This window comes from Euprymna scolopes, chromosome 1, assembly GCF_053919585.1.
Source record: "Euprymna scolopes isolate OS-2025 chromosome 1, ASM5391958v1, whole genome shotgun sequence".
Classification (NCBI taxonomy): Eukaryota; Metazoa; Mollusca; class Cephalopoda; order Sepiida; family Sepiolidae; genus Euprymna; species Euprymna scolopes.
Window position 1 is genome coordinate 152425016 of NC_136482.1, and position 119835 is coordinate 152544850.

A 119835-nucleotide genomic window follows, 5' to 3' on the forward strand; every position below is an offset into this window, starting at 1 on the left:
CAATGACTGTAGAGTCATCAATTTTTATAATTGATTTTAAAGATAAGCCAACCCCAACACCATCACACTTGATCACTGAATGTTGAAAATCAAACAAGTTTTTATGGCAGGTTTTATTCTCATATAATGGTTTACTCATTCCTTTTAATCATCATTGCTTGATCATTCAGTTTGTTTTTAAAAACTCTTGAAACTTTTTTTTTTTTTTTTCCCCTGAATCGATTCCAGAAATTCTGCCACTGTTTTTTCTATCAGGTCTAGTTTTCCTATGGCATACCCCCCTCTGTAGGAAGCCAATAATTACAATAAAAACAGGCAAATCAAAGAAACAATAATTTTATATAACTTTAAGAAATCACAATAAAATATTCATAACTAGCAGTATTACCCAGTGGATGCAACATGCCAGCAACAATCCAATTTCTCCCCTTAGCAGCTATTCTTCCAGCTCAAAATCAACTCGTTTGGTGAGGTTTTGGGGGCCATGATTTCTTGAACCGTATGCGAAAGAAACCACAGGATCAACATCGACAAGCTATTCGTTGTAACAATTTATGTGGTTGTCGTTGTATAGTTCTACAATTAGTCAACTGTGTCAAAAAATTCCTTATCTTATGTTGATTGGCATACTACTTGTGTTTGGTTATTGGGGCCTATGTTTTGTTAAACAGACATATAAGAAACCTCTGGATTACATTTACACTAAATATGCGTGTAGACTGTTTTGCAATTTCTTCAGGATCAGTTGCTTGTTCAATGGACATTCAAAAACAAAAACAATTTACTTTTGTACGGCTAAAAAACACGTAAATTTTCAATCTTATAAAATTCTTTGCAGTTAATGAAAAAAAAAAATTAAGAAATTTACATGCAGAGTTTGAACCTACAGAACACGTCATGCAAAAAAAAAAAAAAAACACACTATCAACTTACCCACTGTAGAATTTTCACGGTCCATTGTTCTATCATTATTGCTAACTGACGACATGGAAAAAATGGCTTTACTGATGATAGATAAATTAAAATAAGTTTTGATTATCAATTATCGGTAATTATCAAGGGTATTCTGAGACAAAACTTAACTAAGATCCCTCCCAGACTTATACACTAAAGTTCTGTAAATTTTAAAGAAAATCTGTTCAGCTGTTTTGGAGTTAATAAGGAACGAACTCACACACATACACAAAGTTGCATTTATATAATTGTAGAGATTAAAGCTTAAGTTGTAAAAAAAATGCTAAGCATAGACATCATCATCCATAAATTGACGTTTTACTGATTTTCTAGAATGGGGAGGGGGCCTTCTGATTTTCTAGAATGGGGAGGGGGGCCTTCTGATTTTCTAGAATGGGGAGGGGGGCCTTCTGATTTTCTAGAATGGGGAGGGGGGCCTTCTGATTTTCTAGAATGGGGAGGGGGCCTTCTGATTTTCTAGAATGGGGAGGGGGGCCTTCTGATTTTCTAGAATGGGGAGGGGGCCTTCTGATTTTCTAGAATGGGGAGGGGGGCCTTCTGATTTTCTAGAATGGGGAGGGGGCCTTCTGATTTTCTAGAATGGGGGTCTCAACATTATTGTGCTTGATAGACCAACAGTGATCTGCAAGCATGGTGACATCCCAACGACCTTGATAGCGAACTTCTATGTCGTTGATATCTTGATGGAAGCGCTCCCCTTGCTCGCTCATATCACCTAGATTTTCTGGAAAACGGGTAAGATTGCTGTGTAAAAAATGTAACTTGATGCTCATATTTGCACCCAGTTGATGGAGACTTATGAATAACGATCAACAAGTTCTTTGTAGTTATGCGCCTTTTATTTTTCCTAAGAAAATGTTTACTACATTCGTAAATGCCATCCAAGCACTCAATTCTGCAGGATTCATAAAATTACAGAAATTTGTGTCATTCATTAAGTTTCGAATCTGGGGTTCCTCAAAAAATTCCAGCTTTTAATTTCTCTTTGGTTAGGCCTGGAAATTTCATGCAAATATATTTGAAACAGTCGCCATCTTTTTCAAGAGCCTTCAAAAAACTGTTTCTTGATGCCAAGCTTTATATGAAGAGGAAGAAACACAATTTTGGAACGCTCCGTCAAAAGAGAAGCTAGAATCTTGAAAGAGCCCGGAATCAGTTCACTGTGCACACAGGCCAATCTTTTTTTATCCGATGCTCTGTTCTTACCCTGCTATCCCACAAACACAAAAAGCAAGGAAATTTTGTGTAGCCAAAGGAGAAACCCAACCACTTTCAAATCGACGCATATGATCCATTGGTGCTGTTTGTATGAAATCTTTTCAAGAACAAATTTGATTTCACCATATTTAACTTTGAGGGTCGTTGAATGGCCTAGAGGAACTGATTTATATAATTTGCCATTATGAAGAACACATTGTAAACTTCTTTTGGAACTGTCTATAAAAAGGCACCAATCATGAGAATAATACTGTTCGACATCAAGCTGCCACAACAGGCCAGCAATGTCGTTGCAGTATACTATGTTGTTTTCCTGGGTGAAATATGGCAAGAATTCAATATGAGGTGTTTTCTAGAGAGGGTTATGAGAGTTCCAGGCTGAAGTAGATTTTTTTTCTTTGAGTATTGAAGCTAAAAGTTCAGAAGATTCTTTAGAAAGGTTGAGATCTCTAGTCAAATCATTAAGTTCTCCTTGAGAAAAAAGCTGTGGTAGTGAAGAAGGAGGAAAACCGACGTCTGAAACAGTGGCTTCACTACTGTCAGTGGACAAAACAGACACCCAGGCAATTCCAATTCAGGCAAGTTTTTAAACACTGGAACAGGAATTTTGTTGCAGTGTGGAATTGGCCTAATTGCAGACTTGAGGTTTGGATAAACCAACGAATTCCTGTTGATTCCCTTCGTAAATATTAAATAGTAGTAATCGAAATGGTTTTTTGATGAACTTAAACACCAGACAATTGGAATACCAAAGCAGAGTGACTTTCTATCCTTTTTTCTCCACTGTCAAAGATGCTGAACACATTGTTTGCATATGATATGTGAGATACCCATGCCTGAAGTAAGCAAGATAAGCACACTTCACAAATTCACTGATCCCTTTTGTGTTAGATTGCAAGTATAGCAAAACACATTCGGATTGTTTAAACAATGTTGTCATGATGTAGCCATGCTTAATTTTTGCTCCAAAACTCTGCAACAAAAGTAAAATAATGTAGCTTAATTATACTCTGTCTGACTTACAAATAAATTCCTAAAATTAAGAGAATAAACCTTACTTTGACCCCGATTTCAACAAAAACATGCCACAATTGATAGGCCTATTTACTACTCAGTGTCCATTTCTTACCAACTACATACCTTATTGTATAGCAAATTTGACTTTTACTTTGTTTGAGATGTTATAATCAACTAATATACATCACAATAACAACCTACAATTGTAATTAAGAAGCTAGAATATATATAGAAACACACCTAATGTACCTACACTTCACAGTCAGATAAACTATTCTAAAAAATAACGATTCTGAAGACTAGTACATAATCCACAGGTATATTTATTTAAAAAGAAAAACTACAAACTGAAAGAAAAAATGTTGAGTATGAGAAAGTAAAAACAATAACAACAAACGAGGGTAGAAAAATGAAGGAGTTAAAGAAATCAAAAGATTGGATAAGTTCATAAAGAAATGGAACATGAAATATCACGTTGCATGACAAAGTAACCAAACACATTGTCCAGAAGAAGAAATGAGTAAAACATACTGTTGATTCAGGAGATGGGAGCGGATAAAGAAGAAAGAGGTGTACTGTGTTGCCAATAATTGCAAAAAGGAAGTTAAAACCAACCGGAAGAGGAAATTAAGAAGAAAGAAACTTTTTAGTTAAGAGTAACTTAAAGGGAGATAATGGGTTCAAAACAGGGAGGCAGAACACCTAATTTTAAGGTAAAGAAAAAGGTATAAAATAGCAAATATCTCAACCTGATGAGAAAAAATTAATATGATATTCAGAATCAGCACCCCCAAATTAGTCTAAATAAGCTTAGAAACCTTGAGCACTAAAAAATGTGTTGGCCATTGTTTTTTATTCACAAACAAGATTTATATTTTTACTAGCCTGGCTGCCTGGGTGTTTGGAGGTGTGTGTTGAGCATAAAAAAAAAGAAAAAGCGGTAGTAGGCAGGCAGGCTCGAACCCGTACTGCAAAGGAGGAAAAGAAAAAAAAACGTGACGTCTTTGCTGTTGTGCCCATCACCAAACCGGAAGTGACGTAGGTTTAAATTAAGGCTAGTCAATCGAAAAGAGGGGATGACTTTCAAAAATATCAGCGAAAAAGCGAACCCCTCCCCTGTAGAAAAGTGCCCAGTTGAAGGCGAAGGTATTCATGTTTTTAGCCAATTGTCCAATATTTGCTGTCTGAAAGGTCGAACTTCAAAACAATACTGATCTTGTGAAAATCCGTCACCTCTGTCGAAACTTTTAAGCAAACATACAAACATACATACATACATTTATATATTGGTAACTAAAAATTGTCAAGCCAAACCGATTAAAAAGCTTGCTCTATCTCTGAATACACTTTATGTAAAATTTCAAATGTTTAGACCAGAAATTGTCTGAGTAATTTGGTAGAGACTGCAGAGGTCAAATATTTTTTAAACTTTGACCCCTATTATGACCCCTGAACATTTATTGTGTTGGGCTCAAATCAAGTTATTAAGTTAGATCCATGTCCAAGTAACCTATATCTAAAATTGTAAGTGTTTAGACCCAAAATTGTCAGAGGAGTTTGGTAGAGTTCCCAAAGGTCAAATCGTTGAACTTTGACCCCTTAATCACCAAATTTCTGTCCGAAAACCGATCACATAGATTTTTCCAACTCTCAGTACCCTGAATATCAATTTCGAATCTGCAGACTAAAAATTGACAGTCATTGCGTAGGAAAATGTACACACACAGACACGTTCACGTTTATATATATACTAGCATTTCGGTCCGGGTGTTTGGAGGTGTATGCTGAGTAAAAAAAAAAGAAAAACGGTCAATTTTTTTAATTCGACCTCTATTATGACCCCTTAAAATTTGTTTTGGGCTCAAATCAAGTTATTAAGTTAGATCCATGCCCAAGGAATCTATATCTAAAATTTCAAGTGTTTACACCCAAAGTTGTCAGAGGAGTTTGGTAGAGTTCTCAAAGGTCAAATCGTTGAACTTTGACCCCTTAACAGCCAAATTTCTGTCCGAAAACCGATCACATAGATTTTCCCAAATCTCAATACCCTGTATATCGAATTTCGAGTCCGTAGACTAAAAATAAATTGAGTTATTGTGTAGGGAAATGTACACAGACACGTTAACTTTTATAGATATACTAGCATGGGTGTCCGGCGTTGCCCGGGTATTTGGAGGTGTACGTTGAGCAAAAAAAAAAAAAAAAAGCGGTCAATTTTTTTTACTTTGACCTCTATTATGACCCCTTAACATCTATTGTTTTGGGCTCAAATCAAGTTATTAAGTTAGATCCATGTCTAAGGAACCTATATCTAAACTTTCAAGTGTTTAGACGCAAAATTGTCGGAGGAGTTTGGTAGAGTTCCCAAAGGTCAAATCGTTGAACTTCGACCCCTTAATCACCAAATTTCTGGCAGAAAACCTATACCAAAGATTTTCCCAAATCTCAGTACACTGTATATCAAATTTTGAGTCTGTAAACTAAAAATTGACAGAGTTATTGCATATGGAAATGTACACACACAGATACACAGACAGACACACAGACAAATATACAGACACGTTCACTTATATATATATACTAGCATTTCAGCCCGGGTGTTTGGATGTGTATGTTGAGCAAAAAAAAAAAAGTGGTAGTAGGAAGGCAGGCTTGAACCCGTACCGCAAAGGAGGAAAAGAATGGGGTAAAACCTAACGTTTATGTTGTTACGACCATCGCCAAACCGGAAGCGACATTTTTTAAAATTAAGGCTAGACAATCTAAAGGAGAGGATAACTTTCAAAAATATCGGCGAAAAAGTGACCCCCCCCCCTGTAGAAAAGTGCCTAGTTGAAGGGGAAGATATTAATGTTTTTAGCCAATTTTTCGATATTTGTCGTATGAAAGGCCGAACTTTAAAACGATACTGATCTTGGTAAAATCCGTCGCCTCTATTGAAAGTTTAAGGCAGACATGCAAACAGACATACATACATACATTTATATATTGGTAACTAAAAATTTTCGACCCAAATTGATGAAAAGGCTTGCACTATCTCTGAATACACTTTATGTAAAATTTCAAATATTTAGACTAGAAATTGTCTGAGTAATTTGGAAGAGACCGCAGAGGTCAATTTTTTTAAACTTTGACCCCTATTATGACCCCTGAACATTTATTGTTTTGGGCTCAAATCAAGTTATTAAGTTAGATCCATGTCCAAGTAACCTATATCTAAAATTTTAAGTGCGTAGACCCAAAATTGTCGGAGGAGTTTGACATGCAAACATACGTACATACATACATACATTTAGATATTAGTAGCTCAAATTTCCACTCAAACCGATTAAAAAGCTTGCTCTATCTCTGAATACACTTTATGTAAAATTTTAAATGTCTAGACTAGAAATTGTCTGAGTAATTTGGTAAAGACTGAAGCCGTCAAATATTTTTTTAATTTGACCCCTATTATGCCCCCTGAACATTTATTGTTTTGGGCTCAAATCAAGCTATTAAGTTAGATCCATGTCCAAGGAACCTATATCTAAAATTTCAAGTGTTTAGACCCAAAATTGTCAGAGGAGTTTGATAGAGTTCTCAAAGGTCAAATCGTTGAACTTTGACCCCTTAATCGCCAAATATCTGGCCGAAAACCGATCACATCGATTTTCCCAAATCTCAGTACCCTGTATATCAAATTTCGAGTCTGTAGACTAAAAATTGACAGAGTTATTGCGTAGGGAAATGTACACAGACACCCACACACAGACACACACACACAGAGACACGTTCACTTTTATATATATATATATATAGATAGATAGATAGATAGATAGGCTAATAGATTAAACAAAATTATATACATATACATAAATATATATGGAAACAATTTTTTGTTTACTGTAAAGATTTTTCGCAAATATTATGCAAGTATAAATCATGTAGAATATCTTCATGAATATAATTACACGTAATAGTTAACTCTAGATGATCATCTCATAAGAAAACCGAAAAAACTAATAGGGAATTAATAAAAATGAATGTTTAAAAGTCTAGAAGTGTAAGCCATTTTGAGTTTCAGAACAGTTTCAGATGGTTCGCTGTTACACACAAGTCCTGGGAGGTGACTTGTTTGTAGTAGACAGTTCCACAGAACAAAATATTCTTACCGTGTCGAAAACCCGGGAAAAGATCATGTGAAATTGCTCCAGAAAAGGTTTAATATTTATGAAGCAATTCTGGTTTCTGATTGGTTGGTAGCAGAACGTGAATTAATTTCATTTGTCAGTTCTTAGCAGCATCGTTTATAAATAGAATCGTCCGACTGTGTGGGATCATACCCCATTAATAGGTCCAAAATATTGTAACAAAAAGAATATGCAAATTAGCTAGATCTTTTGCTAGTGAATGCATTTCCACAACCCATATATAAGAAAATTGTATTTTCTTTTTAAATAAATAGAAAAGAGGGTTTTTAATATGAATATCAATATACACAAAACAAAAACGAATTTATAGGTGTACAGATAGATAGATAGACTAGCATTACAGCCCGGCGTTGCCTGGATGTTTGGAGGTGTGTGTTGAGCAAAAAAAAAAAAAAGTTGTAGTAGGAAGGCAGGCTCGAACCCATACCGCGAAGGAGGAAAAGAACGGGAAAAAAACGTGACGTCTTTGCTGTTACGACCACCACCAAACCGGAAGTGACATAGGTTTTTATTAAGGCTAGATAATCGAAAGGAGAGGATGACTTTTGAAAATATCGGGGAAAAAAAGCGATCTCCCCCCCCCCTAGAAAAGTGCCCAGTTTAAGGTGAAGGTATTTATGTTTTTAGCTAATTTTTCGATTTTTAGCATCTAGTAAAGATCCGTCGCCTCTGTTGAAAGTTTTAAGCAGACATGCAAACATACGTACATACATACATACATTTACATATTGGTAGCTCAAATTTCCACCCAAACCGATTAAAAAGCTTGCTCTATCTCTGAATACACTTTATGTAAAATTTCAAATGTCTAGACTAGAAATTGTCTGAGTAATTTGGTAGAGACTGAAGCCGTCAAATTTTTTTTTAATTTGACCCCTATTATGACCCCTGAACATTTATTGTTTTGGGCTCAAATCAAGTTATTAAGTTAGATCCATGTCCAAGTAACCTATATCTAAAATTTCAAATGCGTAGACCCAAAATTGTCGGAGGAGTTTGATAGAGTTCTCAAAGGTCAAATCGTTGAACTTTGACCCCTTAACAGCCAAATTTCTGGCCGAAAACCGATTACAAAGATTTTCTCAAATCTTAATACCCTGTATATCAAATTTCGTGTCTGTAGACTAAAAATTGACAGAGTTATTGCGTAGAGAAATGTTCACAGACATACAGACACACACACAGACAGACAGACACTTTCACTTTTATAGATATATAGATAGATTGCTGTCTATATATTTTATGGTTTGCACTTTTACAAAATGCATGCCATAATATATACATGCTGATAACCGTGGCTTTTGTAATGAAAAAACAATAACTTTTTAAATCAACAAAGTTTTATTTACATTACAGTGATAATATGACGAGAAAGTTTGGGTAAGCATGAGGCGGTGTGTAGCGGTGATAGCAGAAGTGTGTCAACCAGATGGAATTGACTTATACAGAGTAAAGGTCGTTATTATTATAAATAAAGATTTTTAAAACCAGTTTTTCATTTTCAGATAAAATTTTAAATTTTCAAAAACTTTTGCACTAACCTAATATAAAGTCTTATTTAATTATTTGACGATAGATTGTTATTTTGCTTGTTGTTTACATGTGAATACATGCTTCCCCTCCCCCCCGGTTGTCTATCTCATATGAGTCACTTAGCAGGTTATTTTATATTTTCATTTGCATTTACAGTTGATTTAGGTCAGTTGGTCATTTTGGCGACATCTGTTTTCTCACATTTCTTCTTGCATTTTATGACTTATTACAAACCAGATTTTTTTTTTTATTTCAGTTTGAAATTTTACTTTTTCTTTAGATACATCCAAGCATCGCCACAAAAGACTCTGTCTGTCAGTACATTGGTCTGCCAAGCAATGCTTGTAATGGCATTCCAATCACTAAATGCTCTGTTGAATGCATGCATCTGAAATAAGATACATTCATTCAATCTGCACATTTGGAGATCAAAATGCTATTACAAACATTAACCTGACAGACAAATCTCCTTGTAATAATACTTAGATGCATCTAAATAAGATACATTCATTTAATAAAGAAAATTGCTATTAAACAATTAATGTGACGAACCTTTAAATGAAATGGTGAGAGTCTATCTGTTGATCTGTCACACTCAATTCTCAAATAGCTCAGGGCTGCTGTCTATATCAGGGATACATCCTTGACAATCAGTTTGCTTGACAATCAGTTTGCAAGTTGTTTTGCGGTTGTTGAGTTGAGGTAAATATATATATATATATATATATATATATATATATATATATATATATATATATATATATATATATATATTTGTTAAATTTTCTTAAAAAATGTTATAACCTTATATTTAAACTAAATTCAGCTTTATAATTTTATTATAATTTTTATTCTCAACCCATCTTACTTTGCTTATCAACAATTTTCCTTTGTATTTTAATATTTTCCAGATACATCTGTCTTACTTAAAAAATGCTAGGTTTATTTATGGCGTCTTTTATAAAAAAAAAAACATCCAATATTTTTGCTGATGAGGAGACTTTGTTTAAAAAAAAACTATATGTTAAAATTATTGTCCATGACTTAATGTCTATTCCAATAAAAACATTGTTTCCGAAACGATCGTACAATTTATTGGCTTTGTTGTGTTCCTTCTTATGAAACAGATTTTTAATTTTTAATTTGAATTTGAATTATAAATTATCAATCACCTTACTAAATATTAAAGTAGCTCTAGGATATTTGCCTATCGAGCTTATTATATATCTGCATTGCAAAGAGCATTGTTCTTTTCTTGTATTTTAATTAAATTAGTGATTTCACTATCACATAAAAATACACTCTGCTTTTTAGACTACTGTTCTAACCCCCTTTAAATATATATATATATATATATATATATATATATATATATATATATATATATATATATATATATATCTTTATTCAATTGGCAAAATTTTAAAATAATTGTAAAGAAATGAACCATAGTGGAAATTCAGTCGACTAAAATAAGATGGAAAACAAGGTAAGATAAAAGAAAAAAAATGGGGGGAGTTACATGTAACAAATGTACAATTCAGTAAAATAAATAAGTCGATTAAAAACGAGATCGCTAAAATACACCCAAAGTGCTTTTCGTTCAGACTAACTTTTCAAGGGTATATGTCTGAAAAATGTTTTTTTTTAGAATATTAGGTAGTGGAATGGAGTAAGAGCGGAGAGGAGGTTAAACAAAAAAAAAAAAAATCTGTGACTACCTAAATAATTCTAATTGAAGCCGGAGGTTTCTCTGCTTGCACAAAGTAGGGGGAAGGCTGGAAATGATGGCAAGTGCCTCGAGGATAGACAGGTGGAACTTTGTATGTCCTTGGTGCAAAACAGAAAAACACTCCAGAGAGAATGCAAGACCACAATCCTTTTTATCGACCAATTGTTGGCCGATGGACGATTCTACCGATTGAGACCTTCTGGAAGTAGGTTCATGGTCTCGGCTGGAGAGGGGAACATGTTGGGTAATTCTAACCTGAAGATGCTGGGTAGTCTTGCCTATATAGACGGCTCTACACCGACATTGAAATTTTTAAGCAATATTGCTTGATTGAGAGATAGGCAAGAAATCCTTACGAAAAGAGGGAAAGCCGGATTTTGTGAAAAAAGCAATTCAGAGGGATAGAGAACCAAAATTAGAAGAAACCAGAGAGGAAATCTTATCACCAATAAGTTGGCCTTCAGGTCCAATCTAGGGTAACTTAAGGTATACCGGCAGTCTAGATGGACCATATTTTGGTAGCTCAGAAAAGGATTGAATTTTCTAATTAATAACTAAGTTAACTAATGGAGGCGGATATCCATTCATAATGAAAATCCTTTTAATGTTGTTAATTTCCGAATCAATAAAAGGCGGGGAACAAATAACAAGTGCCCGATGGGTTAGGTTTCTAATAAGGTTAAGTTTCCTGGTTGTGGGTGCAAAGGAATCCCAACTGAGATAAAGACCAGTGAAAGTGGGTTTTCTATAAACAGATGTCATAAAGGAAAGCCCATGTTTAGAAACTAACACATCCAGAAAAGGAAGGGAGTTATCTTTTTCCACCTCCATCGTAAATTTGAGAGAAGGGTGTAAATTATTTAATAAGTGGAAAAAGGACACAGCTTCATCATGCGTTGCGAAACAAGAAAAAGTGTTGTCAACATAATGCATATAAAATGCTGGTCTGGGGCACTTGTCAAACAACGCCTGTTCTAAAAAACCCACAAAAATATTGGCCAAAGTTGAGCCAAGGAGAGATCCCATGGATACACCATCAAACTGGCGATACAGCACGTCGTTGAAACTAAAGGAAACAGACTTGGTAGCAAGTTCCATGAGTTCAACGAACACCGCCTCAGGAAAAGAGAGGAGGGGGCCAGGGCCCCTATAAAGAAAATCAGCACATATGTCAATGACCTCGTCATGAGGGACATTGGTAAACAAATTGCTAATGTCAAAGGAGACCAAATAACAGTTATTATTGGTGAGAGGAAGCTCCTTGTCGATGCGAAATGAAAAGAATCGGGTGGGCAATGCGTTGAAGAACAGACTGGTCCAAGAATTGAAACCAGCCATTTAGCCAGATTGAATTGGGCCGAACCTACCATCAACAAGATTGGTCTCAATGGAGTATCAATCTTGTGTACCTTAGGCAGTCTGTAAATCCTAGGGCGTTGAGAGCTCATCGGTCGGATATTATTATAAACCTCCTTAGATAAATATTTAAGTTTATGCTATCGGAGAAGTTTATTTTGAAGCTTAGTTTCAATGGAAGGGGTGTCATCGGAGTCCAGGGACCTAAACAGATAAATTTGCTATCATTGTTAAGAATAGAAAGCATTTTTGCAATGTAATCTTGGCGGTCAAGGATAACTACACCGTTGCCTTTATCTGGGTGAGAAATGTAAATCTCATTATTGCTTTTTAATTGCTTAGCCACAATGAAATGATTACTTTGCCAAATAAAGTGGCGAGAAGAAATATTGCATTGACTGAATTTATTGGCTAGTTCAGTCAAGCGAGATATAACAAGATTTAAGTTGTTACCCGAACCATTATTTTTTATTTGTGAAAATAAAATCTCAGATTCACTCAGAGTTTGAGTTACGTCAATCTGGCGAGGAGGGACACAAAATTCGAGTCCCCTAGACAACACAAACGTATCGACTTCTGACAATTTGAATTTAGAGAAATTAAATATATGCTGATCCGAGAATGAAGGCTCGCCAAATTTATTTTTAATCAAAAGGTTTAGGAAATTAGGAAATTTTTTATTGTTTATGTGACGGCACTTAACATCCTTGGCTGAAAGTAGCTTAGAAAATCGAAGTTTATCAAATGGAGATAGTGTTTTCCAAGCGACAGACCAAGCCGAGTAATGTTTACTCTGTAAGCTTTGAAGCACATTAGAATAAAATGTTACTTCGTCTTTTAGAAAGGCCATCACTTTACAATATATATATATATATATATATATATATCTTCTTATGAAAATTGCTTTAGGCAAAGTATGAAGCTACTTGATGTAAGAAGCTAAAAAAATTAAATAAAACACACTACTTTATAGTAAAATATTAGCCAACAATAAGTGTTAGATGGATATATTCTGAGCTAGAAAACAGCAATTCTTCTCTCTTTGTCAGAAATATCATTCTAGTATATATAATAGTATATGAGGACTAAAGGAGAATATAAGGGAAGCGAAAGTTACGAGGCTGCTAAAAGTAAACCCAGGGTTCACTTCGTACTCTTCATATATATATATATATTTTTTTTAATTGCATTTTAACCCCAAACAAGGGCCAGTACCACTTTGATGTAGGGGTTCCTATCTAGGACATAATTTGTAGGAGTACTATGTAGGGAGTTGAGCAGTAAGATATCTGTTTGCATTACACTTGAACTTCTGCATGTCAGTACAGTCAGGGAAGCAGGGACCCGGAAGGGAATTCCAAGGTCTAACAGTCCTAGGGAAGAAACTATTAGAGTAGAAGGCTTTCTTACATCTAGGGATCTCTACTGTGTAGGGGTGGGATTTTGCTGCTTGTTGGGTTTGTCGGGTGTATTTCCATCGAGGAGGCATAAGGGCTTGTAGTTTGTTGGAGCATCCACCATTAAAATACTTGTAAAACAGGCAGAGAGATGCAACATTTCATCGATGGGACAGTGGCTGAAACTTAGCTGATAGTGCAGGACCTATTAGGTTGGCAACTCCTTTTAGAACTCTGTCTATATCTATAAAAGTGAGAATGTGTGTGTGTGTGTGTGTGTGTGTGTGTGTGTGTATGTGTGTGTGAGGACAACTCTCAACCTATATATTCAACCAAGTTTTGATCTACAGAATTGAAATTTTGTATGTAGGGTATTCAGACAGATTGAAAGTTTTTTAATCGGTTTTCTTCTGGAATAAATGGCTGCTAAGGGGTCAAATTTTAAAAATTGGTATCTGAGAGTCACAGATTTTTATCTGTTTGCAAACTGTTTCACGAACGTGCATAAGTGAATCATTCTCATGACAAATTCCTTGAATAAGTACGTTTGAAAACGCTTTTTACAGATCGTGTCAAGCTGGTGTGATGTTTATTGTACTTAACTCAATATCTTTAGATTTTGGTTTCAATCTCAGGTCGAGTATTCTTTTTTTTTTTTTTTTTTTTTTACTTACAAGAAGTGAACTGTTTAGAAAAACATGATATTCACATGCACATATCTCAGTTTCTGCATGAATTAAAATAAATAAGATTTATGCATATTTTATGACCAGGCAACGCCGAGAGGCCTGCTAGTATATATAGTTTATTAAAAAGATATTGAACCGTTCTCAAAGCATGCCAGCAGGTAAAACAGGTGATAATGTCAAACCTGGCATAGTTATATGGAATAAGTCAGAAAGAGTGGCAACCTTGGTTGAAGTGAGTGTTTCTAATGATGGGAGTCTGACCAAAGTTGAAAGGGAGAAACAGACCAAATATCAAGGTCTCATGTATGATATGAAAAGAAACTGGAATCTTAGGGAGATATCAATCATACCAGTTATTATAAGTGCCACAGGATTTATGAAGAAGAACCTGAAGTCCTACCTAACTAATATTTCTGGTGAACCAAGTGCAAAAGAGATCCAGACAATTGCACTTAAGGGAACAGCGAGGATACTAAAAAGAGCTCTCGGTTGGTTTCAATAAAAAACAGGGCAATGTCCATAGCTGGTTTGGCTGCTTCATATCTAAAATTACAATCTTCAAAGAAAGAAAATGAAAAAAAAATGAAATTAAGAATGGTGGTAACTATGTAGAAAAATAAAAAAAAAGCAGGTGATAATGATGATAGGGAGAACAAGTTCGTATTGCTGGTGGTGCAGAGCACAGATGAATATTGATTTAAAATTTCAATTGCTTTAAGTCGTTCAATCTAAGATTTGATGCAAGACTTTTTGCTTGAGAACTATCATTGTCTGAATATTTATCACAGCTGACTTAAGACATCTGTTTCCATTTATCATAACTGCTTTAAGATAAAATTGATTCAGGTAACTAAAAACAGTAAATAATAACTTTTAAATAATCTAATTTCCATATGAAGTGCTACAGTAAAACAAGTGAAGCATGCATGGTCCCCCGTGAGTGCATAGTGAACGAGGCATAAAAAAATGACTAAGTTCAACATTCCCCCCCCTCATTTAGCCCCAAAAGCTCCCAGGGGACGTTAAATCCTGGTGAAAATGAATAAACGGTGAAGTTTTAGGCGTAAGCATATGTAAATTTGAGTTCAGCACCATGCAAAACTGCTAAATAGGCATACACAAAAAATTTGGAAAATATAGTAAAATAGTCCCAAAAATGGAGTGTTTTTATTAGCCCTAAAAGAGCCCCTGGGGTACACCCAAGAGTTATTGTAAAGTTTAGACAAAAAAATTATATAGAAATCAGTTAGTTGCAACCTTTCAGAAAGTTTCATAAAAATCCAAGGCATCAATTTTTTTTAAATAAGCATAAAAGTGCCAATTTTAGCCATTTTAACCTGAAAGGCATCTCTAGGGAGGCAACCGGAGTTTTCCCAGAAAATTCGTTCTGTTAACTTTTTACTCATACCATGTTTAATGTTTGTATAAAATTTCAACTGTAGTTATTGAGAAAAGTGCGGACAGAGAAACGGACAAGGGTGAATTTACAGGTCCACCTCCCTTTTGTCAGGGGACCAATAAATACTTAAGTATAATCTAAACAAAAAGATAAAAATAAATTAACAGCGCTCCCACAACATTGGCATGAAATTCAGCGTGTTCCCTTTGTTGTCAAAACACTTGACTCCCTCTTCTCCCAAATACGTTCTTCTTAACGCAGTTAATTAATTCATATGCAAATTAATGCCTTCATATTTTTGAACCACACGTCCCTATTATATTTAAAGATCATTTCACATCATATAGATTCATGCTCATATCGGCACTTACATCTCTAGAGCTTCTTACACAGCTAGAATAAACTAGCTCTTGATACACAGTTAGACACAGCTGGCTCACACTACATGACCAGACACAACTAGCCCCCCAATACACAGCTAAACACAACTACCCCTCCATATGCATAAGAGACGATGACGACGATTTTCAAAAATTCTGACTCTTGAATTGTATAAATGGTTCTCCAATATATGTTGACGTACACTGTAAAATATCCGACTTGAATCATTATTTAAACTTCTTCATAACATGATGATGACTCAAATATTTAAAAGTTCGTCTCTCGGATTGTATAAACTATGCATCGTATAAAGATGCTGACATTAACCTTAAAGAAGTCCAACTCTTGACTCGCTATTAAAATTTTCCATAACACGGTCACATCTAGCCCCCCCCCGCCATACATGGCTAAACACAACTACCCCCCCCCCCATATGCATCTAGGCACACCATAAGACAATGACGACGATTTTCAAAAAGTCTGACTCTCGAATTGTATAAATGGTTCTCCAATATATGTTGACCTTGAATCATTATTTAAACTTCTCCATAACATGATGATGACTCAAATATTTAAAAGTTCGTCTCTCGAATTGTATAAACTATTCAGATGCTGACATTAACCTTAAAGAAGTCCAACTCTTAACTCGCTATTAAAACTTTCCATAACACGGTCACATCAACTTTACTTTTATGCCGAAATAGCTTGTAATCTAAAACAAAACAAAAAAGAAATTCATTGCACTCCCATGACATTCACATGCTTTCTTTAATCAGCATGTTCCCTTTGCTACCAAACCATTCAACCTATTCTCCCAAACTTGTCCTTCTTAACACAACAAATCAGTGCATTTGTATTTTTAAAGCACACTATACAAGAAACAACTTTTTTGTGAAAAAAAAATATTTAAAAAAAAAGACCATGGGAGCTACTTCCCTTTACGGGTTAAGTGTCTCTTTCTACATTCTTTGATGGATTGCTCTCTATGTTGCATTTTAACAGCAAACTAAAACCCTTTCTAAAACGTAAGTATTGTTTCCCCCACCCCCATAAAATAAGTAATAAAGGCAGTTCAAAATGACCAAACAAAATTTAGAATAAATATCAACCTTTAGCTTTCTTAACTAAAAAGTAGATTCTGGATATGACCTTAAACTATATCCGATGGTGAGGCCCCAGCTTGCTGCTTTGGGGAGTGTGGAGCCACCCTTTAATTGCCATTGCTCCCAGGTCCACTCTGACCTGGAGTGGTAATACCTGTTAGGATCCCAACTATGGGTTAAATAGAAACTGAGTTGAAAAAAAACAAATATATTCTATTAACAAATTTTTCTTCAAAATCACCCGATTTGGCATTAAATAACCTGAAAAGGGTTGATATACCGTAAAACAAAAACAACCTTAACTAAAAAGTACAATAAAAGAATCCAAGGACGTGCAGAGGGGGGGGGGTGCTCAAGCACCTGCCCTTTTTACTCCCGTTTTAAAAGTACCTTTTTCAGAGGAATGTATTATAGGCCTGTGCCCCACCGAGACAGTGTTCATTGCTATATTTTTGCCATTTTTTTCAATTGAGCACCTGACCTGAAAAAGTTCTCTACATGTCACTGTAAGGATCTGTATGTGGCTTGATCTTTACTTTCGATCTGAAATGGAACACGTACATCAAATCCGTTGCCAAGGTCATTGTGTGCGAGCCTTTTCTAGTCTCACACAAAAAACATGTGTTCACATCTCAAGCTATATTAATTGTCACATACATACGCGCGCACGTCCACACACGCACATATATTCATGTTTGAAAACATACACTCACATTCACATGTATATAAACACACGCTAACGTATGCACATGTACGCACAGATGGACGACGTCACTTCCCTTTCAAAGGAAATCCACACATGTGCAAAAGACCTCCGGAACCAAGTATAAAAGCAAGAGCAATAAGCGGCATCTTCCTTTTTCCATCTCGCCTTCTGAGGTGAGTGGTCGGCGCACCAGCCACCGCTGTTTCACGCCACTTGCTACTATGTGGGACAAAAAGCTAACAGACCGTACGTACACTTTATACGCTTCTCTCTCCATGAACTGGATTGACATTCTCACTCTTTCTCTCTCTATATATATAACTTGTCCCTGAGAATACCTTCGTGTACCTGACTGCTAACTGATGCAACCCTCTATCCTTTGCTTTGTCTACACGCTGGACTATCATTCTCATTTCTACTATATTATTCATTTCTCTTCCCATGCGCGAACAAACGATAGTGAGATGAACATGTGTTATACTTAAAACATCCATTCTTTCTACAAACGACAGTGACCCGAACGTGAGATGAACGCACATTTCCTTTTTCCTTCTATACTACCAATCCCGCAACAAACGATGGTTACACCCACGCGGACATGAACACGTGTTATATCTAAAACATTCATTCTTTCAACAATAAATAAACGACACGTTTATCTTATCCATCAATTGAGTTTTTGTTTCCTCAATTCCATTCGTTTCATTATTTTCTTTTGTAACGGGATTAGGATTTATATATCCTAATCCTCTACAGCTGGAAAAATCGTAGGATCCTTCTACTGCTTCAGTAGATACCTCATTTCTGATGCAATTCTCTACCTATATAAAAGCCAGGTATGGCCAATGATGAAGTACTGTTGCCACATCTGGGTAGGAGCTACTAGAAGCAGCTTATCCTACCTTGACAGAGTTCAAAATAGACCTTGTAGCTTAGTAGGGGGATGCCCTTTTCTCTTCCCTGCAACCTCTTTCCCACAGAAAAGATGTTGCGAGCCTGTCTCTGCTTTATCGTTATTTTCATAGCAAGTGCTCATCTGAGCTTCAATCTATGGTCCTCCCTCATCAAACTTTCATGAAAAACACTTGTCTAGCCAAAACCACTATCAATAATTTCCCATACTCTTTATCTGTGCCTAAACCTAAATGTAGATTCCATGAACAAAGCTTCTTTCTTAGAAGTGCACGCTTGTGGAACTCTCTTCCGTAAGCCTGCTTTTCAGCTGACTACAATCTGATTGTCTTCAAGTCCAATGTAAACAAGTTCTTGATGAACTGTCCCTCTAAATAATCTAATTTACAAAATTTCCACTACTTATGTTTACTATGCTACAATCACATTGACTAATGTATAGCCATTAACCCTTATCCTTGAGTGGCCTCCAGGCCTATATAAGTCGTTATTCCTACGTAAAAAAAAAAAGAAACAAGAGAGAATGGGTCACTACTGTATGATGGCGATGGTTGTGATGATGATTATTCTGGTCAAAGTGTCCTTTGGTCTTTTACTGAGATTTTTTAATTTTTGAGGTAGCCGCTATTGTCTTAGTCACAGCTGTGATGGTTCTTGCTGGCAGGAGATAAGATGTAAACGATGATTCATGCAAAACCAAACATGGTGACTAATGAAAACAATAGGGAATACATTGGATATTAAATGTTTTAATATCATAAAAACTATTTGCCTGCAATTTTAAATGCAATATTTGTTCAAAACAGATCTGAATACACCTAAAAAATCAACTTTTTAAAGTGTGAGAGAAATTCAAATTTAAAAAATATTTAAATTAATTATAAATTGCGCAACAACAAGACGTGTCTGTCTGTACACTCTTTTCAAAAATATGCACGTGCTTGCGCATACAACAATGGCCTCCATTGATAAAATAAAGAACTACATTACTTAATATCTGGAAAGCTACTTATTTGTGGAAAATTTACATGCAATATTCGTTGTCAGCATACCTAAAAACCTGTTAATTCATCATTTTAAAGGAAATTGTGGAGGTGGAAACCACGCAAAAATTTACCAAAGATATGGATGTCTATTTTTATTTTTTGGGGACAGAAAGAAAATCACTAAACAAAAAATAAAGATTCCAAATTGCCTCTAAAAACTCGAATAAATATATAATATACAATACGCATACTTCTAGTAAATATTTTCCAAAGGTAAAATTTAAATTAAAACAGTCGATTCACAAGAGAAGTTTAGTTAAAAATACAAATCACTCCCCGCTCCATGCTAAAAATTTATTCCATGTAACAAATACAAGATGGCCACCGCGTTATTTTACTACATGAAACAGGTGGAAAAGTATGCTTTCAATATCGTGAAAACTAGTTGCCCCAAATTTAAATGCGATATTCGTTCTCAGCACACCCGACTACAACTACCTTATTTTCATTAGTTTGTTTACACACATCCACCCATTTTATATACAAATCATTCCAATTTGGGTACAAATAGCGCAAAGGAGTCTGAAATTCGAGCTTCGTTTTCGGTTTGGGGAAAAGTTAGGTCACGTGATACTTGATCGACTCACAATAAATAACATAACCTCTTAGTTTTGATCCATGCAGTCTTTGAGCCCCACCCCTACCCAATATTTTTTTAATGCACCCCCACCCGTTTTTCCTGTCATTTTTTATTTACGACTTTTGGAGCGATCCTAAACATCATGGTACTACCTGTGCCCCCTCCCCACCACCACCAAAAGAAACTGTTAAAAATTTTTTAGAGCAATTGTTATTAATAACATAGACAACAAATCGAAAGTGGCCAAGACACAAATATATAAGAAATAACTGCTACCAAAGGCAAGATACGTTACTCTCCTTACTTCGACAAGTTTTTTAGAGGGCTTATACGGCTATTTTACCGCATTACTTTTTAACTGTAATCTTTGAACATATATATCATACACTGGACAAAGCAGGGGAGGGTAGAGCGGTAACCCTAGATATATCTATGGCTTTTGGCAGGGTTTAGCACGATAGTTTTCTCGGGAAAATCAGATCATACAGTATCACTGCACTAATACTTAACATAATTAAATTCTTCTTAAATAAGAGAAGAATCCAGGTTGTCCTTGACGATCGTACATCTAAACAACATGATATAATTGCGGATGCACCTCAGTTGTCTGTCCTTCGACCTTTATTATTCCTAATATTCATAAATGACCTTCCTGATAAAATAGTTTCAGAGATGAGTATATTTGCTGATGACCCCACGCTCTATAAGAGGCACAAGGGGAAAACAAATGAACACATATCCAAGGGAATGGCAGAAAGACTAGAGGAAGACCTCCAATTTGTAGTGGAATGAGGACAAAAATAGATGGTCACATTCAATGCTGCCAAGACTAAGCTTGTTTCCTTCAATAATTACAAGAAATCTTCTCAACCACCAACAGCTATGACTAATAATACATTACCTGAAAATACTTCTTTCAAACTCCACGGCCTAATGTTCACAGTGAATACACGGAACAGATACATTGAGAGCATTGCCAAGGCTGCTGCGCGGAAGGTGGGCTTTCATTACCATGCTAGAAAGTTATGCCTGAAAGTATCCTATACCTCTACAAGGCCACCATTCGCTCATGTATTGAGTATTGTTGTCACATTTGGACTGGTGCATCTGCTACTAGTCTCTCACTCCTGGACAGGATTCAAAAGAGTTGCCAACCTGATAGGTCCTGAACTGTCATCTAAGCTTCAGTCTCTGTCCCATTGACAAAATGTTACATCCCTCCGCCTGTTCTACAAGTATTTTAATGGTGGATGCTCTGATAAACTACAAACCCTTGTACCCCCTCGACGGAAATACCCCTGAGAAACCCGAAGAGCAGCAAAATCCCACCCCTACACAATAGAAATCCCTAGATGTAAGAAGGCCTTCTATTCTAATAGTTTCTTTCTCCAGAACTGCTAGAATTTGGAACTCCCTTCCGGGTTCCTGTTTTCCCAACTGTACTGACATACAAAAGTTCAAGTGTAATGCGAACAGATATCTTGCTGCTCAACTCCCTACATAGTATCCCTGCAACTTATGGGCCCGATAGTAGCTCCTTATATCAAAGTGGCACTGTGCATTGTTTGGGGTGAAAATGGAATTTGAAAAAAAAGAAAGACTTTTTTTCAAGTTAAATTCAATTTTTACGATATATTTGTTTATTAAATTGTTAGATGAAAGTTTTAGTGGGAGGGGGGGGGCGAAAAACCGTACGAATCAAAACAGAGGAGGCTATGTTATTTGCCGTGGCCCCATCAATCGAACTAACCTAACTTTTCCCAAACTGAAAACGAGACTCGAATTTCAGACAGCCTTCTTGGCCCTTGCGCTATTTGCACCCCAATTTGTAATAAATCTATAACAAATTTGTGTTAATATTGTTTTAATGGGAAACAGCTAAAAGCTGAAAAGTTCAAGATTATCAAATAAGTTGTAACTGCGATACTGGTATCGTTGTAATAATGAAAGGCACAAAAGTATTAAGTTTTCTGGTTTAAAGAAAACGTGTTGATTTATTTTTATTTATTTATTTTAATCTCCCCGACGGTGAATGAGGAAATAATGTCCCTCAATTAAAAAAGTACCTTGTGTTATTTAAGAAGTTATCCTTTCTTACGTGACCGGAAATTACAAACCGAACCTCAAATAAGAGTTGAGGTGATTATTGTCATAAATAACCCGAGATAAACATAGATTTTACTTTTAAGTTAAAATTTTTAAATACAAAACATTTTTTTTAAAAAGTCAAACCAGATTTATTTTGTCCATAATCTCATTATTGTGTAACAAGTTCTTCTTTTAAGAAAAGTTATTTCGTTGTAGATTTTCCTCTTCCGTCGTTCCTCATTTTACCTCAACCCGACTGACCATAACATTTTTTTATTATTATTATTTACCATTACATCGCCGGAAAACAACCGAACCAAAAATCATCCACTTAAGCATTCTGTTTTATTTTAACCAGAACTGATTCCATTCTTTTAAAAGCGAAAATGACTTAATTGCGGTAAGAAGAATTGTCTTTTATTTTATTAAATATTTGAAATAGCTTGTGTATATACGTTTTCAGCGTCCTAAATTCTCTTTTCAAAATACGCCATCCTTTTTAACGATTCGATTTATGTCGTTTTTTGTTTTTGCTTTTATTTTTTTTAAAATTAAATTACAATTTAAATCGTAACAAAATATAAACAAGATTTAATTTTATATATATTTTTAGGAGAACTTGATATTTTGTTGACTAACTCTATTATTAGAAAAAGATGCAGAATGCCAACTGTTATTTTTGGATATGATTTTCAAGTTAAATTCAATTTTTACGGTATATTTTGTTTATTAAATTGGGTCAGTGTGCACTGACTGCACTGGTTGTCCAACCTGCAAAGTGTGTTTATTCCGAAAGCTGTTCTTAACATGGGGAGGTTGGAGGTGTTTAATCCGAAAGCCGGTTCTTAACATGAGGAGGTCGAGGGAGGGGGGTAATTCCGAAAGACATTTTCTTATTTTCAACCTCTCCATGTTAAGAACGGCTTTCGGAATAAACCTCCTTTTGCAGGGTGGACAAACAATCAGTGAGTGCACATTTTCACTTTAATTATTAAGTGAAAGTACAGAAAAAAAGAATAAAAGTTCTCCCTTCTTCATGTTAAGAATGTGTTTCTACCCATTCTTAACATGAAGAAGCGAGAACTTTTTTATTATTCCAACACGGTCCGTATTCTGCATAAGTACCGAAAAAAAGAACTTCAAATATCACAGATGCAAGAACGATTTGCAACTTAAAAAAAATAATAATAATCGAGATAAATTAAATCTCTATGAATATTTGTTACTTTATTACCTACATTTGAAAAAATTGGAATATGTAAAAACGATTATATCTAAACGTGCATTTGTGGACGAGTGGACGACGTCTTTTGAAGCGAAGAGAATTTCTGACGTTGAAAACGTTCACAAATTTAAGATTCATGTTTTGTTAGTTGTTATTTAACACTAATTTTTTTTTTTTTTTTAAACGTTTGTGTCTTGTAACGTAATTTTAAAACGTAAAACTTTTGTTAAAAACATAAATATTAAAACCGTACATTACGGTTCGTGTTTTTTTTTTTTTTTTTTTTTTTTTTTTTCTCCAAGAAAATTAGAAGTCTATAAAAACAAACTGTCGTATTGGCAATGCCACAATGGCATTAAATGTTTTTTTGTTTTGTTTGTTTTTTACTGGGGGGGGGTACATTTATTTCTACGTCGTAGATCTTTTTCGTTTTATTTTTTACTTTAGCATCCGCAATCATAAAAATCTGTATTTATAAATTTTGCAAACACTAAGTAGGTTAGCTCCAAAGTAATTCTAGACGTTTTTGTTTTGCTTTTTGCAAATTGTTACTTTATGTGCTTCCATAGAAAAATGTGACCAACGTCATAAAATAGCTACGAATTTACATGTTTTTTTTTTTGTTTTGTTTCAAACAACGTTGCTATCTTTTTTTTTTTTTTTTTTTTCTTAATTTCGAGAGTGCTTAATTGAAAAAAAAAAACCAATGAATCAATTATGGTTAATTCGTTTTAATTTTTTTTTTTTTCACTTGTAAGATTACTTATATATATAAGGTAATAATCACAAGTGCTTCTGCAGCATACGGACCGTGCTGAAATATTATTTAGAACCCCATTCTTAACAGGGGGGGGGGACTTCTTAAATAATTTGTACTTTACATAACAATTTAATAACAAAAGATATAAAAAAAAAACAGTGAATTTAACTTGGAAAGGAAATCCTATCTACAATATAGCACGGTTCATAAACTGTAGAAGTACCTATTAACATTTGAAGCAATCCAAGAGATTACGCGACTTGTTCAAACAGTGAAGTGTTTGTTACCCTCTTACGGCAAGATAATGACTCAAGGATCGAAAAATGGGTAAAATCCATTGAAAGCGGTCGGTGGTTCTATGAGAAAATAAAGCTGTGTACGCATTATAAACGTTTCTTTTGTGTGTCTTACGTTATACATTAGTACATTAGGGGTCATTTCGAGTTAAAAGTTTATTTACTGCACTCATCTAGACTAGAGAAAATCATGATTTAAATGTGTATGTCTCTAAATAACTAACGATAATTCTCTGATATGGCGGACCAGACGGGTGATCAAAAAGTCAGATCGAGCGTACCGGAAAACGAAATGAGACTAACGCAATGAGACCAAATTGACAACTCGGAAATTCTAAAAGAAACAATTTAAACAAATTTTATTTTCTACTTAGGTAGAATAAATGCAAGAACAACAACAACAACAAAAGAAAACATGGAAAATAATTAATTTTTTCAAATGTTTTTTTAATTATTATTTTTCAAATGTTTTTTAAATTTAAAAAAATAAAACATAACAAATTAATCTGAAAAGCGCAAAGTTCAAGCCAAAAAAAAAAAAAAAAAAGGCCAATTGTCAATTTGATCTCATTTCGTTTTCTGGTACGCTCACCTGCAATGTTTTGCCAGTCTCAGTTTCTGATATTAAACTTTGTTCGTAATATAACTTCCTGTGAGTTTCGGTTTCTTTAATGGACGCACGATGGAAGCAGTATTCTTCCCCTCTATATTTTTTTATTTTCGTCGTTTTCAGCAGATTATTATCCAATGGAAAGTCTATCACATTATCAAAAAAAAAATTTTTTTTAATGTTTATAGGAGGTGCTCGGTTTTTAATGCAACGTTTGAAAAAGCAAGGTCGACCAAGATGTACTTTAATGTCCAACTTGATCGATTGGACTGGATAAGTGTCAAAAGTTGAGCTTATTATTTATTTATTCTCATCTTTCTTAGTTGTAGTTTCACAACATTTTGGCCAACCATTCCTCTGGCCTTCATCAGGTGGTAACCATGACGGGATAGGAATGACAAATTTCCTAACTGCATCGCAGCCATTACTGCCTTCCATAGTTGTTGTCATCTCACCACGTTTTGGCCAACTAAGCCTCTGATCGGCTTTGGATAGGATTGAAACCTACGGTTCCACATAAGCATTGCCTGAAGAATAGCGGTTTCAATTCTACCCAAAGCCGACCAGAGGCTTATTTGGCCAAAATGTGGTGAAACGACTACTATGGAAGGTAGTAATGGCTGAAGATGCAGTTAGGAAATTCAGAGTTCCTATCCCATTGTGGTTACGACCTGACAAAGGCCAGATGAATAGTTGGCTGAGATGTCGTGAAACAACTAAAACAGATGAGGATAATCGTCCGCAATAAATAAATAATACTCATCTCAATAATGAATTCCAATTAAATAAAAGTTGAGTTGTTTCGGGCTATGGATAGCCGCCCGCATTGGAGAGCCATGTTCGCCAATGCTGTTAAATGGCAGGATCGCTGGTGATGGTGGGGACCTTTACAGTGAAGGGGTGAAATCTTATTGCTTGTCGGGTTAGTTGGGGGATATTAATGTTGAGGAGGCACGAATGCTATGAGTTTGTTGGGGCACATTCCATTAAAGTACTAGTAAAACAAGCACAGAGATGCAACATTGCGGCGATGGGACAGGTTGGAGCTTGACCAATAGTGCAGGACCCATTAGATTGGAGACTTTTTTTTTTTTTTTTTTGAGACGAGTGGTAGATGCAGCAGCTCAGATATGTAACAATATACCATGCATGGGCAAATGGTGACTTTTGCAGGTGTGAGTAGGTTTCTAGCATGGTAGAGAGAAGCCACCTTCTTTGCAGCAGCCTTGGCATTGTCTTTTATGTATTTGTTCCAATTCATGTTGCCTGTGAATGTTAGATCAGGGAGTTTGAATCATGAACTCTCAGGTGGAGTGCTATTATTAGCCATGTCAATTGGTGGTTGGAAAATGGTTTAATGTAATTGTTCAAGGAAAGGAGCTTTGTCTTAGTAGCATTAAATTTTGCTATCCATTTACATTCCCATTTAGTTACAGATTGGAGGTCATTTTCTAGGGTTCCAAACATAATTTTGATTTCAGTGTTTCACATACATGATGGCGTCTGATATAACTTATCTTTTATGTTTTTATTTCTACTAAGACAGTTTATGTCAAAATAAGGTGTTTGAGGTGTAACTTATACATGAAGTAGCATTCAGCAGGCTCTATCCATTGTCACCACTGCATCCATCAAAAAGACGAACCAAGCCTGATGATTTGAATTTAATAATTGGATAATCTCTAGTCACTAGCTGTTCTAATGGTGAACTCTGTAGACACAGGTGTCCAGGTTGGATTCCAAGTCAGCTTTAACCATCATCAGCCAATTTTTAATGTTTTTTTTTTGTTTTTTTTTTTCATCATGTGTTTTCAACCTTGCAAGGAAGCTGGGGCATTTGCTTAGTAGATGACGCTCCCCCCCCTCCCCAGTTGACAACAGAGGTTATCGTCGCCGGCATGCATTTGTTTTGAAATATCATAGTTCCCAAGTTCAATACAGAAAAGAAGCAGAAGAGAAAGTTTTATGAGTTTCATAAGAATTTTAGTTATTATCGGGATGGTGAGTTCTTTTGTAGTTGGAAAAAACACTTTGGGCTCTGAATAGTCAGGGGCATTCGTCACATTGTATTGTGGGGGGGGGGGTTGCAGTTAATTGGCTCTAAGGGCCCTTTGTTGCCACTTGGTTATTAGATTTGCTCTTCTATTTTCTTCGAATTGGCTTGTACCTACTTTGATTCTGTTCCTCCATTCGTGTCTGTTGTTTGAGGCTTTAAGGGTGTTTGGATCTAGATTGGCATCATCTAGAGATTTCTTCAGCAGATCTTTGAATCTAAGTAGCGGACAACCACTGGGTCGATTTCCTGCATTTAGTTGACTGAAGAGCACTTGTTTTGGCAGTTTAGTGTCCTCCATGCAAGCCACATGACCAGACCATCTCAGTCAGTGTTTGATGATCAGTTAACAACAGAAGATGTAATTCATCCAGTACTGACATTTGATAAGGATGACTTGTTGAACAGAGTTAATTTTGCAGCAGGAACGTACTAAGTTATTTGAGAAAGTGTTACCATTTGACAATAACGATGCAATGCAGACAGCAATGATTGAAAGTTTCCACTTAAAATCTTTCATTCTTATTAGCCAGCAATTTCTACCATAAAAGAATGTACTAGTGCTTTGTATGTACTTTCTACCATAAAAGAATGTACCAGTGCTTTGTATGTAATTTCTACCATAAAAGAATGTACCAGTGCTTTGTATGTAATTTCTACCATAAAAGAATGTACCAGTGCTTTGTATGTAATTTCTACCATAAAAGAATGTACCAGTGCTTTGTATGTAATTTCTACCATAAAAGAATGTACTAGTGCTTTGTATGTAATTTCTACCATAAAAGAATGTACTAGTGCTTTGTATGTAATTTCTACCATAAAAGAATGTACCAGTGCTTTGTATGTAATTTCTACCATAAAAGAATGTACCAGTGCTTTGTATGTAATTTCTACCATAAAAGAATGTACCAGTGCTTTGTATGTAATTTCTACCATAAAAGAATGTACTAGTGCTTTGTATGTAATTTCTACCATAAAAGAATGTACCAGTGCTTTGTATGTAATTTCTACCATAAAAGAATGTACCAGTGCTTTGTATGTAATTTCTACCATAAAAGAATGTACTAGTGCTTTGTATGTAATTTCTACCATAAAAGAATGTACTAGTGCTTTGTATGTAATTTCTACCATAAAAGTATGTACTAGTGCTTGGTAGATCCTTCCTTTGATAATACACCTTATCTTGGATCTTGATTAGACAGGAATTGAGTTGGCAAAAGGCCAATTCACACTTTGATGTCAGATTCACCTTGATGCATGGATGTGATGATGGCATCAAAGCATTTGAAATCAGCAACCTCTTAAAAAAACATCACTCTTAAGAACAATAGTTGTTTTTCTTGTTGAGGCAAAGCCAACAGCGAGTATTTTTGTCTTCGATACATTTATTTTCATCCCAATCTATGATGGAAGACTTGAGATCGGCAAATGTTTCACCCAAGTAGTGTGATATCATTTGTGTGTCGTCTAAGTCCTTGGCAGCAAAGTTGCGACCAACAACTTTTAAGGCATCCAATAATTAAAAAGTATTGGCAAAAACGCACATCCTTACCAAATACTAGATTGATTTTCAAAGGGTTCCAAAACCTCACCATACATGCATATGTGGGATCGTGTCAAACAGAAGTATGACTCAAGATAACTGAGAAACTTAGGTGGAACATTACCCGCTTGCATAACCTTCCAGAAACCACCATGATTAATAGTCAGATACAACAGCAAAATCAAGGAAACTGACAACTGTCTTTTGCTGGAAGCACCAATAATGTTTGAGAATTTTTCATAGAGTAAAGATTTGATCAGTGCAGCCACATCTTTGATGAAAACAACATTGGTTTGACTTTATTTTGGAATCGCATTCTGATTAGAATTATCTCAGAAGAATAGAGAAAAATATTTTGAAATTAGAATTAACCAATTGTATAAAATTTAGTTTCACAAATTAAATTGCTGTTGAGTTGTATTAAAACTTGGCACTTGTGCAGTTTAACATCCCCAAACAAATTTAGAAAAATACTCTTAACATGGGAAGAGGGTGGGGTTTTAGTAACTCTTCCCTTGCATGGACAGAACTCTCCTAGAATGAATATTTTTTGCTTGGGGATATTAAACTGCACAAGTGCCCCAAATTCTTGTAAATAAAAAATTAAAATCTTGTTTTAAATTAAATGAATTTGTATTATGCCTTGATTCGAGACGCAGTAATATATAAAAAAAAAAAAAACAAACTTTCAACAATTTCAGGCTAAGCAAGGTTTAGTAAATAATCCTGCACCCATTCTTTTCTTTCTAATTAGGAAAATAAGTCAAGGCGATTGTAAGAAATTAAGTATGTAGAATGGCCATAAAATTAACAAAGATTGCAGTCTTGGTGCTACCAGATCAGGCTGTCTCAAGATATTGGCTTCCTGAGACAAAATGCATCTAACATTGAAGCCTGTTGTTTTTCTACTTGCTTTTGCAAAACTTGATTATATTCTGCACAACCAAAAATAAAAACAGCAACCAACCTTTTCCTTCTTCCCATCATCCCCCCCCCCCCGCTTCCTGACAGGTTTTCTAACTTAAAATGTACCAAACATTAATATTGTAACCTTTTTCCCCTCTCCCATTGCAAAACTCATTCATGTTCTGCAGGGCAGGAAACAAAAATGATAAAATCCACTATAGAACAACCAAACTAAACACTACAAACTAGCGATTGAAGATACTAAGAGCTTGAAGATTAAAAACCTTCTACAAAATAACTGCATGCAACATGAATACTTTTTTCAAAGTAACTGGATTAAGCATTAAATAACTTGAAAAGGGTTGATATGCTGTAAAACAAAACAACCAAAAATTGCAGTCACAAATAAATGTCAAAAATTTTTTAGTTTAAACCAGGAAATGAATACTATATATATAAGCAAATAGTTAATAAAACATGTTAAAAAAACACTTTGAAAAAGAGTTAAAAACATATTTAATCTGAAAAGGAAACGCTTAATAAGTGGATAGTCCTTAATCTGCAGAGTTTGGAAGAAATACTTTCCTTCTCATCAGACAGTAGGAATTAGCAAAATGAGGGATGGGATTTTGCATACAAAAGTATTTGATGACACTGCAAGTAAGTCAAAGATCTTACTTGATAACAAAAAGTGAAGCAGAGGCAATAGGGCGAAGAAAAAGGTGATTTCGCGTAAATAGATAGTCAGGTGAAAGATAAGGTATCCAATGATGGTAAAATTCAAAAATGTAAGTCCAAGAAAATTAATTTAATTTTCTATTCACACAAGTAAAATCCAAGGAAACTGCGTAATTGGAAGATGGTCCAAAATAATAAAAAAGGCCGAAATCCGTGGAATAATTCACAAATATGTACAAGGAAAAGGGGGAAAATTTCCAATAATAATAAAAGAAAAATAAAAGCTTTTAACACGGCTCTATTATAAGCGCTATCTCCTACTTGGTTTTATTGAGCTTTTACATCTGGTTGAGATTACTTTATAAATATTAATTCTTGAATATTTATAATATACTTTAGTTTCATCATTTTGGTAAATTTAATTGTAATTTTTATTTTATTTTGTGTATATATATATATATATATAATATATATATATATATATATATAATATATATATAATATATATATAATATATATATAATATATATATAATATATATATAATATATATATAATATATATATAATATATATATATAATATATATATAATATATATATAATATATATATAATATATATATAATATATATATAATATATATATAATATATATATAATATATATATAATATATATATATAATATATATATATAATATATATATAATATATATATAATATATATATAATATATATATAATATATATAATATATATATAATATATATATAATATATATATAAAATATATATATAATATATATATAAAATATATATATAATATATATATATATAATATATATAAAATATATATATAATATATATATATATATAATATATATAAAATATATATATAATATATATATATATATAATATATATATAATATATATATATAATATATATATATAATATATATATAATATATATATAAAATATATATATAATATATAATATATATATATAATATATATATATAATATATATATAATATATATATAAAATATATATATAATATATAATATATATATAATATATATATAATATATATATAATATATATATAATATATATATAATATATATATAAAATATATATATATATATATATAATATATATATAATATATATATAATATATATATAATATATATATAATATATATATAATATATATATAATATATATATAAAATATATATATAATATATATATAATATATATATATAATATATATATATATATATATATATATAAACTATATGTACATATTCCAAAGACGAACCAGCAGTTTCATTGTATAGGAACAACCTTCTGTGGTTGACTTAAATCCGATACAAATCATCAGTGTCATGTGGAAAGAAGAAAAACAAACAGAAAAATCTGTTTTTCTTTTTTTACAGACTATATTTTACAGCCAAAAGCAATAAAATTAAACAATGTTAATGTTTCCAAATTTATAGATGAAGATTCTGAATTTGGATTGTAATCACAATGTTTCAGCCGATGTAACCTTGAGCTTCTTGTTAAACTGAATCCTTTATTTAATCCACACGATACATTGTTCTCATCCTGTCAACCATGAAGACTGGACGTTTCATTGACTAAAAACATTGTGAATATAACAACCAAAATGAAACTATTAATCCAAATGTGAGAAAACAAGAGAAAGTGAATCAAAGTCAGTAGCAAACGGTGATCTGTCAGATTCAGTTCCTGATATTAAAGACATTTTATTTTGAGTCACTTTTTTAAGCAGTTTAGCTTTTTTGTGAATTTTGCTTTTTAAAATCTCTGAAAAGAAGGCTAAACTCGCAGAATTTTTGGCCTAAAAATATTGAGTGGTTCTAAAATGGGTGATTGATTTACCAGTCAATACGAAATGTTTTATGCCTCTTTGACGATAAATATGTCCCAAGAACATCATTTGTCTTTTCATAAGTTTCCATCAGTATTTTTTAGTGCATCCAAATCTAGTCCATTAAAAATGTGATCTTTCCAAACAATCCCTAACATTTGTCTCACAAACCAAATTTCTGCACTATTAATGCGTTCTTGTATTTTGAGGCAGATAGTCCAGCTTTCACAACCATATAGCAAGACGAACCAAACATGCACCTTAACCCTACCAGACCTTAGCTACTGAACCTAATTTACCCCTGCGCCTGGCCTCCTGGGCAAGATTGTGAAAAAAGTTTAAACTCATTTAGTAACTTTTTGCTGCCAGCATTCAGCCTTCATGTTCCAGTTCGTCCAACAGGTGGAGCCCTCGTTGATGCACAGGCCCATTTGCATCATCAGAATTATCATCACTTTCTCCTTCATCAATATATTCATCGTCACTAGTGTTCCTGGATTCAGACACATACTCCTGATCAAATTCGTCTGAATCAGAATTTGTCAATTTATCCAGTACTTGTTGCATCATGAAACTCCTGGATCTCGCTCTTTTACCTGTCGAAGTTCTTGGTTCGTCACTATTTTACTTCATGGCTACTTTAGCCTACAAAACAACTCATAACTCCGCAAAAACAAAGGAAGCCATTTGCAGAAGGTTAGGCTTGCGCTAAATTGAGGCTAAGCAGCGATTGGGTAGCTATTTTTAGCTCCCTGACAACACAAAAACATGTGGTCGGAAAAAATACATGTTTCGCGGTAATTCGGTATATAGCATTTTCGGAAATTACCGGTATATCAGAAACTTGGTCTGGTATTGTTAAGAAGGCGTTTAGTTTGAGTGTGATGCTAGAAAACAAAAAATAAATTGTCATCACTGAAAATAGTAACTTAGCATGCAATAAGTTTGGGAGGAAAGGCTATTAATGGTATGTGCTTTCAACCATCAAATCCTTTTGCTCTAGTAGAACTTTAAATGGGCAGTTGTTAATGGGCAAAAGCTGAATCCAAACAGTATCAATGCAGGTGTGCCTCAAGAATCCATTCTAGGTCCAATCTTCTTCCTCATATTTATCGATTTTCCTAATCATTTTCTGAGATCTTTTGTTGAAATCTATGCACATGACACGACCATATACGGTAGCATTTCAAAGAATCGATGATCAGAATCTTTCTGGTTCTTCTTCTTGCGACCTGAAGTACTTGGCGCAATGGGGGGGGGAAAGTGGCTTATTTTTAATACTTCTAGAACAAAGCTTCTATCCTTTCACCACCAACACTCTAATTCTCGTTTCGTCTTAGTTAAAATGAATGGCTCTACCCTTGAGGAAGCCCTTTGCTTTGATAATCTCCTAAAACTGATCTTCATTCCAGGTCTGAAATGAAAGACTTTCATCAAATCGATTGCTAAGGTCACTGAAAAAATTGGTTGGATCATTCTACCGCCCCAGAAAGTACCTCACTCCTGACACAATTTTTTACCTGTAAAAGAGTCAGGTATGTTCTGTGATTGAGTACTGTCGTCACATTTAGGGAGGTGCCATTCAGAGTACTTTTTTCCTTCCTTGACAGTACAAAACCAACTTTGAAATCTAGTGGGGAATGATCTCTTTTCTTTTCTACAATGTTCTTTTTCATAAAGTGACATCATTAGTTTTTCTCTAAATCATTTTTATGGTAGGTGCTCACTGGATGATGTCACAAGGATGATGTAATCAACTAAAACAAGTTGAAAATATCAAGATCCTTTATGATGTAATAAATGCTGAAGTAGCAAAAGGATGACATGGTCCATTAAATCTTTCAAGTTGTCTGTGGACAGTGACTATATTTATATCTATATATCTATAAAAGTGTAAATGTATGTGTCTGTCTGTGTGTGTGTATACATTTCCCTACCAAATAACTCTATCAATTTTCGGTCTACAGACACAAGATTTGCCATAAGGGGTATTGAGATTTGCAAAAATCTTTTTAATCGGTTTTTGGCCAGAAATTTGGATGTTAAGGGGTCAAAGTTCAACGATTTGACCTTAAGAACTCTACCAAATAAACTCCTCTGCCAATTTTGGGTTTAAACACTTGAAATTTTAGATATAGGTTACTTGGACATGGATCTAACTTTATAATTTGATTTGAGCCCAAAACAATAAATGCTAAGAAGGCATAATTAGGGTCAAATTAAAAAAAAAAAATTTGACCTTTGCGGTCTCTAGCAAACTATTTAGCCAATTTTTGGTCTAAAAATTTGAAATTTTACATAAAGGATATTCAGACATGCAGAAAGCTTTTTAATCAGTTTTTGGGGCGAAAATTTGGCTGCCAAGAGGTCAAAGTTGACAGTTGACCTTTTATAGTCTCTACCAAACTCCTCCACCAATTTTGGGTCTAAGCACTTGAAATTTTAGATGTAGATTACTTGAACATGGGTCAAACAATTTAATTTGAGCTCAAAACAAATGTTAAGGGGTCAAAATTGGGGTCAAAGTTTTAAAAAAAATTCAACCTCTGCGGTCTCTACCAACTTCTCTCTATGGTAGTTAAGGAAGCCTATTATATAGAAAGGCATTACCGTACATATTTATGCACATAAAGTTATGAACAGTACATAGGGCCCAAGCAAAGCCGAACTGAACTCCTAGTATATATATTTACCAAAAACAAATACATCGAAATTTTAGAGTTGAAGAAAAGGAAATTAAAAGCATCCTCCATAGATACTTCTGTTGATAGAAACAGTAGAATTAAATTTATTATTTACTAGCTTGGGTACCTGACGTTGCCCGGGTGTTTGGCGGTGTTTTTTGAGCAAAAAAAAAAAAAAAAAAAAAAAAAGTAGGCAGGCAGGCAGGCTCGAACCCATGCCACAAAGGCAGGAAAAAAACTGAAAGAAAATCTGACGTCTTAGCCAGTCTCCGTGTCACGACTGGAAGTCAAAGTGTGGAAATTAACTGAAGTCAATCGAACGGTGATGAAATGTCGGTGAAAAAAATCGACCCCTCCTTGTACAAAACGGCCAAGTTTAGGGTGAAGGAATTAATGTTTTTGGCCAGTTTGTCATCCAAAGGGTTGAGCTTCAAAACGATACTGATCTTGTGAAAATCTGTTGCCTCTGTTGAAAGTTTTTGCGAAACATACAAACATACATACATACATTTAAATAGATAGGTGAGATTTATATTCTAGATTATAAGAAGTTTAGAACTCAAAACCTTGTGGTTAAAAACAACTTCCAGCTATAAAAACATTAGAGCAAACCAATGTTGTATATAAGTTCAAATGCCTTCTAGGAGAATGTAACTCCAAAAATAAACGGCCCTGTCGGTGGGGCATTAGAATACGCCGACTGCCCCCTCCAGAGGGTAAAAGTCCCTCAATGGGGGTCCTAAATATGACCTTAAACTATATCCAGTGATGAGGCCCCAGCTTGTGGGCTTTGGGGAGTGTGGAGCCACCCTTTAATTACCATCGCTCCCAGGTCCACTCTGATCCGGAGTGGTAGTATCTGTTAGGGTCCCAACTATGGGTTAAATAGAAACCGACGTGAAAACAACAAATATATGCTATTAAAAAAATTTTCTTCAAAATCTTTGGATTCGGCATTAAATAACCCGAAAAGAGTTGATATGCCGTAAAACAAAAACAACCAACCCAAAATAAACAAAACACTAATGCATACATTGGACATACAATGACAACGTTGTCGTGCTGCCTTACTATGCATCTAAGCAGTACCAGCGCCTTATACCGGCATTTAATAAAAGAACATAAATGTCACACCATTTAATCTTAGGTAAATCTTTGTTGATAATAAAAAAAATTGTACAACACGAAAACAATTTAAAAAAAGTAAAAAAAATTCTCGAAACATCTTATATTAGAATCAAGCACCCTACTATTAATAACATCACATTCGAGAAAATGTATTAAAATGTCTGACAGAGCACGTAAATGATGTGCATTGCTAATATTGGCTCATGGACTCGTTGATTTTAAAACTCAGATTTTTAATCGACTTAGTTTTTAATTGATTTTTAATTGATTTTTTTTTCACATACTTTTAACCTCCCATCACTCGATACAATTTATTGTGTATTTTACTTTACACCTTTTTACTTTCCATTTTCGCTTCTATTCACTTCCACCTCATCAACTCCATGAATTCCACCTGAAGATGATTCACAGTCGAATCAAAAGTGCTTGTGATAACCATGCAACTTTCATTATAATCTTTGATTGTGATATAAAAAGGATTATACAGAAAATCGAAAAAAAAAAAAAAAAGAATCATAAAGTAAAATATCTCCATTGTATTTGATGTCTGTTGGGTTGAAAAAATGTTGCCTAAATGTACCAATATATATATATATATATATATATATATACACACACACACAGAGAGTAGAACTCAAGGATACAGCATTAATCTGTTCTGGGGTTTGGATCATAAGGTGAAATCGCTGTATGGCGGGGCCTAAGCAAAATTTATACAATCCATATTAAAAATTAGTAACAAAATACAGTACAGTATATAATAAACATGTATATAATCAAATAACATAAATAACACCGTAAGGTGGGGCAAATACTGTAACCTGACAAAACTGTATCCTAGGGCCAGTATCCTGAGGTCATATATTGTGTCCCCTCTTTGGGTAGAGCACTGTCGTAAGTAATCTCACCCGCTACTTAATTGGCTGAAAAATGCGACGCTCTCCCTTTGTTTATAAACAAAGCGGTTAGGGCACTGTAAAAGTGGTGAACGGATGTTTGTTTAAATAGACATTTGGTGAAATTATTTACAGGCGCCGCTCCTGTGGGTCGATCGGTAGAACTGCTGACTGTCAACACAATGGTTCTAGGTTCAATCCTCGGCTTGGGAGAGGTGCTAGTCTAGCGGCACTGATGAGTTGTGATACAACGAAACAGGACTGTATGTCGATGACTACAAATATATAGCATCATTATTTATAGAGGTTTGATTGAATATTGCAGTAATGTTCTTGATGCGGTTAGCAAGCTTTCCGATTTCAGGTGTTATAAAAATGACGTCCTACATTCAATAGAGAACATGACAAAGTGTGAATGGGTGTTTATTTGATCATAGAATGAAATGTATATATATTATTAGCAGGACCCGTTAACTGGCGTTGCCCAGTGGTAGCATGCAGCCCCCCCCCCCTCCGCATAAAAATTTAAAATACGGCTGTTGTTTTTGTCGTTTGTCAACCCCCCAACCTTTCTTATGTTAAAAATGGCTTTCGGAATAGACACCCAATTTTGTGTCTGAGGGTGGGGTTGTCACAAAATTTGCTGGAAGATGAACCATCCTCCTATGTAATCCAACCTACAAAAATTCCACTACTTATGTTTACTATGTTATAATCACATTGATTAATGTATACCCATTAACCCTTATACTCGAGTGGCTTCTGGGCCTTGATAAGTGGTAATTCCTGTGTGAAAAGAAAAGAAAGAAAAAAATGAGCACCCCCCCCCTTTTGTTTTTTGTCTATTGTAGATGCACATCAAATCGATTATTAATGCCTTTTAGCCTCTCCCACAAAAAAGGTGGGTGCGCCGATTACGTGAAATTTTGTTCATTGAACGCTGACCCCCACCCCCAACAAAAGATAGCCATAAAGTGGGTGCTTATTGTACGTTAAATTATCATGTACAAGTGATCCCCCTACTTTTTTGAAACTAACATTTTTTTAAAATATTTTTGAAACTACTTGTTTGGCGGAATTTTAAACATGTTTTTTTGTTTTCAACATCCCGCAAAAAAAAAAAAAAAAAAAAAAAAACTATAAAAGGGTTAATTTTAAAAGATTGGTCGAAGGTGGAAAGCATCTTCATATTTACCTGTTTTTTATTTGTTAAATAACGTGTGCGTCCGTAGTAGTATTCAAAAAAAAAAAAAAATATTTTTGCCATTTAAAGTTTGAAGCATTTATAATATAAACAAACTTGTAAACTAAAAAATCTAATCGGCAACTTGTAAACAAAATGAGACGAAATGTTTTTATAAAGCGTCTGTAATAACCATTTAGTAAAAACGAATTGCTGTCTCGTCACCTTTTATTACTAAAATAAAATATAATCACTAATGATGTGTCACTTAACTTTATTACTGAAATAAAAAATATGAATAATAATAATTTGTCACTGTAAATGAATTAAATGTAAACAGCAAGGAAAGTATGAATCTCCAATTTCTAGTTCGTAAAATAGCAAATAATCAATAAAACAACTAATTTGTTCCCTCGTGATGTTAGTAAGATATTAATGAAAATAGTACTGGTAATAATTTAAACTAGCGGGAACTGTGGAAATTCCACAGCGGCATCTTTTATATGTAAAATATTGCTGCTGGGCATTCTGTAGGCGTTCAGCATGAACAGAAACACCATCATATTATTCTAGCACTTTTTTTTTTTTTTTTTTTTTTTTTTACATGGGGGTCACCACTTATCAAGGCCCGAAGGCCACTCAGGGATAAGGGTTTTGCGTGTACAGTAATCAATGAGATAGTATTGTAGTAATCTTTAGTATTGGGAGTTTTGATAGTGTCTTACTTAAGGGGGCGGTTTGTCAGGAGTTTGTTTATATTGGACTTGAAGACGTCCAAGTTGTAGTCAGGTGGGAAACAGGCAAGCGGCAGAGAGTTCCACTGGCATGCAGTTCTAAGAAAGAAGCTTTGCTCATGGAATCTACATTTGGATTTAGGCACAGATAAAGAGTGGAGAAAATTATTGAGTAGTTTCAACCAGACGGGTGTTTCTCGTGAAAGATTAGCGAGGGGGGACGAGAGATTGGAGCTCAGACGAGCATTTGCCATGGAATAAAACTGTAAAATAAGTCTATATATTAATACAATAGCGTGTAGAACAATAAAAAAGGATAAAATAATAAAAAAGAGGTGAGTTATTTATTTTTCTCTATTTAATAATGTAAGCATGACCGTTAAAAACAACATAAAGTAGTGATTTAAAAAAAAAATAAACGTCCGAGAAATTTATTGTTTTTTACTACGGAATAACTTAAAATGAATTATTTCCTAACTTTTGCGTTTACCAGAAAGATAAAACCCTAAATTTTATAGAATTAAAAACAAATATAGACATGAGAACACGCTAATCGAATACTGCCTGGAGCGTTCGTAAATGTGTATTCCGGAATTAAATCTCAACCAATGAAATTTGCCGGAAAGCATGACACACAAAAGAACACACATGCTATCGTGTTAAAGTGAGAGTCAAAAATTTTTTTTTTCTTTTTCCGAGATTCCGAAGTTTGTAATCGGGTTATTTAACATGTAAGCCATGTTTGTTGTAATCTCTGGAATGTTCGTTTTTGAATGTTTCTTTCATTTGGGAATGACCGAATATGCAGATCTCAACCAATGAGATTTCAAGGGGTGGAAAAGGGAGAAATCCTTGTTTGTGTAAGGTAAAAGCGTTAACAGTAGGTGATGTGTGTGAATTCACAAGTTAGTTAATGACGGAGTAGACCCAGGAAAGGAGAAAAATGTATAAATGCACAAGGGTTAGAATGGGGTTGTAAGGTTTTATCGAATAGAGAGTAAAAGTTTGAGCTGCTTTCTCTGTACGTTATAACGGTGATGAAGATGGCGCTCCTAGGAATAAATGTAATAATTTAATCTTACGGAATAATGTCTGTAATGGAGTTCTATAGTTATATAAGGTAATGGCCAATAGTGTAAACATAATAAACTTTTATGTGCCATCTGTTGGTGTAAACCTACGGTATTTTGGTCCAGAGGGGAAAAATTGCACCTCCCTTATTATATACAAGAAGATGAATCGTCTATATTCTGAGGTTCTAAAACTCTATGAATACTACTATCTTTTTTTTGGGGGGGGGGGAGGGGGTCTTTGTTCGCACTGGATAGTATCTGTTCTGACGTTATATTTCATCTTTTCTGTTCTGTCAGTGAAGGAGAAATTCTGCAGGACTGAGGTTAATTTAAATTTTTATTGCTATCCAGAGTGCCCCATTTTGGGAGCTGGATTTTCCCCGTATTAAAAGCTGACCGTGTGTCTAACTCTGCCCTTGTGGCGAGGCAAGTAAATAGGAACATCACAAAGGAATGTATTCATCCATTTAAACAGAGTTGCAAGATAGTAGACAAAGCTAAAAGTTTCTCCATGGCATCTGCTATTTGTAATTTGAACCGTAATAAGTTGTGAACAACCAATAAAATGTTATGTATTTCGATTCGTGATTTCACTGGACTTCCTAAATCATCTTTATTCTGTGTACATGCTGGCATGTATTAGATGATTTTTTTTGTTTTTAATTTTTTTACACAGGAATCACCACTTATCAAGGCCTGGAAGCCACTCGAGGATAAAGGTTAATGGGTATACATTAGTCGATGTGATTATAGCGTAATAAACGTAAATAGTGGGAATTTTGTAAATTGGATTACTTAGGGGCACGGTCAAGAACTTGTTTACGTTGGACTTGAAGGCAATCAGATTGTAGTTAGCTGGAAAGCAGGCAATTGGAAGAGAGTTCCACAGGCATGCAGTTCTAAGAAAGAAGCTTTGTTCATGGAATCTGCATTTAGGTTTCGGCACATATAAAGAGTGGGGAAAATTATTGATAGTGGTTTCAGCTAGACGAGTGTTTCTCATGAAAGTTTGGAGAGGGGGGACCATAGATTGAAGCTCAGCTGGGCACTTGTCATGAAAATAATGATAAAACAGACATGCTCGCAAGTTCTCTTCTGTGGGAGAGAGGTTGCAGGGAAGAGAAAAGAGCATCCCCCACTAAGCTACGAAGTCTATTTTGAACTCTGTCAAGGCAGGGTAAGCTGCTTCTAGCAGCTCCTGCCCAGATGTGGCAACAAGAAATTGTCTTCCAGAATAACTCTTCTCTGGCCAGGTCATTATTTATCCCTCTTCCTCTCCCGTCCATTTTTATCACTTTCTTCCCATGATTTCCTTGGCTTTGAACATTTCCCTTGTGAACTGAAGCTGCTACCATAATTGTTCTATATCTACTGACCCAACTACTCCTCAATTCTTTTAGTGTGACCATACCATTAAAGTCTCCTGTTCTGCTCTCAACTCTCTACATTGTCCAGATTTAATTTTCCTCTGAGGCCATCAAGACTAAGCCTGTCTTTAATATTCATACATCCATTATATATCCTTCTCATATCATTTCTCTTCATACAATGCATGTCTTTGACCATTACTGGCCAGATTTTACTTCCATATAGTCCGGCACAACATACACATGCCTGATAGACTTTTCCATTATTCAACAGTGATCATGCTCTTCTAGTTAGTAAAAGTTAGTAGAACTTAATCTACTCTTAAATCACAATGAATTAAATCAAGTCAGTTATTTGATTAATTTTTTTTTTTTTATTCATGGATTTATCTTTGTGTATTTGATGCAAATTTCAGAAAAATACTTATTTTTTATAATCTATTTTATCAAGCTGCCATTTTCAGTTGGTAACTCACGCTCCAAAGTATTGTTTGTATATATAATGCAGGTTTTAGGATTATTGTGCATTTTTTTTATTACCTTAAAAAATCCTTGAAAATCATCTTCGCCATTAGAGTCCCATCCATGCAAGGAAAGTTTGTTTTAGAGTGGAGGGTCATTTTTATTTCCCCTTTTTTTTGGGGGGGGGGGGGTTCAAATCTCACCTTTTTTTTTTTGCTCTCATTTAGAATTTAATTTTTTGGGTGAAGTGGAGGTAGCGGTGGCCGCTATAAATAAAAATGACCCTTCCCTCTAAAATAAGAAATAAAAAAATTCTTAGTTCGGATGGAACTCTCCAAGGGCGAATACCCCCCCCCAAAAAAAAAAAATACTGATAACTGAAAATGAGGTCGTCTGAAAAAAAAAATAAGATAAAATAAACAAGACGGCAGCGAACTTGGAAATTTAAAAGCCATAAAGAGAGTTAATATTTGAGATGAAATAAAAAGCATTTAAAACTACTTAAAAACACTAAAAAAAAAACACTAAAAAAAAAACACTAAAAAAAAAAAACGGTGCAAAGTAACTTTTATCTTTTATTGGTTATGGTAATATTTATTTATCCTATATTTTATTTTTGATCACTTTTTTAAATCGCTGTGGATTGTAAAACAAATCCCAAATTTTATTTTAAAAAAAACTTGAATTTTGTCTGGAGAAAGCCTTGAAAAACTTTAAAAAGTCTTTGAAAAATGGACAGTGAAAATCCGTACGAACCCCGTGATCTCAGCAATCTAGTTCAACATTATCTTTTACATGAACTCTGTCAGTACTATAATATGCATCGGCTAATTCGATGCTCTGCTTAGATTCATCCAATTTTTTGTAAACTCAAATTTATCCATAATTGTAAGTGGTAGTTCCACAATCTACAACCATCTCAGAAAATCGTTCATGGCAATAATGTTTGTAGTAGTAATTACTGCTAATATGGAAGAGTTTGTTTACTCTAGGGTTTTCTGTGATTTAATTGAGTTTTTACAATATTCGACGTAAGTTTATTATTTATTTTTATTTTTTTTACAATTTGTATACCAACCGCTTCTTAAATTTAGATGTTTATTTTTAGACTCAAGAATATCATGTCTGGTCTTCCTGCAGTTATATCCTCCTTTTTGCTTTCATATTGCACAGGCATCTTTATTGAGTTTCCGTGTGTGCCTGTCATCTGACACATTTTTCATGCTTATGCATTATAATTAAAAGTTCAGGTGATAGGTCATCTCCCTCTCAATGCAGACCAATCCATCTCCTGTGCATCATGAGTAAGTTGCTGGAATCTGTGTTAAATAGAGAAGTACTCAACCTCTTCAGCAAAAATAACCTTCTCAGGGACATGCAATATGGTTTCCGTTCTGCTAGATCTACAGCAGATGTGCTTACAGTTATATCTCATAGGATTAGCTTCTTTTCAAGGGAAATTGCTTTTGACATGTCAAAGGCCTTTGATAGGGTATAGCATGAAGGTCTACTTCACAAGATCTCCAGCTATGGTATAAGTGGAAATGTTTTCTCAGTTATGAAATCATTTCTCTCTGATAGGTTCATAAGAGTAGTGGTTGATGGGCAGAAATCAGAAGCTCATAGTATTAATGCTGGAGTTCCTCAAGGCTCCATCCTAAGCCCAACTCTTATCATCAAGTCTCCTAAATTACATCCTGAGATCATTCGTAGACATTTATGCTGACGACACTAGCAACACTTCAAAGGCCATAAATGACTAAGTTCTCTCTGATTCTTTCTACTCTGATCTTGAGCATGTTGTGCAATGGGGAAAGAGGTGGCTGGTTAATTTTAATGCATCTAAAACCAAGCTTCTATCTTTACATCATCAATGTTCTGATCCCCGTCAATTGAAGTGAATGGCTCTCGTCTTGGGGAGGCTCTATGTTTTGATAAGCTTCAGGGTCTGACCTTTACTCCTGATCTTAAATGGAATACATACATCAAATCTGTTGCCGAGGCTGCTGGGAAAATGGTGGGATCCTTCTACCGCTATAGTGGATATCACTGCTGATGCAATTCTCTAACTCTGTAAGAACCAAGTACGTCCAAGGATAGAGTACTGAGTCCACATTCGTAGCCTAGTGAGGGATGCCCTTTTCTCTTTCTCTCAGAAGAGACTTTGTGAGCCTGTCTCTGCTTTATCGTTATTTTCATGTCAAGTGCTCATCTGAGCTCCAATCTATGGTCCCCCTTTGCCAAACTTTCACAAAAAACCCTTATCTAGCTGAAACCACTATCAATAATTTCCCCTACTCTTTATCTGTGCCTAAATGTAAATGTAGATTCCATGAACAAAGTTTCTTTCTTAGAACTGTACGCTTGTGGAACTGGTCCATTTCCCAGCTTTTCAGCTGGCTACAATATGATCGTCTTCAAGTCCAATGTAAACAAGTTCTTGATGAGAACTATTTTTTTTTTTTTACAAAAAAAAAGCCATTTTCTAATTCCAAGTGAAAACAAGGGAGATAAGTCATTTTTTCATACAGAATGAACTAAACCATAAAAACTGCATTATTCGATACATTTTATTTTTTTCTTGTAATTATTTTTCTACTCTATAATTTTTTTTTTGTAATTTTCGCAATCTTTTACTAATTTCGACATGACATGTAATTACGTAATGTTCTTATTTATAATGCTTATTTGATATCCAATTATAATTCACAAACACCCATTTTTCTGTCTAACTTCTGATATTTAAATTTTTTTTTTTTTTTTTTTTTTTTTTTTACATGGGGATCACCACTTATCAAGGCCTGTAAGCCACTCGGGGATAAGGGTCATTTTGTGTACAATAATCAATGGGATAATATCGTAGTAATAGTTGGTATTGGAGATTTGATAAAGTGTCTTAAGGGGGCGATTAATCAGGAATTTGTTCATGTTGGACTTGAAGAGGTCCAAATTGTAGTCAGGTGGGAAACAGGTAAACGAAAGAGAATTCCACAGGCATGCACTTCTCAGAAAAAATCTATGTTCATGGAATCTACGTTTTGATTTAGGCACAGATAAAGAGTGGGGGAAATTACTGACAGTGGTTTTAGCTAGACGGGTGTTTATCATGAAGGATTGGCGAGGGGGACCAAAGATTAGAGCTCGGACGAGCACTTACCATGGAAATGACGATAAAGCAAAGACAGGCTTGCAACGTCTCTTCTGTGGGAGAGAGGTTGCAGGAAGAGAAGAGAGCATCCCCTACTAAGCCACAAAGTATATTTTGTACTTTATCAAGGCAGGATAGGCTGTTTTTTGAAACTCCAGCCCAGATGTGGCAGCAGTATTCCATCCTTAGACGTACTTGGCTTTTATAGAGATAGAGAATTGCATCAGTAGTGAGATATCTTCTGGAGTGGTAGAAGGATCCTACCATTTTCCCAGCGGCCCGGGCAACAGACTTTATATACATGTTCCATTTCAGATTAGGAGTAAAGGTCAAACCCAGAAGCTTGTCAAAACATGGAGCTTCCCCAAGAAGAGAGCCATCCATTTCAATTGATGCTAGATGAGGAACAGAGCATTGATGATGTAAAGTTAGGAGCTTGGTTTTAGATGCATTAAAAGTAACCAGCCATCTCTTCCCCCACTGAACCACGCACTCAAGATCAGAGGAGAGGGAATCAGAGAGAGCTTTGTCATTTACGGCCTTTGATGTGTTGCCATAGATGGTCGTGTCATCAGCATAGATGCCAACGAATGAATTAAGTATGTGTTTTAGATCATTGATGTAGATCAGGAAGAGAGTTGGGCTCAGGATGGCCCCCTGAGGGACTACAGCATTAATACTGTGGGCCTCTGATTGCTGCCCATCGACCACTACTCTTATGAACCTATCAGAGAGAAATGATTTAATTATTGAAAAAACATTTCCAGTTATACTGTAGCTGGAAATCTTATGAAGTAGGCCCTTATGCCAAACCTTATCGAAGGCCTTTGATATGTCAAGAGCAATTGCCCTAGAAAGGAAGCCTTTGTCGAGAGATCTTCTTTTTGAGTTATTATTACTATAAAAAAAAACAAAAAACATATAGCCTTCTGGTAATCTGATTTATAAAACTGTCTCCATAGTCCTTTTAAAAGTAATGTGATTAATAAGCAGTCTGTTATTTTCACCAACTGTTTAAATGAGAGCACACCATTTTCAGCTATTATAATATGACCTGTAATCTGACTTCATGTTTTAACCATTTTCGTACAGTGCTATGATTTCCCAAATTACTTGTCTTCCCCCACAAGAGCAGAGTTAAACACAAGGTTGATTCTTAATGCGGTGAAAATCCAGCTCCTCAAAAAGGTGCACTCTGGATTGGAGCAAAAATAAAAATTGTCTCCATGTAAAAGAATTTCTCATTCACAAACTAAAGGCAGATAAGATGAAGCGTAATATCAGAACAGATACTGCACTTTATTCCTAGCTGAAAAGAGTGCTATAATTATTGCTTTGCAATGTGAAGGTTTCTTAACATTTCCATTACTAAGCTTCCATCATTTTTTAGCATCTTTTATCATCCAAGAATTGGGCCATTAATGTAAATAGTTCTTCATACAGGGAATCTTCATTCGCATCCTTATTCGTTTTTTATGATATGAGATAATTTTGTGGATTAAAACATGAATTTTATTTTGCACAATTAAAAATCAGATTACTAGAAATTGCATAATAGAAATAAGAAAATTGCAGTTTCTGGAAAATCTATTTTAGCGTAGTGAACAATGGGCGATCAACAATTCCTGCAGTATTCAACCAGGTTTCTTCCCTGGCAGTGAATAAAGTGTAACTGTTTGCCCAACGGGATTCCCTTAAGCTCCACCAGGACTTAGCAAACCACTTTTTCAACGATAAACAAACACCCGACTAGATTATTTTATTATTGTCTCTTCTCATATCATAACTAAAAAAAAAAGGCTTCACCCCCCCCCAAAGCATATGGACCTGATCTTATCTCTGCTAAAAAAAATGCTCTGCTGAGCTATCCCTTTTTCTCCCAGATGTGACAAATGCCTTGCAGAATTGTTTTTTTGCCAGCTGGAAAATTGCCACTGTTTTACCAGTTTTCAAGAACTCTGAACGAACTTACTTGTAAAATTATTGTGTTATAAGTGTTTGCCCACTCTTTACCTCCAAAACCATTGACGGTGCAACATAGTCTTTTCAGGAAAATCAATTTGCATGATATTACATGAATAATTAATATAATCAGAAAATATGATCATAAAAGAAAAATCCAGGTCATTCTCTATGGCCGTACATGTAAACACAGGTGTCCTCCAGAGATTGGGGCCCTGTCGGTGGGGCATTAGAATACGCCGAATGCCTCCCTGCAGAGGGTAAAAGTCCTTCAATGGGGGTCCTGGATATGACCTTAAACTATATCCGATGGTGAGGCCCCAGCTTGCGGGCTCTGGGGAGTGTGGAGCCACCCTTTAATTGCCATTGCTCCCAGGTCCACTCTGACCCAGAGTGGTAGTACCTGTTAGGGTCCCAACTATGGGTTGAATAGAAACTGACTTGCAAAAAACAAATATATTCTATTAAAAAACTTTTCTTCAAAATCACCGGATTTGGCATTAAATAACCTGAAAAGGGTTGATATGCCGTAAAGCAAAAACAACCAACAACCAATCCAGAGATTGGTACTTGTACATATCTTATTCCTGATTTTCATAAATTACCTTCTTGAGTCAGTGTTAAGTTTTGAGACATTATGTTGAACAAAGATGGCGGTGTAGTTCAGATCAGTAATTGGCAGTAACCAAGATGGCGGCCGAGAATCAAATTCGACAATTTTTATAGAAATTTTGAAAGGTTTTCATTGTTTGTTTAGCACAGCTGTTGGTTATAAAAATGATTGGCGAATCCATTCGTCTCATACCCCTATTAGGAGTCAAAAACATTTTACACACCCCTTTTTTTGATATAATGGAAAAATCCTTTAGGATTCAATTTTGGTTTGACTTAAGGAAAGAAAAAAAATAAACAAATAAATGAACAAATAAAAATAAACCAATAAAATAATTTTTTTTTTTTTTTCTGGTTTTGGGGGAATTTGTCTTTATTCTCATTAGTCAAAAAGAATTATTAATATATTGGTATGTGTGCAAAAGGAAGCCATTTTTATTTATTTATTTATTTTTGATACATATAAAAATAAACACTTTTCAAATATATATAAGCATACAAATAGGATACTTTTCAAATACATATAAACATATGCACAAAAATTCACAAATATACATTTTTTTGTTTTTTAACAAATGTTTGTCAAAAAAAAAAATACAAAAAAGAATTGACAAATAGGAAATTTACAAAGAAAAGGTTTTAAAGTGACTTTTTTTTTTTTTTCTTTTTTTTAACAAAAACTGGAAACATTATGTTAGGTATTAGTTGGTTTTGCAACTATTTTGTATGTTATTTTCAGATAAAGCTTTCAATTCGGATATCATAGCTTGTTCCCATTCTTGGTGATTTTCTGAATTAATCGCCTCATAACTTTCCGGTGCGCTATTCAACGAGTAACAGTAATCCACAGCGTAATCTTGTATCTTTTTCAATTTGTAGAAGTTTGGCCTTTTTCGCTCCCTTATTGGGTATGAACGTGTCTGATTAATATTTTCATCAGAAGTTCTATTGTAATTGTCGTTGTTATTAATATTTTCATTGTGATCGATTAAGATGCTGGGTAATATTTCACATTTTTCATCCACTGGATCGCCATTTTTTAAATTTAATGTATCATTGAATTTTACACATCTAATCCTTTTTATGGCATTTTGGGTTGGAAAGTAGATTAAATATGCCAGACTATTTTTATCGTAACCTACGAAAATACCTTTTTCGCTTTTAGTATTTAGTTTACTGGTGTTTTCTATAAATGCAAAACAATCAGAACCAAATAGATGCATGTTACACCGCAAAACACTTCATACAGCGTTTTTCCTAGTCTCTTATTGAACGATCTATTTCTGATATATGCTATTGCCATTAAAGCGTACGTCCATAAACTATGCGCTAATTTCGATACGATAAGTAGACATCTTGTCATCTCAAAAAGGGTTCGCCATGCCCTTTCAGCGGTGCCATTTTGGAAGGGGGAATATGGCGCAGATTTCTCGTGTTTAATACGGTGGTTAATTAATAGAAGTTCAAAGTCTTTACTAGTAAATTCAGTCCTATTGTCTGAGTGAATACATTTTACTGAACCGTGCAGAGCAATATCAGTTAAATATTTCTTAGTGGCGAGGATAGTGTCGGATTTGTTTATTAGAAAATAAACTATAATTAAACCTGAAAAATCATCAATAAAGTTCAAAACGTACCTTAGATTATTTCTCCCCATCGGGCTGATCGGACCTGCTAAGTCACAATGCACAAGTGAGAGAATTTTCGTAGCTTTTTTGTCTGGCGTTCGGCTTATATCTTTTGTCATTTTCCCCTGTGCACAAACATCACAATTTGGGATTATTTTCATGCCTTTGACTACAGTTGGTAATTTTTTAATATCAGCTTTATTGCAGTGTCCTAGAATTTTATGCCAGGTTTCCAAGTCGTGACAGGCAGTTTGAGGGAACGATAATTTTTAAATAATATAGTTGGCCATTTTCTTTAATGCCAAATACAGTTCCATTGGGGTATATCAATTTTGACTTGTTTTGGCCAAATTTTATATTCCTACCTTGTTTAATTGCAGCCTGCACGGAAAATATGTCTTGCTTAAATGTAGGTATGAACAGAGCATTTTTTAGAATACAGTTACAGATTTCGCCTTTATTATTTTTTAGGGATATTTTAGCATTGCCTCTTTTCAAGACTATATCATTTATTTGACTACCGTCAGCAAGTTCGACAAAATAAGTTTGTGGATTAAAGTTTGAATCTAAATTAATAAAATCAGATTCCTTGGTGATAACGTGCGCTGTAGCACCACAGTCTACAAGGAGATTTTTACCGTTTGTGGTATTGTCAAAGTTACATGTGAATAGAAATGTATGTTCTTCCTCAAAGTTCTCAACGTTTTTTACGGAGTCCATTTTAGAGCATTTATATCGACATTGGAAACTTTTTATAGCAGATAATTTTATTCTTTTTCTTGGGAAAATTACTTTTGGGGAACACGTTGCGATGAGTTGCATAATTTGGTGGTGTCTGCTTTCGAGAAGCATTTTTGAACTTCATAATATTGCTGGAGTTATTATTGTCCACGAGCATACGATTAGTCTCTCCGTAACTGCACAATGCCACTTTAAATTCGCTGAAATTTATGGGTTTGTCTTTCTGAGTTATAACAGTTGTAAATGGTTTAAAATCGGCTGGAAGTCCCTTGAGGGTCATTGATATCAATAAGCTATTGCTTATTATGCCATCCAAGAGTTTTAAGGCATTGGCGGTTGTTTCTGCCCTTATAACGTAGTCGGTAATAGTTTCATCCTCGTTACATTTCAGAGACATTAGTTCTGTATATAGTGATATAATTTTCGGTTTCCCTTTTGATAAATAATGTTCTCTTAATATGTTCAATGCTTTCCGTCCATCATCCAATGTGTCTCATATAATCAGAGACAGACTTCTATCGTCTAAGCATTGAATCAGTTCTGCAAAAACAGTCACATTCTTTTCAAGAAATTCAGGGTCGTTAGGATTCCCTGTTGGAGATTGTATCCCTTTGTGTAGTTTTTGAATCCTTAGATATCCCAGAAATTTTACCTGCCACAATTCGAATTTAGATTCCGATCCGTCAAAGAAAAGACGATGGCTGGGCCCATAACCTGTTAAGTTTTGAGACATTATGTTGAACAAAGATGGCGGCGTAGTTCAGATCAGTAATTAGCAGTAACCAAGATGGCGGCCAAGAATCAAATGCGGTCCGTGGCGTAGTTAATGGCAAACTGATTGAATCCAAAATTCGGCAATATTTTATAGAAACTTTGAAAGGTTTTCATTGCTTATTTAGCACAGCCGTTGGTTATAAAAATGATTGCTGAATCCATTCGTCTCATACTCCCATTAGGAGTCAAAAACATTTTAGTCATTAACATCTGAGATTTAAAAAAAAAATTACTTAATCACCATAGTTATAAAGAGTAATGGTGGGACGATTAATCGGAATCGTTGATCGTAAGAATCGTGTATTTTGGAGGGTATCGGAATCGGAATTGCATCATTAAAAAATATCTTAGATTTATGATTCTTTCATTATGATTTTCTTATATTTTTAAGTTGAACTGTTTGTTTGAAGAATGTTAATTATATTTTATTAAAAAAAAAATAAAAATTTCAATTGTTCAAAACGTTTTTTCCCCAAAACTTATTGCTTTTTTTTTTTTTTTAATTACCATATTTTTCATGAACATGCTCTAAAAATGTTTCAAAATTATCTAATATTTTTTCACTTCATGTTATAAGCCTCTCTATACATGGCTCATCGACATGAGACCATTTCATTTCTCCTACAGATCCCGATATGTATTTCAGCCTTCTTTTAATACGAGACCAATAGGCTTCAATATTGTTGGTGCAAACACCAGTAAACGAATTTTTAAATAAAAAAATAATGCAGGTATCGTAAAACTTTAATTATACTTGAAAATAATATTTAAAAATAGTGCGGATTCCATTTTGACTTTCGCCAATTTTCTTGTTAATAATTATATAAACTCCGGCAAAAAGAAAAATAGCCATAAAAAAAAAAAAAAATGGATAAAAATCATAACAAAAATCATGCGCAAATTTCAAGCCAAAATAAATAATAAAAAAAACTAGGTAGCACACGCAAAAATTCTTTCCTTGTAAAAATAACTTCTCACTTGGTCGAACAACATACAACATCGGAGCCGATGCATAAAATTAAGTTTCATATATTATAAATTCTAAGATTTCTATTATTGGGCATTTTTAGATACCTTTATAATGATTTTTTTTTTTTTTTTTTTTTTTATGGAAATTTTGGAAAGTTTATAAGATCATGTTTCTGCTTCAACTGGTTGAAGAAAAATACAACTGATTGGTTGTAGTTTAAGGTGTCTTTTGATTGGTTGTATAATTTCAGAAATAAGATTGCTTGCTTTAATTCTAAAAAACAAACTTGATTCTTGAAAAATATTCAAATATTGCAATTTCAATTATTCAAAGTAATTACCGTTTTTACTTGCTGTAAAAAATAATTCAATGGATAAAAGCATGTACACATTACATATTTGTAAAGATTTGATTTTCTTTCCAACCATTTCGATCCTGGCTTGAGGTAGCTGCCTGTTTAGCCACACTGATGAGCTGTGAAACAGCGAAACAGTACTGTATGTGGATGACAATAATGCTCCCTATCTTGAGTTGAGCATATTGAGAAGTGATACATGATATACTATTAGAGTATTAAGCCATGCTCTTTGTGTAAACAAATTGAGCTTAGGTATTTTGGACGATGTCAAAACATCTTTAATTCACTACCTGCACAGCAGCTGCTGATTTTAGCGTAATGGTTGACTGTCACACGGGAGATCGGGTCTCGATCCTGGCTTGAGGTAGTTGCCTGTCTAGCCGCGGAACAATACTGTATGTGGATGACTATATATATATGTTGTTTTGAAAAAAGAAAAAAACCGAATGAATTTATGAAATAATCAACGTTTCGTCCCTATTGCAGAGGACATCTTCAGGATATTAAAAGGAAAAATGCAAAAAAAAAATGATCACAGACCATACTAAAATGACAAGAAAATAGTCACTTTCGTATGGTCTATGATCATTTTCTTTTTGCATTTTTCCTTTTAATATCCTGAAGATGTCCTCTGCATTGATTATTTCATAAATTCATTCGTTTTTTTTTTTTTTTTTTTTTTTTTTTTTTTTTTTTTTTTCTTCTTCTCAAAACAACATAACGTCAACCATCGCTGGTATTTTTATTTTATACATATATATATATATATATATATATATATACTCCTATAAATTTGTGTTGTTTTTTTGTGTAGCTTGATATTGATATTAAAAACCCTCTTTTCTATTTATTTACAAAGAAAATACAATTTTCGTATATATGGCTTGTGGAATCGCATTCACTAGCAAAAGATCTAGCTAATTTGCATATTCTTTTAAACATTCATTTTAATTAATTCCCTATTAGTTTTTTTGGTTTTCTTATTGGGATGATCATCTTTAGTTAACTATTACCTGTAGTTATATTCATGCAGATATGCTACATGATTTATACTTGCGTAATATTTGTGTAAAATGTTTAACAGAAACACAAAATTGTTTCCATATATATTTATGTATACGTATATATTTTTGTTGCATCTATAAAAATGAACGTGTGTGTGTGTACATTTTCCTGCGCAATATCTGTCAATTTTCAGTTTACAGACTCGAAATTTGATATACAGGGTACTGAGATTAGGGAAAATCTTTGTAATCTGTGTTCGGCCAGAAATTTGGCTGTTAAGGGGGTCAAAGTTCAACGATTTGACCTTTGACAACTCTACCAAACTCCTCCAACAATTTTGGGTCTAAACACTTGTAATTTTATATATAGGTTCCTTGGACATGGATCTAAATTAGCTTGATTTTAGCCCAAGACAATAAATTTTAAGGGGTCTTAGTAGGGGTCAAAGTTAAAAAAAATTGACCGCTTTTTTTATGCTCAACGTACACATTCAAACATCTGGGCAACGCCGAGCTGAAATGCTAGTATATCTATAAAAGTGAACGTGTCTGTGTGTCTACATTTCTCTACGCAATAACTCTGTCAATTTTCAGTTTACAGACTCAAAATTTGATATACAGGGTACTGAGATTTGGGCTCAACATACACCTCCAAATACCCGGGCAACGCCGGGCACCCATGCTAGTATATATATATTAGTAAGTTTGGAAAATATATATAGCAATGTAAGCTACACATAAAATCTGCATTTTATCCTTATGAGGATTCATCAGGCTATTGCATGGAGATGGTATTACAGCATGTTTTTATATATTCGTGTGATGCTAGCCAATCAGATAGTTTTTTATTCACACACCCATTTATCACAGCCAATGGTCGTGCATTTACCAGGCATAGGTTCACTTGACCTATAATTCACTCTTTTGTTCGTTTTTGGAGGGAATAGAGCGTGGCTACTGTATAGTCATCTTTTCTTTGTTATGTGACCTAGTCTTAATCTGGATGTGTTTAGATAGGTCTTATATTTTTGTTTATGCTAGTTTATTTATTATTATAATTAATTATAATGGTGGACTTATTCAAGGCAGTGGCTAAATTGTCTGTAGTAGAATAGGGCCAAAAATGGATATTCGAATTAATAAAATTAATAAAAAGCTCCTTTTATTTAACAGCAATATAGAAACTTTTCCAACCACCCTTCGTGAGAGTTAAATGATCAAATTCCTCGATCTGACATTTTTCAAACATGAAATGGAATAAGTACATAGATGATTTTTTTTTTTTTTTTTCATGGCACAGTGGATAGGTGTTGAATCTCTACAGTCCCAGGTGAGCATTGCCTGAAGATAGCGGTTTCAATCCTACTCAAAGCAGGCCAGAGAATTAGTTGGTCAAAACATAGTGAGACAACAACTATGGAAGGCAGTAATTACTGAGGATACAGTTAAGAGACTTGCCATCCCTATCTCATTGTATTTATTCCTCTGGCCTTCGTCAGGTGGTTAGTTGGCCGAAACATTATGAAATAACAACAATGAAGATGAGAATAACAGTTTGCAAATAAATAAATAAATAAATAAATATACATAGATAATGTTACCAAGATTGCCACCAGGTTAAAAAAAACAAAAACTTATCAGTATACTATATCTTTACAAAACCAGCATTTGTCTGTGCAGGGGGTACTGTTGACACATTTAGGGTTGCGCATAAACTATAACCATCTCGTCATTCCTCTTCATCCTCAGAATGAGTTAGGCGCTCAGCATTGTAACATTACACGACATAATGTAACTACTGTAAACTCAACAAATTGCTATCCTTACATCTTTATCATGTTGACCTTGGTGGTACAAAATGATTTTCTTCATGAAATTCTTTCATTTATGTCCTTGGTTTAGATGTGTTATTGTTTGAAGTCAACTTTGAACCGCTTCAAGTTTTCTTCAGCCTGCTCTTTCTTCAATTTCATTTAACAGGTCCATGCTTCCACAAGTGGTTGCCTTGAATTGAAAACCATGTTTAATTTCAGAAGAGTTTCCGATAGGTAGCTATTCTGTACAAGTTCTGGAGATGAAGAATTTTTAGTGGGTAGCTGTTCTGTACTGGTTCTGGAATTTATAATTTTGCAGGCAAAAAGCAAAAGATATTTCTCATATTGACACAAAAAAAATATCTACTGGAATGCTAAAAGATTCAATATTTTTATGGAGTAATTCTGGTGTCTGATTGGTTACTAGCAGAATGTGGCTCCATGTGATTGGTCAGTTTCTATCGCCAGTGTCTATAAGTAGAACCTTCCAACTTTCGGTGATCATACCCTTTTATTATATCAAAAATATTGCAACAGGTTGCAATGTATAACCCACTCCAGTTTGAGGACCTTCCACCTTTTAAAAGTAAGGAATTGGAACTAACTCACCTCAACACACACCACAAATTCATCCTGTTCTTAGAAAACCAGAGTTAGTAGGAATCTAGCATTCACTCACATATAACATTACACTACGGTCATTGTAAATTTAACAAAAAAAAATTCTTGCATCTTGTTTGAGATCATTAACAAAAATAACGATGATGCCATATTGGAAAAACATACAGGGCTCTACATTGTGAGTGAAACACTCGCATTTGCGGGTGATTTTTTTCAAAGTGGCGACTAGAAATAATGAAACACTTATCTTTTGGCGATTACATTTCTTTCACTGACAATCTTCCAAAGCTCAGTGAAAAATATCTTTTCAACTTTGTTCGTTTTATTAAAAACAAAAAAGTTAAATCATTTAAACAATAAAAATTTAATAGAACAATATACTACTTTTTATCGAAAAAAAAAAAAAACATCTGAAGAAATTAGAATGTTTGTAACTTCAAGTATCACTATAAAATTTGTATATTTAGAATTACGCTTATTAAAGCAATGCAGAAAAATATGATGTCTATACTCGTCACAGAACAAAGGTCATATTCTAAAAATCATGTGGGTTTGGCTAGTAACTTTTCTATTTGACTAGTAAACGAAAATATTTAGTTGTAAAAGGTCAACTAAATATAAATTTGTCCATAGAGCCCTGACATATCAATCCTTTTGACGCCATTTTGAATATATTACGTGTCCTGATTCTGGTCAGCATTTGATATGTCCTCAGTTTAATCTGATACCATTAAAAACGTTGGGAAAACTTTCTTAGGATAGTTAGTTTTTGGTTTAATGAGTATTTTAATTAATTTGGCAAACATCTTTACAACTGTATTGAAAAAGAACAAAGTGATTTTTCTTATTCCTCACAACATAAGGCAATTGTGCTGGAAAAAGAAATCAATTTGTTGGTTCATAGATCTGGATCAAATACTAATGCTTCTACACTATAAACTGCAAATATTCCAAGTTAAATTAATCAACTAGTACTTTTTATTATTTGGCGAAAGATTTTGTTTTACTAGCAAAACAGCACTAACCAATATCAATGCCTGCCACAGGCATCCAGTGACAGCCAGTGGATGCCAGTACTCAACAATGCCTGACAGTTGAAGATGGACGATTTCAGTTTGGAACAGTCCAATGGAGGTAGACACTGATTACCGCTGCCAGTGAGTGCCAGTTTCAAAGGCAAATGATGCCCACCAGTACCCACAAGTAATCACCCCTTAAACCAACACTAATCGCTAGTAACCCCAGTGCTGGCAATGACAGCCAGTGGCTTCTACTAGCTGCAAACACCAGAAAATGCCAGATAGTGGAAGCCAGATGACTTCATTTTGTTTATGGCTATCAGTGCCCACTATTTTCCAAGGATAACAACTGTAGTTGATTTTTTTTTTTTTTTTTTTTTTTTTTTTTTTTTTTTTGCTTTACCAAATTTGTTCTGGCTTTCATACTTCCATTGGGCAATGTCAGTACACTGATCCTCCTAGTTTACAAATAAATACACAGTATTCTCTATTAGAGAGTTGAGGATTTTTGTTTTGCGATAAAATAATGCAAAGGCTGTTTTATTATCTTTTGTTTATCAATGCACCATTGCATGCATTATCTACACTATCATGTTGCAACAACACTATAAATAGAATTTAATTTTATTTTTTAATTCATAACTTTGTCAATTGTTTAAAACTGCAAAGTGCAAGTTATAACCTAGAAAGACTTATAAAAGTGCACATTTTACATTTAAAAGAAAATATTTAAAAAAAAAGAAAAAAAAAGTTGTTCAATTTTTAAAGTAGGTTCAGTGTGAATGACAGCATTTTTTATGCAAGTTTAACATATTTCCTCAATTTGATTTTTCAAATGAATTTTTACTAATCAGTTTTTAAAAATATTTTTATGTATTAACTAGTCACCACTTATCAAGGCCCATAGACCACTCAAGGATAAGGATTAATGAGTTTCTCAGGAGGACAGTAAAACAACGTGAGGATTTGTAACAGTGGTTGAGACTGGTCTGAATTTGATTATTTAAAAGGATGGTTTAACATGAATTTGTTAACATTGTACTTGAAAACGACCATGCTATAGTCAGTTGGGAATCAGCCCTGTAGTATTGTGTTCCACAGATGGGTAGTTCTTGGAAGTTCCGTTTTAGAGAGGAAGAAAGAAAAATCATTTTAAATAGTTGTAGATAGACAAGTTTTTGGTATAAATATTTTACAAGGACAAACAATAGATTGGAGCTCAGTTGAATGTCTAGCTTGAAAATAACTATAGACTTAAAGACCAGTGACCCGTCTTCCGTGAGAAAGCAGCTGTAGAGAAGAGGTTACATCCCTATCTAGATTTAGCAGTCGGTTCTGTACTCTGTCAAAGCAAGAAAGGTACTCTGAGCAACGCCTCCTTAGATGTGGCAACAGTATTTCATTTTAAGATGCATTTGACTTTTATACGAGTACAGGATTATGTCCCGAGTGAGATATGTTCTTGAGCAAAAGAATGATCCAAGTATTTTCCCAACAATTTCAGCAACAGATTTGCTGTAAGTCTCTCCTTTGATGTCGGTCCTAGAAGCTTATTAATAGTGATGGGACGAGTCTAATATTTTTCCCAGTTTTGATGCAATCACCGATTCTGATTCTTTGTAAATTTCTAAATATTTAACAATAGTTTTTTTTTTTATTCCTGATTACTGTAAAAAACACATGTAAAAAACACAGATATTTTCTCAAACATAAAAATAGACTTGGGAGCGAGGTGATCTATAGATTTTAGTTTTACTGGTAGTTTAAAATCCATGAATATTATTTTATCATTACTACCAGCAGTGGGAAATTTTGCTTTAAACATCATTTATATCAATGCGGTTTGTAAGAAACATCGTGGACATGAGTTCGTATATAAAATAATGACAATATTAAGAGGAATTTTCAATTATATTCCGTTTATTTGCTAACATGTTTCATATAAAATGGTAGGTGTTGCTGTCCCTAATTTTTTTAGAGTAGTATCTCTATCGAAAATTAGTGACATCAACACCTACCATCTTACACATTATATTGGTAAATAAACGTAATATGATTGAAAATTATTGAAAATTTCTTCTAATATTGTCATTCTTTTATATGCTAACTCATGTTCGCAGTGTTTCATATGAACCACATTGATATAACCTTCAAACTTAATTCCTTTCACACAACACACAATGCTTCAACCAAACTACAACATCCTTCTCGATTAAAAGCATCGTTTTTGGCATCAGAAAATTAGCAATGCACATGAAGAAAATTGAAATAGTTAAAAATATTTCAATATTGGTATCTATAGAAAGAGCTAGATGAGCTAAGAAAGAACCTTTTTAACTTTTTGAAATCCAATTATAATTAAGGAAGTTATGACTAATTTTTTGCCTCACACGTTTGGATATTTTTCCCTCTTTAAGACCATATGCATTTCGTTACATTTTTTACACTACTTTTTCAGCAAAAATGCTATGTCTTTGTTTAAAACACAAGATTTAGCAATGAAATTTACCATATAAATGTATTTTTGTGCTAGGAATTAGAATATGCCACTGAAAATCTCCAAAAATTAATGGTTTCCAAATAATCTGCAGTAAATGCACATAAATATTCTGCAATTCCTTAAAAATGGCATTTATCCATTAAAAGAAAAGAAGTTAGAGAACTCAAAGCTGAATTGTAATGCATTATATTTACAAATAACTGAAATTGAAATCTAGGACTGTTTAAAAATGAATATATTGCAATATTTCTTTGGTATTATTGTAGATTAATACCTTACGTTAACCCCCACCCCCACCCCATCTGACCACCTCTCCAAAATATGCGATTTTATCTTTGTATGCAATTATGTGTGAATACCTTAAAAAAACTTTAATGAAAGATAAACAAGTATTATTTTAGAATTTAATGTAAAATGATTCCCCATTTTGAGCCATTCTAGCGTTTTAGGGCAGTTAACCATATTTTTTTTTTCTATCTGAGATAAATCCTGTGCGCCTTTTTGTTTTTTTTGTTTTTTGTAAAGACGATTATGTGTGGTTTTAAGAGGGTCTTTGTGCAATTATGAGAGGGTGGGGAGGTGGCCACTTTGACCTTGGGTTAATGATAGAGCTAAGGAAAATTATGTGTGAACAACCTTAAGACTTGATAGAAACAAAACAAAAACAATTTTAGAATTTAGAGTGGGGGTTAGTTTCACATAAATTTAATGTCAAATAATTCACCATTTCAAGACCATTTTAGCGTTTTAGGACAGTTGACTAATTTATTTTTTTATGGGTGATAAATGGGGCACTTTTCTTTAAGGAAGGATTTTTTTAGACACTTATCTGTAGCTTACCAAGGAACTTTGTTTGGTGAGGATCTTGCCACTTAGACTTAGCGTTATTGTTAGAGCTAAAGAAGGTTTTAAGAGGAGGAGGATTGACACTCTTACCTAGGGTTAGAGGAAGTTTTCTTTTTGTTTTGTTTTTTAAGGCGTTTGACCCCTATATTTACGATTAGTGGGTCATAATTATTGGCTTTTGAAAATGTTATGCCTTGGATTTTAGACATCAAATTACTTTTAAATATGAAATTTATTTTTGTTTGTTTGTCGTAATTCTTAAGGGGTGTGAAACTTAACAAGAATTATGACAAATAGACAAGAATAAATTTCATTTAAAACACACAACTAACAGAAAATGTGACGTTTGGAAAACTTAAGTATTTTTGCCCACTTATTTAGATATCAAAAAACATTTTTTGCTAAAGCTAACAAATAGTTCACAAATATTTGATAAATTTGATTTTTATTTTCAATTACATTTCTTGTCCGAGTGACACATTATTTCATTAAACTTTCCAGTTTAAGACGTTTTTTTTTTTTTTAATTTCGCTACCTGGACTTCGGGCCAAGATCACAGTGTAGTATTCTGATGCTACACTTCGCCTTTTCTGTCCCTTGTCAGTGAAGGAGAAATCCTTCATGACTGAGACAATTTTTGTTTGTTTTTATCCAGATTGACCCTTTTTGGGAAGCTAGATTTTTCTCGCATTAAAAACTATCCTCGTGGAGAGGTAAGTAAATAGGAACTTAACTAGAAACTGAGCACCTCCTACAAATATTTAAATATTGATTTTGTGTGTGTGTTTATTGGCTAGATTAGTGTCCATTCGATTATAATCTGCTGAAAAAATTGTAAAAGAAAAAATGACCAAAAAATATATTGGGAATGGGGGGGGGTACTGTTCGCACATGTGAATCAAAAAAATTATATTTCACATTTTCGTTTTTTTTTTTAACAAAACACTGTTTAATTCACTGTTAAAAATTAATGTAATGGATAGAAGTGCACACGTTACATTTGTTTTTCAACTATATTTTTAAAATTTGACCAAAAATAACGCCGGATTGCTTTAAAATTATATATTCTGATAATCGAATAGTTCTAGTTAAAGCTAATTATGTTCTGATAATATGAGCTCCAACTAAATATATAAGAACATTTTTTATATTCATATTTTCATTTTAAAAAAATTTTTTTTTTTTTAATTCATTCTGGAATAAAAAACCAAAACAACAAAAAGTTTGTCTACAGTAAAGTAATATCAGCGATAGTAGCTGCTGCTTCTACGGATTGTTTTTAGATACTTTTTAAAAATAGAACGATTTTTTCCAGGTATCATGATTTTAAATTTCTTGCTACCACAAGAGAAAGCCGGTTACATTTTTATTTTTAATTGATAAATGTAGTAAAAGATTGATTTCTTTAACAGTGGGTGTGTGAAGAAATTTTCTTTCCAAATTTTCCAAACTCGTCATGTTGAAGTTTTTTTTTTTTTTTTTTTTTTTTCACACAACAAAAAAAATGAGCTCTCAAAAGAATTTCGGACAATTGAATCTATTAAGTGATATCTTTTCTGGTTAATTTCCAAATTTCATAACGAAATTCTTAGGAAAATCACGGTACGACCATTTACAAATCAGGGCGGGAGGTCATTACAAAATCTTACCGGAAACGCTGTTTTATGATGTTAACATTTTTAGCACTTTATTTGCTTAAAACTCTTAAAATATATAATGTACGTTATTATTTTTTAAATTTATTTGAAAGTATATTCATTTTCAGACAAAATGGTGGTATTTTGAGGACTTAAGATGCTTTGGTTTTTAAAATATGATTTTAGCAGAACCCTCTTGAAATCGGTAATTTATCCAAAGCGTTTTATCGTTCGTGTGTATTGCTAAGCAAATAGGCACACAATTTTCCGATACCCTCAAAGCTTTTGATTTCTCAGATTCCGATTCGTTGTCCCATTAGGTTACACTGTCCTATAAATAGGACACAAAATAATTTATTTTTAAAATCTATAAGATAACACTGGGCAAGAATTTTTTTTACTTTTTGAATGTTGTCTAGATTTCTACAACTGATTTTGCACTGCTGAATCAGAAAATGGCATCTGTTCCTCTCCATGGTCATTTTTTTTTTTTTTTTTTTTGTGCTAAGTTGATTTGAAAAAAAATCATATCTTGTGACAAAATTCTCTTCCGTTTGCCTGTTTCCCACCTGACTACAACTTGGATGTCTTCAAGTCCAACATAAACAAATTCCTGATGAATCGCCCCCTTAAGACACTTTATCAAATCTCCAATACTAATTATTACTACAATACTATCTCGTTGATTACTGTACACGCAATAACCTTTATCCCCAAGTGTCTTCCAGGCCTTGATAAGTGGTGACCTCCGTGTAAAAAAAAAAAAAAAAAAAAATACTGAATTATTTATGCTGCACCAATTTTTGGAAGATTTTGATCCCTTTTCAACATAATCATCCAGAACTATCGGACCTGAATATTTTTTGTCATAAAAAAAACCTTATCTAATCAAAACAGATTTTTGACATGTCATTTTACCCTCCACCAACTTCTAAAATGCTCCACGCATACGAACATGTGAACAAAAACATAAAAACTGAAGTGTGGCCATAGCTTAAAAACGACCTGATTTAGCAAAACCAATGTTAGTTTAGGATTCAGCGTGTCAGATTCATCCTAAACCAGATGAAAAAATGCAGACAACATTTGTTGTTGACCAGCATGATATCTACTAGTACTGCTTACTGCATAATTACTTTGAAGAGAGGATAAAATGTATCTATTGTTATCAACTTCTCTCTGAGAGTTGTCGAAACCCTTCTAAAAAAATTATTGTGAAATTTGCTAAAATTCTATTTGTTCGATGATGTATGCACTTGTATAAATAACTCTTGTAAAAGTAAGCTGCTAACTTTTTGCCAAAAAATGTGATGTAACTCTTTCTGCGAACTGCTTTTCTCCTTATCATGTGTAAATTTTATTGTGAACTAGCAGGGGTACCTGGCGTTGCCTGAGTGAGTGTGGTGAGGTGTGTGTGTGTGGGGGGGGTAAATAAAAACAAAATGCCAAATAAAGAATAAACGAATGACGTTAAAACTTTAACAAAATCGGAAAAACAAAAAAAAAACAGCGAACGTGATGGAAAAATAAAACTAACAAAAAAATGGCATAAATAACCGTTTCAACATTAAAACTTTAAAAAAATTTTTAAAATATCTCAGCTTGAACATGCAATCTTAAGATAACGATGCTATCATACCGACTGGTCTATAACCGCATCAGCGAAATTGGGTTGTTTTTTTTATATTTAAACTAATTCGAGAAAGAACGTTTTTATGCATGCTTGTATGGCTAAATTGTCATGAAGGAACGATTTTTTGCTACCACTGCATGTAGAAAATGCCCAGTTTAGAGTGAAGGAATTAATGTTTTTAGCCAATTTTTTTATATTTGTCGTCCAAAGGGTCGAACTTCAAAATGATACTAATCTCATGAAAATCCGTTGCCTTTGTCGAAAGTATTTGTGATACATACATACATACATACATACATACATACATACATACATTTAAACAGATTTTTCCCCTTTATATTATAGATGTATTATAGCCTCTTGATTTCTAAAATATATTGCATGTACTCTGTGTTCTATTCATAGGAGAGTTAATATTTCACTTTTTAAATAAATACTCTTTCTTTTCAATGTGTATATTCTAATACATTTTTAGTCATTAGTTTCAACTCGCTAGTAAAAAAAATTTTAGATATCCAGGGACTTAATGGATTAAAACAAGAAGCTTCCTCAAGGAGAAAGCCATTCATTTCAGATAGAGCAAAATGAAGATTCAAAAGGGATAGGAGAAAAGCTTGGTTAGATGTATTGAAAGTAACCAACCACCTATTTCCCCATTGCACCACATTCTCCAGGTTGGAAGAGGTAAACTGATCTTGATCATTAATGCTTTTCAGAGTGTTGCCATAGATGGTAGTTATTTGATAAATGTTAATGAATGACTTTAAAACGTGATTTGGAATATCATTGATGAAGATCAAGAAAAGGATGGGGTCTAGAATAGATCTGTTACACCTGCATTGATATGTGTTTCAGACTTCTGACCATCAACAATTTAAAAACTATTGGCGAGAAAGGATTTGATTTGTGTATATTCCGTGTGTGTGTGTGTGTGTCTCGTTTGATATAATGGTTTGAGTTCACAGAAAGATTGGGAGTTAAATACTTTGTTGAATCAATAGTATGTGATACTCTCTTTTTCGAATTTCAAGCTGGAGTAATCTTATGTTCAACTTATGAAGCAAACTGCACTCCCAAAGTTGATTGTTTAATTTTTCATTGATCCTCCGACAAAGGAGGGATTGGACCTAGTAATTCATTCCTGTTCGTTTGTTTGCGCTTTTCTCAATAAACATGTCTTGAATTTAAAAAAATTTTGCACAAACATTAGTCATGGTGAAAGTAAATTTTTGCCAGAACAGATTTTCCGGGATAACTCTAATTGCCCCTCCTAGGAGGAATTATAGGCGTAAAAATTGCTCTCAAATTGTTAACTCCTGGAATGGGACTCTACTCTGCATGCTCAGTTTGTTTATTTATTTATTTTTTCAATAAATTTATCTGAACGTTTTTATCTCAATTATTTTTATTTATTTTTTTAATGTGTGAATTTGGCAGTAGTGGTATTACATCAAGATGATCTAAACTTTTAATGTGTATAAAGGAACACTGAAACAACTTTTTTATTACAAAAATAAATATTTCGTATACATTTTGGAATTTGATCAATTAATTAGAAACACATGAAGAGTTAGACATTTTTTTTTTCGCATGGCACACTACACTGATACTCATTTTATTTAAAGAACAATGAAATAAAAAAAAAGCTTCCATGTGATTCACTAATTCATTCTTTTAATGTCACGTAATTCTTTTAATAGAAAAGAGAAAAAAAACAGTTTACTTTTTTTAGCAAAGAAAAATCTTTGTTCTAAGAATGGTATTATAAATGGATGGTCAGCACTTGATACTTTTGTGATTGTTAACTTTCCTCACACACACATTTGTCATTACTTTTATTTATTTATTATTTTTTTTTTGTTGAAATGCTATATATTTCTGACCCGTTTCAAATAGTGGTTAGACTACCTGTTAATGAGCTAGGAGACCAGGGTTCAAGCCTCAGTCAGAAGACTTAAAGATGATACTTTATGCCCTCTTGCTAGACTTTAGGCATTATAAAGTGATTATCAAAAACATATGGAATGATCCTAGGAAAAGAGGGGCACTCTCCCTTATATCTCACGGTCCTGGATATGACCTAAAACTATATCCGATGGTGAGGCCCCACCTTGCGGGCCTTAGGGAGTGTGGAGCCACCCTTTAATTGCCATTGCTCCCTGGTCCACTCTGAACTGGAGTGGTAGTACCTGTTAGGGTCCCAACTATGGGTTAAATAGAATCTGACTTAAAAAAAAAATATATATATATACTACATTAAAAATCGTTCCTCAAAATAACTAGATTCGGCATTAAATAACCTAAAAAAGGTTGATATGCTGTAAAACAAAAACAACCAACCAACCCTTATATCTCTATATGTAGTCAATGAAAATGGAGCCTTGCATCACCTTTTTGACTATTGTCAACGATTTTTTTTTTTTTTTTTCCTAGAGATTTAAAATTTCATTAAATCCCGTTTCAAAAGTAACAGCGTCTGGATTTAGATGTCAAACATGCTCGTCTTTCACCATAATTTAAAAAAAAAAAAATTATATTTTAATAGGATCCCTTTGAAAATACTGGTGACTTTTGTTTCTTTTGCTTATCTTTGTAAGATTTACACGTTTTCTTGCTTAATGTTGGATATTGAGTTTTCTCTATTTGCAAGTTGGATAAAAATTATATAACTTGTAATAATTTATATAGCTAGCTCCATGTGAGATTTGACTAAAGAAACTTTTAAATAAATTATATAATTTTTTTTAATTTTTTTTTTTATACTTTCTCCCAAGTTTTCCTTTGCCTTCTCCTACTAAACTTCTACCCAAGAACTCTCATCCCTTCTTTCAACATGGCCTTATCATCAAAGCTACGTGTTCTGTGCATTTCTATACTATCTATATTTGATCTTCCTCTGAAGTCATTAGGTCTAAGACTTGTTTACACATTCATCATATCATTTTCATATCATTTCTCTTCATGCAACACACTATCTCAACTCTCATGGGCTATGTTTCACTCTCATACATAACTAGGTGTTGCCCAGGAGTGGTGTAGTAAGGAACCCAGGATGGAAAGAGGTGTTAAAAAAAAAAAAAAAAAAGTGGTAGTAGGCAGGCAGGCTCGAACCTGTAATGCAAAGGAGGAAGGTGAAAAAAAAAAACCCAACATCTTAGCTGATGTGTCCATCGTGAAACCGGAAGTCGTGAGTGTTGGAAATAAGGGTAGTCAATCGAAAGGAGACAATGACGTACAAAAATATCAAAAAAAAAAAGCAATCCCCTTGTAAAAAAACGGCCCAGTTGAGGGTGAAGAAATTAATGTTTTTGGCCAATTTTTCGATATTTGTCATCTGGGACGTCGAGCTTTAAAATGATACCGGTTTTGTCAGGTTCCGATGCATCTGTCGAAAGTTTTTTGTGAGACCTACAAACACACACACGCATTCACATATTTTGCCTTTTACTTTGGGAGTCAAAAGTGTTTGCAAAACGTATATACTGATTAATTTATGCTTCAATATTTTCCAATATAATACCTATGTTACTCATTGTTCGATATACATATATATGAAATAAATTCCTAAAAACGGAAACCAATTCATATTCTGGGGAAAAATATGGATTTAAAAAAAAAATTTAAGGAAGAAATATGGGCAAGAAGAGTTTGCAAGACTCATTTATTTCAAAATAAATAACATTTTTAAACATAATTTAATTTGAAACATTGTGTCATTATGATAATAGTACCATATATTGATAACATAAAAAAAAGTTATTGCTCAAATAACAATTAACAATTCAAATTTTTAAAACAATTTAACCCTTTATGCGCTTTCCTCCATTCTTAAATCCATAAGCCTCCTATCAAGCGAGGATGTTAATTTATGCACTTGTTGAGGTGTGATTTCAGACGATACCTCCTTAATCCTCTCCCAAAGGTCTTTTTTACTGCTGAATTAATGCCCGTTTTCGTAAACCTTCTTCAGAATCGGACAGAGGTTCTCTATCGCATTCAAATCCGGGCTCTAAGGTGGCCAATCCATCAGACATTCACCATAGATCCCCTGGACTGAAAGCCAACCTTTTGTTAACCGAGAAGCATGGCTTGGAGCATTATCTTGTTTAATGAGATTCTGATTGACTGCATCATTTTGTGATTTCAATCAGGCCAATAAATTCTGTTCCAAAAATTTATAGTAGTTCACAGAATTCATTTTGACACCTTCAGGGACAAGAAAAGGGCCAAAAATTTCACTACCAATAATCCCAGCCCAAATTATCATTCCTCCTCCTCCCTGTTGACGTCTGAATCGTAAGCATGGGCTACTGCCTTTAAGAAGCCATCCTTTGGTCTAATCGTTGGGGCTGTCGAGAGTTGCTTTAGCCTCGTCAGTCCAGAGAACATTTTGAAATTTTGGTTTTCAAATATTTAGTGGTCCATGCTAGTCGCTTTTGACAGTTGATATCACTCAAAGGAAGACATTTTTTTCAGTGTTCTCCGGTTCACTATTTGTTTCAAAATCTGATTTTGGGTCCTTTTAGAGAGGTCAGACATGCCTGCATGGTCGAAAATAGCTTTGCTTGTGCTGTGTGGGTTTGCTAGCACACTCCTCTTGATTTTCTCAAATCTTGTGGTGAAGTCGCCTTTGGTCTGCCACTTTTGTACTTTTATTTCCCTCATCTTTGCCGTCAATAACGAAACGTTTCACAGTTCGATGATCTCGCTTAAAAATTTTTGAAATTTCTAATGTAGACTTCTTTGCAGCAAGTAATTGAACAATTTCACCCTTCTCACTATCTGTCAACATCTTTCCTTTATTTATTATTGATAAATTTAGGTTACCTACATAAATTTTTGGCTCACCTGAAAAGAGAAAAATGTTTAACAATAATAAAAATTTTTTTTTTTTTTTTTTTTTTTTTAACGCAAAATGTAGTAGTGAAAATAAACAGAATAGCAAGTAGCAAATGATGAAAAAAGTGAAACCTAAAAATAAAGCAAAATTAATAATGAAATTGAGAAAAAAATAGGTCTGCAAACTCTTTTGTCCCCCACAGTATATATTAGATTATATTGCGTTCACATGCTTGAAAAACTCTTTCCTGCATTGTGTTTAAGCATAGTTTCCCAAGCAATATCTCTGCTATATAAAAGGAACTTTGTGTGAGTGAGTGAGTTCCCTATGGACTCAAAAACCGCTGGGATGGTTTTTATGAAATTTCACACAAAAATACTTTATACGCCTGGTAGTATTCTTAGATAGGTTTTGTCTTCAATAAGTATATATAATTGAAATAATCCAATGAAAGATGGCACAGGCGATTTTGACACTTTATACAGCCTAACGGTGCATTTAAGAAGTTTTATTACCGCACAAGCGGAAAGTAGGTTCTTTCATATGACGGGCACATTCGAAATGAATGTTTCTATTTAGAGCACAATTGAAGCATGATACTTGACTTTTGCATATTAAACTTTAATTGAAGCTATTATATATGAAAAAATAATTTTATAAAATCAACAGTAGGTTCTCTGTAGCACAATGTAGACTATAATATATTGTGAACTAAGTGACTGCGGGGAGGCCTGTCAAGCTTCTTCCAGGTGCACTGCAATGGGTCCCTAACTAGAGCAGGCAATCAAATTGATTTGATTGAAAAATAGACGATTTCACTGATTTCAATGACAATAAAAATGTGGGAGTGTGAAAAATTTGTTGATCATTCAATTACAGGCAGCATCGGATTTCCCTGCTAGTTAATGCATAAATGAATGTAATAGCTCTAACTCTATTTCAATTCTATTTCGTGATTCTATAGATTGTATTGTTCACCAGGATTTTTTTTTTTTCACTGCTTTCATTTATATTCACGAGAAAGCAGCAAAAGTTTTGGGATCAGATTTTTCTTTTAAATAGTTTCTTTTGCGACACTGAGCTCCATCTACTTAAGTTTTGCTTCACAGATGCCCGATTACCTGCTATCACTTCTTCTCCTTCTATCGCTATTAACAGTTTGGCTAAATTTAGTGGCCATAATATCCATGATTACAATGGAGATAATTTTAAATGAAAATCTTACCTGTCTGTTTAAATGTGTGTCTATGTATGTACGTATATTTGTATGTCTGCCTAAAACTTTCGGCAGAGGCGATAGATTTTCACGAGATCAGTATCATTTTGAAGCTCAACCCTTTGGACGACAAATATCGAAAACTTGGCTAAAAACATTAATTCCTTCATCCTCAACTGGGCACTTTTCTACAGCGTGGGGTCGCTTTTTTCACTGATATTTTCGAAGCAAAGACGTCACTTTTTTTTGTTTGTTTGTTTTTTTTTTTTTTTTTTTCACATTCTTTTCCTCCTCCTTCACGGTACGGGTTTGAGTCTGCCTGCCTACTAATTTTTTTCTTTTGCTCAACACACACCTCCAAACACCCGGGCAACGCTAGGCACCCAGGCTAGTTTTATATAATGACTGAAAAAGATCAAAACATAAGGGAGATAATTCTTCCTATTTAACTTGAGGTTATGACTTCCTTACATTTTGAGCTTTCTTTCATCTTTTTGTGACTTGCATATTACTATTTTTAAAACTTGAAAAAAAAATAGAATTAATGAATCCCGAACTATGCTGGGTAGATACAGCTTGTTAAATAAATTACATAAATATGTTTCTTACAAAATATTTGTGCTTTTTTACTATAAGTCACAATTGAAAATGGCATTTCAAATAAAACACTTTGATGTATGTGTTGTAGTGGAATAAGTAAAATAATGAAAAATTATTAAAAAAAAAAAATTATCAAGTAGAAGATTGCGTAGAACTTTTTATTAATTATAAACCTCGATTTTATTGTATTTTCTCGATCCATCGTTAATAACAGCAGAAATACTAAAAGTTCCTGTAAAGCAGGTAAGATAAGTCATTCTTTCAGTTAAGCAAGTAAATGTGAATGACTGAAGATAAAAGTACAGTTTATGATAAAATTGATTTTTACATTTAATTAGTCTTTTTTTTTTCTAATTTTTGCTTATTTCAGCATGACTCATAAGTACATCAGTGTTTTTATTTGAAATGTGATTTTGCAATTGTGACCAGTATTAAAAAAAGCATAAAAATTTTTTCCCATGATGCAATGTAAGAAAAAGAATTAAAAGCAAAATTTTCCCTTTATAGTACATATGAACAGGTGACTATTTTTCCTTTCTCATAAAGTTATTAACTGGAAATTATTGTTTTTATTTATATTTTTTAAGCATATAAAAAAAAAATTAATGATTTTACATTTATCAGTTGAAATAATGTCCTTTAGATTCCTTTAAAGTTAATACAAATCAAACATGGAATTTGGTGGACATAGATAAAAGGAGGTTACAAATATCGAATCTCACTCTCATCTATTTTGAGAAAAATTCTCTGAAACTATTTATTTTTTTTATGATAAATTGTGGCACAATAAAAAAAAAAAAAAAAAGTTTTTGTTTTTTTTTTTCATTTAGAAGTCGGCCTCCAAAAAAAACAAACAAAAAAACAATACTTGACATTATGTCAAGTATTGTTTTTTTGTTTGTTTGTTTTTTAATACACATTAACTGTAGCCTGAAATAACTTGAATTCTGATTTAAAATTTTAGAATCAGATAAAAATTGTAAGTTTTGGCTGGAATTAAAATGTGGTATTATGGTTTATTTGTGCTCCTAAACCAAAAATGAGCAACGTTGAGCCTTTTTTGAGGAAATTGAGCAACATCGAGTCGGGTCATATTTAGATGAGTTACCATTTGATAATACCAGGTTGTGGTGATAATATTTTACTTAGGTATATAAATGGGTGCCTTCCTGGGAAATATATCTGGGTGTGATAAGAAATGAGCCTAAGTGCCTTTCTAACTGAAAATGGGACTACTACTAAACCAAAGAAAAACAGTATCATTTGCTTTAACTCTTTTTTTTTTTTTTTTAAAGCTTGAAATTAAATGTAAAAAATATGCTTTTCGGTTGTGCTATTTACATTGATAACAAAAAGTTTTTTTTTTTTTTGTTTTTTATGGTGAAAAATAAAGAGTCGTAATAGGTCCCGAACTGTCAGCTAGGTTTCAGTCACTGTCTCACCGATGAAATGTTGCATCCCTCTACCTGTTTTGCAAGTATTTTAATGGTATATGCTCCGACAAACTACAAGCCCTTGTACCCCCTCTACGTAAATACCCCTGTCAAACCCAACAAGCAACAAAATCCCACCCCTACAGAGTAGAGAAAGACTTGCCCTGGCTTGATAGAGTTCAAAATAGACTTTGTAGCCTCGTAGGAGATGTCCTTTTCTCTTCCTTGCAACCTCTTTCTCACAGAAGAGATGTTGCGAGTTTGTCCCTGCTTTATCGTTATTTTCATGGAAAGTGTTCGACTGAGCTTCAATCTATGGTCCCCCCTCGCCAAACTTTCACAAGAAACACTCGTCTAGCTAAAAACACTATCAATAATTCCCCCCACTCTTTATCTGTGCTTAAACCTAAACGTAGATTCCATGAGCAAAGCTTCTTTCTTAGAACTGCACGCCTGTGGAATTGTCTTCCGTTTTCCTGCTTTCCAGCTGTCTATAATATGGTTGTCTTCAAGTCCAACATGAACAAGTTTCTGATGAGCCATTCCACTTAAATTAACAAATTTACCGAACTTCCATTAATATCGATTACTATATTATCCTTTTGATTACTGTACACTCTTTAACCCTTATCCTTGAGTGGCCTATCGGCCTTGATAAGTGGTGACACCTATGTAAAAAACAAAACAAAACGTTCTTCTCTAACAGTTTATTCCCCAGAACTGCTAGACTTTAGAATTCCCTTCTAGGTTCCTGCTTCCCCAACTGTACTGACATGCTGAAGTTTAAGTAATGTAAACGGACATCTTGCCGCTCAACTCCCTACATAGTAACCCTGCAATCATGTCCCAGATAGTAACCCCAGACATTGTTTGGGGGTGAAAATGCAATAAAAATGGCTATAAATTAAATTGTTAAATCTTCATTGTTACTTATTCATCATTTCTTTCCTTCATGGATTTACTGATAAACAAATTTAAATTTTTGTTGAAACATAGCAAAATAGCAACTATGTTTTTTTTTTTTTATTTATTTTTTTTTTTTATATATAGATAAAATGTCTTTCCTATTTCATTAGTCTGAGAGAAGACATTTGTGGTGATAAGATACGTCGAATCAGGAGGAGAGGAGGAGGATCCATACTCCTTTGCTTGGTCTTTCTCCTCTTGTGTGTCTTTTTCCTACATTTGATTTCAATGTTTATCAAATTTATTTTTCATTAATGCCAAAGCAAGAGTGACAAGATAATTGTGAATAAACAATTGTTTGTTATGTAACCTAAAATGCATTAAACTAATTGAAAGAAGTACATGATGTCTGAATTGTTATTTGGGGAGTCAGTCGGAGTAAATTGATTTCTTTTAAGGAACAGTCAGAGAAAAGTAGCAAAATGTGACTGAAACAAAAATATCAAAATTTGTGCCATTAAAAGGTAGTTGATGTTTTTTCTGTTTTTGATTGGAAGCTGGATATTTAGGAGACCTTTTAAAAAAAACTTGTTTTGACAAATTGTAGAAGCTGAGGTGAGATTATCTGATTGACAAAAAAAAAAAAAAAATGAAAGCAACTTTTTACTTCAGTTTGGTTTAGGTTACAAATCTGATACAGTGGATATTGGTTTCAACATCTACTAACCTGAAAACGGTTGAATGTACTAACAAACAAATCTAAAAATTATTGAATATGAAAGTAAAACTTGTAGCTGAGCTAGCAAGTCTAATTACAATTCCAAAAATATTTGAATGCTTTGTTTTTTGGGAGGGTTTTTTCTATCTAATCTTAGTTTTGCTTTCAATGTCATTGGATTTATTTTTCCTCTTTTATCATTTTTATTTTATTGTTTTTATCATTTTTATTCGTGTTTTCATATCCGAATGTCAACTGTTATCTCTCCATTTCTCAATTTTTGAGATGAGGATTGGTTATTCTCATTATTTGGATTCTTTGAACTACTGTTCTCATCTTGAGTGCTATTTTCACATTTCCGTCAATATAACCCCCGACCTTCTTCTTTGTTGAACCTGGTGCTACCAGATCAGGCTGTCTGTAGATCTTGGCTTCCTGAGACGAAATGCATCTAACATTGATGCTTTTTTTGTTTTTCTACTTCCTTTTACAAAACTTAATTATTTTCTCCAAAACCAACAATCCGCCCCCCTTTTTTTTTTTTTTTTTTTTTTTTTTGCAAAGAAATGGAGATTGAAGATAAAAGCCACACAAATAAGCAAAACTCAAAAGAAAATTTAAAAAATATGACTGGTTTGAACGCTATTTCACACGTTTCCTACATTCCAAAACTTAGTTCAATGTCAGGTATGTGCAATATATAATATATATAGATATACTAGCATGGGTGTCTGGCATTACCCGGGTGTTTGGAGGTGTGTTGAGCAAAAAAAAAAAAGAAAAAAAGTGTTAGTAGGAAGGCAGGCTCGAACCCGTACCGCAAAGGAGGAAAAGAATGGGGGACAAAAAATGTGAGGTCTTTGCTGTTATGACCACTGCCAAACCGGAAATAACGTAGGTTTAAATTAAGGCTAGGCAATCATAACGAGGGGACGACTTTCAAAAATATCGGTGAAAAAAGCGACCCCTCCCTGTAGAAAAGTGCCCAGTTGAGGGTGAAGAAATTATTTTTTAAATTTTTTTTTTTTAGCCAATTTTTCGGTATTTGTCATCTAAAGGGTTTTAAATATATTAACTTGTTAAAACGGTTTACTTTTGATAAACTTTTACAAAATTAGTAGGCCTTAAATGAACCAAAATGGGTTGGTATGCAATAAAATAAACCAACCAACCAACCTAAAGACATAGATATTAAAACTTAAAAAAATAAATGCAGTTTAACATATGTGTGCATGCATAAAGGAGCACTTGAAGTCCTCTTATGCCTGCCACGTTGCAATTTTTTTCAATTTTGATGCCTTAGCAGCTATTTTTACCGGCTAAAACCAAATTGAATTTGTTTCAAGTTTGTAGACCACAAATTGACAGTAGTTTGATAGACCATTCTGCACAAATATACTCATGCACAGACAAATTCACTTTTATAATATATAAAGATATACTTATACCCATTTTTATCAATCTGATAAATGCGTTAGCATGAAACTCTGTCACTTAGTATGTTCATTAGAGTGTCAATTATTTTTTTACTAGCTCTTTCATTGTTAGATTGAACACAGTTGTGTTAGCTTTCATCAGAGTAATTTGAATCAATTTATTAATTTGGATTCATGCAGAGAATTAGTCTGACATTGTTCTTTTTTATATGTTCATTCATAACCTAAAGGATTACTTAATTCAATAATGAATTTTATTGTTGATTTGTTAGAAAATTTTTCCATTTAATTTTTGTTTTCATAATATAAAATTTTTGTATTATTTGGATTCATCGGGCTACTGTTCTCATCTTGAGTGTGATTTCTACAACGTTTCAGTTGATATAACCTCTAAACTTCTTCAGGTGTATCTTGTCGAACTCCAACTTCCCGAGTTTGACAAGATACACCTGAAGAAGGTTGGAGGTTATATCGACCGAAATGTGAAAGTTACACTCAAGATGAGAACAGTAGTCCGATGAATACGAATAACCAATCCTCATCTCAAAAATTCAGAAATGTCATAAACTTTTGCTATTTAATTTTTATTTTATATATTTTTCAGGTTTTATAATTCCTTTTTAACTTTTGGAAATGGCAAGCCGGTCATCATCCTCATCGGATAACTCCCAATATGTCTATTATTTCCGAGGGCTGCCACATCCAGCAAATTTGACAGCCAACTTGAGTTCTAACTTGGGTTCCCAAGTACAGAACTTGCTTCCCTTGTTGCCACCACATCTGAGACCATTGACTGGTACAGGCCTCTCCAATGGAGAGCTCTCCACTAATGACCTATTAGCAAACATCCACCGTGCTGCTTCGTTATCTAGCAGTAATGGTCATCCTGTCAGCCAGTTTAACCCACATCATCAGTCAATGGTGATTAACATGGAGTCGATAAATACCCCAGAGCCACAACTGCCCACCCCGAGTAGTGGTAGCTTGTTCAGTGGCACGAATCTGCTTGAGATTGACCCTGGCTTACACCAAACTCAACAACAGCAACAGACCCCATCACAGCAAGCACAACAGACAAATCAACATTCTCACTCACAAGCCCAGGATTTAATCACACGAAGGACTCTCATGCAAGGGCAACATACACACACCCACCATGAACACAATCGTAGTGGTCATTCAGATTGGCGTATAATATTCCAGTGGTTACAGAAATCGGGAATTTTTGCTGTTATTCTTTTTATCAAAGTTATGTATGATCACAGACTTGGTAAGCATCATTTTTTTTGTTTAATAAAAACTTTAAAAATTTATTTAAATTTAAAATAGCAAAAAAATTCTATTTGATTTTAAAAAGATTGTTTTTCAGTTAATATGCAGCCATTTGACCTGTGACACGAATCCGAATCATCTTTTATAACATGGTTATTGACAAAATTTTTATCTTATTTTTATTTATTTTTTTAATAATTCAATCTTTTATAACACATTTAGTTATTAACAAGATTTTTAAGCATTTAAGATAATCTTATGAACCATCATCTTAATTGTTCATTATTTCTATTATGTAATATCACACAAGATCAGTGAATCTATTAACGGAGGCTTTGTTTCTAGAGCAATTACTCTTGACATATCAAAGGCTTTGATAGGGTTTGGCATAAAGGTCTACTTCACAAGATTCTCTTTAATAGGTTTATAAAAGTAGTTACCAATGAGAAGTCCAAAGCTCATAGTATCAATGCTGATGTTCCTCAGGGTTCTATCGTGAACCTAACTCTCTTCCTTCCTGATCTTCATCAATGATCTCTCAAATCACATTCTTAGATCATTCGTCCACATTTATGCAGATGACACTATCATCAATAGCAATATTTTCAAAGGCTGGCAATGACGAAGATCTCTTTGATTTTTTTTTTTTTTTTTTTCGTGGTGCAATGGAGAAAAGGTGACTGTTTAATTTGAATCCAAAACCAAGCTTCTATCTTTTCATCACCATTGCTCTGATCTTTATCTGACCTCAACTAAAAGATGATTTTTTTTTCTTGCGGAAGCACACTCCTGATCTGGAATGGGACACATCAAATCCATAGCCAAGTTTGTCAGTAAAATGGTTGAATTATTCTACGACTTCAGAAGGTATATCATCCTAATGCAATCGTCTAAGAACCAAATGTATCCTAAGTTGGCATACTTTTGCCACATCACCATTTCCTACCTTGACCAGATACAAAACCAACTTTGAAATCTAGCGGGCCATGCCCTTTTCTCCTCCCTGCTGCTACTTTCTCACAGAAGAGACGTTGTGAGTCTATCTCTGCTATATCATTTTTTTTTCATGGCAGGTGATTGACAGAGCTTTACTCTATGGTACCTCCCTGAAAAAAAATTCATGGCAAACACTCGCCTAGCTACAACCATAATCAGCAATTTCCCTTGATCTCTATCTGTGCCTAAAATTAAATGAAAATTCCATGAGCAATTTTTTTTTTTTCCAGTCTATGGAACGCAATAACCCAAACACAATATCATCTGCTCATTTATGGAACACAATAATCCAAAGCTGCTTCCCAGCTGACTTGATTGTTTTCAAGTCCAATGTAAACAAGTTCTTGCTGAGCCGTCGCCTTTAAATGCTTTCTACCCAATTTCTACATTTACCAGCTGCCACTGTGTTGTCTCACCCGACACTCATTACCCCTTATTGTTGAGTGGCTCTATTGTATAAAAAAAGACCAGCAGTGATAATAGCATATATGTATATTTTCAATATACTATCCCAGACGTTCTTTCATGCGTATGATGCAAAACTGCATCCAGTGGTGATGTCCTGTTTTATTTTTATTGGTCCCACAACAAAGAAGGGATTGGACCTAGTAATTCACTCCCGTTCATCTGTTCATTTTTCTGCACTTTTCTCAATAACTATGTTTTGAATTTCTTTTTGAAATTTTGCACAAACATTAGTCATGGTGAAAGTAAATTTTTGCCAGGATAGATTTTCTGGGATAACTCTGGTTGTCCCCATAGCGGCCATCATAGGGATGAAACTGCCTCCAAATCGTTCATTTGTTTATTTGTCCGCACTTTTCTCAATAACCATGCCTTGGATTTTTAAAAAATTTTACATAAACATTAGTCATGGTGAAAGTAATTTTTTTCACTCGGGGGGAGGGGGGGGGGCTTGTATGTGCTGCTTGTTTTACTTTTCCTTACTCTAAGCAACCAATGTGATCAAAAGTTGAAGAAATGAAGGCTATTTCACCTGGAATTTATTAATGCTGAAAAAAATAAAGAAATGAAGGCTATTTCACCTGAAATTTATTAATGCTGAAAAAAATAAAGAAATGAAGGCTATTTCACCTGGAATTTATTAATGCTGAAAAAAATAAAGAAATGAAGGCTATTTCACCTGAAATTTATTAATGCTGAAAAAAATAAAGAAATGAAGGTTAAATGAAACAAATATCAAATTAATTGAATAAACTCTAGAGATGACGTTCAAATTGACAGTTTGTTCTTTAATTTGTGTTTCTTTATCATAAGTTGGCATAATGTGTGTGGAGGCGAGACAACCTCAGTTTGTTTTGACTAAGCATTTTATTATGTCATTTTCACTTGCTTTCCAATTACTTTCTCATCAAATCTTTTCCAACATTTTTTTTGATAACATTACTCTTCAAGTGATTAACACAATTTTCTCACTTTGTTTTTTTTTTTTGTTTTTTTTTTTTTTCATATGTCTAGTCCCTTTTGACCTCACTAGACAACTCTTTGTCCCAATTGTCCTTGAATGCTTCAAAAGATATTCAAATGAAAAAAATCACAATTATCTTAAATTAGCTGAAATACCAGACATTCATTATTCAACATTATATTCATAATTTTCCCTGTTTTTCAGGTTTGCTGGTATTTCTCAATCTTTTTGGTACATTCTGTTATGCTAACCGAGCTTTAGATCGACAAACGCACCAACTTGTCACCCGAGTAAGTATTTTAATTGCATTATAGCTAGGGATGTACCGATTATCAAATTGGCCGATTAATCGGTATTTGATAATCGGCCGATTGTCAATTAATAGGTTTGCTAATGCCAATTTATCAGCAAATTTTGCTGTCATAAATGATACTAATATCAATTATATTGTAAACGAAGACCAGTTTTGCTTGCCAGTGAAAATTTATCGGAGATACATACACCATATTATCAAATAACAGGCATAACATGTAGACTTTTCCAACTGCATTGAATTTGATGATAGATGTAAGGATATCAAAAATTTCAGTCCTTTCTCTTCCTATCAAATTAACATTTTTTTACTTTAAATCACTGTCAAAAAAATTATTACTTCATTTTTCAGTTTTCATGTTGAGGAATTGTACAGTGAATTGAGACAACTGCGAACCGAAAATAAAGCATTCTTTATCTGTTATACTCTTGTTCCTCATTTTCAGACTCTTGCGACCGTTACATTATATATTTTTATTTTTCTGGTTTAGATTATGTATATTTTATTGAGATAAATTACTGATTAGATATCAGATATATGTAATTTCAATATGTAAAAAATGAACTAAATATGGACAACAACCTTCAACCATTATGGTAACCAGTTTTTGTTGGATTTTTTTTTTAATGTCAATCCGAAGAATAAGAATAAAACTGCTTGCAAGTTATGTCAATCTATTACGTCAAATAATGGCAAATCGGTAAAAAAAAACTTTTATGACAACTAATATGTAAAACCATCTTGGAAATGTCCATTCAAAAGAAGCAAAAGTTGCAGATAAGAAGTAGAAGCGCAATGAATATTCAGGAAAGACATTTCAGGAACAAATGGCAGCAACTACGAGCCTCCATCAAAACACCAAACTACTATAGAATCAATATTGGCCAAAAAGAAAGTTTGGAATACTAATGATCACTGTTCACAAGAGAAATGATTGCTGTTGATATTCAACCATATTCTGTAACATCCGACATTGGATTTAATAGGCTTATTGCAAAACTTTGTTCAAATTACAGTATTCCATCAAAAACAGTACTTCACTGTAAAATAATTTTTGATATATTTATAAAAGTAAAACAAAAATCGTACTAGTCTTATTATTTAAAAAGCCATTCTTAACATGGGGAGGGGAGGGCGTTTTGTACCCATTCTATACTTCACCCTTACAATTGAATTAAAAAACATATAAAACTTTAACTAAACTTGGAAATACGATTTAAAAAATAGCGCGGATCACTCTCTGCACTAGCACCACAAAAATTCAACTGCCTCTTGCTGAAATTAACATTTCATGAACTACAGATATTTGGACAGCTACAACAGATAATGCTCCCATTCTGAGTTTGGCTTTCAAATGACTTTGAACAGTGCATAGCTGTGCTTAGAGTTGTTCCATTCCCTGTTGCAAAAATAAGTGAAGAATTGCACAATGTTCTGAATGAGTATAAAATCTTCAATAAAGTTTTCTTTGTCTTGTATGATTCTGTATGAGTATCTTGTGTAGGAGACGGGGAGTCTCGTCGTGGGCGACGAAGCGTTTCACTGAAGAACCACGGCAACACACAGCAAACCAACAAACAATGACAGCCACGGCGCAAAGGTAACTAACAAAGCTCAGCTGACTGCACGAATAGAAACGGAACCCAACGGTCACTGTACTGATCGCCACCAACGTCAGAACCCGACTGCCTCGCACCTCCAATGGACCGATTTTTATTCCTCAAGATGGCCTAGCTAATTTGCATCCCCGCGAGATCTCGCGAGATTCCGTCTCTAATAAAAGCAGGCAGGCGCCATCTTGAAACTCTTTCGTCCGCTGCCCCGACCACAGGATCAGCCACCACCCCACACGCCAGGCACACACGGACCCTCTTGCGCCGAGGGCTACGGTTAGTCTCACAGATTCAGGAGCAAATATGGTTGCTGGTGTCAAGGAATGTGATTTACAATAACTATCATAAACTGTAACTCAGGCTGTGAAGACAACCATTACATCTAATAGAAATACAGTTTCTCACTTTAATCGCTTTCTATTAGCAAATTAACTGAAATACAGGATCAGCTTAATTTAGAAAAACTCATTTAAGATGTGACCACATGGTGGAATTTAACATATGCTGAAAATAAATTAAAAACTCTTGTAATGTGAGGTGTTAATAAGATTCCTATCTTAAGAACTTACCAATGGGGACTTGTTTGAAAACAATATTCAGTTCCTGAGTCCAATTTGAAGAAATCACCAAAGAAGCAAGTCACAGAACTTCAACCATATCAATGATACCTACAAATTTAGCTTTGAGGTTATTTCTGTCAAGTGCTGTCCAATCTGATTCTAGTATTTCTGACTTTAGTGGAATCCTTCTTACCATTGATGAACAATTCAGGTTATCAGTGGAAAAACTTTTGACAGAAGTGACGGATTTTCACGAGATCGGTATTGTTTTGAAGCGTGGCCCTTCGGATGACAAATATCAAAAAATTGGCTAAAAACATTAATTCCTTCGCCCTCAACTAGGCACTTTTCTACAAGGAGGGGGTCGCTTTTTTCACCATTATTTTCGAAAATCTTCCCTTTTCGATTAGCTAGCCTTAATTTAAACCTTCGCCACTTCTGGTTTGGTGATAGACGCAACAGCAAAGACGTCACTTTTTTTCCCCACCACATTCTTTTCCTTTGTGGTGCAGGTTTGAGCCTGCCTGCCTACTACCACTTTTGTTTTTTACCTCCAAGCACCCGAGCAACACAGGGCACCCAGGCTAGTCCTATCTAAATGATAAAAACTTGTGTATGTCGACTTTCCTAGACTCGCAATGCAAATATTAATTTTAAAAGATTGGCATAGAAAACATATTTAGAATTTAATTCTACATCTACTTTTCACTAATAATGAATCCGACTCAATAGTACCCTGCTGAGGGTGAAGAAACACAAACATGTGTAAATTACAACATGGCAACCTTGAAACCAACCGACAAAAAAAATAACCAGTAAAAATATCACAAAAACTGCTTTCATCACTTTTTGTATAAGAAAGTAGGAAGTAAAAGTACAATTCTTTCTAATTTAATTTCAGCCTTAATTTTTGAGGTGTGAAAAGTAAACATTGCATCATTTTATAATAGCAAAATTGCAATGATGGACAATTTTTAAAGTATCATTAAATAAAACTGAATTAAATGACAGTAAATATGAACATTCAATACAATTCTATACATAATGATTATTATGCTTATTTATTTATTTATTTATTTTTTAAACAATCCTAGCTGCAACTTATAAGTTAAAAATGCTGACATGTTCAATTTTGGTAGTGAAAATAAAATACCAAATGTTATAAACATATTTCAAAATCATATATCACAAAACTATTAAAAGATACAGATTTGGAATATTGCATGCCTAAACAATACACATTGTAGAATGCTATATCCAAATGTCAGCTCTTTACACCATGTACTTCTTAAATAGTATCCTCAAGAAAATGTAATTTTATGTAGTGTTTTTCACTTTGTTTATCATGGTGATTTAATTAAGTAAACATACATGTTCAATATCAATTTAATTTTAATAAGAGAGCGGTGTGTATCAAACATAGGGTTATTTATATAATTGGCATTTCTTTGCAGTTCTGTTGAATTCTTTGTTTGGCACTGATGAGGGAATCACCTCAAATGGATGAATGTCAACTCCTCCTACAGTTAAACATATACAGAAAAAAAAACTTCAGTTGTCCATCTTCAATGTTTGTAGCACAAATCACTTTTGTATTGTTTATTAAATTGTTAGGTAAAAGTATAGACTAGTTAGAAAAATATCCTCTCCTCCACATGTTAAGAAATAGGTTTCTAAAAGGTTCTCTGCATGAATATTATTGTTTTTTTATTGTTTTAACATCTTTTATTTTTGTAGTGTCTGTGTTCAAGTTAACGTTGTGATTGTTTAAAATGATTTATTTTTGGTTGATGTTGAATGTTCTGCTTTACGTTGAATGCCCAGAAAAAGTTCCTTCTGCTTAATGTTTACCAGTTTTAAAATAAGCAAACGAACTTGGCTGTTGTTTAGAATAACAGAATACTTTTTGATATGGTAAACATGATTCAGAAAGGACTTTTTCATGGCATGTATGTGAAACAGAATGATTGTCGTGGCATGTATGTGAAACAGAATGATTGTCGTGGCATGTATGTGAAACAGAATGATTGTCGTGGCATGTATGTGAAACAGAATGATTGTCGTGGCATGTATGTGAAACAGAATGATTGTCGTGGCATGTATGTGAAACAGAATGATTGTCGTGGCATGTATGTGAAACAGAATGATTGTCGTGGCATGTATGTGAAACAGAATGATTCACACAAACTGGAATTTTTTAAGAAGAGATTCGTTCATTTTTTTCATACGATAAATTGGGACACTAAGATTCCTACCTTAATAATTTACCAATGGGGCTTGTTAAAAAAAATTGTCCAGTTAAAGAAATCACTAAAGAAGCAAGTCACAAAACTTCAACCTTATTGATAATATCTACAATTTTAGCTTCGAGGTTATAAAGCTATCTAATCTAATTCTAGTATTTCTGACTTTAGTGAAATTTTTACTGTTGAACAATTCAATGAATCAATTGAAACAAGATTTTCATTGAATCTAAATGATAAAAACTTGTGTTTACTTTCCTAGATACAAATTTCAATTTTAAAAGAATGACGTGGAAAACACTAAGAATTGGATTCTACATCTACTTTCTATTAATGATAATGAAGCAGAATCAGTAGGATCCATTTCTTCGAGCTTTGTCGAGGGTCAAGAAGACCAAAGTAAAACTGTATCTTTTTCAAATCTGTTTGATGAATTAGCTTCGAATAAGCCTTCAGTAACAAATCAAAACTTCGAACAAGTAGAAGTTGTTAGAACTGGGACTGCAACTACAACAGAAATACAAGAATCACAATCTAAACTCAAAAGGAGTAAATCCCTTATGATTAAGTGCGCAAAAGAACTTGACCATTACGTAGCTTTACAAGATGTGATTTCATTGCGTAGATTGCAAGAGGTGATGATCTATTTCAGTGGTGGAAAAAGGAGACCTTACCACTGCTGAGTAAACTGGCTTCAAAATATTTAAGCGTATCACCTTCATCTGTGGAGAGAAAGAGGCTCTTTAGTACAGGTGGTACTGTATATGAACTGATGTGGAACTGATGTGTCCTGAGAAAAGAGAAACTCTAAGGTTTCTAAATTACAACTTAAAATTTGAACATTTCTGGGCATCTCAAAGCAAATTCATATCAGCTAAAATTTACTTGCAAGATTCTACTTTTCAGGTTGTGTGATTATATAATATGTTTAATGAGTTTAGATAGCTTTTACCCTTTTTTTTTTTTTTTTTAAACTCTCCACCCAGGTTGCCCCCTTCTTTTCTGCATAAATTTGGCCCCAATCATTGTAGCCCCTTATGGTTGCGTGGCAATATGCCTTGTTCAGTGGTGAAATAAAAGAAATAATAATAAAAAAAAAAAAATAGACCTATGGATCTCATTTAAAAACAAAGTGGTGTTCTATTTACTTGCCTCCCCACGGGAGCAGATTTAGACACGAGCTCGGTTTTTAATATGGAGAAAATCCAGCTCCCCAAAAAGGGTCACTCTGGATAGGAATAAAAATAAAAATTGTCTCTGTCATGAAGGATTTCTCTTCCACTGACCGAGGATAGAAAAGGCAAAGTGCAGTATCAGAACAGATACTACACTGTGATTTATTTTTCATTTTCATGAAGTGTTACAAAAAAAAACCCCACATAAACAAAAAATTAGGCACAAGGCCATTCAAAAATTGAAGAAGGGGTGTCATTGGTCATCCTCGTCACTGTACCTTGGGTAGTCTATGTTAATCCTAGCTAGATTTCACAATCCCCATAACACCACAAACACACTGGGGGTCATCCTACTTAAAGTTTCTGAATCAACACGTTCTTTTTTTGTTTTTTTACAGATACTAGACTGATCTTGGCCTAAAGGCTAAGGAACAATAAAAAACGAAAAGTTTTCCAATATCAAAATAAAGAAAACAAATAGTACACCATGTCTTCAAAACAAGTCTGATTTTCTTCCAAATCAGACTTGTTGCATATAAAGGTAAAGGTCTTTATTATAGATAAATAGAAAAATAGATAAATAGCCAGTGATTGAATTTAATAAGTTTGCAATGAAGAATAAGCTTTTTTCTATCAAGAACTGTGTCAAAAGTAAATTTGTATGAATTGGCTTAGTACAACTTTTTTAATCAGCTTGATTCTATTGTTGGCATTATTTCTAATAATTCTTTCTAGAATTAGATGTTTGTAGGAGAGGTGTAATGGAACCAATTGTATTCAAACTTGACGCACTCAAGTCATCAGTCTGCTTGACCACCGACACCACCTCCTATTGGCTTTTTTTTTTTTTTTTTTTTTTTTACATGGGGGTCACCACTTATCAAGGCCCGGAGGCCACTCAGGGATAAGGGTTATTGCGTGTACAGTAATCAATGAGATAGGATTGTAGTAATCATTAGTATTGGGGGTTTTGATAGTGTCTTACTTAAGGGGGCGGTTTGTCAGAAATTTGTTTATGTTGGATTTGAAGACATCCAAGTTGTAGTCAGTTGGGAAATGGGCGAACGGAAGAAAGTTCCACAGTCGTGCACTTCTGAGAAAGAAGCTCTGCTCATGGAATCTACGTTTGGATTTAGGCACAGATAAAGAGTGGGGAAAATTATTGACAGTAGTTTCAGCCAGACGGGTGTTTCTCGTGAAAGATTGGCGAGGGGGGGACGAGAGATTAGAGCTCAGATGAGCACTTGCTATGGAAATAACGATAAAACAAAGACAGGCTCGCAACATCTCTTCTGTGGGAGAGAGGCTGCAGGGAAGAGAAAAGGGCATCCCCCAACAAACTACAAAGTCTATTTTGTACTCTGTCAAGGCAGGATAGGCTGTTTTTAGCAGCTCCTGCCCAGATGTGGCAGCAGTACTCCATCCTTGGACATACTTGGCTTTTATACAGATAGAGAATTTCATCAGTAGTGAGATATCTTCTGGAGCAGTAGAAGGATCCCACCATTTTCCCAGCGTCCCTGCAACAGATTTGATGTACGTGTTCCATTTCAGATCATGAGTAAAGGTCAAACCCAGAACCTTGTCAAAACATGGAGCCTCCACAAGACGAGAGCCATCCATTTCAATTGATGCTAGATGAGGATCAGAGCGTTGATGATGTAAAGATAGAAGCTTTGTTTTGGATGCATTAAAAGTGACCAGCCACCTCTTCCCCCATTGTACCACGCACTCAAGATCAGAGGAAAGAGAATTAGAGAGAACTTTGTCATTTATGGCCTTTGATGTGTTGCCATAGATGGTCATGTCATCAGCATAGATGTCAACGAATGATTTAAGTATGTGTTTTGGGAGATCATTAATGTAGATCAGGAAGAGAGTTGGGCCCAGGATGAACCCCTGGGGGATTCCAGCATTAATACTGTGGGCCTCTGATTTCTGCCCATCAACCACTACTCTTATGAACCTATCAGAGAGAAATGATTTAATGATTGAGAAAACATTTCCAATAATACCGTAGCTGCAAAACTTGTGAAGTAGGCCCTTATGCCATACCTTATCGAAGGCCTTCGATATGTCAAGAGCAATTGCCCTGGAAAGGAAACCTTTGTCAAGAGATTCACTAATCCTGTGTGATATAACCGTTAGTACATCTGCTGTAGATCTTACAGAGCGGAAACCATATTGCATGTCACTAAGAAGGTTGTTTCTGTTGAGGTGGTTGACTACTCCTTTATTTAATATGGATTCCAACAACTTGCTCATGACATACAGGAGACTTATTGGTCTGTACTGAGAGGGAGATGACTTTTCACCTGAATTCTTAAATACAGGGCATACTGATGAGGTTTTCCAGGGTGTTGGAAAGCACTTCTCCTTAAGGCAATGCTTAAACAGTTTTGTAAGTATGGTGGCAAGTTCTAGTTGGAGCTTTTTCAGCACTATAACTGGAATGCCATCAGGGCCAGTTGCTTTACTGGAATCAAGGTTCTTGATTAGCTTGGCGACCTCGTGCACAGATATTTGTATGTTGCATAGCATGTTGTCTGTTATAGGAGGAAATACAGGGAGTTGATGGCCATTGTCGCATAGGGTAGAATTAGCTGCAAAGTTCTTGGCAAATAGTCTGGCCTTGTCTGATGCTGACGAGATGACCACACGCTTCTGTTCAAGATCCTGTTTGCTATTTGCCAGAACTGGTGGGAACCAAGCCGCTGCTCAGCTACGTTGGATTTAGCAGACTGAGCATATAGCTCTCTTGCATTTTTTATTACTCTTTTACAGTGGTTGCTGGCAGTCCTGAAAGCAGCTTTAGTCTCAGTACATCTATTATGGTGGTAGCTATGGAAAAAGTGATTTCTGTGCGTGATGGCAGCAGCACATTCAGGGGAGAACCATGGCTGGCTGTTAGGTTTTTGTTGGAATTTTTTGGATGGTATGAATCGGTCTATGCCTACAATTAACCATTCGGTCAGGTCTAATACTATAGAGGACACATCCTTTTTAAACATGGAATGCAGAGGTAGGTCAGATATGAATGTACAGAAGCTATTCCAGTCAGCCATAGAGTATCGATATACAGTACGGTGGAGAGGTACATCTGAAGACTTATTACGTTTCATTTTTATCTTAACTGCTACAACGGAGTGGTCGGAGGATCCCAGAGGAGATAGAACGGAGCATGAACACAGCTCAGGGGAAGTTGTGAGGAAAAGGTCTAGAAGGCTTGAATATTGACCGGTAGTATCGGGCACACGGGTGGGTTCGTGAACAATCTGAGTGAGATCATAGGCAATGGCAAAATCATGACAAAACCTCCCCTCATCATCGGTTTTATTTGAGTGGGTCAGCCATTCCACATTATGGACATTGAAGTCACTGCAAATGTGAATGTTAGCCGAAGGATGAGCAAACAGGATGTGGTCAATTTTCTCAGATTAGCTCTTAAAGATAGTAACCCCACTGTTGTGAGGGCGATAGAGGGCAAATATAAATGCAGTGGTATAAGCTAGTGCAACCCGGAAGCACATATAAGGTAAATTAGGGTCTTCTCTGGAAATATCCCTACCACATGGAAAGCCATCTTTGATGTAGGCACATATTCCATGCCCATGGCGATCTTGGGAGTCTGATTTAGATGTTAAGTTAGAGTATCCTTTAATTATGAATTCGTCTAGAGAAGTGGTCGGCCCTATGCCAGTTTCACTTAGAAAGAATATGTCCGGTTTCGTCTCCTGTAATTGTGTTTCAACCTCTGGAAGGTTGGAACGTAGACCCCTGATGTTGGAGTAGGAGACCTGGTAGTAGGGGTCTACGTTGGAGGATGGGGTTCTTGGTTTATTTGTGTTTCTTTTTTGGAGATTTGTCATGATTGTTGGGGTTTGTGGAGCAGATCGGTAGACTTGGTTGGAGCAGGACAGAGAGGGAAAATAAGAGAGAAGAAGACAAGAAATTTTTTTTTTTTTGTAGCACATGATAAGGTAAAGCCGTAACAATTACCCACTAGTATGGCATCGAGAGGCCCTACCAGAAATTACTGTATGGTCCAGAATCCATTCACCAAATGGCAATACAGCAGCCCCGGTACTTTGCACCTGCTGATAGGACAGCCTCCTTAGTGGTTATCCAATGTTCGGGTAACGTCAGCCCAGATGAAACATTTACCTCCAGCACCCTTACTAGTGACATGACCACAAGGATAGACATAGAAACAGAAATTTTCCGACATCTCAGGCTACTCTTTACAAAGTACTACCGACCTGGAAAGCAGCTTTTTCTTCACTCTTTGTCAGAAAAATCATTCATTGGAAATGAGGACTGAAGGAAAAAAAAGGAGAAGTGAGAGTTACTGGAGCTGCGGATAACACATCCACGTGCATTATCGACTCTCGATTGAGAAAAAAAAAAAAATAAATAAATAAATAAATAAAAAAAGGTGAGAAGGAGATATTAATATCTCCTTAGTATAAGTCCGTTGCCCCATTTTCGGCTTAGGATAGTACTTAAAGATAGTCTCCCCCCCCCCCATGTTAATGCATGGATACTTTTTGCCTTTATCTAGGTCGAGCTGGGATGTTCAACCGTTTCAGCTCCACCCCATAATAAATATGCTTTAATGGAACTTTTATCAAATTGAAAACGTCTGGTTATTTTTAACTTGTTTAAAAATCTGGTTAAGAAGTAATACCTTTAGGGTTATGTATTAACTTTAGACTAGTTAGAAGTAATGCATACTTTAGGGGGGGGGGAAGCCACCTGTTTTTGAGTTCAGATAATATGCAAATATAATTTGGGAAATGTTCAATTTCATGGGAGACTTTTCTCGTTTTAGATATAAGAAAAAGTATTGGTTAATAATAGTATTTTTGACAAAAAAAGATTTAGGAGAAAGATAAGAAAACAAGACAAATATTCAGGATTAAAGTCAAACCTGTGATAAGGAAAAAGAGAAAAAATAAAAAAGTAAACATGTAAACATGTTAGTGTTTTTAGATTAGTATACTGCAAAAGTTACGGACAGAAAAGTTTCTTATCTTTTGGGACCGTAGAGTTCGACTTAGCTTGGAGTTCATAGCATAAAGAGGAGGAATGTTATAATTAAATGATTTCAAGCATTGATATTGGCTAAATTATTAGTAACATTTATTAAAAGCCTTAAAAGAAAAATCAGATGTTAAATATTAAACCCTATATTTGTAAATTTTTTTTTTTTTTTTTTTTTTTTTTTAGGGAGGGGACATTCTGTTATGCAAACCAGGCTTTAGATCTTAGTCCCCCATTGGCTAAAATAGTCTAAAAAAATACCTACTTGGAAAGAGGGAAAGAGCTGACTTTTTACGGCTGCTATTGAAAACAGTAGCAGCCAGGGGCTTGTAATCAGTGAAAGTTCTGTTCAAACTATTTGTAACTATGTAAATTTTATAAATTTGCTTTTCAGATAAAAGAAATAATAGAATTTGTAAAAATATATATTTTTCAAAATTTTCTACATGGGTGATTTTAAAATAAAATGTTTATATGTATTTTTTTTAATATTCTTAATAAAATAAGAGCATTTCTTGTGTGTTTTGTATAAAATGCGATACATTTAAATGTTTTCAAATCCTATTTAGTAAAATAAATTATGAAATTAAATGCACCATAATGTATTTTGGTTTCTTTGTAAACCAGTTAGCCATTTAATCTTTAGTTAATGGTTGAAAAAGAAATGAGTTTATAATCCTTTGAAATTTGAAAGAAATTTCGGAAACTGTTAAATTTGACTTTGGAATTCTTGCAAATCTTTGTGTGTAAAATTTTATGTCTCGACTAATGTTCATATATAATCATTTAATGACCAAACAATATCAAAATTAAATTTCACTTTTATAAAATCCTATTTTAAAGCAAAATAATTTGAAAAAAAAAATAAATAAATAAATAAAAAACAGTAAAACAAAAATGAAAGTAAGATTAAGGCCACGTTTTGGTCTACTCTTCCTCTGGCCTTCAAGTGATTAATCCTGGGTAGGAATGCTGAGTCCTGTAACTCTATACCCAGTAATTACTGCCTTCCATAGTTGCTGTCTTACCACGGTTTGGGCAACTAATCCTCTGGTCTAGTTGAGTAGGATTAAAACTGCTATCTTCAGACATCTCTCACCTGGAACTGTAGAGAATCCACATCTCTGTCCATTGCGCCATCCTACCTATATTAACATCAGTTTTTAATTTAATTATTTAATACAATATAAGATTTTGAAATAATGCATATTTATTAATCTGCAAACCCCCACAAGCAAGTGTAGGTACTCCTAATTTGCATATTTGAAAACGGTTTCTAATAAATTAATATTTCATAATATATATATATATATTTGTAATTTGCAATGTCATATTTTCTTATATTTTCACAAGAGTGTCATCAATAGTAAAATGTTTTATACCACTGGGAAAGTGAAGGAACCATAAAATGACTAGGCATTTTTAAATGGATGAAAAAGAAAATGTTGCTTAATCTATTATTGTATTATCTTTTCATGGTAGTATGGTATTGGTTCTGTTGTCATAAAGCACTCTTCCCAGTAATCACTTCCTCCTTTATTTATTTTTAAGGAATTGAAGGTAATCCTCCCAAGTATTACATCCTCCTTTGTGAAAGGGGGTAATGTATCTCTTTTATTGTCAGGTAACCCTCTTTTTGAGGGAGAGGGAGTAGTTTACTATTTTTTCTGTTATAATGATACTGTACTCGCAGGCATTACCATTTCTTTTATAGGAGGACCCTCCCAGGTATTAATTCAGCTATTTTAGATGGGTTAGTTTAATATCTGTTCTGTTGCCATTATCCCATCTTCCCAAACATTATCTCCTCCATTGATGATGAAGGTATGTTCATTCATTATAACTAGCGGAACCTGTGGAAATTCCACATGTAATACATGGGTTTTCAGTGTAAATAGACATGCCCTGATATTATTGTAGCTCTTAGGTTAAAACTGCAAAAGTATTTATCTAAGCAAGCAGGGACGCCCAGCATAGCCCGGTCATAAAGTATGCTTAAAATGGTATTTTAATTCATGCAGATTTCGTATATATTATAGAATCAATTTTCTATCAATTCTTATCTCTATATAAATAAAATGAACTCATTTTTCCCGTCTGATTTTGACATTAATAGGATTAAAAATCTAGATATTTCATGCAAATATAATATGCACAAACGGCAGAACAATATGAGGTGTGTTATAGGCTTATTATTTCTCAAATTCCTCGATAATCTTAGATTTCTATACTTTTTCTGCTGAGAAGTCACGGCCAAAATCGGTTAAGATCAATGGAAGTGGTAAAATATTTTCTCTCTAATAAATTCCTCCTCCCCCTGCCACCACTTAACACCGTTTGGGGATCGTTCACAAGGAACAGTTGAGAAGAGAACACCGGTTTGGCTTTGTAGTTCTTTCATGTGAAGTTATTTAAAATCACTAAACTAAGCTGCAGTGCTCTGTGGCGTAGTGGTTAGCGTGCTTGACAATTCACATTATATTTTCACGTTCGCGCCGACCTACCGTAGTCGTTTTTTTTTTTTTTTTTTTTTTTTTTTTTTTTCTAAACAACTGGAATGGACTTTTCTTGGTGGCCGAACTGTTAACGTTGCAGATGTTTTTTTGTTTTTTTTTTTCACACTTTATTTTCCTACTTTTACTCATGACTCCGGGTTTGATCCTTCCTACTTACCTACCATAACATTTTTTAAACCCCCCCCCCCCCCCGTCCCGGAAACAAACACTCGGGCAATGCCGGGTACCCTCGCTAGTATATTATAAAGTTGTGATTTCAAAAATAAAAAATGTATATCCATATGACTTGGTGCATCAGATAAAATATATATATATATAACCTGAGTTCCTTCAGCTATAACCGAAACTAAAACTTATGAAGAATTCTTGGTAGAATTACTTATTACAAGAAATTGAAGTCCATAACAATCAAACGGCAGTCATTCGGGTGTAAGTGTGACACAAAATAAATAACACATTATTAATATATATAGATAACATCCTTTCATGCATACCACTTTTTGGGAGGAAAGTAGTGATCCTCTTGGGATTTGGATTGCAGTATATTTTTATTTGGTATGGTACATCCCTCTCAGGCATTACCTCTTTTTGTGGGGGACAGAATGTTAATTTCTCCCAGGATTACCATTTTCTTTTTTGGAAGGGGTGATGTTATATCTGTTCTGTTCTCATATCATCTGGCATTAACTCTTTTGATGAAGGGAGAAGTATAAGGTTGGTTTGTGATGATATCCTCTAACTCATTATCTCTTTTGGAGTTCAGTATACTTTATGTTGATTCATCATGATACCATAAAAATATGCAATTGAAAGGAGCATATATTTGCTGTTTTTTTGATAAAAGTTAGTTAATAATGATATCATCCCTATGAGCGGGTGTAATGGCTGAGAATGGAGAATACCATTCCAAACAAAACTGGACTGTTGAGAAGTCAATTTGTCACTCAAGATTACAGGTTAAGTCATGATCAGTGAGAAATCACTAATGGTGACTTGTAAGAACTTCAAGTGAGTAAAATTATTAATACTCTTATTTTTGTTATTTTTTTTTTTTTCTAGCAAGGTGGTGTTCAACGGAAATCTCTGATGACAAAACTATGGTTGATGGCATTTCTCTTCCTCAACATCTTGTGTATATACATTGTATTTGCTGATCAGAAACTCTATAAAATGTAAGCACTTTGTATTTATGCCCTTCTCCCACTCATCCCCACTCTCAAAAAAATGAAGCCATTTCTATTTGATTTGATTTGATATTTTTATGATAATGAATAAGAAATCTTGTATTGTTGATCAGTAAAAACCTTGATCAATGTTGATCAGTAAATAATGCTAGTACCAGGAGAATGATCTAAGGAAGATATTTAACAAAATCGACTCAGAAAAAAATTTATTGAATTCCTGAAAGAGATTAAAATATATAACAAAAGATTCCACAAGAAAGATCAAAAACAACTAACCAACATCTAACACATTGAAATTAATATTTCAGCATTAAATGACCCAAAAAGTGGTAGATATGCCGTTTCTTTTTTGTTTTGTTTTTTACATAAGCATCACCACTTGTCAAGGCCCAGAGGCCACTCGAGGATAAGGATTAAAGAGTGTACAGTAGTCAGTTGGACAATATAGTAATCGTTAGTAATGGGAATTCGGTAAATTTGTTAACTTAAGTGGAACGGCTTAGCCTTTTGGTCAAGATCAAAGTGTAGTATCTGTTCTTCAGATGCTGCACTTCATTTTCTTGTTCTCTTTCGGTGGAGGAGAAATCCTTCACGACTGAGACAATTTTTATTTTTGTACCTTTTCTCCACGTTAAAAAACGACCCTGGTGTCTAACTCTGTCCCGTGGGGAGGCATAGTAAATAGGTACATTGGACTTGAAGACAACCATATTGTAGTCAGTTGGAAAGCAGGAAAATGGATGACAGTTCCACAGGCATGCAGTTCTAAGAAAGAAGCTTTCTTCATGGAATCTACGTTTAGGTTTAGGCACCAATAAAGAGGGGGGGGTTATTGATAGTGAAAATAAAACAAATAAACAAAATAATGCTGGATACTTTTTTTTTTTTTTTTTTTTTATGAGTAAACAATGCTGGGCGCGTTTTCTGACAAGTAAACAATACTGGACATTTGTCAGTGTTTAACCTTGGCATTAGATTTTTAAAGGAATTGGTTTGGATTTTATTCTTTTGTGACTTATCGATTCCGTATTTTAATGTTCGAAATGTTTCCTTTTTAAAATTTTATAAATATGCTGTTTCAATGTCCTTCCATATCTATGCTAGATTTTGTTCAGTCAGGAGATAGAACAGAAAATCAGATGTGCACTTTTCATGACAAAATGTCAGAAAAAGATGAAGAGTGCTTGCAATTGTGTCAGCTCATATACAAGGGATAAATCATGACAAACTTTTCTTCATCCGTTTTGTTAGAATGAATTAGCTATTTTATATTGTGAGCGTTAGTCACTGCAGAATGGTAAACAAACAGGATCTTATCAATTTTTCAGAGATTTGCTCAATGACAGTAAATCCATCATTGTATAGATGGTAATGGATAAGATGGAGATATGAGCAATGCAGACACAAATAGAACAACTTCGGTTTTCATTGGAGAGGTTTCTACATCATGGAAAACTGTTCCAGATATAGTCACAATTTTATGTTCATAGCAATTTTGAAGGTCTGGTTTTGCAGTCATGTTAGAATAACATTGAATCTTGTTCAATTTCTCGATGAAATTTGTTGTGCTAATGCCAATTCTATACAGAAACAAGACTAGTTTCATCTTCTGTAAGAGGTTTTCAATCTCTGTAAGGTTATAATGCAAACCTAATCTTGGAAAAGGAAACTTGGTAATAGGAATCTACATTAGGAGTTGGGGCTACTGGTTTTACGCTTATCTTTTGTTTTATGACTTTTCAAGTTGGACGTCAGTGGACACTGGAGCGAGTAACTGGACATCAGTGAGTTCTGGAAACAAGTAGCTGGACGTCAGTAAGTGCTGAAATGGGTACCTAGACATTAATGGGCTCTGGAACAGGTAGCTAGATGTCAGCAGGCTCTGGAGGTTGGGCATTGCAGAAGGAGGCTGGAAGCTGCAGGGGATTGGAAGCTGCAGGATTGAGCCAGAATTTGCTGGTTATAGAAGAGTCTCAGAAGGCAGAGAGTGAAGTTTGCATACAGGTAGTTTGTGATAGTTCACCCTGAAAAGGGCTGCTTAAACTGCAATAATAGTTTATGGTAGTTAACCCTCAAAAGGGCTGTTTGAACTACTGTTGCTACTGAGTTACGTCAACTGCTAGGCTTGAATAACTTGACTGGGAGCGTCAAAGTTGGATTTCGGGAAGCTTTCTGCTCCCTAGCCAGCTTAGAGAAATTTTGCCGATAAAGTGTCCTCTTTATGAAAGATACTGAAGTTAGACGATGGTGCCTGAAAATAAATACACAAATGAGTATTATTAATTCTTTACCAACCTCCTTACAATCAAGTGTTTTAAATGTTTATTGACAGTGTTTATATTAATTTTGGTTCAAAATTAAAAATCTGTTTTTGTTTAGTTGTAAAAAGTCAAATTTTATCTGTGCCTTCCCTTAATTATGATAAAAACAAAATGGAAGTCGTTAAGTACACATATGCGGGGAGAATTTGAAGATTGTTGGTCATGTGTCTGTTTCTATTGACAAGCGTAGCCATTTTTTTTTTTTCTCTTAAAGTGAAAGCATTAATTTGGCACATACTACAACAAACTAACCAATCAACGATATTTCATTCCTGGATTTCCGACTAATTAAAAAATGTAAATCTAAAAGATATTGTAAGTTAATTGCAGAGATTGAATTTTTGTCAATTCTTAATAAGAAATTGATATAAAACTAATTGAAAATTACATTTTGTTTTTTCTACTTCTAATATTATACTCTTGTTTTAAATGCATCCTTTTAAAATGGCCATATTTCTCTTCCTTCTTAACCTAAAGAAGAACTTGTCTTCTTAAACATTCATCTTTTTAATGGGTTATTTTGTATTTGTTTTTTACATTACATTTACATTACAGCATTTACATTTTTTGTTTTAAAAAAATTTTTTTTTTCTAAGATTATATTTCCAGCTTCCTTCCATGGAAAAGATGGACATTTGGACGTTAGCCTGGACTGTTGGGATAACAGATTTTGTCTTAAAATTTATCTGCATTATCCTCAAATCACTAGTCGCAATGTGGCCACGTTCCTATGTGCCATATCGTCAGAGAGTGAGTTCATATTTTATTTTTTCTAAATTCAATAATGTCCGGAGCAGTGTTTCTCAGTCTTTCAAATATGGTGACATTTTAGAACAAGCAATCAGGAAGTGATCTCAAAATATCTTATACAGAAGAACCCAGGGATACGGCATTAAAAATTAGTAACAAAATACAGTACAGTATATAATACACATGTATATAATCAAATAACATAAATAACATCGTAAGGCGGGGGCAAATAAAGTAACCAGGGGCCGGAGAAACATCTTATTCCACATTGTAACCTGAAAACAAATGTGTCTTAGGGTCACTGTATCCCGGAGTTCTACTATATATATACATTCGTTTTTTTGTACAACAAATTGCCATATATTGCGATTATAGATTATTTATATTTGTAAAGTAAGTATACATTTCATAAATTCATGGTTAATTCCAAATTTATTCCTAAAAAAATTTCAAAGCTGCTACAAAATTAATTGCAAATCAATTCAAAATTATTCGAACACACAAATCTTCACTGTTATACAAAGTATGTTTATGAACTGACCTCAATGAGATGATTGGTATTGCAGTTTTTTGGCTAGCAATTCTATCCTGGACTCTGTTGTCGATATGATATACCTAAGATTGTCTTCCATATTTAGTTGATTCCAGTGTTTGTTTGTAAGGATGAGATGTTGGGAGAATGCTACTTCACATAAGTTGTTGGGAATGGCAAATTCCTTATTACAATTTCTAATATTGAAATTTTTAGAAATTTTTTCCCAAAATTTCTTATAGTTGCAGTTTACCAAACTTTATTATTGATTTAGCTTCGAAATTGTTTTATAAGTCAATGAACTCTTCTGCTGCTTCAGGGATATCAGATACACTGGTATTGAAACAGTTGATTGTAACGTTCATCGGGAAAATGACTTATTTGAACAGTATCAAGCCATATAAGTCATTGATGTTAATTTCATTTGCTGCTTTGACAAATTGGGCAAGTGTTAGGAACATGGATAATGTTTTTTTGGGGGGGTAATTTTTGGTGATCCAATTCCATTTTAAAAGACAATATTTTCAGACAACGATATCATACTTTCCTTACCCTATAACTCTGTATTAATACTGTTAAATATCTCAAAAATGTCCACCAGGTATGCCAATTTACACAATGTATATTTATCCATCAACAATGTCTCATATTCGCTTGCATTTTGAGAAGCTAGAAATATTTACAGCCCTTTTCATTCAAAAAATTATTTCAAAATCTGTCCTTTCGATAGCCGCCTTACCTCTTTGTAAAATAGTAATACTGTATGCATTTCAATGTCTCAAATCTTCACATAAAACTTTGAAGAGCGGTGTTGCAAGTGGCCTTGAATTAACAACATTTACTGCCTTAATCGCTCGGTTAAGCCCATCTTTGAATGGTAACATCTTAGTAGCTAATACTTGTCGATGAGTCATACAGTGAATACCAATTACTTCTGGAGGCACTTTTTTTTAACTAACAATTAAAAGCCAGACTTACAACCAAGCATTGTAGATGCCTCCTCAGTACAAACTCCACACAATTTTTCCTCATTCAATAAATATATCAGCAGCAGTAGTGGAAGATTGCATGGGCTTACAAAACAAAAAATTCTCTTGCATTTTTTTTTTTTTTTTTTCATTTTTATAATAACGATTATATCATACATAAGAAGTTGTGAAACGTTTGTCACAGCAATAGTTTCTTCAACTTGTATGCCGAACAGTCCAGATGGAGTTTTGGTACTAATACAGTTTAATCAAAACATAAAAAAAATTAAAATATTGAAAAAATTATATTGTACATACCTGTTATGAAATTAAGTCACAAAAAAAAAAAAAAAATTCACGTAATTTGATCAAGTAGTCTTTTTTTTATTTTTTTATTTTTTTATTTTAAACAGGGGAAACACAATTTGTTATGACACCAAGCAAAAGGTAGCCATGTTTTAATTTTTAGACCACGAGAAATGAAGAAAAGTTATTATTTAACATGGGGAGGGGGGTCTCAAATGCAAGAACATGTTTTTTTGTTTGATTTTTTTATGATATTTGAAATTTTGTTCTTTTGATTTCAATAATTTCATTTATTTGAAGTACAATAATTTTATTTTATACTTTTTTATAAAATTTCAAATTAAATAAGAACTTTTTAAAAATTTTGTTTTTAAAAGTGCAAATACGTGTTATTTTTATCTGTATATAATTTTAAGTTTTATTGTATATTTTTCAATAATGTCCTTTTTTTTTATTTCAATGAATCACTTCACTAAAGGACAATAAAAGCAAAGGAACTGATTTGCCTTGTCACCACTTCTGGTAGCACATTGGAACTTAGGAAGTACAATAACTGACCGTAACTAACAAATATGTACCAATCAGCAATAAATGTGCACACACCCCGAAGAACCTGATTATTCACTAAAAGAAAAAAAAAATTTCTAAGGAATGTAGTTCCAGTGCCCCCTTTTCCCATGACAAGATTGCCTCCTTAATAATATGATGAATTTTAATTAATTTGATATAAATTAAGTTCCCAGAAATCCACACGCTCCTTTTTGAGGCTAACTCTGAGATACATAAATATCCGAGTGTTGTATTAAACTTCTCCTTTATCTCTAAAGCATTGAGTTAGTGAAAAAGTGAGGAAGATTAATCTTTCTTGGCTCAGTTAACCACTTAATTATGTTATAGTTTTATCATTCTTGTGATCTCACCAGATTCATCTTATCTAATGGAGTATCCAGCTAAATGCTGTGACAAGAGGCAACATTGTTTGGAGAAGATGCAATGTTATTTGTATGAGTTAGTATGTAGTAATACTGTTACAAGAACAAGTTGCCTGTTCTTGTGAGTAAATATGAGGTAGGATAGCCGAAGATTCGAACTTGCGAAGCTAGATTTGGAATTGAGAATTCTGATCATAAGTTAAAATAAATAATACAGAATGTTATTGAAAATGGAATGTAGAATTACCATTGTTTAGTTCACATAAAATAGTTAGATATCTGTTTATTGAAAAAGGAATGTAATGATGTAATTTTGTTTCTGTTAAAGAAATGAAATTAAAATAAGGAATTTAAAAACGGACAATGGAAAATGTTTGTAAAGTGGGTTAATCAAAAATTAGGTTAGAGAGTCGGCTTTGTAGAAACGTGAGGCATGTCAGGCCGCATATCTGATATGCATGTGTTGGTCATGCAATGATGTCATGAGTTTTCAATATAGTTGGAGCTTGGCAAAGAGTGAGTGAGTCAGTTAGTCAGGGGAGATGAGAGAAGTCAGAGACAGAGCTGACATGGAACCTTGGAAGCGAAGGGGAGAAGAAAGAATCATGTAGAGACTTGAATTCCTTGATGCAAAGCCATTGACCGGTCGAAATGGAATAAATGAACAACTTCATCTTTTTGCATCTGCATCTTTGTGTTATGTTATTCAACAGGAAGGTATTGTCAATTTATATTATAAGAACTTTGTGAAAATCATCTCAAAAATAGGTAAGGAAACATGTCAGGGTTATAGAAACACTCCCATTCACAGAACTGTCAAACGTATAAATGTCAAACTATCTCCTCTAACTATCAGTCTATCTATCTATATATCAAATCTTCTCTCATTGTGTATTACATGCTGTCGGCTCTCCTGTATTAACATGTACCCTGTCTCTTTATATATACAGAACTGTCTCTCTCTTTATATATATGCGATATATCTGCACACCAACATGAACACTCTAATACGAACAGTCAACAACAATATATAATACGTACATCATCCCTTCTAAAATATAACCTCTATGTAACAATACTGAAGGAATCTTATTGAGCTTCAAATGCTATGTTTTCTGGATTAGGCATTCAAATTCTACCATGGTATTGTGTAAACAAACTAAGAAAAAAATGTAAAAAAAAAAATGTAAAAAAAAATTCAAATTCTACCATGGTATTGTGTAAACAAACTAAGAAAAAAATGTAAAAAAAACAAAAAAATCTAACCAGAATAAGTTCTGACCTTGTTTAGATAGAAGTAATCCTTCTATACTGAAGTATTTTTTTTTTAAATCCTGTACCTCCCCCCCCCCTTCCTTTTTTTTTTTTTTTTTTTTTTTTTTTTTGAGAGCTGGATTTTCTTCACATTAAAAACTTTGTTCTCATGGAAGTATTTTTTTTTTTTTTTTTTTTTTACAGTGGGTGTTTGTTTTTTTCATGAGTTAGCATGTTTAATAAAAAAAGAAAAAAGTATTTAAAAATAAGACTATTTTTCACCTTTTTTATTTGAATAATAATATTGCAACCTAAAATACATCTGACAAAAACTGCCTGAATAGATTATTTATCAATTTATATTTTTTTCTATTTTTCTTTTTATCAGGGCAAATATTTTATGTTGATTGAAAAAGTAATATATTTTTATGGTTGCCTAACTCCAATTGCCCCCTGGGTCTACTTTTTACTTGATGATTCCTTTGGGGGTCAGTGGTTTTCAACTTTTCTTCTTCTGATTTATACAATTTTTAAGGTAAGTCTTATACATATATAATGTGTGTGTTTACATAATTTGTGTGTTTTTAAAAAATTGGTTAAATTATTAACTAGTAACTTAGCAATGATTTGAAACTATTTTTGCGTCTTATTATTTCTGTAGTCGGATTGAGTTTGTATCGATTTAATTACTTTTCTAAAGAAAAAAAAGGAATAGGAAAGATTTATCATGATTGCCAGAATAATTAATGAGGAACTCTTAGTCTGAAACTCTTTATATATAATCAAACTATGAATTTCAAACAATAAATCTCCCATGTAATTAGATTTATTTTCTAATGGAATAATGTATTTTTGGAATATGCTATTAATCAAGTTAAAAGTAATATCATTATATCATCATCATATTTGGTTTAACATCCATTTTACATTGTGTTATGCCTTAGAGACACTTTTAAGAAATTGACTTCGAAAGTAACCTATCTTTGTATTATTTTCATTGAAATCCTTTGAGATGAGTAATTTGTATAGTTATTTATTTGCGGTTTGTTATCCTCATCTTCGTAGTTGTTGTTTCATGACATTTTGGCCAACTATTCTTCTAGCCTCCTTCAGGTGGCTAACGATGACGGGATAGGAATGTTGATACTGTATCCTCTGTAATTATTGCCTTCCATAGTTGTTGTTGTTGTTGTCTCCCCACGTTTTGGCCAACTAATCCTTTGACCTACTTTGCATTCCTATCCTGTCGTGGTTAACCATCTGAAGAAGGCCAGAGGAGTAGTTGGTCAAAACATGGTGAAACAGCAACTAAGAAGGTGAGGATGATAGTCTGCAAATAAATAAATAATCCATCTTTGGGCAGGTCTTTATTTATCCTCTTTTTCAGAAGGCCCATTTTTATCACTTCCTTTCATCTTTTTCTTGGCTTTCTGTAAATTGGACCTGTTACTTCAAGCTATAAAGTAGAAAGTGGACCAGAATAAGCCTTCTTTTGTTATTGGCTAGTTTTTAACTTTTTTTTTTTTTTTTTAAGCTCTTTACATCAAGTGGGTTCGGGTCTTGTCTGGAGCGATTTCCATGAAATAAATTGTTCTGCATCTACTAAACTTAAAACTCCCATCCTTTCTTTTTAATGTGGCCAATTTATCGAAGTCTCTTCTTCCGCACACATATCTTGATATTGTCCAGATTTAATCTTAGTCTGAGATGATCGGAACTAACTTTTAAGAGTCTCATTACATATCCATTGTCTCATTTTCATCCCATTTCTCTCCATGTAACACATGTCCCGTGAAAAATAAACTGGGTATTTATTTGCTTCCCTACAAGAGCAAATTAGGCATGAGACTGTTTTTTAATATGGAGAGTGGGAAGGGGACCAGCTTCCCCGAGAGGAGGGGAGGGGAAGCTGGTAGTGAGAGCCTCTTGGTATATAGGGTTGCCCCTACATGGACCAGAAACTCATTGCCAAATGGACTATGGCCTAACTTTAGCCTGATATAATAAAAAAATATTTCATTGCGAGAACTAAATTTAATTCAAAATTGGATTTAACAAAATAATACTGTGCGGTATTTGAACATTTAATTTTCATGGACTTAAAAGATTTTAGATGATGCTTTGAAAGAATCTGAACTTACTAAAGATAGTGTTGGTGTAGTGAAATATGACTATAATCATGATTCCTATAACATCTCTAAGTTAAAGTCAAGCAACATTGAACCTGGCCAATACTTAATGATTGAGCATGTGGAAATGTCAGGTGCTGTATGTAAAATCATTTCAAAGCTCTGGCAACAGATGGTATGTTTTATTGATCAGACTGTGAGTGTTACTATTAAATCTGGATGAAAAAAAATCCAGTGCAGACCTGACCACAGCGGGATGAACGCAGGAGGAACAGTTAAAAGAAATCATTAAACATTTTCTATTTTTAAATTTACTTTTAAATTTGGAATTATTTGGGTTCTTCGGACTACTGTTCTCATCTTGGATGTTATTTTCACAATGTTTTCTATCCATATAACCTCCAACCCTCTTCAGGTATATTTTGCTGAATTTGTGAATCTGCATGGAATCTCAAATGGAACCTTTTATTTAGTCCATGGGGGTAGCATGCTCTTATTCTGTCAGTAATTTGTATTTGTAAAAAATGATACTCAAGATGAGAAGAGTAGTCCGAATAATCCAAACAATATGGATTATAGAGTATAAAATCTGATGTCAAAAATTTAGAAATTATACTTTTTAAATACAGTAAAACTCCTTTAATTTGAACTTCCTCTAAAGTTGGACTTCCTCTCATTTGGACTTCTTCTAAACCTGGACTTTCTCTAAACTTGAGCTGTCTCGTCATTGAAATTGTATTAGCATATTTGATGCCGAGTTGCAGTAAAACTGTTTACATGGTTTAGTCAGATATTGTGCAGAAATGTTAATATTGGTACTATGTAATTAATGTAGATTAGCTATTGATAATTAATTAACACTAACTGCAAATTTTTTTCAGATTGCTATATTTAAAATAGTGTAAAACAACTCATCACAATGGCTTGCAACTCTAAAAGAAAACAAGTGACACTGACTTTACTCCAAAAACGACAAATTATAGAAAAATTAGATGCTGGAGTTGAAAATAGCGTTATATTGAGAGATTATAAGATTGGAAGAAGTACACTGTTTTACATCAAAAAGAAAAAGAAGGAAATATTGAAGGCCGCGCCTTTCTCTTCAAATAAAACATATGTCAAAAGGAGGACTCTTCGCAGACCAAAGCAAGTTGAATTCGATCGAATATTGTATGAGTGGTTTGTAGCAAAATGGAATGAAGGTGTAGCAATATCTGGGCCCATGTTAATTACTAAAGCAAAATCTCTTAAGGAAGAGTTGAGTATCGCAAAAAATATGAAATTCAGTGAAGGCTGGCTTAGGAGCTTTAAGAGTAGACATGTTATAAGACAACAATGTCAGGCGAACAACTCTATGCTGATACACATGCAGCATCAAATTATTGTGACAAATTCAAGACAATAATTGCCGATTATGGTTTAACACCAGAGGATGTTTACAACGCTGATGAAAGTGGCGTAAATTGGAAGTGCTTACCTACAAAAACATTAGCCGGATCCGAGGAGCAGAAAATAAAAGGATTCAAATTAAATAAAGAAAGACTAATAGTGATGGTATGCGCTAATGCTTCTGGAACTCATAAACATAATGGTGATGAAAATAGTGACAGCTCCCATTCTCTTGACCCTAAAGTAAATAACCAAGAACACTCTGATGAAGCAATATCATGGGATGATGCAGAAAAGTCTATGGAGACTGTTATAAAATTTATAGAAAAAAGTCCTTACTTTAATGACAACTATGTTTTGCAAGCAATGTCACTCCGAAGAGCTATAATCATAAGCTACAGAACCAAGAAATTGTAGATTTTTGTGATCGCTTATGGAATACAAGAGCTCAATCGATGAAAATAGAAACTGCAATGAGATTCATTCAATGAAAAAAAAACTGTATTTTACATAAATGTATGATTTCTGTAGATGATAACTTAGGTAATAAATACCTAACAAGTAAGAGTAGATTTAATTTATTTTCAATGTTTTTGTTCCTGGTAATAATATTTAACAATTCTTACTTGCAATATATCATAAACTCAACTTAATATATACTTGAAGTATCATATAGCAATGAATTTCATTTACTATTTCTTAATTCTTAGAAAATTAAAGTTAACTGCAGAAACTTGAACAGCATTCTCTAATTTGAACGAAGCGGATGTTCAAATTATAGGAGTTATACTGTATTGAAACTTTTTTTTTTAATTAATATTGAAATGGAATCATTCTTTTATTTTATTTGAGAAATGTTTTTATTTTGAAGCATAAACAATTTTTTTTTTTTTTTTTTTTTTTTTCAGCTTAATTTGGTGTATATAAAATCCTCTGATTTATGGAAAACTTATCAGAAATTTAACAGTGATATGGTAAGTGAACACAGATGTACATGTTGGGGGGATTGTGTGGGGTGCTAATTGGCCAAAATTTTGAAATTTATAATGCAGTATTGTTAAGCTTTAAGAACATTTTGGGTTTCCAATAACTTTTTGATATTCTTAAAAAGTTGCTTATGTGCATCTTAAATGGATTTCCATTCTTCAACTGAGGAAAGAAATGTAGATGTTTTTTTTCTCCAGATCTGCACGTAATATGAAAACAAGTCACTTCAATAAGACTTTATTGTTCAATCATTTCTTGGAAGATTTTTTTTTATTTTATAGAAATTTTTACTATTGTTCTTTTCTTCATAAAGTATTTCTCATTTTTTTGTCTGACTTTTTTTTTCTGCTGCTTCCTAACGCTCAGCATTGCTTCATGGGAGTAGGTGAGTGGGTAACATTAAAGGAAAAAAATGGAAGAAAAAAAAAGTGAGGGGGGGGGGGATTAGAGTAATTAGGAACAGGTTTTTTATTTTGGACAGTGATATGTTTACTGCCAGTCAAGTTTTCGGATCATGAGGAGATGGACCACAGCTGTTGAATTAGAAAGATGTAGTAAGATCAAGAATGAAAAGCAATTGAGAGAAAAGAAATGGTGGATTAAACAAAAGATGTGTCTCACCATGAAGAGAAAAAGAAAATATGTATTAATTTAATGGACTTTATAGACTATTGGCCAGTATGAACATGTGTGAAATTTTTTGCATAAAAAAAAATCAATATTCATTGTTTTTGTTTGCCTTGCATTTTGATTATATTCGTTATGATATTAAATTTGTTCATTTTTTTTTTTTTTCCAATTACCTTTTGTATTCCACTTGTAAGCATATCAGAACTCTGGAAATTCTGTTTTGAGCCAAACCTTCTGGTAAAATATTAATGTGTGATGTCTGGATAATGAACAGAAGTTTATTTTTATTCAGGTCAAGACAATCTAAAATTTCACAAAAATCTAAAATATCTTAATTCTCATTCTTCCTCCAATTTTACAACTCCGCCATCAACCATGCATCGTATGAGGATAAAAAAGAAATTAAAAATATTTTTAAAACATTATTTAACGCATCAGTGACATTAATAAGTTTGTCAATTTTATTGCATTTTCTTACCATAGTATAATATGATCAATAGCATTATTAAATGTGAACAATTCTTGTTCTCATAGGAACAAAATGCTGGTTTGCTAGTCAAAAAACACAGAACAAGCAGAAACACTGGCTTCTTTTTAGTCAGATATGCATTGATGAAATGCTTGCTATGAATATATATATATATATATCTCAATAAAATGTATACACACTTTAAATTATATCAACTTGCTAATTTGCATATTCTTTTAAATGTTCATTTTAATTAATTCTCTATTAGTTTTTTCGGTTTTCTTATGAGATGATCATCTTTTTTTAACTATTACATGTAATTATATTCATGCAGATATTCTACATGATTTATACTTGCATAATTATGTAAAAAAACGTTATGTTAAACACAAACCTCTTCCTATATATATTTACATATATATATATATATATTTGTTTAAAAAATTCCTATCAGTTTTTGGTCTATAGACATGAAACTTAATATATAGGATATTCGAACCCATTTGGGTTTTAACCGGGGAAAATTGGTGCAAAAGTGTGAAAATTAAACAAATGGAATTTGCCAGGTGCAGGTCAAACGATGGCATTACGAATATGCATGCATAACATAATAGTTATCGGTTCATGTTTTAATTATTAGCTTTACAGCAAACCAGTCTTTATAGCTCAGGCATTAACGCCAAAGGAAAAAGTAAATCGTAAGCTAAACATTTTGGTTTCAATTCTCGGTAGTAGCACACAAGTCCATTTTTTTTTTTTTTAATTTTTAAATCATTACTATGTATTGGGTCTAATATAATAATAAATATGAAATCTGCATTAATCAAATATCATATTTAAACAATGCTGGGTGGCCTGCTAGTGTATATATATATATACATATATATATATACAGGGGGCCAACAATATTTTTTGGACACTTTGAAAAAAATACTTGAAGGTGGTTACTAATGCCAAAAACTTTTGAGGTTGTAAGTACGTAGTTAAGGAGTGAAAATCCACTACTAGTTTAATCATTTTTTTTAGTTTGGCTTTGATAATTTTAGTTTTTTGTGATTTTTTTGCAAAAATTTGTGCAACACTTTTTCGGACATGACAAAAAATCCTATTTTATTAAGAGCTATGTTCATGTATATGTTGCTTTATGCAAATTTTCTGTTTGTACACTTGTCATCATTAGAATCAATTAGCTGTTGTATTCTACTGGCAAAACAATTAGGTTTAATGAGGTAAAATGCATTCAAAAGAAGTCATTTGTTTGGCACGGAAGAAGCGGAAAGATGGCCTCAGCATCAGAAGGATCGCCATAGATTTGAAGCTGTCAAAATCAACGGTGGAATACATGCTGAAGACAAACGTCGAGCGGAAAAAGAAGAGAGGACGGAAAAGATCAATTGGCAAGAGGACTGAAAGGAGAATGAAGAGGACTGTGACATGGCTTTTGACATCAGGAGAAAAAGTTACAGCAAGAAAAGTGAAGGAGAAATGTGAATTGGATGTAAATGTCCGAACAGTACAAAGAACGCTGCATAGGATTTGTTTGAAGTATGCAAAGGCTAAGAAAAATTACACTAACAAAGAAACACAAAGGAGCAAGACGGGAGAGTGTTAATAGGTGGTTAACAAAACATGTTGACTTTAAGAAGGTTATATTTACTGATGAGAAGCGTTTCAAGTTTGTTGGGCCAGATGGATGATGTACTTGGTCGAGAAGGGGTGAGTCTGTTGTACTGAACAAACGACAGATGGGAAGAGGAGAAGGAGTTATGGTTTTGGGGTATGATCTTTGCTAATGGAAATATATGGTTGGAGTGGCTGAAAGGACGACAGAACAGCAAAAGCTACAAACAGTTGCTGGACGAGAAAGCCCTACCAAGGATAAGAAGAGAGATAAGGAATGATTTTGTTCTACAGCAAGACAATTACAGCATCCATGTGTCAAAACTCATGAAAGAATGGATGGCTAAAGTGCATATGACTACTTTGGAATTGCCTGCAAAAAGCCAAGATCTAAATTTAATGGAAAAAGTTTGGGAAATGTTTGTGCAACTTGTCTATGATGGACCTGAAATAACGAAAGAGGCTTAACTATGGGAATGAATACTAGATGCCAAAAACAACTAATAGAAACACGTAGAGATGTTATTGTGCATATGTTTGATCATTATGAAGAGGGATTGATAAAAGTTATTGAGAAGAAAAGTGATATTACAGACTAGTAACAGTTTTTAAATGCTGTCCGAAAAATAATATTGCGTGTGTTTTGTAAAAAATGAAAATTGAATATTTTTCCTTACCTAATCGATTTTCTTCAATTTTTATTACAGGTATTGTCTTTATGTTTATGCTATTCTATTGAAGGAATTTTGCCACTCTGTGGTACTCAGAAAGTCGACTACTAAAGTGTCCGAAAAATATTGTTGGGCCCCTGTGTGTGTGTGTGTGTGTGTGTGTGTGTGTGTGTGTGTGTGTGTGTGTGTATATATATATATATATAAGTTTTGTGGTTAAAGTTAAATTCTGAAAATCAAAATATAAACACATATATTCAAATTAAAAATTTGTTTGCCCCTCTATATATTCCTTGCGTCAAACAATAAATTCTTAACTCGAATATATGTGTTTTTCTTTTGATTTTCAGAATTTAACTTTAATCATTAAACTTATATATTGCTCGATTTTTAATATTGAGCTTTACCTTTTTGGCTAGGATCACCCTGAAAGTATAACCTCAAAGTAATATCTACCTGGATATTTCGCCTGATCTTTAATCTGTCTTATCTTGCTTATATATATATATATATATATATATATATATATATATATATAGTCTTTGAAGTTTTTAACCTTTACAACTATATAAAAAAATATTTTTTATCATTCGTTAGAAAACCATCTAGTCAGTAAGTCATTTAATCACCTGCAATCACTGCATCAACTCGCTCTCGAATTTACTATAATACCCATAATTTATTTTTCAAGGGATCATCAGTTGTTTACCATGAAACACTGTTTCGGGGATTTAAAAACAAAACAGTATATTACATCATGGCTCTCCAGCAGTGTTGATCAAACACCACCACTCTTAATCTTAGGAAGAAGACATGTTACAAACATTTGATCCAATTTCCTGTTCTTAATTGCAATTACTAACCTTTTCATAGTATAAAAATGATTTTCTTACCTGTGCGATTCATCAATTTCCACATTTAAAAGGGATACATTTAATTTATCAGTCTTGTATTTATAAGATTAGGATTAATCCATTTAATTACTTATCACCCCACTATGATTAGTATTTAATATATTTACATTCTTATTTATTTAAAATTAGATATATAAAGGTTAAAAATATTTTTACATATACATTTTTTTTACATAAATTTATTATATGTAATTATAAATACATTTTATACATTGCTAATATAGTTTTGGATTTCCTTTATTAATATAGTCTGGTTTATCTTAAACGATTTAAAAGCCTCAGGATAACGAACAAGTGCTTTATTTAACTGTTTAAATATTTTATTTTTATCCCCAACTTGTTTTATCATACTTATTACTAAGCTAGAAACTGGTGGTATAAAATCTGTTAATTTTAAAGTAACGCGAGCTATTCTCAAAAACTCTGACATAATTGTTCCATAAAACACAAAAACAGGGCAGGTGCTATCTTTATGGGGCATACATACTATTTTAAAGGGGATATATGGCATTCCAAAAGTAATGCCTCTTTTTTATTCTGCCTGAATAGATCAGAGGAGATTGCAAATTGCATTGTTATGATGACTGTACTTAAAAGATTCATTTTGCTGTTGCAGATATTGACAGTGTGAGATTCTGAGAAAGCAACCTCTGTCATGGATGTGTGTCAGAAGCAGAAATGTATCATTGAATTCCTGGCAAAAGTTCATTGAGAATGGTTGTGACTATGTAGAAAAATAAATTCTGGAACACATGCAGAATTCATCTAGGCTAGTTATCTGGTATTATGTAACTGGTCCTGAGAAGAATCCTAGTATCTTCAGCTTGACTTGGTGTTTGACCTTGTTAAGAAGTTTCTTGGCTTAGGTGGTTCTCTTTAATCTTGGTGCTGATTATTTGGACTTGTATGAAGAGTCTCGTTCAGCGCTTTCTTGTTGATGTATGTATTAGATCTTGTTGCACCCGTTTTTGTTTTTTTTAAAACTTCATGACTAATTTCGTTATGTGGACACAGAATGCTATCACGCTTTCTACTAGCTACTGCTTCCATGTCTCTCACAATTTTCCAGATCATATCTCACAGCCTTTAAAGTATTCAAGGAGCACTGAGCTGTAGAGGAGATTTCCTAAGTTAAAATCTGGATTGAATCACCATTATGGAGATCACCCCGTTTCTAATATTTTAGTGATTTTTAAATGTCCATAGTTTCCATCCAGCTCTCGAACCCAGCAATAGTATACAGAAATAACTATTTGTTGTACTTGATGACTATTAAATACTTCAAATAGTACTGAAATGAAAGAATAAGAAAAAATGATCAAACTTGTCTCAAACTCTGTATAGAATAAGTACTGACTCAACGGGGCATGGGTGGTCTAATTTGCAATAAAAAATATGAATGATTATTGTCTATATATCTATAAAAGTGAGAATGTGTGTGTGTGAGGAGACTTCTCTATATACTTGACAAATTTTTAATCTACAGACTTGAGATATGGTATATAGGTTATTCAAACATTGAAAACTTTTTAATCGGTTTTCATTTGGAAAAAAAAAGGCTTTTAAGGGGTCAAAATTAAAAATTTGGTCCGTGGCAGTGGTTTGATTTTTCTGTTTGCTAACTTTTTCATGATTGCACATGTGTGAATGGTTCACATTACAGGTTCCTTATGTTAAATATAAGTCTGTTTAAAAACACTTTGTAAAGAGCATGTCACGCTAGCTGAAGGTTATCATTCTTTATTGACTGTCTTGAGGTTTTGATTTCGATCTCAGCTCAAGTATTTTTTTTTTTTTTATTTACAAGAAGTGAATTGTTTCTCTTAAATACTCGTATGCACATGTCTCAGTTTCTTTCCGTTATTTTTATTTAATTATTTTTTAAAAGAATTTAACATTATGTTTAATATCTATGGTATTTCTGTCCATAATAAAGAAGAATTATGCATATTTTATGACTGGGCAACGCTGGGCGGCCTACTAGTAAATCTGCAAATTTTAGCATAAGAGTTGATGTGTATATAAAAAAAAACATTTTCTAATCTTTTTGTTACAGAATTTGGGTACAAAACCAACATCTGAAGAGGTTCACATAGCTGGAGAGTCCTGCCCAATTTGTCATGATGACTTTGCAAATCCAGTCAAACTCAGTTGTAAAGTAAGTCTCGCTCACTTTTCATGTTTTGTTATATATTAACAATATAATATTCACATATCAAATATATCAAAAAAAACATTTTTTTCTTTCATATTCAAAGTTTTGATTGGTTTTATTTTTCCATTAAAATTTTCTTCAAAAAGTGTAGATGACAATTATTTACTGCTGCTTTTTAATTTACTTTTAATGATTCAATAGTACGCAATGAATTCTACAATTGCATAAATTGGTATTAGTATTGTTACTGTTATTTTTTTGATATTTGCATATTTTCTATACAAAAATGACTAAATTTGGTATTATTCTTAATAAATTTTAATAACTTATTTTAAAGGAACTATTTTTTTTTTTTTTTTTTTAAATACTGGAAAGGTATGAACACAATTTCCTGACAAATATTGGTAAAAATATCAATATATCTTTACTTAACCATTTAAAATTAATAATTTACAATAGGTAGTGTGGTTTAGTACTAAATAACTGGAAATGATTGGTTAAAACAGTTTGTCTATTTATCTCTCTGAATATTTCAATTTTAAGGATTTTTACTTTTTTTATTTTTTTATTTCATTTTTTTTTAGCACATATTCTGTGAAGATTGTGTGTCGCTGTGGTTTGATCGGGAACAGACGTGTCCGATGTGTCGAACTCGAATTACAGACCATACTCCATGTGGGGAAGCCTCAACCAGTTATTTCATCCAATGGTACTGAATCTGCTATTTATGTTGATTACCTGTCGATGTAAGAATCTAATTAATGCCACTGGCCTTTCGTGTTGCAACATCTTCCACCTTTTGTTCCTCTGCCATTTTTATGCCAGTGGAAATCAATCAGATATTCGGGAGACAGTTTCTTTGTCTCCATCAAATCCTTTTATGTGGATCATCCGGATTTTTGGCTGTGTTTCTTTTAATTTCATTTCATTGAAATAAAACCTAACAACTTGCATCGGACATTTCATTATTCTGGGATTACGGAGATAACTTTACTATTTGGCAGTGAGGGTTTTAAATCTCTGATCACAATTAGTAATGTGAGGTTGCAGAGATGAGACGACAACGGTGTTTGTTTGATTTTAATAAAAAGAAAAAAATAATTAAAAATATTTTTTCTTTCCTTCCTTTTTCAGTCTTTCCTTTCTGTCCTTGTTTATTCTTCCATTCTCTTCTTCTTTGCTAACCATCTCCTCTCTCTCTCTCTACTTTTGTTTTCCTCCTCCCTCTCTCTCTCTACTTTTGTTCTCCTCCTTCTTCCCCCTCTCTCTCTACTTTTGTTCTCCTCCCTCCCTCTCTCTACCTTTGTCCTCCTCCCTCCCTCTCTCTACCTTTGTCCTCTTCCCTCCCTCTCTCTACCTTTGTCCTCTTCCCTCCCTCTCTCTACCTTTGTCCTCTTCCCTCCCTCTCTCTACCTTTGTCCTCCTCCCTCCCTCTCTCTACCTTTGTCCTCCTCCCTCTCCCTCCCTCTCTCTAATTTTGTCCTCCTCCTCCTCCCTCTACTTTTGTCCTCCTCCTCCCTCTACTTTTGTCCTCCTCCTCCCTCTACTTTTGTCCTCCTCCTCCCTCTCTCTACTTTTGTCGTCCTCCTCCCTCTCTCTACTTTTGTCCTCCTCCTCCCTCTCTCTACTTTTGTCCTCCTCCTCCCTCTCTCTCTACTTTTGTCCTCCTCCTCCCTCTCTCTCTACTTTTGTTTTCCTCCTCCTCCCTCTCTCTCTACTTTTGTTTTTCTCTTCCCTCCCTCTCTCTCTACTTTTGTTTTCCTCTTCCCTCCCTCTCTCTCTACTTTTGTTTTCCTCTTCCCTCCCTCTCTCTCTCTCTACTTTTGTTTTCCTCTTCCCTCCCTCTCTCTCTCTCTACTTTTGTTTTCCTCTTCCCTCCCTCTCTCTCTCTCTACTTTTGTTTTCCTCTTCCCTCCCTCTCTCTCTCTCTACTTTTGTTTTCCTCTTCCCTCCCTCTCTCTCTCTCTCTCTCTCTCTACTTTTGTTCTCCTCTTCCCTCCCTCTCTCTCTCTCTCTCTCTCTACTTTTGTTCTCCTCTTCCCTCCCTCTCTCTCTCTCTACTTTTGTTCTCCTCCTCCTATTTATTCTTCTCTCTCGTATTTATTTTATTTTCTTCCTTCTCTTTCTTATTGGTCTCTCCTATTGTTTTCCTCCTCCCTCTCTCTCTCTCTCTCTCTCTCTCGCCTATTGTTGTTTTCCTCCTCCCTCCCTCTCTCTCTCCTATTGTTTTCCTCCTCCCTCCCTCTCTCTCTCCTATTGTTTTCCTCCTCCTTCCCTCTCTCTCTCCTATTGTTTTCCTCCTCCACACCACTTCTCTTACTCTTTCTTCTTTTGTTTTCTTCTACCCCTACCCATACTCCTCTCTTTTTGCTTTTTTCTTTTAACATTTTTTTTATTTGTGATAACTTCACACTTAATATCAGTGACTCATTGTTGGGTCTAGTTAGAAGCATGTTAACTTAAACTCTATTCATTTTTAAATTTATAAGCATCTGATCTCAAAGAATTTGTAATATATAACTTGCAGTTGTAAATTTTTCGATTAAAAAGAAAATTTATTTTTAAATACAAATTTTTCTTTTTTAATGTCCTTTGATCTTTCAATTCAACAGTCATGTGATATTTAGTGATGCTACATAACCCGAGCTCAGCAAAACTGGATGAAAGGTCAGTACTGTAATCTTAAGAAAATGACATCCCTTACATTTACTTCTATTGCTTTACTAATTTGACTATTATTATTACTAGCCTGGGTGCCCGGCGTTGCCCAGGTGTTTGGAGGTGTGTATTGAGCAAAAAAAAAAAAAAAGTAGGCAGGCAGGTCCGAACCCGTTTTGCGAAGGAGGAAAAGAACGGGGGAAAAAAAAAACTAATGTCTTTTCTGTTGCACCCATTGCCAAACCAGAGGTGGCAAGGGATTAAATTAAGGCTAGTCAATTGAAAAGAGGGGGTGACTGATAAAAATATTAGTCTAAAAAAGCAACCCCCTCCTTGTACAAAAGTGCCCAGTTAAGGGTAAAGGAATTAATGTTTTTGGCCAATTTTTCGATATTTGTGGTCCGAAGGGTCGAGCTTCAAAACGGACCCAATCTCGTGAAAATTCGTCGCCTGTGTCAAAAGTTTTAGGCAGATATCCAAACATACATACATACATACATTTAAACAGTCAGGTGAGATTTATATTATAGATTATTATCGTTAATATAATAACTGGAATTTTTTCATTTTTTTTTTTTTTTTTAAATAAAAAGTGGTCACCACTTTTCAAATCTAGGTAACTGTTGATAAGGGTTAGTGGAATAGAATGATTGTTAGAACCAAATTGAATATTTATGAAGATGGTTCTAGATAATAAGGACCAAATACACAAACTACGAAATACAGAGTTGCACACTTAAAAGTAGTCCGGAAGATGTAATAGAGAGGAGGAACATTCTTTTATTGTTTAAATTACCCGTAGTGTTATAAAAGATGCTGGAAGTGTTCCTCGTTAACATCTATGCATTTCTAGGTACGTTTAACAACATTTGCAGATGTTGCCTGTAGATCTTCTCTGGTGATTCTCCTGATTGTGTTGGTAATGTTCTCCTTTAGTTGGTCTAAATTGTGAGGATTATTTGCATAAACTTTTTTGTTTTTAAAGTCCCCCCAAAGATAAAAATCACATGATGACAAGTCTGGGGACTGTGATGCCATAACTCTTTGTTTATTGTTCTCTCTCCCGTAAACATGTCATGAACTCGTGTCAGTGATCTTTGATATGTGTGGCATGTAGCGCCATCTTGTTGGAAAAAGAATTGCATTTTGTCTTGTGGTGTCATTGATCGTTAAGAGAAAAATTAGATAGATTGGGCTACTTTTAAGTGGGCCACTCTGTATTAGTGATGTGAGGATTCCAATATGTTTCCAAATTCCAATATAATTACCGATTTTATTCTAAATTTCTGATTCCAATACAATTACCAATTCCTATTCAGATTGTTTTTAAAATGTCTAAATGTTTAGATATAAAATTTTTTTTTTTTTTTTTTTTATTACCATAAACTCTCATGTAATATGTGCATATATTTTTGCAAACCTAAAAATGCATTTATGCCAGAATATATAGTCAGTTGGTCGTTAAGAGATTAGAAAGATCAGACTACTTTTAAGTGGGCCACTTAATCTGAAAAGATTGATTACAGAAAGATTAGAGAGATTGGGTTACTTATAAGTGGGCCACCCTCTGCTATTCCTAAAATCATTGTATAACTAAGCATCATCATAAATCACATTCCTTGATGTTTTTATTTATATTTCTAATAAGTTTATAACAGTTCTATTTATAAAAAAAAAAGCCATCTTAAATTCTAGTTTTTAAAATTACAAGAGCAAATTATTATATCGCTACAATAAAGTCATTGTTAAACGCCTATTATCCTATGCAAATCTTATGTAAACCAAAAAAAAAAAAAACAGTATTTTTTCAATTGAAAAATAACAAATTCCCTAATGATATTGTTGAAGAAATAAAATTAATGATTCAAAACTTGTTAAAAATATGGATGTAAATAATATTCAAACTCACAGCTCAAATTTCAATTCAAACTTGTACAATTGTAATCAAATGCAACCACAATTTAAAAGAAAAATCCATAAAAAGTATTGCACACAGATATATATCCCCAACTGATAATAATATTAGGTTTATTTTTTTTTTATTATAATAAATTTAAGACCCAAAAGCTTGTAAGAAAAAGCTATTCCTTGAACCCATAAAATATTAGAAAGAACTAAGTTTAAATGCCCTTTGGGAGAATGCAACTCCCATAATAGTAAAATTAATAGCTACATTGGTTTTACAACCACTACTCTATCCAACCACCTTATCATGCATCATTAAACTCTGACTCAATTTCACAGCATTTACAAAAATACAACTGCCCCCCCCCAACCTATAATTTAAAACAAATTTTAGTTAATAACATAAAAATAATACATTCTGAAAACCAATTTAAAAAGTAAAAGTACTCAAGGCTATTTTTATTAAAACCCAGCAATCTACAATACGCCAATTTACAATACAAAATCTACAATTTATTTGGATTCAAAATTAATGGTACTGATGTTGTTCTGATCTTCTGTAATACATATGTAAATAAATATTACGTTCTTATTTTTTAATTTTTTTTAATCGAGCACTGTGCTGGAGTTCACTTTAACTAATCATGTTCAGTTTTGAATTTCATTAAACTTAGCCACACTGAGTCATAGAGATGACAACCACATGCATATATATATATATATATATATATATATATATATATATATAATGAGGTGCGTGCAATAAGTAATGCCCCTGACCCACTTCCAATCGTCTGATCTAGCTGAAATTTTGCATGTGCAATGATTTATATCTCTACGGGTTATGTGGCAAATTACAGCTCTGAACTCATTGTGGTTTCTGTTTTACAGGTTTTTGAACTGAGTCAGGTGTGAAATGGAGCCTGTTGAATGTCAAACAGTGATCCAGTTTTTGTATTTGAAAGGACGCACACCAAAGGAGACTTTTGATGAAATGAAAGAAAGTTATGGTGATAATGCCCCATCATATGACCTTATAAAATGCTGGCGTCATGACCAGAAGTCTGTGGAAACATGGCCAGAAATCTGTGGAAACAGGTCCCAGACCTGGTCGCCCCTCCCTCCCTTCTGCCATTGATGAGGCATCTGCTGTCAAGTTGAGGCTGCCATTTTGGAAGATTGGCGCATTACTATTTGCCAAATAGCCCGAGATGTCAAGATTAGTGCAGGGTCTGTGGAAACTATCATTCATGACCATATGCATAAGGTGTCTGCCAGATGGATTCCCAGGTTGCTCACACCATTCCAGAAGCGAGAATGCGTTGAGTGCTCGAGGATGAATTTGGAGATGTGCCAAGATGAGGAGTCAAAGTTTTTCAAAAGACTGATTACACAGGATGAAACCTGATCCAGAGACCAAAGCCCAGTCAATACAGTGGAAGCACTTGGACTCACCAACCTCCAAAGAAAGCAAAGGTGCAGCCCTCTGCTGGCAAGGTCATGCTCACAGTCTTCTGGGAGCAGGACGGAGTAGTGATGACAGATTTCCTGGCAAAGGGTACCACAATTACAGGAACCTATTATGCTTCACTTTTGAGGAAATTAAGGGAAGCTATCAAAATCAAGAGGCGGGGCAAGATCAGCAAAGGTACCCTCCTCCTGCAGGACAACGCTCCGGTCCACAACTCTCATATCGCCAGATCAGAAGCACGGGCGTGTGGTTATGAAATTCACCCCCATCCTCCCTACTCTCCTGACCTTGCACCCTCTGACTTTCATCCCTTCCAAGCCATGAAGTTGTTTTTGAAAGGAAATCGTTTCCCAGATGATGCAGCCTTGATTTCTGAAGCACGTTGTGGTTGGAGGACCAACCTGGGGTGTTCTACAAAAACGGTCTCCAGAGGTGCATCAAACGATGGGAGAAATGCATAACTCTGGGCGGTTCCTTTGTAGAGAAAGACTAATAACTGTGCCAAGTTTTGTTGCTCTACTGCTATGGGAAGTGGGTAAGGGGCATTACTTATTGCACACCCCTCGTATATATATATAAATTCGTATCCCGGTCTGTTTGTTTACAATTTGATTAATATATACAAAAGATCCTTACTTTACTCTTTCATTTATTTCTATATATAGTATGATTCTTACAAAAATATACAATTAAGAGATTATCTCATTTGCATATTACTGTAGCGAAAAATCGATTTTATTAAATAGCAGTATCTCTGTTAATGTTACTAACGAGAAGTGTTCTATTTAAAATCGTTATTTAATAAATTTGAAACAATAATTATATTGATAACATATTTAATAAAATTTATTGGGAATTATTATTCCAACATTGATTTCTTTATTTATTTTATTTTATTTTTTAAGTCTTTGTTTTAGAGTTATATATTTCAAAATATAAACCAAAAACAACTATCACCAAATAAAATAATTTGGTAATCTCAATAAATTTCTAGCTGGAAAAAATAATTCCGAGTAGATAGAAAAATGTTTGGCTTTTATTGTTTTTTAAATAATCAAAAAAAAAAAAAAAAACACTTACGAAAAACTGCAGAAAAGATTTCATTTGTTTGTTTTTATTATTCTTTAAACGGCTATACAGAAATCGGTAATTTTTTGATGTGACCCACCTAAAAAAAAAAAAAAAAAAATCTTTTTTTTTTTTTTTTTGGCCTAATACGTTTTAAATAGCCTTTATAAATATGAAAGATTTAGAAAAGAAAGAAAATTAACATTTTAGAGTGGGGGATCACTTTTCCATATTAATTTAAAGTAAAATGAGCACCCACTTCTTGGCCACCAAGCGTTCAACGAGACATGTCACCTCTAGCATTTTTTCAAGTTTGCCGATTGAGGGGGGGGGGACAAAACATGACAAATACCTATTTTTTTTTGTGGTGGAGGGTGGGAATTACATTTAAAACATAAAATAACGATAAATTTAATTAATTTTATGAGATCACTCTGTACTTTCACCTAACAATTTCATAAACAAAACGAACCCCAAATATGACAAATTAAATTGGGGAGAGGGGCCTTACAATGACGAAAAGTTTCATTTAATGGTTTTTGGAATGAATTTTTGGTTGATCTTCATTTTTTTTTTTTTCTTTTTTTTTTTTTTTTTGCGATCGCACGGGTATTCACTGCTATTTTTATTGAAACCAAAGTTGTAAGGATTTATTTTTAATTATTTATTTTTTTGGAAGGAGGAGGGCGAGTTTTCTTTCCAGTGCTCAATATCCGGAGAATAGTTTCTTCTCTTAGTATCCTTCTGCCGAAATATCTGTTGGAGAGGGTATCACATACTTCTTTTTAGGGGGCGATTACATTTTCATGTTTTTATCCATTCTTTTATTTTTGGAATTGTTGTGGCGGTATCCACATTGCCCATGATGAAAATGATTAGTAAAGCAGGTGTGTTCCAAATGGAACTTCATATCAACCCAGGCAACACCGGGTACCCATGCTAGTATATATATATTCACACACACACACACACATATATATTATATCCACACAAACTCTGTTAAGGGTAGAGTAAATTTGATCAGTATTGTAAAGAAAAATATGAATACATGAATAGTTTCATTTAAATATGACTAGCAGGGGTACCCGGCATTGCCTGGATGTTTAGGTGGTGTAATAAGGAACTCTGGATGGGGGTCAAAACAACAGTAGCGGAGGTGCCTGGGTGTGTGTTGGAGGTGTTGTAAGGAACCCTGGGGAGGTGTTAAATAAAGAGGTAGTAGTGGGGGAGGGGATTAAAACAACAGCAGGGAGAGGTGTTAAAAAGAAAAAAGTGATAGTAGGCAGGGCAGGCTCGAACCCGTAACGCAAAGGAGAAAAAGAAAAAGGTTTAATAAAAAAAAAAAAAATAAAAAAATGACATCTTAGCTGATGTCTCCATTGCCCAACTGGAAGTTCGGAACGTTGAAATTAAGCGTAGTCAATCGAAAAGAAGACGACTTACTAAAATGTTGTCGAAAAAAAAAAGCGACCCCCTCCTTGTACAAAACTGCTCAATTGAGGGTGAATGAATGAATGTCTTTAGCAAATTTTTTTATATTTGTCGTCTGAAGGACAGAGTTTTAAAACAATACTGATTTCATCAGGATTCGCCGCCTCTGTCCAAAGTTTTAGTGAGACATACATACATACAAAAACACACATTTTGCCTTTTATATATTAAACTAGCGAGGGGTACCCGGCGTTGCCCGGGTGTTTTTCGGGGTATGTGAAAAAAACCCGAAGTGTTGACGACGCGCAGTTGGAAAATAGTAGTAAAGTGTTAAAAAAAACAAACAGGTGCGCGTTTTTGATTGACGTGACGGGATAGGTATTTAGCAGTTACGATTTTGTGCGGGACAGTTTTGAATAAATCGGTTTGTTTGTTTTTAAAAACCCGCTCCCTGTTTATTAGGAGGAGCGAAATGAAAGCTACAGTCTGTTATGACGAAGTCGACATTGAACAAAAGTTACTTAGCTGTCTTGAGACAACTGGCTTTCGGCGCCTGTCGAGTTTCGCTTTTTTTTATACCGAAAACCGAATGTAACACGTGCCGATGTGGGAAATGTGGAATAATTAACATTTGAAAGTCAATAAAATTAAATAGACAGGCGAGCTCCGTGGATAACTCTGAGATATTACAATTTATAGATGATATA

General features: G+C 33.8%; 1 protein-coding gene across 1 annotated transcript; it reads left to right on the forward strand.

Moving 5' to 3' along the window:
- The first annotated feature begins 22334 nt into the window (after window positions 1-22334).
- On the forward strand, window positions 22335-111705 carry LOC145276721 (E3 ubiquitin-protein ligase RNFT1-like). Its single transcript, XM_080127934.1, has 9 exons — window positions 22335-22722; window positions 74829-75494; window positions 78126-78211; window positions 92444-92556; window positions 95486-95639; window positions 100020-100166; window positions 104058-104123; window positions 110497-110598; window positions 111180-111705. Exons 2-9 carry the CDS (start codon window positions 74858-74860, stop codon window positions 111309-111311), a joined length of 1437 nt encoding a protein of 478 aa, XP_079984060.1. The 5' UTR covers window positions 22335-22722; window positions 74829-74857; the 3' UTR covers window positions 111312-111705.
- The last annotated feature ends 8130 nt before the right edge of the window (window positions 111706-119835 follow it).

Bases quoted from the DNA above. Each gene is read 5' to 3' on its own strand.
- LOC145276721 (XM_080127934.1), top strand. From the start codon at position 74,858: ATGGCAAGCCGGTCATCATCCTCATCGGATAACTCCCAATATGTCTAT. The intron at 78,212-92,443 runs GTAAGTATTTTA...TTTTTTTTCTAG, and splicing joins CGCACCAACTTGTCACCCGA to CAAGGTGGTGTTCAACGGAA. The intron at 104,124-110,496 runs GTAAGTGAACAC...TTTTTGTTACAG, and splicing joins AGAAATTTAACAGTGATATG to AATTTGGGTACAAAACCAAC.